Below are 113,473 nucleotides of genomic sequence, written 5' to 3' on the forward strand. Positions count from 1 at the left end.
TGGGAATAGGGGGAGGAAGTGTGAGGGGGTGCCAGGAGGCTGCAAGAGGGAGGGACAATCAGGGCCTCTCACCAACCCACCCTAGGCCCAGGGATCTCCAGTCCTCAGAATCCTCTGTCTGAGCTCAGCTGCCCTGCTGCAGAGTCCCAGGCCCATCTGGCCTCCAGAAGGGATCCTTTCAGGCCTACGGGAGCCAGGGCAGTGTGTACCTGGGAGGATAGGCCAGGCGGAGCACCTGTCAGGCATGAAGGTGGCTGGGACTCCAGGGGTGGCCGGCCCTCCTCACACTTTCTGCATCTCTTGCTTAATGATTGGGTGTCTTTCCACGTCTTTCCGCGTCTCTGTCCCTCTGTTTCTCTCCACGTCTCTGTCTCTCTCTCCACGTCTCTCTCCCTGTCTCTCCACGTTTCTGTCCTCACTTCTCTTTCAACGCCTGGAACACACGGTCGCTGATTGTAGGAAATTTGGTTTCTCATCTGTCCAGAGGCTCACTCCCAGCATCAAACTCCTTTTCGGAGGAACAAGCAATATACCTGTACCAAATCTGTTCCCGTCAAATCAATTCTGACCCATAGTGACCCTATAGGATAGAGGAGAGCTGCCCCAGAGGATTTCCAAGGAGCAGCTGGTGGATTTGAATTGCTGACTTTTTGGTTAGCAGCCAAGCTCTTAACCGCTGCACCACCAGGGCTCCCCAAGCAATAGGGAGATGATCAAAAATTTTCTCTGGGGACCTAAGAGAGAGGCAGGATGGACTAGGCTGGAGGGCTACTAGAGGTAGTTAGGGGTGGGGTGAATAGTATTAATAACTATAATAAGCCCCAGGCAACTCATTTAATCTTCCCCAACCTCAGGAGGATGGAGGCCCCTTTTCGCGCAAAGGGTTAACGGGCCCACTACTAGCTGAAAGGTTGGCAGTTGGTTCGAACCCAGCTAGAGCAGCCTTGGAAGGCAGGCCGGGAGATCTGCTTTCAAAGGCTCACAGGCTTGAAAACCTTATGGAGTAGTTTTACTCTACACACATGGGCCGCCATGAATCGGAATCAACTCAAGGGCAACTAACAACAACAACAACAACCCCACAAGGTGGGCACTGTTACCATTCTCTTTTACAGATTGGGAATCTGGGACACAGAGGTGAAGTAACTTGCCCAAGATCACTCAGAGGGTAAGTGGCTGGACCTGGACTTGAACATAAACCTATCTGATCCCCCCCCCCCCCCACTGCTCTCCAAGCCATTCCCTAAACTCCACTCCCTTCTGCCCAATTCCCAGACATAGAGACTGAGGTCTAGGGGTCTCCAGTCGTCAGAGCTTCCCTCCCATGCGGGTCTGCGACTCATCCAGAGGAACAGAAACAAGATGTGGGGTGTGTGCGTGTAGGGGGGGGTCTCTGTGGCTGAAACGCCTTGCCCTCTGGGACCCTTGGGGAGTATACCCGGAGATGGAGAGACAGGGAGACAGGAGACTTCAAGAGGGTTGAAGGGGGCCTCAGGGAAGGGGCGCGGGGTCCGAGGCAATCCCGAATGTCACTCAGGGTATCTCCAAAGCCCCCACCCCACCAGCTGAGAGGCCTCTGGGGTCTTCCCGCCCCTCCCCCGACCCTGAGACGGGGGAGAGGAGGACCCCGCCCCGTACGGGGAGGGGCGGGGCCTGCGGGGTCCCCGGCTAATGGCAAACAGCTGCCGCTCCCCACGGCGGCCCAGCCACCAGGCCGAGGCCCATCCCGGCCGGACGCCCAGCCGCCTTCCCGCCTCCAGGGGCCTGCCTCTGCCCGCCGCGGATGGAAGAGAGGGGCCACGGAGCGGGGGACAGAGGCAGAGGGAGGGACAGAGATAGGGGAGAAGAGGACAGGGGTGGCAGCGATGGAGAGAGGGACAGGGCTGGAGGAACAGATGGAGGGGGCCAGAGGGTGAGCGGGGCAGGGACACAGTCCAAGATGGGGAGGGGGCAGAGACGCAGGGACCTGGACACTGAGGTCCGGAAAGTTTGCGCATAGATGGTGGAGTTGGAGGCAGCGGCTCGGCGAGCCCGGCAAGGTCGTGCCCCGGAGTTGGGGGTGGGGAACCACACTCGAACCCCGAACCAGACTCGAACCCCGATCCAGACCCGGGTCCTACTCGCCTCGCGCGCTCCGGCCGCCGCTGTCCCTGGGTCCCGCCGCCCCGCGTCCTCCGCGCGCCGCCGCCCGGCTGTCCGTCCCTCACGATAGCCCCGCCCCGGCCCTCCGGCCGGCCCCGCCCCCGGCTGCTGGGGCGCCCAGTCCACTGGAGGGGGTGCGCTCACCTGGACGGCATTTGTGAGTGCGCCTGGGGGTCTGGCCTCGCCTCCCTCCCGTCCCGGGGTCAGGCTCGCCCCACCCCAGCCTCCTCTGTCCGCTGCAGCTGGGCCGCCGCGGATGGGGGGGGGCAACCGCTCCGCGGGGGACGGGGCGGGCGGCCGGCCGCTGCGGTGGCGGGAGGTCACGCTCCCCTCCCCCAGCCGACCAAGCTGGAAGCGGCCCAGCACAGGCCTGGTACATGGTGGCGTGACCGCCGCCTGGGCGGGAGGGGGTGGCTCACTGCTGCACAGGCAATAGCTAGGGCCTGGGCTCCAAAGCCAGCCCCACCAAGCGTGTACTTCTCTGTGCCTCGGTTTCCCCATCTGTAAAATGGGGAAAATGATAACCACTGTCTACCTCATAAGGAGCCCTCGTGGCTCAGTGGTTAACTGCTGGGTTGCTAACCAAACCCGTCAGCCCCTCCACATCCAAAGATGTGGCAGCTGGATGATTAAAGCCTTGGAAACCCTATAGGGCAGCTCTACTCTGTCCTATAGGGTCAAAATGGACTCCACAGGAATGGGTTTGGGTTTTTGGATTCCCTGATAGGGCTGTTGAGAAGATTCAGTAACCATTCAGCAGAGAGCCTAATAGAGGTCCCTCAGGCAAAGGACTCATGATGGGGGCGGTCAGACAGGGTCCAATCTTCTTTTGCAGAAATCCTTGAAGCAGGGCCCCACCTCATTACAATTCTGGGAACCATTTAGTACAGGCCCCGGGTGGCGCAAACGGTTTATTCTCACCGAAGGGTTGGTGGTTCGAATCTACCCCGTGGATGGACACAGCAGGACTTAATAAATCAGTTATTCCTGGTGGGTGGGCATGTGACACTGTTGTTCATGTGGTGCCTCCCCCACAAGAGTATCAGCTCTATAGGGACAGGAATCTTTGTCTGGTGTTGTCACTGCTGTGTCCCCAGCACCTAGGACAGGGCCCAGCACCCAGTAGGTTCCCACTGTTGGTCAACTACCAATACAGGCTATGTGTATGGGGGCAGTGTAATGTACACACGTGGCCCAAGCCCCCAGTGACCACACCGCATAGGTTGCTTATAAAAACCATTTTAAATTAAAAAAAGGCGAAAAGCATCAGTGCACACAGATGGGGACAGACAGACATAGGGCCCAACCCCGCTTGTTCCATGCCACCCCCAGGTGGAGTGGGCAGTGAGGACTCCTGGGAAGGAATGGATGGCAGAGGCCAGGATGCTGGTTCCTTTGGATGTAGTTTCAGGCCCTCTGGGCTCAGAGGTCTGCCTTCCGGAAACTAGTTCTGTTCAGGGAGTTCCTGGGGACAAAAGAGGTGGGTCAGCATGGGCACCAGCCCCCCAACTCCATAATGTTTCTCTTGGAATACACCTTGGGAGGTATGAATCATCCCCATTTCAAAGATATGGAAACTGAGGTTCCATGTCCAGGAAGTGACCCAGTCGGGATTAGAAACGGCTGCATCTGTACGCACAGATGTATTCACATTCTTGTTCAAAGATGCAAGTGTGTGTATTTATGTGTATGTGTATGATAGCCCCCACCCTATGTCTGTCTTTCCTGTCTCCTCTTTCCCTCCCTAGGATGGGGGCCAGGGCCGGGCACCTGAGGCCGGGTGCTGCTGGGGCCAGCAGCTGGGGCAGCCGCTGGGTGAGCAGGGGCTGCAGCGCCTCTCGCAACCGGCAGTAGTTGCGCTCCAGCTCTCGATGGTACTCCTTCTGGTCTGGCCCGATCAAAGCCTTGTTCTTCCGTAGCGCGTCCTCACACCTGTGGGCCAGGAGAGAAAGGGAGACCGGAGTGGGGAGGTCCAGAATATAGGGGCAGGCACACCAAGTGTCTATCCTTGGGGGTCAGATAAACTGGGGGATGTCACAGGAATCAGGCATAAGGGCCACAGGGGGATCAGGCAGCCAGGGAGGCTGTACTGGGGATCAGGCTCATCAGGAGGTCATAGTGGGGGTCAGGCAACAGAAGGGGGCTGAGAAGGGGGGTGTCAGGCCTACTTTTTGCAGAAGTCCTTGAAGCAGAGCCGCAGCTTGTTGTGATGCCTGAAGAGCTTGCGGTCTTCTGGGATCTCTGCCAGAAACACCTGGGCCACCTCCAGGGGGCCCTGGGGAGTAACAGGGGGTCATGTAGGCCCCTGCACAACACCTGGGGACCCTGGGCTGCCTGCACCTCCCGCCAGCCATGCCTGGTTCACAGTGGGCCCCACAGAGCCCTGTAGCACCATCTGCAGCATCTTGGCATCGGGCGGGTCCTGCTCAGTGGCAAAGGCCAGCTCCCGCGTCTTCTTCTGCATGTCCTCAATGGCCACCTCCACCGGTGTCAGCACTGTCTGTGGTGTGGGGGAGAGGGCCTGTACTCGCTGGGGCCTGAAGAGACCCAAGCCAGCCCAGGGCAGCTCAGATCCCCCTGGGGGCAGGAAAGGAGTCGAAGAGTCCGAGCAACAAAAGGGTGAGGTTCCGGCCTGCCTGGCCTGGGCTCAGGCTGCCTTTGACTGGCTCTGGGGGTTTTGGTATGGCTGGGGCCCAGCCTCGGGTCTGGAGGCTTTACATGGGGATCCCCAGGCCTCCTAGGGCCTAGAGGTAGAGGTTAGTCATGAGATTGGGCTCTAGGTCCCTGTGTCCAGGGTCCCTGCGCACCTCCTCCCGGTGGCACACACGGATGCGTGTCTTGATGTAGGGGAAGGCGTGGGCTGTGCTGAGCAGCGTCTTGCGCTTGTGCTGCTCGGGCAGCTCCCCGTGTGCCCGCCCATCGGGCGTGAAGGGTGTGCAGAATAAGAAGGTACGCAGCCCGTAATTGCGGTCGAAGTAGGTCACCCGGTCCTTGAGCTCATAGGTGTCAAAGTACGGTTCCACGTAGGTGATCTGGATGTAGGCCTGGGACAGGGGGTAGATGCAGCGAGGATCCCACAGCCCTGACCCCACGGGGCTCCATCTCTGACAAAAAGGGATCTGGACCTTGCTGGGTCTGGTTCCCTTGTCTCCCTATTTCTGGGATGTTCGAGAATCCTTGAAGAATAGGATTTGGGGTTCCCCCAGGGATATAAAAGGAACCCTGGTGGTGCTGTGGTTAAGCACTCAGCTGCTAACCTGAAGGTCAGTGGTTCGAACCCACCAGCCACTCTGTGGGAGAAAGATGTGGCAGTCTGCTTCTGTAAAGATCACAGCCTTGGAAACCCTATGGGGCAGTTCTACTCTGTCCTACAGGGTTGTTCTAAGTTGGAATTGACCCGACAGCAATGGGTTTTTTCAGGGCTGTAGGATTTGGGTTTTCCCAGAGAAACAGAGTATGAGGATACCAGGAAAATAGTACTTGGAGTCTCTTTGAGTACAGGATTTTGGGGTCCCCAGGAGGGGTGGTCGGGAGCCCCTTACCTTCTGCGGCTCAAGCTTGGACTTGTCCACAGGATTGGAGTCTTTGACAATCTCCACCACGTCCTCCCCGAAGCGCTCCGTATAGAACTCCTAGGGACACAGTGTTGACTCAGGCTTAACTGGTGCAGCCCCCACCTTAGCCCCAGGGCACCCCAGGACCAGCTGCAGCCCAGTGCTTTGCCCTACCCCCCACCATAGGGACGTGCCTCCAACCGGTGCGAAATCTCAGCCAGCTTCGTGATGGACGGTTCCTTGTACACAAACTCTTGCTCATCCAGGTCTCCGAAGCGAGCACCATAGAAGCCCACTCGGAAATACGTCCCGAATACACGCTGGGGCTGTGAGGAGGGGGTTGTTGCCTGGGAGGCCCCTCTGGAGGTCTCCCTGCCCAGGAAGCAGGTGTCTTCAGGCCCACAGGGCAGGTGGGCACAGGTGAGGGGACCCAGAGAACATCAGAGTGCAAGCATGGGCAAGGGGCCTCTGAGAACATCAGGGCATGGACCCGGACTCCCCACCAATTGCCCATACCCTGCGTTTTCTCCCCAGCCTATCTGCCTCCTCCTTCCTCCACACGGGCATTCTCATCTAACAAACGTCTGCAGTTTGTTTTGCCCACCTGCCCCCATGCAGTTCTTCAGTCTGGATCCCAATCTGTAATTGGGACTGGGGCTGGATTGCTCAGGGCTGGGTCCCCAGTCCCTTGGGGTTGGGTATACAGCAGGTGCTCAATAAATGCTTGAGTGGCTGAAGGAAGGCCTGGCTTCTCTTGCTCTGGGACAGAGGCTCTGGCTCCCTTGTTCTAGGTACGTATCCTCTCCCTTCACAGTCCTAGGTTTGGAGGGACTCCCCCAGGCCCCACCATGCCAGGAAGGAAGGGGGGTGGCTCCGGCTCACTCACCAAGGCAGATCCGGATGAGGTGGAGCGGGCAAAGGTGGGGGAGACAGAGAGACAAAGTCATGAGAGAGGTCAGAGGTCAGACCCCCACCCTAGGGTCCTGGTTACGCTGCCCCATGAGAACCATTACATGGGCAGAGACCAGGGATTCGGGGACGGGCGGGCCTGCCCACCCGACCCAGCCTCACCCTACCCAGGCACCCGCTCAGACTGGGTTCCTGCCATCTTTGGCCAGAAAATTCTCCCCAAACTAGGAGATGCCTAAAAATAGACCCAAGAGAGGGAAAGGCGGGGAAGGGGATGGTAGTGGCAGACAAAGATGGGGAGGGCTGGGGAGGCAGGGAGAGACAGAGACCAAGAGAGACGCAGGCAGAGAGTGAGGGAGACAGGGAGAGCAACCAGAGAAACAAAGAGACACAGAGGCAGAGGTGGAGGGAGGGAGTCACAGCCCCCCTTCCCCGTGGTGACCGATAGGGCCCTGCCAGAGGGAAGGGTGTCAGCGGAGATCTCCCAGCTGGGTGAGTCACAGGCTCGGATGATACCCAGGGGGGATGGACTAGCGGGGTGGTAGTGAGAAGCAGGGGTGCGTCATGCCCACTCAGCCCAGCCCCTGCCATGACCTGGGGCTGCCATGCTCCTCCAGCGCCCCCTGGCGGTTCCTGACCACTGCTGGCCAGCTGTCACCAGGCCCCAGGGGGCAGCTGGCCGCCAGAACTGACTCACCTCCCAGCCGGAGCTCTGTGGGGAGAGAAGGATCAAGGTCAGCGCAGGCCGGGGTTAGGGCTGAGGGCGGGGTCTGGGAGGGCGTCCTGGGCCCACCTGGTGCATGATCTTGGTGAAGGCCTCCTGTAGTTTGCCATGCACAGCAGCCAGCTTCTTGTAGTCACGGTGGGCTTCCAGGATGGGGATGAGCATTTTGTAGACCTCATTCACTGCCTCATAGAGCCCTCCCTGGAGTGGGGATGGGGGGCTCATCAGATTCCCAGCACGCTTGCTGGTCCTCAACACCAAACGATTCCTCCTACCTGGAACACCTGCCCCTCTTGGGCTCCTACCCACCTTCCAGGCTCTGCTTCTACATCAGCTCCTCCAGGACGTCCAACCTGACCACCCCTGCCCCAGGTGGGACTCCAGCCTTTCCTCTTGGCCCCCACAGCCTGCTCGGTGGTCTCCACCACATTTACCAAGTTTTATTTAGGTACCAAGTGCTGTGTCCATCTGCACTTTCCCCACGTTCCTCATGGGCAGAGGTGCCATTGTGTTTTCCACTGCTCAGAGGGAAAACTGAACCTCAGTGATCTAGAGGGGCTCCCCAGGGCTAGGGCTTGAGCTCTGGCCCATTTGGCCTGGTGCCCATGCCCAACTGCCTCCTGGAACGTGGGAATGGCTGCTGGTGGGTGTCCCCTGTCTCCAGGTGGCACCAGCAGCAGGCCTGGCACACAGCAGGGGCCCTGGGCCGTTTGCTGTCTATCAGGAGGTCATGTGCATCCTCTGGCTTCTCCCCTGGGGGCGTTTGTCTCTGAGACTCTGGTAGAAATAACAATAATGAAAACAACATTGCTAGAGATGACAAAATGGAGCCCTGGTGGTGCAGTGGTTAAGCGCTCAGCTGCTAACAGAAAGGTTGGCCATTTGAACCCACTAGCTGCTCCATGGGAGAAAAATATGGCACTCTGCTTTCCGTTGGAAACACAATGGGGTGGTTCTACTTTGTCCTATGGGGTCACTAGGAGTCGGAATCGATCGACAGCAATGGGTTTGGTTTGGGTTCAGAGGTTACAAACTGATTCTGTGTTGTTGGCCCCTGACAGGGTGTATTGGGAGGGGCATGGCACCATCAAGGAAATCTCTCTGGAAAATCTGACCCGGAACCTGACTAGGTGTCTAGATCTAACTACTGGTTCCCAGAAACGCAGGGAACTGAGGAACCCATAAGGTGACACACCTCCAGGGTCCTGGTTATACTGCCTGTGTGAACCATTCCATGGGCAGAGACACAACCATCCCCTCCCCCCTCTCCAGGGCCAGAAAGCCTGGAACAAGGGCCGGGACTCCAACAGTTATGTGCTGAAGAAACCAACTGACTTCATGCAAATGAGCAATGTGCAGTTAGAAGACAAACTACGGGAGAAAACCCCTTTACAATAGTGGAGAAAATAAAATTCTTAGGAATTAAGCTATCAAGAAATGCATAAAACTCTTATCTTAAAAAAGAGAGAAACTGGAAACTCATTTGTAATTTGTTTTTTCTTTTTTAGATTAAAAGGGCCTTAAGAGAGGCGTCAATCCCGAATCCTGTGTGGGCCTTATATGGATGCGATTCAAACCAAGCAGCTGTAAACAAGTATCTGCGAGATAATGGAGGAAATCTAAACATGGACTAGGATTAAAAGACAGTAAAGAATGACTGTTAACTTGCTCATCTGTGATAATACTCTCGAGTCTTTGACAGTGAGGGATGCCCTGGGGGTATCCCTGTGTGTGACAGAGAAACCAAACTTGTCTTCAAGTTGATTCTGACTCATAACCACCCTGGAGGACAGAGTAGAACTGCCCTATAGGGTTTCCAAGGAGTGGTTGGTGGATTCAAACCACCGATCTTTTGGGTTAGCAGCTGAACTCTTAACCACTGTGCCACCAGAGATATCTGTAACTGTTTTAAGGTGGAGTGTCTGGGATTCTGAGATTCCTACGTCTGGGATCTTGTTAAAAGGCACGGACTGATTTGGAGGGCCTGGGGCGGGGCCCAGGATACTCCATGCCTAATAAACCCTGGGTCCTCTGACCACACTAAGCAGCAAGGGTTTAAAAACTCCAGCGATGGTCGGGCTTGGTTTTTTCAATTTGTGAAAATTGTGACTGGTGCGCTTCTCTGTCTTTTTATGTCAAAAAGTTAAAATACTATAGGAAAAAAAGGTGGGGGGCAAGGAGACATGAAACAGGGTAGCAGAAACGAGGTGGTTGTTGGATCCGGGTGACAGGTGTGGGGGACGTGGCACAACTTTCTTTCTTCTTTTAAGCATGCTTGAAATGTTCTATAGTAAAACGTTTACACAGTAATTGAGTGTATCGAGCGCTTATTATGTTCAGGCCTCGCGCTGAAGGTTTTATGGGGAGGAAGACAGATAATGGGGCCTCTGAGGCTCTCACAAGGAGCCCTGGTAGCACAGTGGTTAAGTGCTTGGCTATTAACTAAAAGGTCACCAGTTCAAACCCACCAGCCGCTCTGTGGGAAAAAGACGTGGGAGTCTGCTCCTGTAAAGATTACAGCCTTAGAAACCCTATGGGGCAGCTCTACTCTGTCCTGTAGGGTTGCTATGAGTCAGAATTGACTCAACGGTTCCCAGTTCTCCTTCTCCTCAATCCCCCTCCTGGAAAGGGCCCGGGCAGCTCCATCTTGAGTCTCCTAAGCAGGGATGTGACCACAGAAGTGGGGCCAATAGTGCCTCTAGCTGCAGCCCCGGCCTAAGCCCCATCGCCTGGCCCCAGCCCTCACCATGGTGAAGTAGGCGGCCGCCTGCTCCAGCAGCCCCACCAGCCCCAGCTCCGTGAAGTGCTTCCCGGAACAGAAGCCCTCCTCATCAGGCGACAGGATATCGTCGGAGATGGCCGACTCCTCCAACACGTTGGATGAGATGTTCTGCAGGAGGAGGGGGTATCGGGCCCTGGTCCCTGCCCTGCATGTCCACCCCCTGCCCACCACCCTGCCTGCTTACCTGGAAGGAAACGCAGCCCACAGGCAGGTAGCGGCTGTCCTCGAGCAGGGCGAGGTACTCGGCCACGAGGGCAGCTGCATGCACCATGCACTGAGCAGCCTCGGCGTGGTTGCCGAGCTCCGCGTGCTTCCCTGCCATGTTCTGCAGCCATGTCAGCCGCAGGTCCGGGGAGCCCTGGTAGCCCCGGGCAATCCTGGGGCCCAGGTGAGGGCGTATGTGAGGATGGGGACTCCCCTTGCTTTCCCAGCCCATCCCTCACTTGTCCAATCCCTTGTTACCATCTGCCCTGCTGGCCAGCCAATCTCCTTACCTGTACCCCATTCACCAGTCCATCCCCTCAGCCATTCCCCAACCTGTCCATTCTCTCACCTGGCCTCCCACTCACCTGTCTCCTCACCTGTGCACCTCAGATATTCTTCTATTCATCTTTCTCCTCACTTATCCTTCTGCTACCTGGCTCCCACAGACCAATCTGCTCACCTGTACCCCTTCACCTGTCTCCTTACTTGTTTATCCTCTCACCTATTCCCACCTGTCCAACTCCTCACCTGTCCATCATCTTACCTGTTCCTCTATTCACCTGTCTCCTCACTTAGCCAACTTGCACCCTCCCCCAGCTTGTCATTCTCTCCCTTATTCTTCTGCTCATCAGTTTACCTGTAGAACCCTCAGTCCCTTCCCCCACTCACCATTCCCCTCACTTATGCACCATTTCACCTGTCTACCCGAGACCCATCCCTTCCATATCACTTTCCCACACTCTATCAACTGTCCACACCTTCCCAACTCTATTTCTTACTAGAAACCCCTCATTTCCCCTCCAAGTCACTTCCTCCCCTGACCTGTTTACCCCTTTACCTGTTAGCACCTCACCTGCCTCTCCCACCTGTCCCCCTCACTTGTCCTAGTCATCAGTCATCCTCACCTGCCTTTTCCTCACTTTTACAGTCACCTGCCGTCACCTTACTTGTGACCGCTCCTATAATGCTCACCAATCCCCCCTCATCTGTCTGCTCTTCTCAGCCCCCTCACCTGCCCCCCTTACTTGTCCCTCTTACCACCTGTACACTCACCTGCTCCTGCCTCACCTCCTCATTCAGCCATTCAGTTGCCCCCCTCCTGTCAGTGGGTGGGAGTAGCTGAAGGTCCCACCTGGCCCTGCTCACCTGTACATGAGGTCAATGAGCATCTCGGGATCCTCCTGGTGCTCCTTCATCTTCACCGTGTCTGTCAGGATCATGTGCAGGTTGAACATCAGGTCCTGGACCTGGAGCCAAGGAAAGTGCCGGTGGCAGGAAGGGCGCTGGGAAGTCAAGGGGCCGAGACGGTGGAGTTGGGGGTCCGGTGGGAGTCACCTGCTCAGTGAAGGTGCTGTCCCGCAGCCCCACATCCTCCTCAGCATAGGTGAGGATGGTCTTCAGTGAACGTCGCAGGTGTTCTTCGCTGAAGTTCTGCGTCGTCCCCACCAGGGATGAAAGCGACATGGTCACTTGCATCTTCACGCGGGCAAAGTTCTGCAAGGGCGGGGGATGGAGGGTATACTTGTGAGCCTTGGACCCCAGACCCTCATCCAGCCCTGCCCCCTCAAACCAAGGCCAGCTCAATCTGCTACTGTGCTCTGACTCCTCCTCCTGCCTGTCCCCTTCCTCATTTCATGCTGAGACCCCCAGCCAACTGCCACAGCCTCAAGTACACCAGCCACCAACATCGCGCCACAGCCTCGTGTACACCGGCCGCCAATACCCCTGCCACAGCCTTGCATACACCAGCTGCCAACACCCCCACCACCGCCTTGAGTACACCGGCTGCCAACACCCCCGCCACAGCCTTGTGTATACCGGCTACCAACACCCCTGCCACAACCTCATGTACACCTGCCACCAACATCCCCACCACAGCTTTGTGTACACCACCCACCAGCACCCCACCACAGCCTTGAGTACACCGGCTGCCAACAACACCATGCCACAGCCTCGTGTATACCGCCCACCAACACCCCTGCCACAGCCTTGCATATACCAACTGCCAACACCCTGCCACAGCCTCACGTACACTAGTCACCGACACCCCGCCACAGCCTCGCATACACTGGCCGCCAACACCCCTGCCACAGCCTCGCATACACGAACTGCCAACGCCCTGCCACAGCCTCATGCACACTAGTCACCAACACCCTGCCACAGCCTCATGCACACTAGTCACCAACACCCTGCCACAGCCTCATGCACACTAGTCACCAACACCCTGCCACAGCCTCATGCACACTAGTCACCAACACCCTGCCACAGCCTCGCATACACTGGCCCCCAACACCCCTGCCACAGCCTCACATACACCAACTGCCAATGCCCTGCCACAGCCTCACGCACACTAGTCACCAACGCCCTGCCACAGCCTCACGCACACTAGTCACCAACACCCCTGCCACAGCCTCGCATACACTAGCCACCAACACACCCGCCACTCACATTGCCGATCTCGAAGTTCTGGCGCATGAGGAGGTAGAGTGAGGCGCTGGCGTGCACGCGGATGATGCTGACACGGCTTCCGCAGTGGCGCAGGAGCCTCAAGCAGAGGTCAGCACACAGCTCCGTGTCCTCCTCAAACAGCAGCTCTGGGAACTGCTCCCCCCACCCCGGCCCAGACAGACACTGTTCAGCTCCTCCTTGTTCTGGCTGAAAAGGTCCCAGGTGGTGACTTGGGCTAGGGGACGAGGGCATCTGTTTGTGTGGCGAAGTACAGGCTTTGGAGTCAGGTCTGAACTCTAATGACCATGGGTGAGTAACTTCGCCACTCTGAGCCTCAGTTTCCTCCTCTATAAATAGCAGCTGAGGATTCTCTGCCTCATGGAGTTGCTGGCAAACACTAGGTGCTCAATGAATAGGCTGCTATTGTCACTCTAACAACCAGGGTAATCAAGTTGCAGATCTCACCTTGGACACCAGGGCCCGTTGGGTGGCCAGACCATGCTGCAAGAAGAGGGCACTCTGGGCACTGCCCAGACTGTACAACACAACCTTCAGCACTGCCCCCAAGATGCTCTCCCGGGCCTCTGACAGCATCACCGTCTTGGAGGAGAACAGAAGTCACAGGGGCACAGGAGTCAGAAACCCAGGTGTTAAGAGACTGGGGTGGTTATGGGGTCAGGGAAGGAGTGGGATTACAAAGTCAGAGGTTGAAAGTCAGAGATCACAGGGCACTGTGGTGGAGTCAGAGATCAGGGCAGATGCTGGATCAAGCCTTACCTGCACAATGATCTCCAGTGTGTCTAGAACCACCAGACTCGCCTCAGTTGCCAGGTTCCCATCCACTAAGGCTTCATGTTCCATTTCATCCTTGGTCCTGGAAAGGAAGAAGGACTTGGGGGAGCCACTCAAGGCCAGACTCTGCCCCATGACTAAGCTTTTCACCTCCCCTGGCTGCCCTGGGGGTGCCAGCTCTCTGGAAACTGGTCTCAGCCCAGTGAATCACTTGCCACCCACACCCACTTGTCCACACGGTCCGAGGTTTGTCTCCAGTGTGTGATGCTCTTCCGCCAGCGTACATTCTCCTGGTTCCCAAAAGGACTTCTCTCTGAGACACGTGCATGTTCACAGATGTTCAAAAACATAAGGACACACATGACCGCAAGGAAAAATGCATAGGCACAAAGGTACACACGTGGGATGGGATAACCCACGAAGACACCGGGTCAAGCAGAAGCCTCCTCAGTGAGTGGACACACACACTTGGATATGACGACATGTGAGATGGATGGGCAACACAGAGCCCCATGTGTATAGGGATGACACACAGATTTCTTTCTTGGAGCTGGACAGATGGCTAGGGATGGCTGCTCTCCTGGGCCCCTGGGACACAGGTTGGGAGCAACTGGTGGGGACTGTGTGTGGGGTATGTCTTCTTCTCACCACGACTCCGCCGCACCATCTCCTGTCGTGCTCCAATGGTTCCCAAGATGGCTTCCTCTAGGCGAGCCTTCATGTCCAGTGACTTCTTAAAGGTGAGGCTGTTGATGCGCTCAAAGGCCTTTTTCCCCTGGAGGGCAGAGAACTAGAGTTCACGGTTGACCCTGCCTCTTTCTATGGGACCTGGGCCAGCCTAGACCCTCTTCTTCTGACTCTTTCCTACCTCTGGGACCCTGTGCTTGAAGATATAGTTCATCCCTTTATCCCAAGCCCTCAGTACCTTCTAAATTGTATTTATGAAAATATTCTCCCTTTACTCCTTGGCTCAGTACAAAAATAGTTCACTCCTTTATCTCAGCCCCTACGGAACCTGGGTGTAGAGAGAGTCCACCCCTTTACCCTCGGCCCCTATGGAACCTGTGTGCATAAACAGTCCACCCCTTTACCCTCAGCCCCTATGGAACCTGTGTGCATAAACACTCCACCCCTTTACCCTCAGCCCCTATGGAACCTGTGTGCATAAACAGTTCACCCTTTACCCTCAGCCTCCCAGGAACCTGTGCACAGAAACAGTCCATTCCTTTACCCTCACCCTCCCAGGAACCTGTGCACAGGAACAATCCATCCCTTTACCCTCAGCCTCCCAGGAACCCGTGCACAGAAACAGTCCACCCCTTTACCCTCAGCCCCTAAGGAACCTGTGTGCATAAACAGTCTACCCCTTTACCCTCAGCCTCCCAGGAACCTGTGCACAGAAACAGTCCATTCCTTTACCCTCACCCTCCCAGGAACCTGTGCACAGGAACAATCCATCCCTTTACCCTCAGCCTCCCAGGAACCCGTGCACAGAAACAGTCCACCCCTTTACTCTCAGCCCATAGACCATGGTCCTGTTGTGTGATCCATACCCAGCCTTCCTCCCACACCCTAGTCCCCTGCCCATCCTCTTGAACCTTGTACTCGAAGGCAGCCAGGCAGAGGTGCAGCAAGTCCAAGAGACGACCCAACTGAGGGAGGGCCAGGTCTGCAGCCCAGCGCTGCAGCAGGGCTGGCTCTGCATTTTTCAGTACCCACAGCACACACACCAGCAAGGTCCGGCTAGACTCAGCAGAGAGTAGGCTGCCTGAGCGAGAAGCCTGAGATCAGAGAGAGGACAAGATGCTCAGGAAGAGCAGAGTCAAACCTGTTCATTTTCTCCACAAAAGATGAGTCAGGGCTGATGTGTATCTCATTACATAATTTGTCTCACCCATTTGGACAGTATCTCTGGGGACAAGCCCTGTACTTACTGTCGGTGGACCCTGAGAGATGCTGGCCCGGGAGCCAGGGGCCAGGGGGCCACCAGCGATGGCCATGGCCACTGAGGGGTTGATGATACCTCCAATGTCCCCTTCCCCTTCTGTGTCTGAGTCAAGCATTGAAGCCAGCCTTGACCTCTGTCCTGGGCCCTCTGGGGGAAAGAAGAGAAGAATGAGGCCTGGGTAAGCACTGTTTCTTCTATCTCAAATTTCAGTGCAAAAGTCACCTCTTCAAAGAAGCCTTCCCTGACACTAACCCCCTAGACCAGGTTGGGGTTTTATCTGCTCCTAGAATTTTTTTTTTTTTTTTAGAATTCATTTATTATAATTATAATTTGATACATTAATTGTATAATTGTTTGTAAGATCCACAAGTGCCTGAACTGTATCTGCTCTGGCTACTGCTATATGGTTATTTAAAACATGGTCTGGCCCACACAAGCAGTTAATAGTAAAGATAATGATGACCATAATAATAAATACCACTGTCATTATTATAGCATCAGTCAGCACTTATGTGTCACTTACTATGTGCCAGGCCCCGTTCTAGGCACTTTAAATGTATTAGCTTTCCATCTTCAAAATAATCCATGAGGTAAGTATTATTATCCCTACTTTGTGGATGAGGACACTGAAGCACAGAGACGTTAAGTTACTTGCCCAGGATCATACAGCAGGTAAATGCTAAGAGTTAAAATTTTAACCTAAATACTCTAGTTCCAAAGCCTATGATCTTAAAAAATTCCTCCCTCCCTCGCCAAAAAAAAAAAAAAAAAGGTCTCACTAAAGGGAGGAGCTAAAAAAAAATCTGTAACAGGTCTCACCCTAGAGACTTTTGAAACAAAAAGTTAACTGAGTTTAAAAAAGCTCCAGGCCAGCTCAAACCCACTCAATTCCTGACTGGAATGAGGTAATTAGCTTCTCATCCTGTCTGCCTGAGAGAGAGAAAGGGGAACCCTCACTGGGGAAAAATGATATCACTTCAGTCTCTCTGGTTCTTTTATGTACGATGTTCAAAACACAACAACAACAAAAAAATCACAAAATATGTGAAGAGACAAGAAAATATGATCGATGACAGGAAAAAGACAATAAAAGCTGACCCATTGATGACCCAACACTGATGTTAGCAGACAAGGACTTTAAAATAAAAATTAGTAGAAAAGATGGACAAATATGGGCAAAAAGATGGGGAATTTCAACAACTGGAATCCACACACACACAAAAAATCAAATGGACATTTTACGACTGAAAAATATAACATCTAAAATTAAGAGCTCAATGGATAGAGTTAACATAAAACCAGACAGAGTGTAAGACAGTACTAGTGAACTTAAAGACAAGTAACAGAAGATTTTCCAACTGAAGCATAAAGAGGATAAAAAAAAAAAAAAAAAGAATAGAGCATAATAAGCACACATGACCCAATTAAAAGCTCTAACATATGTGTAACTGGAGTCCCAGAAGGCGAGGAGAGAGAGAAAACAAGGCAGGAAGAAGAAGGAAAAAAAAAAAACAAACCCAAGCAATAATGGCTGAGAATTTCCCCAAACTGATGGAAGAGATCAACTCACAAACTCCAAGTCTATGCTTCTGATCACTGTACCATACTCTTCCTCAACAGTTGAATGAATGAATGGAAGCAGGGTTCCAACCATTTTTTCACCCTGCTGATATCTACCTTCCCTTCCTCACATCCTCTGTTCTTAGATGATAATGATAAATGTTATAATAACATCTCCCATTTAGTGTACGTTGATAATGTGCCAGTACTACAGCTTCCAAGATTCTCAAAAAACCCAATGTAATGGCCGGTGCTATTACCCTCCCCATTTTACAGGTGAGAAACCTAAGGCTCAGAAATGTTAATGGTTTGGGCTCACACTGCAGGACTTGAACCTACTCTCCTGGCCCTATAGCCTGTGGTCTTATCTCTAACTCTATTCTCCCACCTTTCCTGTTCTGTGCCTTGTGTCATCAAGCCCCTGGATCACATGACCCCACCCTGCCCTGTCCCACTGACCAGCAAAGTCGTGTAGCCGCAGCAGTGTGTCCCGTGCAAGTGAGAGCAGTGGCAGGTACAGCTCAGCCACACGGGCCTTCACAGTAGCCTCAGCGTAGCGGGGGTCAGCATCATGGCCACAGAGCAGGCTGTGGATAGCACTGATGGCCTTCTTGTGTAGCAGGGATGCACTGTGGGGTAGTGGGGTGCTCAGGATGGGCCAACAAGGTTCCTGGACTTCCCCACCCTTCCTGAGGCTGGACAGGACCTGTGCTCACCCCTCGGCCTCAGGCTCAAGGGCCAGTGCCAGCTCCGTCAGCAAGAGGCCAGCCAAGAAGTGCTGCTGGCGGAATGGCCCACTCAACTCAAACATGCTGGTCACCTTGGGGTCTGGGGCATGACTGGAGAAGGCAGAGCTCTGCAGAGGGTTGGGGTAGAGATCAGGGATGGCAGAGGGCCAGTGGCCAAGTGTCAGAGGTGAGGGGTCAGTTGTTAAAGCCATCTGGGAGGTGGCAGAAGTCATGAAGTCAAGGACCAGGTGAGGGGCTGGGGTTAACTCATCTGGTGGTGACAGTGGATATGGGGTTAGAGGCCAGAGATGACAGGTTGGGGTTAACTCATCTGGGAGGTGTGAGAGAGCATGCGGTCAAATGTCAAAGATCTGAGAAGTGGCAGATGAAATGCAGGCCTGGGATTTAGGGTTTAAGGGTTAGAAATGAGAACCTAGTCTCCCGGGAAGTGCCCAGAATCAGGTGTCATAGGTGAGGGGTCAGTCCACCTGGGCTGTAGCCTCCTATGAGACAGTCAAAGATGAAAAAGCCACAGAAGATAGGTTGAAGGTGAGAGAGGTCACAGGTCAAAGAGAAGAGCCAGAAGTGAGGCTGGCCCACCTGGGAGGTGGTGGAGGATACGGAGGGCGAGGGTGAGGCCGGGGGCGACAGGGGGCAGCAGGGGAGGTTGAGGGTCACGTAGTGCTCATGGCTGCACAGGACACGGGTGAAATCCATGCGCAGGGTCAACAGTGCCGCAGGGTTGGGGGCCGATTGTAGACGTGTGGCCACCTGTAGGCGGGAAGGGCAGGGTCAACAGGTACTCACATTGCTCTGCCCACCACATCCACCACTTTTCCCATGCCACCCACATCACCTGCCACACCTGCAGGGACATGTTCCCGCCATGCCAGTCACACCCACCCCTACCTGCTTGTAGTGGGCCCGGATGAGGTTGAAGACAAAGCCGCGGTCGGCCAGGGACAAGAGGTCACTGAGGAAGAAGGCCAGGCTGGTGTTGAGGCGCTCAGCCAGCTCCGCATCCTGGGGTGGGCACAGGGGCCTGTCAACCCATGCCTACACTCCCCAGCAAAGCCTCCATCCCTATATGAGCCACAGCACCACCCCAAAGCCTTTGGCCTTTTTAACACACCCTCGTTTCTGGGCTCTGGCCAATCCTGACCATCTCGACTGTCCTCCTCCCTCTAACTACCCCTTTCTTCCCCACCCCCACCACCGCCCGCTCCTGTGTCAAAGTTCTTCAGGGTTCCATTCAGGACTCTTCTTTGTTCTCTTTTTCTCTGATTGAAATAACATACCCATGGTTGAGACTAGCTACTAACAACCCCCAACCCCAAGACCCTCTCCCTCTTGTGGGGTAAAAGAATACCTGGTTCAGAGTTCAGAGCTGGGTAGAGACTACATTTCCCAGACTCCCTTGCAACTGAGGGTACCCATGTGACCATATGCTGGCCAACAGCATTTGAGAAGTGAGGTGGCCACTTAAACTGAGGGGACAGGTCCTTCCCTTCCCCCAGCTGGTAATGTAGATGTGGTGGGTGGACCTGCAAGGACCAGGCCCACTTATATTCAAAAATAAACTATGGTCACATTTAAACCACTTATGACTGTGTTACAGCAAAATAACCTCTACCCTCTACCCTAACCAATACACCCCCCTTAATTATTTAATATTTACTGACCACCTACTATATGCAAAGCCCTATGAACAAGACAGACAAGGTGGAGACAGACAACAAATAAAAGAGTTCCCAATCGTTGTGCTTCGAAGACAATAGGACAGGGTGATGTTTTAAGAGAGGCCCAAAGTGGAGACAGGCATTGGCCCCAGATCACCTCCTCCAATGCCCACAGGAGCTATTGCTGTGGTTGTTAGTACTGTGAAGTTGATTCTGACTCCTGGCGACCCTGTGTGTGCAGACTAGAACTACTCCGTAGGGTTTTCAAGGCTGTGGCCTTTTGGAAGCAGATCACCAGGCCTGTCTTCCAAGGCACCTCCAGGTGGGTTTGAACTGCCAACCTTTCTGATGGTAGTCCAGCAATTAACTATTTTTGCCACCTAGGGAGACTTCCACAGGGCTAGGTAGGCAATCATATTAAAACTAATGATAAGATTGATCATCTATTGAGCGCTTACTGTATGTCTAAGCACTTTAAATGGATTAAAACCACCAAACCCGGTGCCATCTTGAATTCTCCCAACCAGGCCATGAAGTTAGTATTGTTGTAATCTCCATTTTCCTGGTAAATGGAGGGTAGAAAAGGGGAAACTGAGGCAGAGAATGACTGAATAGCTTAACCTGGTGCCACAAAACTGGGAAGGGGTAGAATCCCAGCCTCCAGTTCCAGAGGCCCCACCCTCACCACCAGCTTGGGTTGGGAGGGTGGGAGCTCTGGTGGACCAGAGGGTACATGGCTGCATGACAGGAGTGGTCACCACTCAGCCAACCAACACCCTGTAAGAATGCAGGTCTGCTATGGCTACAGTGTCTGATTTTTAAAGAGAGATGAAACTTCTGGATTATGATGGGAACTTTCCAGATTTTTGAAATGCCGTGTGGGCCAAAGCCGGCCTTTGCACAATCCCACATGACCTCTGCTCTGGCCTCAAAGGTCTCAACCTTGTTTCTCTGGAACCTCTCCCAAGGGCCAGTGTTCCCAGGGGCTGACCCTGATTGTGAGGAAACCACCCTCCAGAAAGGGCTGCAGGGAAGTACAACACCCCCAATAAGCATCAATGTCAAAGCCACTAGTGGGGCATCAGTGACAGGCTGTGGTGGTTTCATTCTTTACTCAGCATTTATTGAGTACCGACTATATCAGGCTCCATACACAGGCAGACCTGGTTCCTGCCTCCTTGGCCTTGGAGTCCACGTGGGTTTTGTATTGTGTATCTTTGGGTTGCAGGGAACTGAGGGCCACTAAGCCTAACTCAGAGAGTGAGTTAGGTCACAGGGTGGCTCATGAGAGCATGAGGGCAGAACAGATGCCAGCCAGGCCTTGAAGCCACACCAGCCTCCTCAGCATTCCTCACACTTGCCAGGCATGTCCTGCCTCAGGGCCTTTGCACTTGCTGTTCCCCCCCTGCCTGGGGCACTCTTCCCCTAGATGTCTGCATGACTCCTCCTTCAAATGCCCCCCTCAAAGTCAGTTTCCCATGGTCTGCTTGGCCTGAGTGCCCAGCACAGGGCTGTGCGCACAGTAGGTACTCAAGAAACTGATGCTGAATGAACAGGCCCATCCAGCAGTCAGGAGGCACAGGGCAGGACTGGCACCCAGGCCTGGTGGGTTCTCCACCCTCCTTCAGGCCAGTCCTCCCATGTAGGCACCAGACCTCGCACCTTGTGGCAGCGGGTGATCACCTCCAGGCCCACAGAGCCCGTGAGGGCAGCGATGTCATCCAGGAAGCGCCCGGGGAAGCGCAGCTTGCGGGGCGTGTCCAGCCGCTGGCCCAGAAGCAGGTGTAGTGCCATGCTCTTCACCTGGAGTGGGGAGGAGAGGGCCGGAGGGGAGCTTGAAGGACTAAGAGTGGCTTTAGCAGCCAGGGAGGGGGTCTAATGGTGGGCATGAGGAGTCTGGGGTGGGGCTTCAGTCCTGGGGCTGAGGGCTGTGGGCGGGACCTGAGGGCAGGCTTTGCGATCTGTAGGCGGGGCTTGAGAAAGCCCTGGGAGGGGCCTGAAAGGGCCCTGGAGAAGTGTGAGGCCTGTGGGTATGGCTTGAGGGCCGGGGAGGGAAGTCTGCGGGCGGTAAGGGGGCTGTGGCCGTCAGGAGCTGCAGAGGGCCAGCAGGGCTTGGAGTGCATCTTCCTTTGGGGAAGGGTCTTTGAAGGCCACCTTTTGAAGAGTATGGGGGGGGGATCTTAAATCTGATCAAAGGGTTTCCCTCTCTCTCTGGGGATATGTCTTGGAGTAGGGGGGTCTCCTCTCTGGGCAAAAGTGTCTCTCTCCTGACAATCTCATGGGGAAGGTGTTGAGAGGTCTCTATCTGTGGAAGGGGTTCCAGGTACAACCTCAGGGGCCTCTCTCCCCGAGGGGTCTCCCCTTGGGGGCCTGCCTCTCCTCCCAGGTGGGAAGGTGTCTCACCATGAGCTGGAAGAAGAACCAGGCATGCTGCAGGACCGCCTCGCGCACGGTGCTGCTGCTGACCACCCACTGCAGAGCCAGCTCCTCGTGAAGCAGCTGGGGCGGAGGGGGGGGGAGGGGTCACTGAGCCGAGGAGCCCCACCCCCCTACGGAAGGCACAATGGGGAGGGTGCAGCGGGGCCTGGGGTTAGAGCAGCGGGGGGCCGTGCAGGAGGGAAAGGCAGGGAGGCACTGTCCCCTTCCTCCCCGGCTCTCCAGACCTGGGCTGGGCTGGGGGCAGGTAGGTCTGGACCCCTTGACTGGGGGCCTCGGCTAAAGTGGAATCACCCACCCAACTCCCCCACTACCTTCTGCACAGTGGGTCTCGGCTGAGAGGCTGGCGGGGCTGAGGAGGAGCCCTCGAGGTAAGAGGAAGCTCGGTTAGAGTTGCGGTCGATGGCCTATGATGGGATGGATGAAGAGGATGGGATGGCAAGGAGGGGTTAGTGTGGGTGGAGGTAGTGGGGCGTGAACAGGGGACAGATGTGACTGTGTGGTCGGAGAAAGGGAGACTAGGTGTGGACGGAGGGGAAGAGACACAAAGGTGTGGACGGAGGGGAGGAGACATGTAGGTGTGGATGGAGGACAGGAGACTCAGTGTTGTGGGGGCATGGACCTCGGTGTGGAAGGAAGAAAAGGCGATGGAGAGAGAGATGTGTTAGTAATAGTAAAGATGAATGAGTGTGAACAGAAGAGTGTGATGCAGGAGAGGAGAATGACCAGAAATGCAATGTGAGGAGGGACAGAAGAGGTGAGAATGCAAAAGGAGGAGGACAGTGTGGCAGGGAGCCCACTGACGAGAACAGCAGAGGTGAGAGGCATGGAGGAGATGGAAACAATGGACAAAAGGGGCACGGAGCAGGCGGAGGAGGTGGCCTTAGTGCAGATGGCAGGACTGAGTGTGGACACCAGTAGTGAGGGAGAGTGAGTCAGTGAGTTTAGAGGCGATGACAAGTCTAGACAGGAGGGAGAGAGGAAGGAAGGAAGATTTGGACAGGGGAGATGAGATAGCGATGACGTAGCAAGAGCAGCCGAGAGCCCCAGGTTCTAGGCCTGGCCCTGCTCTAGCCTTGCTTTGGCCTTGCCGGCCTCAGTCTCCCCATCTGTGAAGTGGGTACGAGGGCCCCATCTCCTATTCCTCAGCTGGACAAGTGAGGAGGCCTGCCTGGGATGCCACATCCTCCCTACCTCGTCTCCTCTTGCTCTCCAAAGACCCAGGGACCCCTCAGGGAACTGAGGGTATGGGGGGCAGCCTTGTTAAAAATGCTTGGTCAGGGCCCAGGAACCCAGGCTTCTAGCAATTCCTAGAGAGGAATGTCCAAAGGTCCCCTCTGCCCATGCTGTTAATGGTCCCCGGGCCTGCTGGGGATGCAGGTTACCTTGGTGAGGGGCACAGAGCTGGGGACCTGGGACCAAGTGTGCAGAACAGATCAGCCTCTGTGGGGCTCTCCTTGGAGAGGGCTCACCAAGCGCGGCCCCACCTCTGCCTGCAGCACCTTGCCTCCCTTGGCCTGCTCCAGTCACCCTCCAGGTCTCAGTTCACATGTCATATCCTGAGAGAGGCCTCTCTGACCACCGGAGGGGGACTGGTCCCCATCCTGCTGTTGCCTTCAGCACACTATTCACACTGTGCCATTAGTCACCTGTGTGCGGCCTGGTCCGTGACTACTTCCCCAACCTGCTGGCTGCTCAGGGGTGATGCTGGGTCAGCGAGCAAGCCCCATACCCAAATCCTGCCTGTGCTATGCCCTGTCTCTCTCCCAGGCTCAGCACTTTACTTCAAATCTTTGCCACAAATCAGGAAACTGAAGCTCAGTGTTGTTGTTAGGTGCCGCTGAGTCACAGTAACCCTAGGTACAACAGAACAAAACACTGTTCGGTCCCGTGCCATCCTCACAATCATTGCTATGTTTGAGCCCATTGTTGCAGCCACTGTGTCAGTCCATCTCATTGAGGGTCTTCTTTTTCACTGATCTACTTTACTAAGCATGATGTCCTTCTCCAGGAACTGGTCCCTCCTGATAACATGTCCAAAGTATGTGAGACAAAGTTTCATCATCCTCGCTTCGAAGGAGCATTCTGGCTATACTTCCTCCAAGATGGATGTTTGTTTTGGCAGTTAATGGTATATTCAATATTCTTCGCCAACAACAGAATTCAAAGGTGTCAGTTTTTCTTCGGTCTTCCTTATTCATTGTTCAGTTTTTGCATGCGTATGCGGTGACTGAAAACACCACGGTTTGGGTCATGAGCACCTTAGTCCTCAAGATGACATCTTTGCTTTTTAACTCTTTAAAGAGATTTTTTTGAAGCAGATTTGCCCAGTGCAATAAATCGTTTGATTTCTTGACTGCTGTTTCCATGGGTTTTGATTGTGGTTTCAAGTAAAATGAAATCCTTGATGACCTCTATGTTTTCTCCATTTATCATGATGTTGCTCATTGGTCCAGTTGTGTAGTCTTTTATTTTCTTTATGTTAAAGTGTGATCTACCACGCGTCTATTGGTTTGTTGTACTGTTGTGGCTAGTGTGTTGCTGTGATGCTGGAAGCTATGCCACCAGTATTTCAAATACCAACCAGCAGGGTCACCTATTGTGGACAGGTTTCAGTGGAGCTTCCAGACTAAGACTGGGAAGAAGATCAGGCAATCTACCGCTGAAAAAACTGGCCAGTGAAGACCTTATGGATAGCAGAGACTCAGTGAGGGGCAGCCAATTGTCTGGGGTAGGAAAGCTAGGACTAGAACCCAGATCTGTCTGAGGCGACTCCTCCCCACACCAGGCGCGTGGGAAGGGCAGGTAGCGGGAACTGTCCACTCTGTCTGAAGTGGTATGGGGGAGCCCAGAGGCTCCATTCCTCCCTCTTGGCACCACTAAGGTTGGCTGTGCCAAGGAGACAGTTGAGAGGTCCCTGAGAAGAGGTGGGGCTGGTATGTCAGTGGATTAAGAGAACAGAAGGGCCATGCTGGGGTGGGGGGCGGGGGTGGTGAGCCTGGAGAGTAATAAATTTGTGTATCATTTGCATGCTATTAACATATCACCCCATCCGTTCTGTTGCTGCCTGAGTGTGTGACCTGCGTGATGGTAAGAGGCTGGTTCAGATGACCCTGTGGTGCCTATAACACAGACTCCACACTCCAGGCAGGCAGGCCCGCTGCCTCCTTCAGGCAGTCCCCCTAGGTTAGTTGGTGCAGCAGGGGAGGTGGGAAGAGCGCATGCTCACACACATGCAGGGGCAGGGAGGGAGGGGCACCTGTCTGGGGTCGACCCCACAATAAGGGGGCGCCCGCCGCAGCACGGCCTTGCTGCCCCCTGGAGCGTAAGCAGAATTCACCCAGGAGTGTGAGCGGTCGATGCCCTGGAGATACATGGGTAAGTGGTAGAATCTGCAGGCACAGGGGGCCCAGCATAACACACTAAGCACAGATCATCCATAAGCCCCCATGGGCACCCATCTGCCATCCTGGAAAATGGGCGTGCAGGTAGGTGCCTGGGGTACACACGTATAAGTACCTGCTGTACCAAGCACACACTTTCCTATTTACAACATACCAAGTACCCCGCTACCCACCCTGGGGCAGCCACAAGATGGAGAGCCCAGTGCAAAGTCACAGCCCCCAACCCTGTGACAGTTACAGCCGTCCCACTGCCCACCGTCCAGCCTTGGTGTATGCTGTTCTCTCTGATAAGAGGCCTTCTCCACTCTCTTACCAACAGTAAGATCGGCCACCCGCCTGTTTGGCAGCCATGGCCACTGGGGCTGAGATTCCAGGGCCCCCCCTCACCCTACCTTGCTGGCCAGGATGCGGGAGACCTCATCGTCCACGGCGCCGGGGGCGCCCGCCAGGTCGGGGTTGCTGCTGCTGATGCTCTTAGAGCGGGCCAGGTAGAGACTCGCGGGGCGGCCAGGGCCACGGGCCTGTGTGGCAGGCTGCACAGTCACCGGAGAGGCCCCTGGGGAGGGAGGAACACGGTCAACCACTGCCCACCCAGCCTGGTGAGCCCCAGGCCCTTCCCAGGTAGCTGCCCTTGGCAAAGTTACTTTTCTCTTCTGAGCCTCCAGCTTCCTTACCTATAAAACGGGAGTGATGATGGCTGCTGCCTCGTAAGGATTTTAGAGAGACTGAGACACTGGGAATGGTGCTGACGCACAGTGCCACGTTATTATTTAGCAAATAAGAGAATTTCAGCTTTTTTAAGTGTTCATTTTGTGCCAAGCATTTTGCATGGGTTATGATGTCATTTACAATTACCAGCATCCCCATGAGAAGGGTACTAGTCCCTGAGTGGCACAAATGGTTAAGTGCTCAGCTGCTAACTGAAAGATTGGAGGTTTGAGTCAAACCAGAGGTGCCTCAGAAGAAAGGCCTGGTGATCTTTGGAAAAATCAGCCACTGAAAACCCTACGGAGCACAGTTCTACTCTGACACACACGGGGTCGCCAGGAGTTAGCACTGACTTGATGGCCACTGTTTGGTATTATTATCCCCACTTTACAAATGGGGAAACTAATGCCCAGAGGTGATGTCACTTGTCCAGGGTCGTAGGAGGCAGAACTGTGACTTAAAGCCAGGCAGCCCAGCTTGAGTCCCTGCTCCGAGCTACCTACGATGCTTGCTGACTGGCTAAGTTACCTGTCAGTCAAGTGTACAGAGACTACGCTCCTGTGGGTGGGGCAAAAATAGGCAAAACCTTCTCTCACAAGTAGCCCAAACAAGCCAAAACCTGTGCAGCCTCAGGGCCTTTACACATGCTGTTTCCTTTGCCTGTGGTGCTGTTCTTCCAGGTGTTTCCTGCCACCCTCCCTACCCAGTGTTGCACCAACACTCACCGCCTAGGAGGCTGGGTTCAGTGCCAGACAAGCGAAAGGCATAGTGGACATAGGCAGCCAGCAGTGGGCAGTGACCACGGGCATCCTGGGCTGCCTCCAGGCTCCGGTGGACAAGACTGACAACGTGGGCCATCGCTTCAAAGGCGCCACGACCCAGGTTTACTGCCAGGCAGAGCAGAGGTTGAGTTCTAGGGCCAAGGGTTGCCTGCCTTCCCACCCATCTTCCAGAGGAAGAAACGTAGGTTCTGAGAGGTCATATGGCCATAAAGGGATCACATGGGATCTACTCTGGGCCCAGGGAACTGAGGGGCCATTTTCCAGACGGGAAAACTGAAGCCAGAGAAATAAAGGGCTACAGAAGGTCACCCAGGACCAGGGGATTGAGTAACCACTTTCCAGATGGAGAAACTGAGGCCACCCCGGCTCACCGATCTGGCCACCAATGATGGGGGGCCGCACCACCAGATGCACGAGCTTGTCCAGCACATGGTGGGAGAAGGCAACTAGGGGCTCAGGGCTGGTGAAGCGCAGTGCCGCAAGGCTGGCACGCAGCTCCTGCTCCACGGTACCCTCACTCAGGACGGCGTCCTTGAGCCGGAATGGGAAGGCCCCCTCCTCCAGGACGTGCACCAGGGTGAAGAACTTGTCCAGGTGAGGGTCCTGGGGGATGGCTAGAATGAGTAGGCCAGGGCCAGGGCCGTGGTGCAGGCAAGCCCTGGGGGGCTTATTGGGGGCTGAGTAGGCAGAGACCCCACAAATGAACGGGTGTGACAAGGGACCAGTGAGCAAAGGGAGGAGCGTTAAATGAAGGAAGGAAAGAGGGGGCATGAGCAGGACAGGCTGGCTGAGTGACCAGGGGAAGGCCCAAGGCCCGAGCTGGGGTGGCCATTGGCATGGCTGCCCCTGCCTGAGTCAGCAGCTTCCCTGAGTGCCCAGGTCGGGCCTGAACACGGTCATGTACTCGGCCTGGGGCCAGGCTTCCCTGGCCAGCAGAAACTGCTGCCCAATCCCAAGGTAGGCAAGGAGGGAAGCAGGGCAGGACTCCTGGGTCCCCCCCCCACCCCTTACCTGGGGGTGCACAGAGGACACAGCTGTGAGCTCCACGGTGAACACGCCTTTGTGGCCATCCACCCAGCGCATGCCCGGCAGCGCCACCTACAGGAGGGGGGCACCAAGTGGGCACCAGCCTGCCCCTTTCCCGCTATCCACGTCCCCCGCCCCAGCCATTGCGACACTGGGGGCCGGAGAATGGCCCAGCCTGGGAGAGCAGCCCAGAGAGGGGCAGATGGGGAGCGAGTGCTAATGGGACTCACTGGGCAGGTGGGAAGCCCAGGGTGCTGATGGGAAGGGAGAATGGAGACACAGAGGACATGAACTGGAGCGTTAGGCACCAGTGCCGCGCAAAATGAGAGGATAGGGAGGAAGCGGGGCAGGTGGAGCCTTAATGTGGGTGATAAGGCAGGCTCAGGCCCTGGAAGTACTAATGGGGAGACAGTGATGATGAAAAGGGGGTGGGATGGAAAAGCAGTGGGCACGTTAATGGAGACAGAGCATGCAGAGGCCTGTTAATGAGGCAGGGATGTTGGGGGTCAGGAAGGGACACTAATGGCTAATGGGGGCGGTAGCACACACAAAGACGCATTAATGGGGTGATGAGATAGTTAGGGCCCTGGAAGCACTAACAGAGGGGCAACAAGCCTCCCAGGGGCATTAACAGGAAGGCAGGCAGGCGTTAATGGTAGGATGTGAGGCAGGGGACTCAGAAGCACTAATGGGGGTCGGTGAGGCCCCAGGGGCGTGACTGGGAAGGCAGGGGATGCGTTCACAAGGGACACAACACAGGAGCCTGGGAAGCACAACTAGGGGGCTGGTGTGTTGGGGGCAGGACCCAGGCACGTACGTCAGGTGTGAGCACAGAGTAGCTGGGCGGAGGCCGGTCCACGGACACAGGCAGGCAGAACGGGCCAGTCCTCAGGCGGCCGTGCTGCAGCAGCGGGATCCACTGGGGAGAGGTAGGGGTCAGCCCAGGTGGCCGGGGCTGGGTGGGGGTCAGCTCAAGTAGGCTGGGGTTGGGTGGGGGCTGGTGGGCTGGGGGCAGGGCGCTCACAGTGAAGCCTACGGGTGTCTCCACGGCCGTGCCAGGCCGAGGCTGGCAGCTGACATGGTAGAAGGTAAAGAGCAGGTGGTGGTTATCGGTCACACAGGCCGGAAGACGCAGCTTGAATTCCTCGTAGAACTCGGGGGACCTGGCCAGAAAGGGTGGGTGGGCGGGCTCTGCTAGGGGCTGGGATCCCCTGTGTCCACCCCAAAACCCCCCCAAGCTATTCCTTCAGTGTGGCCGGGGCCCCATTGTCCTTGCTGTCTGCCTCAGGTTCCCCTATTCATCCTCCTAGGCCTGTAGCTCCTGAGTCTCCTACACTACTGCTGGGTACCTAATCCACAGCCACTGGTCCCCACATTAGTGCATCTCCCTCTCCCATTCCCGCCCGCTGCAGTCCATCAGTGCTGCTCCACTCTGTCACCCTGGCCCCCATTAGTGCCCTGGCACCCCTGCCTCCCAGCCTGGTGCCCACGCACTTGTTGTGGTAGACCACCGGTGTGAAGGCCTCCCGGACAAACTCACTGCAGCTGGACTTGCCGAAGATGACCTGGGGGAGCGGGTCATAAGGGGCCTGCTGGGACCCCCACCCCCACCCTCCTGGGCGCAGCCACTGACCGGCAGGGCCTGGCTGGGGTCCTCGCCCGCCATGTACTGCACACGCACGGTGAGGTTGCGCACGGAGCCCTGGCGGCTGCTGAAGTTGAGGTTGTGCGGGTACACGTAAAGCAGGTTCCTGCGGGTGGTGGGGATCAGAGGGTACACATGGCCCCAGCCAGAGGCACCACAGGCGGCAGGACAAAGCCTGGCCTGGGACTCAAAGAGTCAAGGGAAAGAAGGCCTGGCAACTGGGGCACAGAGGGGCAGGACTCATGACTGGCAAAGGGTGGGGACAGATGAGCACCCAGGGAGCACAGATGGACCCTGGGGCTCTGATGGGGAACAGATGGTGACGTCAGGAGCAGCTGCTAGGGCTAAAGTTCCAAAACGGTGGCCAGGTGGCCAGCAGTCAGGCCTGAGCCCCATCCTCACCGGGCCCTAGGGCTTGACCACAGTCCCCCAAGAGAGGCCACTAGGGCTCTCTTGCCTGTCCTTCAGGTGGGGAAGCTGAGACTGGGGTCAGAAGGATGGGCTGGAGTCAGAATCCTGCCTCTTGCCCCGGGGCAACTGTGCACAAGCCTCAATCTCCCTCTGGGCCTTGGTTTCCCTCTCTGTGCGGTGGAGGCGTCGAACCTTCCAGCTGAGCAACAATACCAATGAGGATAAACAACAAAAGAATCGCACCAAACACTTATGTGGCACCTGCTGTGTGCTGGGATCCATTCTAAGCATTTAACACTAAACAATTCACTTACTGCTCACAACCACAACCGGCATCACCTCCATTTTACAGGTGGGGAAACGGACAGACTGTCCCCAAATTGCCCAGTGAGTAAAATGGCATTTATCTGGGGCACGTGTGAATCCTGGAGTCAGGCTGAGGTTACCAGCGAGTCTCCACCACCTGTACCCATTTCCCTGGCTGCTGACTAGGTTAATGGAGGCCCCGAATCACTGACTTTGAGGAGAGCAGATACTGTGACAGAGGTTAGAACAACTCTGGGCAAACAGCTGGTACTCATATATACCTCACTACTATGACCATTATTGTTGCCGTGCCTGTCCATGGGTAGGGAAACTGAGGCTCGGCGAGCTAAGCCGCAGGGTGGGTTTGAAGCTGGGCTGTCCTCTCCCGTGCCCCCACCCCCACCTGGCCCCAGCACTGGGCAGCGTGATCCCAGCGTGGGCCAGTCAGACACTCGCCTGATGCAATGGTCGCGCCACCACCAGACTCTTGCACAACACACAGTACCCAGCCTGGCCAGTTAACGATTGACCGGGGATTAAGGGGGTGTCAGGGCATAAAAAGCAGAGGCAGTGGCACTGTGGCTGTATCCCAGATCCTCCGCCATGCCCGTGCTCGCTCTGTGCCTGCTGTGGACCCTGGCAACGGTGGCACGGCCTGTCCTAGCAGCCCCTGTGGGTGGCCCTGAGCCAGCGCCACATGAGGAGCTGACCCTGCTCTTTCATGGTGCTCTGCAGCTGGGCCAGGCCCTCAACGGTGTGTACAGGACCACGGAGGCCCGGCTGACGGAGGCTGGACGCAGCCTGGGCCTCTATGGCCAAGCACTGGGGCTCCTGGGGCAGGAGGTCAGCCGGGGCCGGGCTGCGGCCCAGGAGCTGCACACAGGCCTCTTGGAGATACAGGTGGGCACTGTAACTGGGACGCCACGGGGTGGGTAGGAGCCTGCAGTGCAACAATGTCTAGGGTGACCAACCATCCCAGTTTGCTCAGCGCTGAGGAGGTTCCCGGGATGTAGGGCTTTCGTTGATAAAACCAGGAAAGTCCTGAGCAAACAGACGGGTTGGTCATCCACCTAATGTGCCCCCATCTGTTGAGCAGACAGAGGAGAACGCCCTGCAGCTGCTGGCGGAGGCCATGGCGCAGGCGCTGGGGGAGGAAGCCCAGAGACAGCAGGTGCTGCGGGACAGACTGCAGCAGCTAGAAGTCCGGTTGCGGGGTGCCTGGCTGGGCCATGCACACCATGAATTTGAGGCCTTAAAGGTAAGGGGCTCCCAGCCCTGGGATGCCAAGACCTTGATTCCTGGCTTGAACTTGCTTTTGAATCTGGAGTCCCAGAGATCCCTAGGTCAGCCTCCTAGCTCCATGGCTTCTTGCCTTGGCGGCTCTGGACAAAATCCACCTACCTTCCTGTGCCTCAGTTTCCCCATTTGCAAATAAGGGCAATAACTGATGTCTCAGAGCAGAGCCAGGGACTCAGCATGGGTCAGGGTACATAGCAGGCACTCAATACACGCTGATTAGAGTAACTGGTAATGTTTATCAAGTGCCCAACAAGTACCAAGGCCTTTAAGAACCCATACATACATACCCACTGCCGTTGAGTCAATTCCGATTCTGAGTGACCCTATATGACAGAGTAGAACTGCCCCACAGCATTTCCAAGCAGCGCCTGGCAGATTTGAACTGCCAGACTCTTGATTAGCAGCTGTAGCACTTAACCACTATGCCACCAGGGTTTCCTTAAGAACCCACAGAATCCCCATAAACCCATGAGAAGAGGACTATTTTATCCCCATTTTACAGATGGGGAAGCTGAGGCTACAGAGGGTCAGTGACCTGCTGGGTCACACAGCTGCAGTAGGGGGGCCTGGGCAGGGTGGGATCTGAAACCCTGGTGATGCAGTGGTTAAATGCTCAGCTGCTAACTGAAAGGATGGCAGTTGGAACCCACTAGGCAATTCTATTCTGTCCTATAAGGTCACTATGAGTTGTAATTGCCTTGACAGCAACGGGTTTGGGCAGGGTGGGGGCATGGGAGGTGAGGTGGTCTCAGCTGGGGTTTCCATCTCATCCCTCAGGCCCATGCTGACAAGCAGAGTTACATCGTATGGATCCTCACGGGCCACGTGCAGCGACAGAGGCAGGAGATGGTGGCACTGCAGCAAAGGCTTCGACAGATCCAGAAGCGGTGAGCCTGGCGGGGGCTTCCTGGCGGGGGCTGGGCATGCAGGGCAGCTGGACGGGCCACTTCACTTAGCTAAGCCACTTCTCCCTCCCCAGACTCCACACAGTGGCACGTCCAGCCTGAGCCCGCCTGGCCAGAACTGAGAACCAGACACGCAGCAAGGGACATTTCCACGACCCTGAGCAGCCCCCGTGAGGGAGGCACTGCCTGTCCACTGGGGTCAGCCAGGGTGCCAGGCCCAGCTTCCAGCCACAGGGAGACAGAAGCAGGCGGGGACACAAGCAGAGGACACGGCCCCATTGGGGAGGGGTGGAAGAAGGACATGTGCCCCTTGATGGCCACTGAAGCCCATTAAAGCAGAGCAGAGGCATTGACCTGGGTGTCTGCATGTCTGGAGAGAGGAACCACTCAGCCTGGGTGTCTATGTGCTCCATTCAAGGGCCCAGCTGGCCCAGGGCTGTACCTGTAGCTGGTGTGGGGGGCGTAGACCTCACGTGCGGGGAACTCCAGCATCTCCTTGGTGGGCCGGCCCCGGGGGTCTGGGTAGGGCTTGACGTGCAGCAGCTCCGGGGAAAGGCAGAAGTGGGGGCTCTCAGGGGCGGGGGAGATGTCGATCTTGAGCTGGGCTGGGGAAGGGGAGCCAGTTGGCACTATCCTGAGAACCTGGGGTGGTGGGGCCTCGTGGCTGGGCCCCATCTTTGCTGGGCTGTGGGGTCAGGGCTCCTACTGTCCCACAATGCCCTTCTGGTGGCTCCATCCTTCAGAATGCTGGCCGTCACCCCTATTCCTCTGTCCCTCACCCCACATTTGATCAGCTCTGTCTTCAGGACATGCCCAGTCTCTCCTCTGTTACCATGTCCACCATTTGACCTACTCTCTGTCTCTGCCATTCGGTTTCTCATCTGTGTCCCCAGTAGAAGGCCCACCCCCAACCCCTGAGGTTGGGGACTTGTCTGTCATAGTCACCCCTTGGGTTCCCATGCCTGGCACAGTAAGTGCTCAGTGTGTGCTTGTTGAACGACTGCATCAGAGCGACATCTCTTGTTTATGGGGTGCACCACACACCGGTCACGGGCCGCAGGCGCCGCAGCAGGGAAGATGGCCGCCGCATGTCAGCCAGGAACTTGAAGAGGTCCTCATCGCTGAGACGTTCAGCCTCCTGCACGTGACCCACACCCATGAGCCAGGGCGTGGTGCTGGGGTCCCCAAGGCAGAAAGGGCTATGGGGGTCCCTGGGTGTCCCCCAGCCCCTGTCCCATAGCCACGACACCTGCTTAAAGAAGTTGGTGACGGTTAGCGTGGCTGGGCGGAAGCCAGAGAAGCTGCAGGCATCGTCTCCGCTACTCGCTCGGTCCTGGGGCCCCCGACGGCGGCGGTCAGTCCAGGTGGGTCGGCGTTCTAGAGGAGAAAGTGTCAGAGGAGGACAGATGAGAGACAGAGACAGGGAGGGACAAAGAGCCATAGAGACTCAGGCTTTGTATGGAGCGTGGCCACCAGAGGGCGCCACTTCTCCTCCCCCAGTTGCTAGGCCCTAGGGAGTCCACAGCCCCTGAGTGGTGCAAATGGCAAACATGCTCGACTGCTAACTGAAAGGTTTGTGGTTCGAGTCCACCCAGAGATACCTGAGAAGAATGCCCTGGAAATCTACTTCTGAAAAATCAGCCACTGAAAACCCTATGGAGCACAGTCCTACTCTTGACACACAAGGGGTCACCATGAGTCAGTTGACTCCACTGCAACTGGTTAGGGTGTCTGTGCCTTGGGCCCCCCATTAGCCCACCCGCTTCCTCACCGCCCTCGGAGTCCGAGTCCCGATCCGGCTGCCCGACGCTGTTCACGATGTTGGCCAGGTGCACGGCTGTCCAGGCAAAGGGCATGCGGTAGCGGCCTAGGCGGGTGCAGAACTGCTCAGCTGCCAGGCGCAGCTTCTCCAGCTTCTCTTTGTTCTGTGGGGGGACCCCCAGCAGCTCAGCACCCAGCCCCGTGGGGTAGCCCCACCTCCACCTGGCCCAGCCTCCCCGCACTCACTTTGGCCATGTCCGCCTCCTTCAGCACCATGTAGGGCTCACAGCACTCGCTGATGTCACCCTGCTGTAGCACCTTCTCCAGCTGCGGGCAGGTGGCTGAGTGAAGAGATGGCCCCCCCAGCCCCCCAGCCTCCTAGACCTCCCTGAGCCCCCAGACACTCCATCTGCTGAAGACCCTGCTCCAACACCTCCTGTGGCCCACAATGCCCTCTGGATGGAGCCCTCCCCACCCTTGAATTCCATCCCAAACCCCAGGCTCAAGCCCACCTTTCGCTGGCAAGATTTTCCCTATGTTTACATTTTTGTTTTGGGTGTAAACAGAGGCTGCTGCAAGTGTGGCTTTGGGCCATGGGGTCTGGGCAGTAATTCTGACCCTTCAGGGATGTGGAACCCTGGACCCCTCTCTGTGCCTCAGCTTTCCCATTTGCAAAATGGGGGCCATGGTCACCCCAGGTCCCAGGACTGTTGTGAGGACTAAAAGCGGGAACCCCTGTGAAGCCTGACCTTGAGAGGCACCTGACTGTACCTGCCCAATTTGTTTCATTATTGTAACCTAATGTAATGTTTTGGGAAAGAAGCTGAGCTTACTCCTGGAAATAGAAAATTCCAAACAAATGTGCCAACTTGGTTTCTCCGCCCCAATAGCTGAAAAATTCTCAACTTAGAAAAGAAACATTTTAACATCTGTTCCAGAACCTCCCAACAGCACTTCCCTTGCCTCCTGGCACTGCTGTATGGTTGCATGTGCCCAGGAGGCCCTTTCTCCCCAGGCTGTCCGCCCCCCATGGTCTCAGCTCAGCTTTCACCTCTCCATGGAAGCCCTCGGTGATTTCTCCCTACCTGGGATGAGTCAGGGGTCTCCTCTGGGCTCCCCCTGCTGCCTATGCCCCCTATCACAGCCCTGATCACCCTTTCTGGTAACACATCTGTTTTGTTCCAGGACAGTAGGGCCCGTGCCTGTGGCACTCAAGTTCATCACCCCCCTGCCCAGCCCTAGCAGGCACCTTGATGACCAGGAAGATGTCAGGTGAGGGGTAGGTCACAGAGAAGATGGCAGAGCGGGCCAGGGTGGAGATGGCAGGATGGGTGCCATGTGCCCGCAGCAGCCCCTTTGTGGAGTCTGAGTTCAGGTCGAAGTAGAAGTTCTCCGAGATCTGGGGGCAAGAGAGGCAGCTGGGCCACCACCTCCAGGAAGCCTACGGCCCCCCGAGGAAGAGAAGAAGCAGGGGAGGAAAGCGGTCTCCTACCTTCTTTTTCTCCCGCACGTCGTACAGGGCCAAGATGCCAAAGATGGGCTCAATTTCAATCTCGAACCTGTGGGCAAATGGAGGGCTGTCCAGCAGAGGCTCTCCCTAGCCCCTCTGCCACCCACACACCCTGCTCCCTCTGAGGTCCCAGCCCAGCCTCCGTGCATTGTAGGGGCATACCATGCCCGCTGAGCCACACTGGACCACCATCTATGGGTTTTGCAAAAGGGGACGCTGAGGCACTGAGAGATCCTCAATTTCGTAACTGACACAGAGCCCCTCAACCTTGGCACTTGTTCATTTGACATGGAGGTGGCTTTTGGCACAACGACCCCTCCCATCTTGAAATTCTCGACTCTTGGGCCCTCTGTTGCCCTTCTCTGGGGTGTCCTCTGGCCCCTTGGGCCATGCCATCATTGTCACCAAGGGGCTGAGTCCCATCCCTGCTTGCCTGAATGGCGGCTGTAACCCGCCTGCCTGTTGTGCTCTGCCTTGCTGGCCCCCGGTCACCACATACCTCCTAAGGAAGCATCTGGAAACTAGAGGGTCCCACTGCCCCAAGAACAAAGTCCTGCGTGGCCCAGCCAGCTGCCTCTTGCCTCATTTTCCCCTCTCTGGGCAGTCCAGTGGCCCAAGCATGCACGTCTCCCAGCCTCTGCATGTGCCGTGACCCTACCTAGCATGCGTTCACCACCCTCTCCTCGAGTCTTAGCTCAGACATCTCCTCCCCAGAGAATGTGTCCCCAGACTCCCCCCCGGCTGTGTCAGGAGCCTCCTCTGGGCCCCCAGCTCCAATCACAGCCCTGTGTGGCCATCACATGGTTATGTGTCCCGTACACAGTAGGCACTCAATAAGTGTTTGCTAAATGGATGGATGAGCCCACAGAGCGGTTCCCAACCATTGTGCTTGGGGCAGGAGGTCCACCTGGGCCTCAGGCCAGGCCAGAGCCTCCCTTTCCTGCCCCCGTCTTTCCGGCAGGAACTCAGGGTGGGGAGGGGCAGGGCCAGGCTCGGGTCCAAGTCCACATCCTGTTCAGCTCCATTCCCACGCACTCTGGCTGCTCCCTGGCGGCCGACACGGAAGGGGCCTTGGGCGGCTGGAAGCCAGACACAAGGTTGCCAGCGCCCCCTCCACCCTGGGTCCCAGTAGTAGAGCAGGCAGCCACTGGACTCCAGCACCACAGCCAGGTCAGGGCTCAAATCTCAGCTGTGCTGCTCACAAGTCACATGTTCTTGGGCATGAAGACTTCACCACTCTGTGCCTCAGTTTCCCTACCTACACTCATTTCACAAAGTTGTGGTAAGGACTCAACAAGTTGATATACATGAAAGACTGAGAACAGCATCAGTGCTTAATGATTAGTGGCTTTGAGGATGAAACAGGAAGAATTAGTTCCCTTCATAAAAGCCCACGGGTGTTCTCTTGAGTCTCAGTGCTGCACATAGTAATGACATCACTTAAGCCCACTCAGTGCCGTAAAGTCGATTCCGACTCATAGTGATCCTATAGGGCAGAGTAGAACTGCCCCATAGAGTTTCCAAGGAGCACCTGGCGGATTCGAACTGCTGACCGTTTGGTTAGCAGCCATAGCACTTAACCACTACGCCATCACTTAAGCAGTAAGCACCAAACGAGTGCCCTGCACTGGAACCCACATGGTCTCCACACACGTCCGAGAGGATGGGCGGGACACCACCACTCACTTGAGCGACAGACACTTGACCAGGATCCTCTGTCCAAAGTGCTCGTGGGGCGGCTCGGGGCGGCTGCAGCGTTCCACAGCCTCATCCTGTCAGGAGCCAGTGGGGGCCGTTAGGACACACTGTCCAGGGAGGGCCTGGAATGCCCGGCCCAAGACCAGCTCTACCCCAGCAGGACTAGGCTTCTTTCAGTCTCCCACCTCTAAGCCATCCCATGTGCTACTCTCCCTGCCTAGAATACCCTTCCTCCTCCTTTCAATGCCTGCTCATCATCCAGGTCACAGCTTATCTGGTACTTCCTCCAGGAAGCCTTCCCTGACCCCTCAGGCCCAGACAGACACTTTCTCTAGGTGCTCACAACACCCTAGGCATCCACATCATGGCACTATCCATCTGGGTTGGAATTTCCTAACAGGGGGGTCTCTCCTGCAGTAGACTGTGAACTCTCTGAGGGCAGAGACCTGGTCTATCTTATTCACAACTGCATCCCTAGTGCCAGCCATACAGTAGATGCCCCAACATGTTAGTCGAATAAATACAGGGGCATACTGCAGGCACCTACTAAAAGCTGGCTGGATAAACACAGATGTACACAGAAAGCATTCAATATATGTTGATTTGACATAGATAGACACATGCACCAGGCACCCAATAAGTACTGGTTGAATAAATATAGACGTATATAGTAAGCACCCAATAAATGTTGGCTGAATAAAAACAGAGCTGTATACCTAATAAACGTTGGTTCGAAAATACATAGTCATATATAAGAGGTGCTCAATTAATGTTAAATACACGGATATACACTAGGTGCCCAAAAAATGCTGTTTAATTACATATAGGAAGATACAGTAGGCACATAATAAGTATTGGCTGAATAAATACATGCATAGTGCATATACAGTAAAAAAAAAAATAGGCACCCAAAAAAACACTGGTTAAATAAATATAGAGATATACAGTAGGTATCCAATAAAAGCTACTGAATAAATATAGGGTATACAGTAAAACAAGGACTGCTGGTGGCACAATGGTTAAGTACTCAGCTGCTAACTGAAAGACTGGCAGTTTGAACCCACCAGCCAACTCTGTAGGAGAAAAGACCCGGCAATCTGCTCCTGAAAAGATTACAGCCTTGAAAACTCTATAAGCCAGCTCCACTCTAACATACTAGGGTCACTATGAGTCGGAGCTGACTCGACAGCACCCAGCAACAACATGTAGTAAAACAAGTTGCCTTCAAGTCGACCCTGACTCATGGCAAAGCCATGTGTGTCAGGGCAGAACAATGCTTCATAGGTTTTCAATGGCTGATTATTCTGAAGTAGGTCACCGGGCCTTTCTTCTGAGGTACCTCTGGGGGGACTAAAACCACCAAACTTTCGGTGAGCAGCCAACTATGTTAATCGTTTGCACCACCCAGGGTATATGGTGGGCACCCAGTAAATGCTGGCTGGATGATGTATAGGGATACATGTTGGCCTGATGAATACTGCCTGAGGGCGCCTGTGGACCCGCAGGCACCTACCTCATCAGGCGCCGGGTAGAGGGCAAGCAGGGCACTGGCCCGGTGCTGCCGTCGCAGGGCCTCATTGCGCCGATCCACATCTTCGGGGGCTGTGCGCTCTAGCAGTGAGGGCAACAGTGAGTCGGCGGCCAAGTTCCTGAGGTCAAAGATGCCAGAGGCGCCACTGCCTCGCGGAGTGTCATCTGGAGAACCTGAGCAGCGACGGGGATCTTCCTACCAACGGAGAATGCACGAGCACTGAGCACCAGCTGGATGCACCCTCACCCCACCTGGGCGGGACTGTCCTCATGCCCATTCTGCAGGTGGCAAAGCTAAGGGCTGGAGGGTAGGGTCACCACTACAGAGGGTACCTGGGGATTGTGCTAACTCATTTTCCAGAAACTTCTATCTGGGGACCACTCTTCCTTTACCATTGTTGCAGAAGGCTACTCCTACCCCCACATCCTGGGCTTCACTCAACCTTTGACTGGCCAATCGGAACATGCCATCTACCAGCCCCAGGGATTGGCTCTAAGGTGAGGACATGTTTGGGCTGAGCCAACGAGAGCCTTCCCTGGGATTGTGCTCACTGTTACCAGGGGAGGGAAGAGTTCTTCCCAGTGGAGCTGCCGCTGTCCCAGGACCCTGACTGATCCCCCACACTCAGCTGCAGCCAGAGCCAGAATGCCCTGGTTCAAACCCCATTATGGCACTGTGACCCTGGGTCTCTGACCCCAACTCTAAAGACCTCAGTTTCCCATCTGTCAAATGGGTTAATAATTATCTAAGAATACTAACAATGGAAACAATGACTAATTACTGTTGGTATAGAGTAGATGCTCAGTAAATGTTGGTTGACAAAATATAGGCTTAAGACCTAGCAGGCTAGGGAAGGTTCTCCAATAACTTTGCTGTGGCTCAGTTTCCTTGTTGGCAAAATGGGTGTAGTTGTTGCCCTGTTTTATAGGATGAAAGGGGAATGAGCACAGAGCATTTAGCACACACTATGTATTTAATAAATGTCTACAACTAATACCCTTAACTTTTCACTCATGGGGTCGATACATTTTCTTTTGGCCTCAAACCTATTCGAGTCTGTTTCTTATCATGTGAGACCAAGAGCTGGGATAAGAACCCACACATATATCCCCGCAATGACGCCCACCCAAAGCTCCCTCACCGAGTCCTCAGGGCCGGTCCTCTCGTCCCCAGAAATGTCTTGCTCAAAGACCTGGCGGGTGAGGCCCTTCTGCCGCTCACGCTGCATCTCCATGGTGATGGGGCTGTACGCTGCACTCAGATGCTGGTACCTGGTAGGAGGCAGGTCTGGATGGGAAGTGGAGCTGAGGGCTCCCCAGGGTTCCCCAATGTGCACCCACACACCTGCTGAGGCCTACATGAGGCCTGCAAGACCACCCGCCCTCCCTGAGCTCCACCAGAGGAATTCCAGCTACCCTTGCAGGAACAGTGGGCAGATAAACAGGAGGACTGGCCAAGACAATTGCTCAGCTCTTCTGGGCTCAGACCCACCTCCTGTGGACAATGACCCAGTCCTCTGTGTACATTTCCACTGCGGCCCTCGCCTGAGCATCCAGCTTCCTGTGGAAAATAAAATCAGGGTAACAGAGGTAGGGCCCAAAGTGAGGTTGGGACTGTAGTTCCACCTATTTTAGGATGGGGAGATGGAGGCTCAGAGAGACAGGGTGACTTGTTCAAGGTCACAGAGCTAAGCCAGGAGGTAAACTTGGGGCTGTTGGAGCCCAGGGCCTGATGGGAACAGCTGTGTTAATGGGGGGCACTGAGGCAGGGTAACATCCTGGACAGGGAGGGTGGGGACTGCACCCACCCATCCTCAGGAATCCCGGGTTCCGTGGTCCGGCACTCCCGGGGCTGCAGTACCAGCTCCAAGTCGTCAGCTGGAAACTCAATCATGTCCCGGAGGGGCCCAGGCTCAGCGTCTGGTGGCCTGCTCAGAAGCACGTCCTCGAAGTCCAGGGGCTCAATAACCTCCGTCAGTGGCACCTGGGTCAGAGCAAAGTGGCCCTTACCCATGCCCTCAGGGCCGGGAATAGGAGGGCACCAGGTGGGGCTGGGGTTATCCTGGCCTCAGACTGGAATTGGAGGGTGGTAGGAGCCATACAGGGTGCTGGAGCTGCGGAAGGGCTATGGAGGACAGTGAGCCTGTCAGACTCTCCACCCCGACCCAGGCTGTGATCCAGTCCCTCCTTCCACGCGCTCCCTGCAGAAAATCACGCCCTTGTGCCTGGAGGGTAGGGAACTGATGGTGGAAGGAAAGGCATGTGGACAGAGGATGGGAGTCCAGGCTGGGGGAGAGACAGTCCCCGAGGCTCCCTGGTCAAGATGGCCTCCTCTCCCCTCTGCAGCTGGAAGTATCTCCCATCCCCCCATCATCACCCAGGAGGTCCAGGCAGCAGGAGATGGGGTGACATCAGCCCAGGAGCCCCTCCCCCGGACCACCCATAGGGCTGCCCCCTCACAGGAAGCAGCTGGTGAGAGGGAGGTCCCCCCCCCGACAGGAATCAGGAATGACAACAGCACTAGGGCCAGGACAGGGATCCCCCTCCCTGCAACTTGCTGGGTCCCAGCCCACGGAAGTCGCCTGCTTCCCCACAGGACAGGGCACTGGTGGGAGGGGATGGGACAAGGCCTGGGCAGAGGGGAAGCCTCACCCCTGCTAGAAGGCAGGGTCCTGGGGTCCGGGCACCCCCTCCCCGCCACCGCAAACACTTACCCCCAGGGAGCTGCTGCAGCGCCTGCTGGAGTGGGGAGAGCCACTGCGTTCCCGGGACACCTGTTTCCGTACCTCGGCAGCCACCATCCTGTGGGAAGAGACAGAGAGCCATCAGGGGCAGGAAACTCAGGCAGCAGGCCCTGAGAACCTGGGCTTTGGGGCCCAACAAATTCATTCTATTTAGGGAGAGTCCAGACTGTGGAGGGAAAGAAAAACAGGCCGTGGGCTGTAGGGCTGTGGCAAGAGGACAACCCCCATCCCCGACATGCTAGGCCTGGGCCCTTCCATCACCCCGCAACCCATACACAGATGGAGAAACTACCGATGGGTGGAGCCTGACCCCCCAGTCAGGGGTCTGAGTCCTGCCCACCAGTACTGGCTTCTAGGCCTGGAGGGATGCCAGCTGACTCCTGTCCTCCACTTCCTCATGTGGGGGGCCTTTGCCCACCCTGGAGCCCCCAGACACACTCAGCCCTGCTTCCTGCATCCCATCTGGAAAAGTTTACCCTGTCCTGCCCTTGCTATGGGGCCTTCTGCAAGTCAATGCAGCCTCTGAGCCTCAGTTTACTGATCTGTAACCACCCTGACCTCGTGGGGCTGCTGTGTGGAGCTGAAAATGGGGCCTGGCATTCAGTGGGCACTCCATACCCACTGAGCACGTTCTCAGGGCACGGGTAAGAGTGAGGCCGGCCCACAGGAGGCTGCCCCTCATGGGCAAGTACGGCAACCTGTGGAACCAAGAGGGTGAGGCCACTGGAGCCGGCACCTTCCTGGGCTGCCTGTATCTGAGCTGGCCTTTGAAGTGGGGAGGATGAGGGTGAAGGGGCAAGACCCACAGGGGAAGGTGCTGAGTGCTGGATTAGGGATTTGGGGTAGACCCAGAGAGGCAGGATTCCCCAACTCCTTCAATTGATCTTCGAAGGAGGCAAGGGAGAAAGCCATGCAGTTATCTGGGGGAGGAGTGCACCAGGAAGAGGGAACAGCAAGTACAAAGGCCCTGAGGTAGGAGGAAGGGAACATGGAGCCCCCTACTCCCCAGGTTTCTGCGAATACAGGATCTAGGGCTGTCTTGGTTCCCACAAGGGCCCCATTACATAGCAGGGGCTCAATAAAAATAAAAAAAATTTTATGGAACGAGTGAATCCCTCCCAATCTGCTTCCTGGCCCAACTTGCCTAAATCCACTGTAGGCTGAGTTGAGGGGAGCCCTAGACCTTTTAGCTATGTAGCCTTGGGCAGCCAGGACACCCTCTCTGGGCTTCAGTCCCTCTTAAAATCAAGAAGCTGATTGCCTGGGTGTTTGGGCCTCATACCCCTCCATTTGCCAATTTTCAGCGTTTTTAGGAAACTTACTCATAGAAACTCACTCACAGCAAGCCTACAGGAGAGAGCAGAACTTGCCACAGGGTTTCCAAGACCCTAATGCTTACAGAAGCAGATGGCCACATCTTGTTCGGAATTGACACGACGGCAGCAGGTTTGGTTTAAGGAGTCCTAGTGGCACAATGGTTAAGTGCTCAGCAGCTAATTGAAGGGCAGTTCAAACTGGCCAGCCACTCGATAGAAGAAAGATGTGGCAGTCTGCTTCTGTAGATTACATCCTTGGAAACCCTATGGGTCAGTTCTATCTGTCCTATAGGGTCACTAAGATTTGGAATCAACGGTTTTGGAGGAAATTAAGCACTTGACTAGTAGCCAAAAGGCTGGTGGTTCAAGAAGACAGGCCTGGCAATCTGCTTCTCAAAGGTCACAGCCTTGAAAACCCTATGGAACACAGTTTTACTCTGCACACATGGGGTCGCCACAAGTCGGAATCAAATCAAAGGCAGCTAACAACAACAGGAAACTTTCACAATAAAAAGTTGTGCCCACAAAAGGGCAATGCTGAGGACTGCAAACCCGATGGCCCACAGGCCACAAGTGAAGTAAACGTGTGGTGGGCCTGGGTGACTCTGAAGACAGGGTAGGGGAGGAGAGGATGGGCCAACTGGGATCCTAAGCCGTCTAAAAAACCAAAGCAGGCCCGTTGTCGTTGAGTCATTCCAACTCATAATGACCCTACAGGGTGGAATAGAACTGTCGATCGTTTGGTTAGCAGCTGAGTTTTTAACCACTGCATCACCAGGGCTCCCTCAGCCCCGTCTAAGGCCTCTAAATTCAAATCCCTGTGGGCCAAACAAAACTTGCCCATGTCCTTATCCAAAGTGGGGGCCTCCAGTTTGAGACTCCAGCCTCATTCCTCCTCTGGCCCTGGAGCATAACTATTTTCTCTGTCAACAGTCCCAGAGTCTTGCTTCTACCAACTGGAGGGTGAGGAGGGTGTTTCTGAGAAACTCAAGGAGTGTTAAAAATTAGGACTTTGTCCTCAAATTCCCCAAGCTGGGGCCGCCTCCTCCAGAACCATGGGCACACAGGCGCTGAGGAGTGCACTGCTTACGAAAGACACTGGGACAGGGGACGAGGCTGGCCCTGATCCCAGCTGTTCTGCAGCTGCTACCCCAGAGCAGAGAAAGGGAGAAGGAAGGGCTGGGCCTTCGAAAGAGGCCCCCAGAATGAAGAACTCCCAGGTCCACAATACTGTGGCCACAGCAGCCAGATTATCGAGCCATGGGCTCTGCACTCCAATTGGAGCTAGAGGAGCATAGGTGAGAGGCCATCTCTCTCTGGGCCTCTGGGCTTGGGACAGTGCCCACCTCACTGAGTACAGGACCTGGCATATACTTGTTGTTAGATGCCATCGAGTCGATTCCAACTCATAGCGACCCTATGTATAAAGAACACATTGCCTGGTCCTGAGCCATTGCCACGATTTTTGGCTATATTTGAGCCCATTGTTGTAGCCACTGTATCAACCCAACTTGTCAAGGGTTGTCCTCTGATTCTCTACTATACTAAGCATGATGTCCTTCTCCAGGGGCTGGTCCCTCCTAATAATAGGTCCAAAGTACATTAGACAAAGTCTTGCCATCCTCGCTTCTAAGGAGCATTCTGGCTGTACTTCTTCCAAGACAGATTTGTTCATTCTTCTGGCAGTCCACGGTAGGTATATTCAATATTCTTTGTCAACGCTATCATTTAAAGGCATCAATTCTTCTTTGGTCTTCCTTATTCATTGTTCAGCTTTCGCATGCATATGATACAATTTAAGATACCATGGCTTGGGTGAGGCATACCTTAGTCCTCAAAGTGACATTTTTGCTTTTGAACACTTTAAAGAGGTCTTTTGCAGCAGATCTGTCCAATGTAATACATCATTTGATTTCTTGACTGCTGCTTCCATGAGCATTGATTGTGGATCCAAGTAAAATGAAATCCTTGACAACTTCAAACTTTTTTCCATTTATTGTGATCTTGCTTATTGGTCCAGTTGTGAAGATTTTTGTTTATGTTGAGGTGTAATTCATACTGAACGTTGTGGTTTTTAACCTTCATCAGTAAGTGCTTCACTTTCAGTAAGCAAGGCTGAGTTATCTGCATGTCTCAGGTTGTTAATGAGTCTTTCTCCAATTCCGATGCCACTTTCTTCTTCATATAGTCTAGCTTCTGGGATTATCTGCTCAGCATACAGTAGGTGGTCAATTAAGGCTTGCTGTCACCATATCATCCGTAAAGGCAAAACTAGAAGGCTGAAATTTCTGGCCCTGTTTTTATACAAAAGATGAGTGAGGCACAGACAGAGGTGGTTATCCACCCAGGGTCATATAGCCAGACGAAGCAGGGCCCAGAATCGAAACCTGCTTGGTTATACTCTTCAGCACTGGGTCTTCTGCATCGCCCACGACAGGGGACCAGAGCCAAGAATAGGAGGCTCCAGAGCCCACCTCTTTCCTATCCACACTCACTCCAGCTCCCCAATTCTGTCCTGTCTTGGGTCCTCAGCACCTAAACACTGACAACCGATAAACAACATCATGGTAAATGGAGGAAAAATTTAAGTTGTCAATGATCAACAATCAACACCCATGGAAGCAGAAGTGAAGAAATCAAATGATGTATTGCACTAAGCAAATCTGCTGCAAAAGACCTCTTTCAAGTGTTGAAAAGCAAAGCTATCACTTTGAGGACTAAGGTGCAGTTGACACAAACCATGGTATTTTCAATCACCTCATATGCATGTGACAGCTGGGCAACGAATAAGGAAGACCAAAGAAGAATTGATGCCTTTGAATTATGGTGTTGCTAAAGACTATTGAATATACCATTGTCTTAGGCTGGATTCTATAGACAAGCAAAACCAGTAAGGCATATAAATATATGTAGAGAGAGATTTATATCAAGGAAATGGCTCATGCGATTGTAGAGGCTGGAATGTCCCAAGTCTGTAGGTCAGGATAGAGGCTTCTCCTGATTCACGTAGCCGCAGGGGCTGCGTGAATCCAAGATCAGTAGGTCAGAGAGCAGGGCTCTTGCTCACAGGCTGTGAACATCAACGAATCCCAAGATCGGCAGGCAAAACCGTAGGTAAGCTACTAGCTCAAATCCCAAGAACCGGTAATCAGACAAACAGGAGCCAACTGCAGAACCTGCCGATCTTTGTTTCGCCAGCCCCTGCAACTATGTCAATCAGAAGAAGCCTTTATCCTGACCCATGGAGCAAGAGAGCTGAATGCCTACCCACCGAAGTTTATTGAAGGAGTGGGGTGCCTCCAGGCACTTATCGGTGGAGTTAAAGAGCTTTGGAACACTTGCCCCAGCACAGCAGATGCAGGCGGCGAGGCCCAAGGGGCAGAGAGGCCAAGGAACCAGGAAGCAGAAGCTGAAGTGACAGGAACATAGGAAGCAGAGTTGCCTTAGTCTCAAAGGGCAGGAACATGACTTCTGTGGCCTGAAAGGGTAGTCACCAGCCAGGTGGACTTGGAGAATGGTGTGCCCAAAGTCGAGGGAGCAGAGCTGCGGTTCTAGTGGGCCTAGAAGGTGGAGCTGAAGTTCAGGGCCATGGAGCCTCTACTCAGAATCTGGAGAGTATGGCCAATACCTAGAGTCTAGAGGGCAGAGCCACTGTGTAAACGGTCTCAGAGAACAGAGGATTATTTTCCTGCCTTGAGGGCTAATGTAATGTGTTCTGCTGACTTGCTTGGTACCTGTTATCCCTTCTTTCCCTCCAATTTCTCCCTTTTGTAATGGAAATGTCTAGCTTGTACATGTTTCACCAGTGTACTTTGGAAGCAAGCAAATGACTTGTATTTTCTAAATTTCACAGATGAAGAAGAAATTTTTGGATTTTGGACTTGCGGTTGAGTTAAGGCTTTTGCTATATGATGGGGTGAATATGTTTTACACGTGGCAAGGACATGAACTTTCGGGGGCCAAAGGGTAGAATGTCATGGATTGAACTGTGTCCCTCCAAAATGTGTATCAACTTGGCTAAGCCATGATTCCCAGTATTGTGTGACTGTCTATCATTTTGTCATCTGATGTGATTTTCTTATGTGTTGTAAATCCTACCTCTGGGATGTTAATGAAGTGGGATAAGGGGTAGTTATGTTAATGAGGAGGACTCAATCTAGGTTGTGTTTTAAGTCAATCTCTTTTGAGATATAAAAGAGAGAAGTGAGCAGAGAGACATGAGGACCTCATACCTCCAAGAAACAAGAGCCAGGAGAATAACGTGTCCTTTGGACCCAGGGTGCCTGTGCTGAGAACCTCCTTGACCAGGGAAGATTGATGACAAGGACCTTTCCCCAGAGACAACAGAGACAGAAAGCCTTCCCCTGGAGCTGGCACCCTGAAACTTGGACTTCTTGCCTCCTAAACTGTGAAAGAATAAATTTCTGTTTGCTAAAGTCATCCACTTGTATTTCTGTTATAGCAACACTAGATAACTAAGACAACCATGGACTGTCAGAAAAACTGAGCCCTGGTGGCACAGTAGTAAGATCAAATCCATTAGCAGTTCAAATCCACCAGCCACTCCTTGGAAACCCTATGGGGCAGTTCTACTCTGTCCTATAGGGTTTCTGTGAGTTGGAATCGACTTGACAGTAACAGGTTGGCTGGAAGAACAAACAAATCCATCTTAAAAGAAATACAATCAGAATGCTCCTTAGAAGCAAAGATGGTGACACTTCAGCCCATGTACTTTGGACATGTCATCAGGAAAGACCAATTGCTAGAAAAGGACATCATGGTTGGTGAAGTGGAGGGTCAACAAAGGCCAGGGAGGCCCTCAGTGGGATGGTTTGACACAGTGACCGCAACAATGGACTTAAACATACCAATGATCATGGAGATGGCACAGGAATGGGCAGCGTTTGGGTCTGTCTTACATAAAGTCGCTATGAGTCAGAGCCGACTGGGCAGCAACTAACAACAAACCACTGACGAACCCTCGAGCTCCTCCTGGGTGCCACCTGCCTCCTTGGCATGCCCATGTGGGGCTCCTCCAGGCATCTCGCACACAGCAGGGCCACAACCTACACTCCCACCACCTTCCCATCTCACTGAGGGCAGCTCCATCCTCCCAGGTGCTTGGGACCCAAATCTTGGTGTCCTCCCCTCCTCCTCTCTTTTTCTCACTCCCATGTCAGATGTGCTTCAGGAGGCCCCAACGGAGCAAGTTTAAAAAAAGGAGGGAAATGGTGAGCATAATTAACGTTGCCAAATTGTACACATAAAAACATGTGGAAATGGCAAATGTTTTGTTACATAAATTTTTCCAAAATTTAAAAAAAAGGATGGGAGGACAAGGTGACAAAACGTTGCACTGAATTTAGTGGCTTTTCCAAGGAGGTGACCTCACAATTGCAATGGAGGAGACTGTAAAGATCCAGGTCTGGGGTTACAGCCATTATTGAGATAAATTCTCCTAAGATGAAAAACAGGCAACCTGACATGACACTAAACAGACCAGAGGCTCAGAGGGGACAGCTAAAGTGGTGGCACCACTGAGAATTCAGACAGACCATGGAGCTCACCCCAAGGCTAGTCAAATTAACAGAGGTCTAGCCTTTGAGGGGAGGATGATGATAAAGCCAGAAACAAGAATGACTGAAGCCCTGATCAAAAGGGGGAAAAAGTAGAACAGAACTTCAAATCTTCGTGGACTCCAGACATTCTTGAGCCATGGAGGCTGCCTGAACCCCTGAAACTGCTTTCCCGAGATAATCTTTAATCCTTAAACTAAAACTATCCCCTGAAGTCTTCTTGAAATCTAATTGTTTAGCTCAACTAGCAAAGAATGTCTGCCTTGGGCATTATGCTCTTTTAAGAGCTATATGTGATCAAATTGACAACGGCAACTTGAAAGATTAGACAGGAAATTAAGGGGACACTGAGTTTATGTCAGTGAGGGAGGAACAACTCAAAAAAGGATGAAAATGGTTGCACAACTTGAAGACTGTAATCATATCGTTGAACTGCACATATATAAACCATTGAATTGGGGTGTGTTCTGCTGTGTATAGTCTCAACAACAACAAAAAGAATGACAGAAGCCATGGGTGCTGTGTGTGCCCACTTGTATAAAAAGGGAGGGTGAAAATGAACCCATATGAAACTACAAAGAGATTCCTCTATACACACACACACAAACACACACACACAGCTCCTCATTGGCAAAAAATCTGAAGGACAATGCAAGTGCCAGAGAGAATGGATAGACAGCAACTGGATCGGGCATCCACTGGTGTGGGAAACCCCTTCGGAAAAGCATCTGTGACATCTAGCAAAAGTAAAGATACTCCAATCCAGCAATTCGACGGAGGCACAGAGGCTCAGGGGGAACCTACAGACACAAGCAACAAGACACGTGGCCAAAAACGCTCTAGGCAGCCCCAAACTGGAACCACACACATGTTCATCAGCAGGAATGGGGAGACACATGGGTGGTGGAATACTACACAACCATGAAAAAGGAGGAACCTGGCTACAGGCAATGGCACTGACGAGCCTTCCTGACATTATGCTAAGTGAAAGAAGTCAGCCCAGTGGACGGCATCCCCCACGAGTCCGTTTCTATGAAGTTGTAAAACAGGCAAACCTGCTGCATGGCAAATAAGGAGCTGACTTGAAGGGAGAAACCACAAGGCCAGTGAGGAAGAGATGACCGTGACCAACAGCATGGTGGATCTCTCTGGAAGCAGGCGCAGGTGACAATCAGGAGGGGGCTGCTGAAGTGGGGGAGGGGAGCTGGGAAGGTGGAGCCAGCCCCTATCTTGACCAAGGTGGCCTTTTTACTGGCATTTGCTTTATAATTGCTCTTTAAACTTTGCACTTTTCTGTATGAATGCCAACTGTCACAATAAAGGTAAAAAATAATAATACATGAGTGTGCTTATGCTTGCAGATACATTTGGGGACGGGGTAGGGCGACAGAATGGAAGGGAGATGTTTCCCTGAAATCTGGCAGTATCTTTAGAATAGTAAAACTTGTTGATGTACATTCCTCCAGCAAATCCTTAGCAAAAAACACAGGCCGTACAAAATCAGAAAGCTGAGGCGCAGAATGAAGACCCCCCCGGAAGAAGGTGCATAAACGCACTTCAGGATATGTGAAAGCAGGAAAGGCAGTTTCCAGAATTGTTCCAAGCTCCGGGGCTACAAGCTCATGGGGTCGAGCCCCAGCTCCACAACTTCCCTACTGGCAAACCTTGTGGGTGAACCTAACCACTGTGAACCTTGGTTTCAACAGTTGTACCCATGTCAAGAGGCAATGGGGACAATTAAACAACTAACATCCCAGAAACATGAAAAACACATCTTAAGTGCTGGGTGATCATCATTGTATATCATATATTAAATAGTACAAGTGACAAGATGAACAAATTATATTGCATATGTTGTTAGGTGCTATCCAGTCGGTTCTGACTCATAGGGACCCTGTGTATAACAGAACGAAACACTGCCTCGTCCTGTACCATCCTCACAATCATATGCTGCATATACCAAAACAAAAAACCAAACCCAGTGTTGTGGAGTCGATTCTGACTATAGCAACCCTATAGGACAGAGTAGAACTGCCCCATAGGGTTTCCGAGGAGCGCCTGGTGGATTTGAACTGCCGACCCTTCGGTTAGCAGCCGTAGCACTTAACCACTACACCACCAGGGTTTTCACTGCATAGAGCAACACTCATAAATGTTATCTATGTTCATAAGTTTGTATCTTTAAGATACACCCAAAACCTTTTTCTAAAGAATATGTTCATTAAGAATCTGCTTATTAGGAAACCAGGAGACTGGCTAATATTCAAGCTAATATGGTACATGTGGAATTAACGATCAGATAAATAAATAAATGAATACAGGCCCAGGTCTTGGCATGTACACACTAGGTCCCTACTAGGCTACTCCGGAAACCTTGTCTGAGGGTGGCTATAAGCCTTGAGCCACTCGCTCAGTGGTTCACTGGGGCCCCAGGATCTTTCTCTACTCCTCTTGCCCTGGGCTCTTCAGCATCTGTTCCCCAGGGTGGAAATCAGGACCCCTCTTTCTCACTTGGGTGGACCCAAGGACACAGGGACTGAGAAGCAAAGGACAGATGGTAATAATGTTCTGAGGCCAAAGGCCCTAGAAAGACAATTCAGAGACACAGAGGTAATTATAAGACATAAAAATAGCATGACCACTGTGTAATGAACACTCACTATGCCCCAGACACAAGGTTGGGTCCTTCCTCCTCTGCTCAGAACCCTCCACAGCTCCCACCTCACTGGGGTAAAAGTCAAAGTCCTCCCTGAAACCCACAAGGCCCTGCACCATCTGCCCCCACCCTCCCCTTCATTAACTCTGCTCCAGCCACAACAACCTCCTTGAATATCTGTGAACCCACCAGGCCAGTTCCTGCCTCAGGGCCTTTGCACCTGCTCTTCCCTGTGCTTGGAAGCTCTTCCTCCACATATGAACATGGCTCCACTCCTCACCTCCTTCAAGTTATTGCTCAAATGACACCTTCTCAGCCAGACCTTCCTGACCACCCCCCCCCATCTAAATGAGCCCCCATCCTCTCTATTCTCTTTCCCTGCCCTGTACCTCCACATATGTGAAGGTACTTATCACTAACATGATCTACTTTATTGTGTTTCTCCTTGTCTGCACCCCCCACTGTCTGCCTCCAAGGGTGGGATCTTTTCTTGTGTCCCCATTAAGCCAGGGCCCCATCCACAAGGTGGCTCTTTCACCTGGGGGTGGTTAGGGCAGGTCACCAGTGGAGAGGACACTCAGCCAATTCTGCACCCGTCATGGATGCAGAGACCCAAATCTCCGGTGAGGCCCCTCAGCCGAGAGTCCGACATCCCCCTCCCAGCCTCAGTCTCTCACAATCCCCAGTGGCCGCGGAAATGGATCTCCCCGCGCCTGGCGCCTGCCCCCTCCCCCGTCTGCCCACCAGCTGGTTCTGTCCCCAGCCCCCACTTTCTCCATTCAATCACCCATCCATCCTAGCTTGTCCAGCCCGTGCTGGGGGAGAGCCCAAGGCAGGGCAGGGTGGGGGGTCCACAGCTGTTCCCGTGCCGCCCCAGACAGCTGGCTACGGAGCCCTGGGGGGCGGCGGAAGGGCTCGGAAAACCTCCCGAGGGATTTTAAAAGCCGCCAGAGCACCACCTCTGTCCCAAATCCCGACGCCAGGAGCATCCCCGCCCCAAGCCAGCAGAAGATGGGACGGAGGGCACCTCCTCCTCGGGCTCGGGGACCGAGAAGAGGCACAGAGGAGTCCGGCACCCGCTTTCCCCGCGCCACCTCCTCCAGGAAGCCCCCGGGGCACGCCCCCACGCGTACTCTGCCGCCATCGCTCTCGCTGCCCCGGCGCAGTCCCCAGCCCGGACCCTGCCGCTCTCGCCGCCTTCTCCCTCCCCAGCCCCGGCCAAGGCGAAGGACTGGATGGGGGGCGCCCTGGCTGGCGGGGAGAGGGGGCCTCCCGGGACCGGGCTCGGACACGTGGGGTCGGCCGAGGAGGGGGCCCGGCGGTCGTGCTACCTGTTGATCTTGTGCGCGAAGGCGCGGCGCTCGGCGGCCGCCATGGCGCCCCGCGTCCCGCCGCCGGCCCCGCCGCTCCGCCCGCTCACGGTCCCCGCCGTGGCCGCCGCCGCCCGGTTCAGGGCAGCCCGGCTGGGCGGGGCCGGGGGCGGGGCCCTTCCGGGTGCGCCTGGCCGCTCCGTGCTGCCCCTGCCGGCCGAGGGCCTAGGTCCCCGGGCCGCCTCTGAGTCTGCGGGGCTGGGTGGGGAAACTGAGGCTCGGAGAAGGGCTGTACCGGGGTGGAGGTAGGGATGGCGCCCTGGACGCCCAGGTAGGGACGCTCTTTCTGCCACCTGACGCCAGGCTTGAAAACAACAACGTTCCCACAATTCATAATGACCATCACTAAAGTTTATTGAGCACAGCCCCAGCGTTTCACAGGTGCGGAAAGAAATATTGTTTCCTCCATTTTACAGATGGTTTTTTAACCTGAGGCACCGGAGAGTTCGAGTACCTGCCCAGGCCTGAAGGACTCATGGGGGCGGGGGGGCCCACTGGATATGAACGGAGGAGTCTGGCTGGGCATCAGGAGCCAGGATATGTGATCAGGATTTGGCTGGGGGACCCAAGACAGCCGGTTCGGGAGGCTGGATCAGCTGGGCCGCCACCACTGGAAGGAGGATGTGGGGAAGCCTTGGTTAATTTTTTCACAAATTTTTCTACAACGGCCCCTCTCAGCATTTTTAGAGAATCCTCCAGCTTCCTCTCATCTGCTGTGCCAATCCCTTTCCCAACATAGGCAGGTCCAGAAAGTGTCTTAGGGAGAATTTGAGGCTAGAGGAGAGACTGGCATCCTGAATCCACAGGAGGGAAGCTTGGATTTTGTGGGAACCCTAGAGACCCCCCGCGTAGGCCCAATACAGCGTTGAGGGTAGTAAGGGCCCAGCAGGTGACACCCAGCCTAGCAGGTGACCTGTGCACACCTGTCAGTAGCCCATGTGCCCATGCCTGAAGTGGCCTATCCACTTTGGCCTGGGAGACACCAGGTGTAACCCCGCCCATTACTTCCTGCTGAACCCGACCTGGTGTCACCCTCACCCCAGATTGCAGCCTCCCAGGCTAATGTCTCTACCTTACCTGTCAGGCTGAGAGTCTTTGGGAGCCAGGCCAGGCAGGAAACATGGAGATGAGCAAAGATCTTTGGATTTCTCATGTCCCTTCTGTCTAGATCTAGTCCAGCCCCCAGCATCTCCTGTCTGGACCAGAGCAGCCATCTCCTTCCTGCTGTTCCCGTCTCCCACTCTCATTCCGCACAGTCTCCTCCCTCATTAGTGGCCAGAGGAAACTAGTGAGCATCTTGCACGTCTCTCCTCTGCTCAGAACCCTCCATGGCTGCAACCTACTCAGGGTAAAAGCCCAAGTCCACTCCGTATGACCTGTCCTGTCACCTCCCTGCCCTTATCTTTTCCCACTACTCCCTTCCTTGGTTCACTCCAGCTGCCTGGCCGCCTGATTGTTCATCTAAACAGTAAGGCAGAGCTCTACCTCAGGACCTTTGCATGTCCCTTTCCTGTGTGTAAGGACCCCTGGTGGTGCAGTGGCTAAGTGCTCGGCTGCTAACCAAAATATTGGTGGTTCAAACCCACCAGCCACTCCTCCAGAGAAAGATGTGGCAGTCTGCTTCCATAAAGATTACAGCCTTGGAAACCCTATGGGGCAGTTCTCTCCTGTCCTATAGGGTCGCTGTGAGTCGGAATTGACTTAAGAGCAATAGGTTTGGTTTGGTGTTTGTTTCCATGTGTGAGTGCTGTCATTGTCCCCCTTTTAAAGATGAGGAGACTGAGGTCCAGAGAGCTGAAGTGACTTGTCCCACTCACTGAGTGGATCAGTGTCAGAGCCGAGATTTGAACCCAGGGAACCAGACCACAAAGCAGTTGTCTCTAAAGACCAGCTGGGTCCCTATCTGAGCCTGGCTGTGTGAACTGGGATAATTCTCTCAACCTCTCTGAGCCTTGTTCTCTCATCTCCTCCCTGAGAGTTCTTGGTCAGTGACGGCATGAGGCACAGACAGTGGGAGACAGGTGGGGCCCTGGAGCCCTGAGCTCTGGGTCCTTGCAGGTGCCAATGCTCCATGGGAGCCGATGGGTCCCAATGACTCCGAGTTCTGCCTCAGTGAAAATGCAGCTTGAAAGCTCCCGAGTAAAGCCCCTGCCCTGGCTGCCTGGAGCCCAGCGTCTGCCCCGGCACCTGCCAGACCCGATTGGCGAGGCTGTTCCTCTCGAGGGCGTGGCGAGGCCTGACTCAGTCAGGCGGGGCTGGGGGGGAGGGGATACTGGCAGCTGCTCAAACAGAGGCCCAACTCAGTGGGGACTTTGGCCTCCCCTGGCTGTTGTGGCAGAACAGAGTGGGGAAGCAAGGGCGGGAGGTAGGGGGGACCAGGGAGAAGGGACTACATGGATCCAGGTGGGAGATGGTGGCTGATGGGGCGAGGAGATAGCGGGCAGTGGGTGGGTTCTGGGCAGGCTGACTTGCTGCGTGAGACGGGATGGAGTTGAAGAACATCTCACATCATCCACTGCCCAGTGCTGTTCTCTCCACCAAACACTGTTCCGTCCACTCCCTGCCCACCTGACCCCTTCTTCATCCCTTAGGTCTCACCTTTGACACCCCCCATCACACCCCAGTCACACCATGCCTGAATTGGGGATTATGTCTCTGTGAGGTCCGAAGTACCTGGATCATAGTTAAAAATACCAGTTGCTGTTGAGTTGACTCTGTGTTGAGGCAACACCATTTGTGTCAGAATAGAACTGTGCACCATCGGGTTTTCAAAGGAGTGACTTTTCAAAAGTAGATGACCAGGCCCTTCTTCTGGGGCACCTCTGGGCGGACTCGAACCTCCAACCTTTCAGTTAGCAGCTGAGCACATTAACCATTGGCACCATCCAGTTGGCTCTCTGTAAATATCTATTTCTGGGTTTTCTCTTTGGTTTTCTTGATTCACAGCTCAATGCTTGGCGAAGGACCTCACTATTTGAATCACTGTAGCATTATAATGTGCTTCTCTATTTTTCTGTTGGGCCTCCTGCCTCCAGACCTTTGTGCTGGCCATACCCTCTGCCTGGAACATTGTTTCCTGTACTCTTTACCTGAACTAACTTCTACTCAGGTGCACTGGTGGTGCAGTGGTTAAGTGCTCAGCTGCTAACTGAGGTCAGTGATTCAAACCCACCATCTGCTTTGTGGGAGAAAGATGTGGCAGTCTGCTTCTGTAAAGATTATAGCCTAGCTGGGCTTCCTGAACCATTACCAGATGAAAAACTCAGATGGACCATACCCCTACACCCTGAAGCTGTGTTTCTCCACTGTTCAGCACGCCTCCTAATTAGGTGCCCAGGAAGAGTCCCATCTGAGCAGAAAAACATTTTTCCTCTATGCCGTTTTTGTTTGTTTTTGCAGAAGTTCTTATATTTCTTTTTTTCATGCTAGGTTAAACCAAAAAACAAAATAAAACCCATTGCTATTGAGTCAATTCCGACTCATAGCGACCCTGTACATCAGAGTGGGACTGCCCCATAGGATTTTCAAAGAGTGGCTGGTGGCCTCGAACTGCTGACCTTTTGGTTAGCAACTGTAGCTCTTAACCACTGCACCACCAATGCTAGGTTAGTAGAGGCTTGACTGTAATGGAGATGTTGGAATTTTGAGGGGGGAGGGGAGCTGATAGCTCCCAAGCTTAACCTTCACTTTTTAAAAATTATTGTACATGTAATTTTTCCCCCTTGTGCATAATTTGTGCTCCCCGTGTACTCTTGGCACATTTCAATAAAATTATTTGGAAAAAAAAAGATTACATCCTTGGAAGCCCTATAGGGCAGTTCTACTCTGTCCCGTAGGGTCACTATGAGTCAGAATCGACTCCAGAGCAGTGGGTAATATGGGTAACTTCTATTCATTCTTCAGGTCTCACAACTCTTGGAAGTCTTCCTTGACCACCTCCCTCCCCTGTCCAAGGTGTGTCATAGGCTCCTCTGGGCTACCCTCCCCCAGCCCCTGGGTCCCCTACACAGCCCTGATCACCGTCAGTTGGAACTGCCTGTCTGTCTTCCCACTAGAATGTCAGCTCCATCAGGGGAGGGATTTCTGTTCCTCGTTGTTACATCCTCAGCACCCAGCACAGGGCTGTGCATACAGTCGGTGCTCAGTAAGTGAATGACTGAGGCAGAATGGTACAGGGGCCCAGTGGTCAGAGGATCTTCATGCCTCGCTGTTTCCAGTTCCCTGGTGTCTACCATTTCCACCATCAGTGCTTAAAGCAGTGGGAGAAATCAGCCCCTCGGAAACCAAAAAGAAACCCAAACCCATTGCTTTCTAGTCAATTCTGACTCATAGTGACCTGTCATGGATTGAATTATGTCTCCCCAAAATAGGTACCAACTTGGCTAGGCTGTGATTCCCAGTATTGTGTGATTGTCCACCATTTTGTCATCTGATGTGGTTTTCCAATATGTAGTAAATCCTGCCTCTATGATGTTAATAAGGCAGGACTCAATTTACAAGATTAGATTGTGTTTTAAACCAATCTCTTGAGATATGAAAGATAGAAGCAAGCAGAGAGATGGGGAACCTCACACCACCAAGAAAGCAGTGCCAGAAGCAGAGTACATCCTTTGGACCTGGGGTTCCTGTGCTGAGAAGCTCCTAGACAAGGGCAAGATTGATGATAAGGACCTTCCCCCAGAGCTGACAGAGAGAGAAAGCCCTCTCCTGGAACTGGTGCCCTGGATTCAGGGTTCTAGCCTCCTACACTGTGAGAGAATAATTTCTGTTTGTTAAAGCTATCTACTTGTGGTATTTCTCTTATAGAAGCACTAGATGACTAAGACATGACCCTGTAAGACAGAGTAGAACTGCCCAGAGGGCTTCCAAAGATGTAATCTGTATGGACCCCCACGTGCCTGTCAGTTTGTCATACTGTGGGGACTTGCATGTTGCTGTGATGCTGGAAAGTACGCCACCAATATTCAAATAGCAGCAGGGTCACTCATGCTGGACAGGTTTCATCTGAGCTTCCAGACTAAGAAAAACTAGGAAGAAAGACCCGGCTGTCTACTTCTGAAAAGAATTAGACAGTGAAAACCTCATGAATAGTAGCAGAACAGTGTCTGACACAGTGCTGGAAGATGAGCCCCTCAGGTTGGAATGAACTCAAAAGATGCCTGGATAAGAGCTGCCCCTCAAAGTAGAGTCAACCTTAATGACATGGATGGAGGCAAGCTTTTGGGATCTTCATTTGCTGATGTGGCACCACTCAAAATGAGAACAAACAGCTGCAAATATCCATTAATAATTGGAACGTGGAATATACGAAGTGTGAATCTAGGAAAACAGGAAATCATCAAAAATGGAATGGAACACATAAACATAGACATCTTAGGCATTAATTAGCTGAAATGGACTGGTATTGGCTGTTTTGAATCAGACAGTCACATGGTCTACTATGCCGGGAATGACAAATTGAAGAGGAATGGCATTGCATTCAACATCAAAAAGAACATTTTCAAAATCTATCCTGAAATACAACACTGTCAGTGATAGGATAATATCCATATGCCTACAAGGAAGACCACTTAATACGACTATTATTCAAATTTACACACCAACCACTAAGGCCAAAGATGAAGAAATTAAAGATTTTTACAAACTTCTGCAGTCTGAAATCGATCAAATATGCAATCAGGGTACATTAATAATTACTGGTGATTGGAATGTGAAAGTTGGAGACAAAGAAGAAGGACTGGTAGTTAGAAAATATGGCCTTGGTGACAGAAACGATGCTGGAGATAGAATGATAGAATTTTGCAAGACCAACAACTTCTTCATTGCAAATACCTTTTTTCACCAACATAAATGGTGACGATACATGTGGACCTCACCAGATAGAATACACAGGACTCAGACTGACTACATCTGTGGAAAAAGATGATGGAAAACTCAATATTGTCAGTCAGAACAAGGCCAGGGACAGACTGTGAAACAGACCACCAATTGCTCATATGCAAGTTTGAGTTGAAACTGAAGAAAATTAGAATAAGTCCACAAAAGCCAAAGTACGACCTTGAGCACATCCCACCTGAATTTAGAGACCATCACAAGAATAGATTTCACGCATTGAACACTAATCACCGAAAACCCGACAAGTTGTGGAATGACATCAAGGGCATCACACATGAAGAAAGCAAGGGGTCATTAAAAAGACAGGAAAGAAAGAAAAGACCAAAATGGATGTCAGAAGAGACACTGAAACTTGCTCTTGAATGTTGCGTAGCTAAAGCAAAAGGAGGAAATGATGAAGTAAAAGAGCTGAACAGAAGATTTCAAAGGGCGGCTCGAGAAGACAAAGTAAAGTATTATAATGATATGTGCAAAGACCTAGAGATAGAAAACCAAAAGGGTAGAACACGCTCAGCATTTCTCAAGCCGAAAGAACTGAAGAAAAAATTCAAGCTTTGAGTTGCAATGTTGAAGGATTCTACGGGGAAAATATTAAACGATGCAGGAAGCATCAAAAGAAGGTGGAAGGAATACACAGAGTCACTATATGAAAAATAATTTGTCGATGTTCAACCATTTCAGGAGGTAGCATATGATCAGGAACCGATGGTACTGAAGGAAGAAGTCCAGGCTGCTCTGAAGGCATTGGCAAGAAAAAAGGCTCCAGAAATTGGTGGAATACCAACTGAGATGTTTCAACAAACGCATGCAACACTAGAAGTGCTCACTTGCCTATGCTAAGAGATCTGGAAGACACCTACCTAACCAGCTGATTGGAAGAGATCCATACTTATGCCTATTCTCAAGAAAGGCGATCCAACTGAATGCATAAATTATTGAACAATGTCATTAACAGCACCCACAATTAAATTTTGCTGAAAATCATTCAATAGCACCTGCAGCAGTATATTGACTGGGAAGTGCCAGAAATTCAAGCTGGATTCAGAAGGGGATGTGGAACCAGGGATATCATTGCTGATATCAGATAGATCCTGGCTGATAGCAGAGGATACCAGAAAGATGTTTACCTGTGTTTTATTGATTATGCAAAGGCATTCGACTATGTGGATCATAAGACTTGATGGATAACATTGTGAAGGTGGGAATTCCAGAACAGTTAATTGTGCTCCTGAGGAACCTGTACATAGATCAAGAGGCAGTCATTCGAACAGAACAAGGGATTACTGCATGGCTTAAAGTCAGGAAAGGTATGTGTCAGGGTTTTATCTTTCACTATACCTACTCAATCTGTATGCTGAGCAAATAATCCGAGAAACTGGACTATATGAAGAAGAATAGGGCATCAGGATTGGAGGAAAACTCATTAACAACCTGCGTTATGCAGATGACACAACCTTGCTTGCTGAAAGCTAAGAGGACTTGAAGCACTTACTGATGAAGATCAAAGACCACAGCCTTCAGTATGGATTATACCTCAACATAAAAATCCTCCCAACTGGACCAATAAACAACAACACGATAAATGAAGAAGATTGAAGTTGTAAACGATTTCATTTTACTTGGATCCACAATCAATACCCATGGAAGCAGCAGTCAAGAAATCAAAAGACACACTGCACTGGGCAAATCTGCTGCAAAAGACCTCTTAAAAGTGTTGAAAAGCAAAGATGTCACCTTGAAGACTAAGGTATGCGTGACCAAAGCCATGGTGCGTTCTATTGCCTTATATGCATGTGAAAGCTGGACGATGAATAAGGAAGATCAAAGAAAAATTGGCGCCTTTGAATTGCGGTGTTGGCAACGGATATTGAATATACCATGGATTGCCAAAAGAACGAACAAGTCTGTCTTGGAAGAAGTATAACCAGAATGTTCCTTAGAAGCAAGGATGGTGGACCACGTCTTATGTACTTTGGACATGTTGTCAGGAGGGAATCAGTCCCTGGAGAAGGACATTATGCTTGGTAACGTAGAGGGACAGCGAAAAAGAGGAAGACTCTCAACAAGATGGATTGACACAGTGGCTGCAACAATAGGCTCAAGCATAACAACGATAGTGAAGATGGCGTAGGACTAGGCAGTGTTTTGCTCTGTTGTACATAGGGTCGCTATGAGTTGGAAATGACTCCACAGCACCTAACAACAAGGATAACAATCTTTATGAACACAGACTGCCACATCTTTCTCCCAAGGAGCAGTTGGTGGGTTCAAACAGTCAATCTTCTGGTTAGCAGATGAGTGCTTACCCACTGTGCCACCAGGGCTCCAAACTAATGGAAGGTGGATCAATTCCTTTCTAGAGAAGGAGGCTCCCTTGGTCTCCCAAACTGAGGTCTGCTGTGTAGGAGGAGGTGGAATGTGGGTGCCCACCACCCCTTGCTGCCTATGGTGGGAATGGTGGGACCAGCCAGCCCAGGACACTTGCCCTGTCCCCAGCTTTCCCATCCACGTCCACAGGCAGAGGACCCTCCTACGGACAAGGGGAGGCAAGTGAAGGAGAAAGCAGGTAAAGCTGGGTCTGGGGAATGGGATTCCGGGGGCATCCATTCACCAAGGCTCTACTGAGCACCTACCATGTGCAGGCTGTGTCAACACCCCATTCTACAGATTCAGGAAACCAAGGCTCACAGAGGATCAGCCACTGGCTTCAAATCACACAACCTTTCAGTTGGAGAGCTCCCACCAGTGAACCCGTTATCTTCAGGGAAACCTCTGTCCTCATTCTTCACATACATTTTGACAACTTGGTGAATCACTTGGTGAAAGAATGAATGGGCGCCTTGCAGTTTGTGGTGAACTTGAAGTAGGAACAGTCATGGGCAGGAGATAGGACTTGGAGTCCAGAGTCCCAGCTTGGCTACAACCAGGCTGGGTAACCTGGAGGTCTCTCTTGGTCTGTTTCCTCATTGTGGGAAACGGGGGCAGTAACCTCAGCGCTGACCTTACAGGGCCACAATGGGGGCCAGCAAGGTGTTGTCAAGACAGCACAGAGCCTGAAGAGATGTTACTTTGTGGGATTTTGCTTTTTTTCTGCCACACCCAAAGCCAGGGAAGGAAGCTTGGGGCATCTGGGAGTTTAAGTCACGAAGACAAAGGCTGGGCCAAGAGGCCGGCGGGGCAGGCCACAGGCTTCCTGTTTTTCTTTGAACAGATGGTCCAGCCGCCGCTTGTCTGTCTGACTACTTGTCCATCATCCCTGGAACTCATATCTTATCCCTCTGCAGAGGCACCTCTGTTGGGTTTGCTCATCTCCCAGCATTCTCCCCACATCTCAATGGCCAGGGTTTTTCACTAGGGCCCCCAGACACGCAAAAAACAAAACAAAACAAAAACCAAACCCGTTGCTGTCAAGTCGATTCCGACTCATAGCAACCCTATAGGGCAGAGTAGACCTGCCCCATAGGCTTTCCAAGGCTATAATGTTTACGGAAGCAGACTTCCCACCTTTCTCCCATGGAACAGCTGGAACCGCAGACATTTTGGTTCACAGCCGAGTGTTTAACCACTGCACCACCAGGGCTCCTTTCACACATCCAAAAAAACAAACCTGTTCCTGTTGAGTTGATTTCAGCTCATAGCAACCCTATAGGACAGAGTAGAACTGCCCCATACGGTTTCCAAGGAGTGCCTGGTGGATTAGAACCACCGATCTTTACGGTTAGCAGCCCAGTTCTTAACCACTGCACCATTAAGGCTCCACCAGATACCCAAGGGGTCCGAAAATCGAATTCAAAGGCTCCAGGAATGTGGGCAGCAAACAGCAGTGCCAGAAACGCCCGACTGTGCCCTCAACAGGAACCAAGACTTCCTCATGTCATATCACAGTGGTGGTAAGACAGGGCTAGAGCTGCAGAGCCATTTTTTCTTAGCCTCAAGACAGCCCCTCATCCAGCCCATTTCCTAGAGTTCTTTCTTTTCCTCCTCAGAAACTTCTTAAAGAGAAACGGTCACTGACTAGCAAGAATCAGCTGAAACAGGTTCTGCCCTCTATCCTGGCTTTCTAGATGACCTTTACCTCATTAACTGCTCAGGCATGATAAATTCTCTGCCCCTGGGTGGAAAGCTGACATGCTAATGAACGAAAGTGGGTAAGTTCCTCCTGCGTGGGGAATCAAACCTGGGCCTTAGAAAATGCTTACTCATTCTAAAAGGCTCTGTGCCTGTGCATGCGTGCCATTTTGTATTCTGCAACCGATCCTGCCTATATAAACCAGCCTCTATAAGCTGCCTACAAGGCCGTCTTGGATGGCACACAGCCCCTACTGTCTCCTTGCTTGGCCAACCAATAAAGTTGCCTTTTGTTCTCCCTAACTCCGTCTCTGTCTTTTTGACCCTGGTAGAGTCATGCCGAGTAGAACCCGGAGTTCCCGGCAACATTTTCTGGTGAGCCAGCCAGGTGTCATTGCTCAGTGTTAGAGGTGAATCAGATGGAAGACTCAACCGAAAGTCCAGCACGCACCAGGAGGTTCTCCAGGGGACTAACGGCGGGTCCTCAAGGCCAATACCTCCTCGACCCAACAGTGACTCCTCCAGGGAAGATGAAACATCATCAGTGATTCCCTGGAAAAGAGGACATTTGCTTTTCAGTGAGTAACAACTTTAAAATTGCCTTAAGTATAGACCGCTGTCATTATAATACTTTACTTTGTCTTCTTGGACTCCCTTTGAAATCTTCTGTTCAGTTCTTTTACTTCACCAATTCTTCCTTTTGCTTTAGCTGCTCGACGCTCAAGAGCAAGTTTCAGAGTCTCCTCTGGCATCCATCTTGGTCTTTTCTTTCTTTCCTGTCTTTTCAGTGACCTCTTGCTTTCTTCATGTATGATATCCGTGATGTCATTCCACAACTCATCTGGTCTTCCATCACTAGTGTTGCTGAGGAAATAATACGAGAAGCTGGACTATATGAAGAAGAACGGGGCATCAGGATTGGAGGAAGACTCATTTACAACCTGCATTCTGCAGATGACACAACCTTGCTTGCTGAAAGTGAAGAGGCCTTGAAGCACTTACTAATGAAGATCAAAGACCACAGCCTTCAGTATGGATTGCACCTCAACATGAAGAAAACAAAAATCCTCACAACTGGACCAATGAGCAACATCATGATAAATGGAGAAAAGACTGAAGTTGTCAAGGATTTCATTTTACTTGGATCTACAATCAACACCCATGGAAGCAGCAGTCAAGAAATCAAAAGACACATTGCATTGGGTGAATCTGCTGCAAAGGACCTCTTCAAAGTGTTGAAGAGCAAAGATGTCACCTTGAAGACTAAAGTGCACCTGACCCAAGCCATGGGATTTTCAATCACATCATATGCATGTGAAAGCTAGACAATGAATAAGGAAGACCGAAGAATTGACGCCTTCGAATTGTGGTGTTGGCGAAGAATATTGAATATACCACGGACTGCCAAAAGAACAAACAAATCTGTCTTAGAAGAAGTACAGCCAGAATGCTTCTTAGAGGCAAGGATGGCGAGACTGCATCTTACATACTTTGGACATGTTGTCAGGAGGGACCAGTCCCTGGAGAAGGACATCATGCTTGGCAGAGTACAGGGTCAGTGGAAAAGAGGAAGACCCTCAGCGAGGTGGATTGACACAGTGGCTGCAACAATGAGCTCAAGCATAACAATGATTGTAAGGAGGGCTCAGGACCGGGCAGTGTTTCGTTCTGTTGTGCATAGGGTTGCTATGAGTCGGAACCGACTCAACAGCACCTAGCAACAACAACAACATAGATTGCTATAATGATGTGCATAGGTCTATTCTGTTTTCTGTTAACTAACTTGTAAAAGTTGCATCGAGGTGACTTCACAGAGGCCAGCTGGTAGTCCAAAACTCTGTAATAGCCACCTAGGACTCCTAAGGTAGTTGTTCTCTGTTCTGATATTTTGTTTAGGCATGGTATCATAGATTGGATTGTGTCTCCCAAAAATATATGTCAACTTGGTTAGGTGGTGAGTCCCAGTATTGTGTGATTGTTCTCCATTTTGTGATTGATATAATCTTCCTATGTGCTGTACACCCAATTTCTGTCTGTGGTTAATGAGGCAAGATTAGATTATGTTAAAGATGATTAAGGTGGGATGAAACACTCTTACTCATGTCACATTCCTGATCCAATGTAAAGGGAGTTTCCCTGGGGTGTGGCCTACAGCACCTTTTATTTTATAAGAGATAAAAGGAAAGAGAAGTGAGCAGAGTTGGGGATGACATACTACAAAGAAAGCAGCACTGGGAGCAGACAAGACTGAAGTCTAGTGATTAATCCCAGCTGGATAAAAACCAGTGTGCCTATTGTAAAGAAATGGGACACTGGAGAAATGAGTGCTCCAATAGATCCCAAAATAAGTGCCCGTTGAACCTAAAGGAGCCTCTGGGAGCAGCCCAGCTCCCAGCCATGGCATACTCTGAGGATGAATCAGACTGAAAACAACTGGAGGCAAGCCCCCCACCTGAGCCTCTGGTTACAATGAACATGGAGAGAAAGCCTACCAAGTTTCTAGTGGACACTGGGCCATTTACTTGTTCTTAACCCCAAAACAAGCCCCTCCTCCAGGGAAAACCCAGCCATCATGGGAGTGTCAGGGAAAGAAGTCTCCAGGCCTTTTCTCAACCACTCGCCTCCTCCCTTCCAGGAAAAACACTTGCTCACTCCTTCCTGTGTATGCGAGATTGCCTGGTCCCGCTATTAGGAAGAGACCTATTATGTAAACTGCAGGCTGAGATCTTGTTTCAGAATGGAGAAATGCATGTGAACGTGCTGATGAGCCCACCTCATGCTGCGTCAGTGGATACCTGGGCCAATGGCCCCACAGGGCACTCTGCCCTTCTTTAATAGAGGACTCATTGCTGAGGCCTTGCCAGTCAGCTTTCAACACCCAATTTTACCTGTGAAGAAGAAAGATGGAAGATACAGGTTTGTGCAAGACCTCCGGGCTATCAACCAGGAACCTGTGACTGTTCACCCTGTCGTTCTCAACCCTTATACCCTGCTATCAATGCTGTTGCCAGTTTTTAAGTGGTTCACAGTGTTAGACCTGAAAGATGCTCTCTTCATTATTCCCCCTGAGCATAAAAGCCAAGAGATTTTTGCCTTTAAGTGGGAGGACCCCAATACCAGCAAAAACACAATTTTGTTGGGCTGTGCTTGGTTCAAAAATTCACCAACCCTTTTTTGATTCAGCTCTAATCAAAGAGCTTCGAGGACTGAGTCTTAAAAATGGCATGCTATCGCGCCTTTGGCTCCCCGGCTAACATTGCCCCCACGAAATCCATCTCCACACTGCAGTGAAAAAGACAGGTACGTAGCAGAACAATGGATGCCACAGAAAAGAAAAGGGTTGGTCATGCAGGAAGCTACCAGTTCCCTCACTACCGGCATGACGCTCTGTGCGACTGGGTAAAGAGACATTTGATTGGACAGGGAATTTACAAGGCCATTGAGGCAGTGATACAACAGTGTGTCACCTGTGCCAAGAATAATCCCCAAAACAGCATCACTGCACCTCCCAGGACCCAGCAAAAGGGGACGCAACCTGGAGAAGACTAGCGGGTAGATTTCACCGAGATGCCCAGAGCACCTGGGAATTACAAGTATTTACTCGTATTTGTAGGTAGTTTCACCAACTGGATAGAAGCTTTTCCATGCCAAACCAAGAAGGTCACTGAGGTAGTCAAAAAAAACTCCTAGAAGAAATCATTCCAGGATTTGGGTTGCCCGGATCCGTTAGAAGCAACAATGGGCCTCATTTTATCGCAAAAAATTACTCAGGATGTGGCAACCACCTTGGTCATCAATTAGAATCTGCATTCAGCATGGAGACCTCAATCTGGTGGAAAGGTCGAAAGAGCTAATCAACAACTCAAGAGACACACAGCGAAATTTTGCAGGAAACTAAGTTAGTTTGCGCTAGGGTCATCCCCATGGCTCTGCTTCGGTCCCAGGCTGCCCCAGGCCCAAATTAAAAATCAGTCCCTTTCAGCTGACGTACGGCCATCTTTTGCTAAAGAACTCTGAGACAGAGCCCTTGGGAGCTGATGACTCCCTATGTGAAAAAGGCACCCAGTTCTTAAAAGAATACTTGCAGTCTCTGTCGGGTGTGTTGTGCTCTCTCCACAGATAGGCTCATCTTCGAGACACTGGACCAACACCTGAGGTCCCTCTGCATTCCATCCATCCATCCAACTGGGTACCAATCAAAACCTGGAAGCCTGACATCCTACAGGGAAAGTGGACCGGACCCTTTGAAGTTCTCCTTGCTATCTCTACTGTGGTCGAGGTCAGTGAATTGAGCTCCTGGATTCATCATACCAGAATCAAAAAGAGTCTGCCACTGGATGTCAAGAGACAAACATCCCCAAACCAGGAAAATTAGACTTGTATCTCTGTAGAGGACCTTAAGTTAATGTTCCATCAGTATCCCTAGTATATAAGTGTCACCAATGTCTTAGGGGTAAGTTTTGCTCTTGCCCTCCTCACAATATTTGTTCTGAGTTTCACTTGTGTCATTCCCCTGTGTGAGGCCACTTCTGCCAGCTGGTGTTAAGTAGTGACACCTGCCCCAGACCAGACCCTACATGCCCCCTCTTCAGTACAAATGGAACTGTGAGTCATTACAAGACCTGAAGTACCTGTTTAAGAGGCTGAGTTTTCAGCCCACAGAGTATGGGTTTATTCTTCAATGTTTGCATTCTGTCAAATGTGATTTTTTTTTTCCTTCCTGTTCTTATTTCACCCGTTTTAAGATAGTAGGCATCTTAAGTTAGACCTTGCTTCATGCAACTGTGAAGCTGTGGTAATTCACCTTCATTCTTTTCCCAACTCTGCCCATCACATGGTTTTGACAGGAAAATGCTTTTGTCAAATTAGCCCTATCAGGAGCAGGTGTGCTTTGTGCCGCTTCAGGCTACTTATTTCTGTGTGGAGATACAAGGCATCCAGAAGTCCTAACCCCAAACTCTCTGCCTGGGCAATTCAGTGTTTGGATGGCCAAAAAAGCTTTTGGCCTTATTTTCCTCTTTTCTTACAGTAGGACCAACTGTACCCTTTCTTGTCTGCATGTTTGGACCCTGCCTCCTAAACCTCCTAGCCAAATTCCTTATTAATAGATTTAAAAAAACCAAACCTGTTGTCACTGAGTCAATTCCGACTCATAACGACCTTATAGGACAGAGTAGAATTGCCCCATAGAATTTCCAAGGAGTGCCTGGTGGATTCCAACTGCTGACCTTTTGGTTAGCAGTCATAACACATAACCACTACACCATCAGGGTATCCTCTATTAGATAAAGCTCTTACTGCTGTATCCAGCTCAATATGGTCCTGACACAAGAGCCAGGCTATCAAGGCACATCACCACCCTCACCCTATGGTCATAGGCTAGAAGCTATCCAAAAGCTCTGAGAAGGAGAACCCTAAACTTCTAGAGCTGCCCCACCCCCACTCACTGCCCCTCCTCAGCAGGAAGCAGTTTGAAGAGCCATCGCCCTGGCTCCCCTTTCCTGCAGCTCCTTGTCTTGCCACTAACTAATAACTGTCAGTGTGAAAAGAAAAGGAGGTAATAAGACAGGGCTGGAGCCTTAGAGCCATTTTCTCTTAACTTCAAGACAGCCCCTCACCCAGCCCATTTCCTGGAATTCTTTCTCTTCCTCCTCAGAACCTCTTTAAAGAGAAACAGTTACCGACTAGCAAGAATCAGCTGAAACAAGTCCTGCCCTCCATCCTGGCATTCCAGATGACCTTTAGCTCATTAACTGCTCATGGATGGTAAATTCTCTGCCCCTGGGGGGAGAGCTGACATGCTAATGAACAAAAAGAACTAAGTTCTTCCTGCAAGGTGAATCGAACCTGAGTGTTAGAAAATGCTTACTCATTCTAAAACGCTCTGTGCCTGTGCGCGTGCCATTTTGTATCCTGAAAAGGATTCTGCCTATATAAACCAGCTTCAACAAGCTGCTTGCGAGACGGTCTTGGATGCACACAGCCTTGTTTGTCTCCTTGTTTGGCCGACCAATAAAGTTGCCTATCGTTCTCCCCAACTTGTTCTCTGTCTTTTTGGCCCTGATAGAGTCATGTCGAGCAGAACCTGGAGTTGCCGGCAACAGCGGTATTAAAAACATAATCATGTATTAATTAAACAAAAAACACAATATTTGATTGCTCTTTGAAGAGCTTGGCTGCTAACCAAAAGGTTGGTAGTTCGAATCCACCTTGGAAACCCTATGGGACGGACAGTTCTACTCTGTCCTATGAGTAGGTGGCTATGAGTCAGAATCGACCGGACTGCAGAGGGTTTTGTTGTTTGTTTTTTCGGTACGCTTTCATAAACAATGTGCAAATTGGAGAAACCGTTCCTCTTGCAAGCGGAAGCTGAAGAAGCCCCTTCTAGAGAAGTCAGAGACTTAAATAACTTTTGCTTAAAGAAACAGATTTTCTACTGAGTTAACATTAAAAAAGTAACCAGTGAAGATTGACCCTCCACTCACCTGCAGTCCCGAAAACCAAACCAAACCAAACCAAACCCATTGCCTGCGAGTTGATTCCAGACTCATAGAAACCCTATACGACAGAGTAGAACCATCCCACAGTTTCCAAGGAACGCCTGGTGGATTTGAACTGCCAGCCTTTTGGTTAGCAGCTGTAGCACTTAATCACTATGCTGCCACAGTTTCCTTGCAGTCCTGAGACTTCCAGAAATTCAAATTAAAGAAGCCAGAGTGTTTCTCATTTAATCACAGGTTAATGGTTGTTTTGTGGTCTGTACTTTCGTAACAGCCATTTTGGGTGAGAAAAAAAATCACTGGGAGATTAATTTTGGGCCAGGAATTTTTACATTATGGATAAGAAAAGCCATTTTGAAAAAAAGTAAAGTATCTGTTATTAAACAGAGAACCCCTGAGGGAGCAGGAGAGCAGTGGGATGCAGACCTCAAATTCTCGTGAAAAGACCAGACTTAATGGTCTGAGACTAGAAGGACCCCGGAGGTCATGGTCCCCAGACCTTCTGTCAGCCCAAGACAGGAACCATTCCCAAAGCCAGCCTTCAGACAGGGATTGGACTGGACTACAGGATAGACAATGATACTGGTGAGAACTGAGCTTCTTGGATGAAGCTGTGTGGGCAGCTCCTGCGTGGAGGGGAGATGAGAGGGCAGAGGGGGACAGAAGCTGGCTGAATGGACAAGGAAATAGAGGGTGGAGAGAAGGGGCATGCTGTCTCATTACAGGGAGAGCAACTAGGAGTATATAAAAAAAAAAAATTTTTTTTGTATGAGACTGACTTGATTTGTAGACTTTCACTTAAAACACAATAAAAATTTAAAAAAAGGAAAAAATGTATTGTTAATATAAATTCGATTTCACAGTGGCAAAGGCCATGACACACCCTTTAGTAAGCTCATTCTTGATTCTAAATGACTGAGTAGCACCCCAGGGCTGACTCCCACAACGCATCTTTCTCTGCCTGAGGTTCACTGTGCCACCACTTCTACCATGGAAGCATGAGTGTGGGCTGACTGTGGGGGCCAGGCTGACTTTACAAGAACTTTCTCACTGACTGGCCAGGGCTCCAGAGAGCCAGGGGAGGGTGCTGCATCTACCCCGTGTGGTCCTCCCTCTCTCTCTTAAAAATCTCCACTCCCTGGCTGGCCCCTTACTAGCACCTTCATGCCTAATCATCCTGATTCATAACTCTGAGAGGGGGCATACCAAGGCTCAGTCACCAATGAGAAAATGAAGGCTCAGTAAGACTCAGAGGCGGAGGTATGGTTTGAAGCCCTTGCACCAAAACCCTACCTTCCTTGGCACAAGCTTGTGGTGTTTGCTCCTCAGCACAAGCTTTCGGAGCAGGCGGCAAAGGCTTCAACAAGACTTTGCTTTTTAGATGGAGCAAGTTTTCTTAGCCTAGCTTCTTTAGAGAATAACCACACAGAAGACGCAGCACAGCCCAGTGGCATTAGACGTGTGGATGCTGGGGTTCAAACACTTTAGTTACACACCTGTTAAAACCTAAACCAGTTGCCACCGAAACGACGCCAACTCACAGCAACCCATGTGTGTCAGAGTAGACCTGTGCTCCACAGGGTTTCCAAAGCTGTGACCTTTCAGAAGTAGATCTCCAGGCCTTTCTCTCAAGGCACCTCTGGGTGGACTCGAACCTCTAACTTTTTGGTTAGCAGCTGAGCGCACTGACTGTTTGCACTATCCAGGGATTCCTCACACTTATTCGAGTGGCTAGAACAAAAATACCAAGTGCTGATGAGGATGCGGAGAAACTGGGCCTCTCAAATGCTAATGATCGGAATACAAAATGGTGCAACCACTCTGGAAAACAGTTTGGTGATTTCTTAAAAGACTAAACAATCTACTACCATACCACCGAGCGGTCCCATTCCTGGGTACTTACCTAAGAAAAATGAAAATTTATGTTAAAATAAAAACCCATACAAGAATATTGGTAGCAGCTTTATTCGTAATCACCGGCAGTTGAAGACAACCCAATTGTCCTCAGTGGGTGAATACAAAACCAATATTGTACTTCCATACAGTAAAATAGTCTCCAGCAACAAAAAGGAACAAACCATTGATACAGGCAACGACTAGGATAAATCTCAACTGCATTATTTTGAGTGAAAGAGGCCAGACTCAAAAGGCCACATGCTGTATGATTCCATTCATGCAATGAAACCTGTGGGAGCTGGAACTCAGTGGGACTGCCTTGTCTTTCCGGGTCTCACAAGTTTTCCACCTTTGACAGGGTGCAGCCTCATCACTTTTCTATCATGCTCTATTAGTGGAAAATATTTGAGGTTTTCTCTCAGACAGCTTTCTGCCTTACACAGGTTCCGGCTTTTACAGATTTTATTGTATAACCCACTGCTGTCAAGTGAATTCTGGCTCATTTCGACCCTGTAGGACAGAGTAGAACTGCCCCATAGGGTTTCCAAACTGGTAAATCTTTAAGGAAGCAGACTGCCACATCTTTCTCCCATGGAGCAGCTGGTAGGTTTGAACTGCCCACCTCTCAGTTAGCGGTCGAGCGCTTTAACCACTGCGCCACATGGTTCCTTTTTTTTTTTTTTTTTTACCTTATAGCCTTCTCAGAAAGCCCAAACCACAGTGCCTGAGAGCAGATCAGAGTTGCCTGGGGCTGGAAGAGGGGCTGACTACGAAGCGGAAGTAGGAGAGAGTTTTGGGGGCCCTGGAACCTTGGAACTTGGTTCCAAGTTACAAATGTACAAGATACAAGGTACAGATGACTGTGGTGGTGGTTTCGCAAATATGTGCACGCATTAAATTTCATAGAGCTGTACACCGCCCCTCAAAGTAAACTGTAATGTATTTTACATAGGAGAAAAGATTGATGTTGTCAAGGATTTCATTTTACTTGGATCCACAATCAACAGCCACTGAAGCAGCAGTCAAGAAATCAAAAGACATATTGCATTGGTTAAATCTGCTGCAAAAGACCTCTTTAAAGTGTCGAAGAGCAAAGATGTCACCTTGAAGACTAAGGTGCACCTGACCCAAGCCATGATATTTTCAATTGCATCATATGCATGTGAAAGCTGAACTATGAATAAGAAAGATCGAAGAAGAGCTGGCGCCTTTGAACTGTGTTGGCAAAGAACACTGACTATACCATAGACTGCCAAAAGAACAAACAAATCTGTCTTGGAAGAAGTATAACCAGAATGCTCCTTAGAAGCAAGGATGGGGAGACTGTGTCTTACATACTTTGGACTTGTTGTCAGGAGGGATAAGTTTCTGGAGAAGAACATCACGCTTGGCAGAGTACAGGGTCAGCAGGAAACAGGAAGACCCTCAATGAGGTGGCTTGACACAGTGGCTGCAACAATGAGCTCAAGCATAACAACGATTGTAAGGATGGCTCAGGACCAGGGAGTGTTTCGTTCTGTTGTGCGTAGGGTTGCTATGAGTCAGAGCCGACTCAACGGCACCTAACAACAACAACACGTCCCCAGTTTACGAATGAGTTTTGTTCCTAGGTCTGTCTTTAATTTACCTTTGTACATAAATCGGAACAATTAGCCAAATATTTGCCTTAGTATATAGTGTACATTTCTATGCATAAAAACATTAAAGAAACACTTCCAGATACACTAAAACATCTTTAACATAATAATACAGTAATAATAATGATGTACCCGCTTGTTATTATGAATCATTGTATGTAATTTGTAATATAATATGCTTTAAGAGAATTGGTTCCTAACTATGGATTGTATGTAAGTTGGACTGCCTAGTCCCTGGGGCAGCCTGTATGGAGAGACATTTGTGGGGCAATTGGGTCCATTGAGTAAGGCCATCAGTTCACATTCTCTGGTGGGTTCAGAGGAATGTGGTTATCCTCATTCTTAGACGATTCCTGCTGAGGCCTTTAGGGATGACACTTCCTGAAGTCTTTAGCTCACTAGGCAAAGTTTTATTAAAATACACACATCCGCACATGGAATAACATGCACTATAAGCAGAAATGAAGTCCAGATGCATGCCACAACATGGGCGAACCTTGAAAACATCATGCGAAGCAAAATAATTCAGTCATAAAAGGATAAGTACTCTATGATCCCACTGATATGAAATAGACAAATATGTAGAAACCAAAGATTATTAGTGGTGTTGAAGAGAAAAATTAGTAACAGACATCTTGCTTTGATTTTAAGGTTTTTGTTACCCACAAAACCAAATCGTAACCATAAAGAAATTCCTGAACAAAAATTAATCCTGCCAGTGGTGTTATTCACTCAAAAAGCTATCTAAAATTGCCAATCTTTTATGTTAGAAGCCAGGTTCACTTAATTTAAATTTCAAAAGGTATCATAGTTGCAGGTGGATGAAGGGCCAAAAACCTCTTCCTTGCAACCAGATATCAGTGGATCTCAGTAAAAGGGGAGGGCAGGGTTCAATCAATCATGTTAAGATTATCCAATGGTTGATCTTCTGTCCTTCTCCTTCTTCTCTTTATAAACCTCACTGTAACCAGCCTATTTGGAGCCATTTGCTTTTTTTGGAATTAAAAAAAAATGGTCTTCCTATATGCATAGAGAATAACTGCTCAGAATAAACCTCAGGTTTCAATTTCTTTGTTGTTGTTAGGTGCTGTCGAGTCAGTTCTGACTCATAGCAACCCTACATACAACAGACTGCAACACCACCGGGTCCTGCACGATCCTCACAATCGTTACTATGTTTGAGCTCATTGTTGCAGCCATTGTGTCAAGCCATCTCTTGGAAGGTCTTCCTCTTTTTCAATGACCCTGTACCTTACCAAGCATGATGTCCTTCTCCAGGGACTGGACCCTCCTGATAATATGTCCAAAGTACGTGAGATGAAGTCTCACCATCCTCGCTTCCAAAAGCACTCTGATTATACTTCTTCCAAGACAAGACTTATTTGTTCTGGCAGTTCATAGTATATTCAGTATTTTTTTGCCAACACCGTAATTCAAAGGCATCAATTCTTCTTCCATCTTCCTTATTCATTGTCAAACTTTCCTACGCATGTGAGGCGATTGAAAAGACCATGGCTTAGGTCACGTGCACCTTAATTCTCAAAGTAACATTTTGCTTTTGAACACTTTAAAGAGGTCTTTTGCAGCAGATTTACCCAATGCAATATGTCATTTGATTTCCTGACTGCCGCTTCCATGGGTGTTGATTGTGGATCCAAGTAAAATGAAATCCTTGACAACTTCAGTCTTTTCTCCATTTATCATGATGTTGCTTATTGGTCCAGTTGAGAGGATTTTTGTTTTCTTTATGTTGAGGTGTAATCCATACTGAAGGCTGTGGTCTTTGATCTTCATCAGTAAGTGTTTCGAGTCCTCTTCACTTTCAGCCAGCAAGATTGTGTCATCTGCATAACACAGGTTATTAATGAGTCTTTCTCCAATCCTGATGCCCCGTTCTTTATATAGCTGTTGTAGGGTAAAAACATCACAAAGTTCAATAAAGCAAAAAGAAAAGTTTTATTTGGCATATGTTCAAAGAGGCAAAAGTAGGAAACGTACAAGCATGCTCCCAGAGCCATGTCTGTCCGAGTCCAAGGAAATATTACAGAATAGGTAAGAATGGGAAAACAGACAAGCATGCTGCCACAGCCATGTCTGCCTCAGTCTGAGGAACGTTACAGAATCATCAGTATGTATTATATAACAAATGGGCAAAACCATTGAAAGCTTCACCTTTTCACAGATTGGCTAGGAACTGTTAAGTCACCATGATCCTACATTTTGAATCGCCTTTCTTAACGATCATTGGTACAGGTTTCTGTAAAGACAGTCAGGAGAGTCTTCATTAGTCCAGCAAATCTTACTATTTACTAAATGCTAATAGAAAAAGATGAGTGGAAAGTATGTGAGTCTTTTGTGCTCTATTTATGATTTGCTTATGTGAAAGCTTCCCTAAAAGCTGTTTTGTAAGATTGTCCTAGCTGTTGTCTCTATACCTCAGGGCTCGTCTGCTATCTGTCCTTGTGAGTCTAGCTCCAGCTGGGTCACATTTTAGGACAGGGAATAATGGCTGCAATATTATCTTCTAAATCATTCCTTCCTTTTGATTGGAGATTGGAGATAACACATCGATGATCAATAACTGGACTTAGTGAGCTCCTAGATGGCAACCATGGCAGGGTCTTTAAACTCACAGTGCTGGTTTTCCACTGGATAACATCTGATTCTTCACCAGAATCTTAAGTAAGAGCAATGTTCTCGTCAATCGTATTGCCAAAGTGAGCAGACTCAGTGTACATCAACATTTTTGCCTGAGGCTGTCTTTTGCCTTTTAAGTGTTATAAGCCAATAGAAGATAAGTTTTATTATGCCTAATATAATCAGCATGCAGACTAAGAAATTACTATCCCTCGCAGTAGTAATCTAGCCCACATACTTATTTCTGATGGTTACCACCCCAATAAATCTGGTGTTTGTAAGGGTGTTATGGTATGTAGCCAAGTAGCTTGCTGTCTAAATCTATGCATATGTAGTTCTACTTTTCCTGTGTTATTTATGCAGATGCAACAAGAGGTATTTGCTACAGGACAGACTACACTTTCTAGGGCTAAAAAAAAACTACGGTTATTCTGTTATCTCATATCACCTTGGCTAAATGAGGTCAGAGATCACTGTTGTGTTTCCATTCCATTAACAACATCATCTGCTATTTGTTCCATAGTAATTGATAAATTCCTTCAATTCATCTGCACTATAAAAAAGTAGGAATTAAAGCTACCAACTTCACCCTGAGTGTTACACCAACGGGCTTTCTTCTGACTCTCGTTTTACAATGTGTAACAATTTAACATTACCTTTCCAATATTTACTAGCATCATTACTATGAATATCTAAAGGTAATCCTACAGTTCCCAAAGTGCATTGCCCATGCATTCTCCAGGAATCTGAACAAGAGATTGCAAACGTAAATTCACCATCAGTTGGAAAAGGATCATCTAACCGAGTGTAGTTGGATCCACCACACAAAAACATTTATCTATAAGAAGGGCACAAAGTTTGTCTAGAGGAAACAGAAAATATAGAAAAATTTATATGTGCCAACCAAATTTTCATTAAAGGATACATGATTAGCAAGATAATATAGAATGGGCCTCTCTTGTTGGAGGTCTTCAGTTAATCTCTTTAAAACATATTAAGTATTCTTCCCAAGAATAAACCCTGGTGGAGTAGTGGTTAAGTGCTACGGCTGCTAACCAAAGGGTTGGCAGTTCAAATCCACCAGGCGCTCCTTGGAAACTCTGTGGGGCAGTTCTACTCTGTCCTATAGGGTCGCTATGAGTCAGAATTGACTCAACGGCACTGGGTTTGGTTTTGGTTTTTTGGTTTCCCAAGAGTAAGCTGCCCCTCCTTGGTTTACCCATTAACAGTCATGGGTCACCTTCTCAGAAGCGGAAATGGAGTTTAAGACAAAGTCTGAGCCATGAGGTCGATTTCTTCTGAGAACCTGGTTTCCTTAAGATACATAAATTTCTTCAACACAGTTCCCAGTCTGATCTTTGGAGTCAGTTTCCCAAAGCAGACTGAATTCTTCAGAAAAAAACGTACGACACCCAGAGCAAAAGGGTCTTACTAGTTTATCTAGACTATTGTTTGACTCAAGATGGCTTCAGGAACCAGTTTTTTTCTCAAAGTTCAAAAGGACACCCAAAGACAATGGCCTGTGTGGGTTGCCCTACCCTCCATGAAAGCCAGAAATCTGGATTCCGGAAGAATTACAACTCTTGTCATTCTTTCCTTTGGATCATAATCCTGCTATAGAATCTCTCAGTAAAAACATTCAATAATGGTCCTTGGGCACCATCCAGTTTTTAAGATCCCAGACACCACACACTGAACTAGGAGGTAGAATAGAAATACTAATAATAATATTTGGCCAATTGTCTGAAATAACCAATGAAACCATGACCCTAAGGTCTTTGAACCAAGGAAACAAATCTCACGAGGTGTTTGTCTGTACATAAGCAGCACCAGTAATTGCTTTTTAAATGCCCCAACAGCAACGGCATTCTGCAGAACCTCAGACTTCATGTTAATATAAATACAGCAACATTCACCTATTAAGGCACAAAATGTTCCTTGAGAGACTAACAGGAAATCTAATGCCATTCTATTTTGTAAATCATAGCTCAAACTTCAGACACTTATCTGGTTATGATGGTTACAGCTTTGCTCAGTTTCTCAATACCCCCCCCAAAAAAAAATCCAAACCCATTGCTGTCAAGTTGATTCCACTCATAGCGACCCTATATGACAGGGCAGAACTGCCCCATAGGGTTTTCAAGGAGTGCCTGGTGGATTAGAACTGCCAAATTTCGGTTAGCAGCTATAGCTCTTAACCACTATGCCACCAGGGTTTCCTCAATAGGAACTTCTAATTCAGGAGATAAAATATCTAAACCTATCAGTTAGGTAATTTAGGAGAGAGGAAAATGGTTTCTTATATCCAGAGTATAAGACCTTAAAACATCAGCAATATTTCCACATAAAACCCATAGTAATTCATTTAGTTTACTCAGCCTTATGCAGTTATTCTGTTCCATGTGATTCTGGATCAGCCACGGTCTATGAACCCATTAGCTTCTGCATAAGAGTACTGGAAATTTTATTCAGTCTAGTCACAGTCCTTTTTTGCAAATCCAATATAGTCCATCTTTTTGTTGAGATATTTTGGTAAAACATTTTCGACAAATCAGCAAATTAAAAACTTATCTGCAGATGACAAAGCTTAATATGGCCATGATTAATTTATAAAAATAATACTCTTAGTGAAAGACCTGATATAAATTAATTACAAGCATAACATAAAAGTCAAACAAATTCAGTTTAATAATTTTAGACATATCTGTAAATATAATGATTAACCTTATTTCCAAAGAGCTTCAGATATAATACATAAATCTTGAGACATAATGAGACATAATATCATATAGGATATACCAAGATTATCAAGTTTCTAAATATCTGAATAGTAATTAAAAAAAAACTTCATAGGTAAAGGATTTGAATTTCTTAGTCAAACCATTGGCTTTGATGATGCTAGATTCAAAAAAATGAAGTTGTGACCAAGTTAGTAATTAAAGCTTAATGGTGGAGTGGGGTGCCTCCAGGCACTTATCAGTGGCTGAAGAGCTTTGGAACACTTGCCCCAGCAGGGCAGAATGCAGGTGCCAAGGCCCAAGGGGCCGAGAGGTCAAGGAACCAGGAAACAGAAGCTGAAGGGACAAGGAATCCAGGAATCAGAGCCACCTCAGTCTCAAACGGCAGGGTTATGATCTTGAAAGGGTGGAATCGCCACTCAGATGGACAAGGAAAATGGGGCTGCTTAAAGCCAAGTGAGCAGGATTGCTGTCCTAGTGGGCCTTGAAAGTGGAGTTGAAGCCCAGGGCCAAGGGGCCTCCACTCAGAATCTGGAGAGTATGGCCAATACCTAGAGCCTGGAGGGCAGAGTCATTATGTAAGTGGTCTCAGAGAACAGAGGATTATTTTCAAGTCTTGAGGGCTAACTTAATGTGCTCTGCTGACTTGCTTGGTACTTGTCATCCCCTCTTTCCCTCCAATTTCTCTCATTTGTAACGGAAATGTCTAGCTAGCTTGTGCCTGTTCCACCACTGTACTTTGGAAGCAGATAACTTGTATTCCAGATTTCACAGATGAAGAGGAAATTTTTGGATTTTGGACTTGTAATTAAGACTTTTGCTATGATATGATGGGGTGAATGAGTTTTGCATGTGACAAGGACATGAATTTTGGGGGGCCAAAGAGTGAAATGTTATAGACTGAATTATGCACCCCCCCCGCCGCAATGTGTGTCCACTTGGCTAGGCCATGATTTCCAGTATTATGTGGTTGTCCACCATTTTGTGATCTGATGTAATTTTCCTGTGTGTTGTAAATCCTACCTCTATGATGTTAACGAGGCCGGGTTAGAGGCAGTTATGTTAATGAGGCAGGACTCAATCTATAAGATTAGGTTTTGTTTTAAGTCAATCTCTTTTGAGATATGAAAGAGAAAAGTGAACAGAGAAACAGAGGTGGGGGGTGGGGGGGGACCTCATACCACCAAAAAGGCAGCACCGGGAGCAAGGCATGTCTTTTGGACCCGGAGTTCCTGTGCTGAGAAGCTCCAACACCAGGAAAAGATTGATGAGAAGGACCTTCCTCCAGAGCCAACAGAGATAGAAAACCTTCCCCTGGAGCTGACACCCTGAAATCCAACTTCTACCTCCTAAACTGTGAGAGAATAGAATTCTCTTTGTTAAGCCATCGACTTGCAGTATTTCTGTTATAGCAGCATTAGATAACTAAGACAATACTCAAGGTTGCATTTTGGCTCTTGTAGACTTGTTTTAATTTTCTTCAGCTTCAAGTTGAACTTGGATATGAGCAATATATGGTCTGTTCTGCAGTTGGCTCCTGGCCTTGTTCTGACTGATGATACCAAGCTTTCTATCGTGCATTTTCACAGATGTATTCAATTTGATTCCTGTGTTTTCCGTTTGATGAGGTCCATGTGTATAGCTGCCATTTATGTCATTGAACCAATAATTTTCAATGTATCTTAATTGCATGTTTGATCAATTTCAGGCTGCAGAAGTTGGTAAAAATCTTCAATTTCCTCATCTTTGGCATTAGGTGTTGGTGCATAAATTTGGATGATAGTCATATTAACTGGTCTTCGTTATAGGCATATGAATATTATTCTACTTTAGGACAGATCTTAAAAATGTTCTTTTTGACTCTGAATGCAGTGCCATTCTTCTTCAATTTTATATTCCCAGAATAGTAGACCACATGATTGTCTGTGTCTTAGGCTGAGTTCTCTAGAGAAGCAAAATCAGTGCAATGTATAAATATACATAGAGATTTATATAAAGGAAATGGCTCACGTAGTTGCAGAGGCTGAAAAGTTCCAAGTCCCTGGATCAGACTGGAGGCTTCTCCTGACTCAGTTACAGGTGCTGGCAAATCCAAGATTGGAAGGTCAGATGGCAGTCCTCTGGCTCACAGGCTATGGAGGCTGATGAATCCCAAGACTGGCAGGTATGCTGCTAGCTCAGGTCCCAAGAGCCAGAGGTCAGATGGACAGGAGCCAGCTGTAGGATCCAGAGCAAGCAAAAGCCAGCTAGCCTTGCTAGAAAGTCCACCTATGTTGGATGCAGGCCACACCCCCAAGAAAACTCCCTTTCAATTGATTGGCTGCGCACAACAGATCTCATCATGGAGGTGATCACATTATATCAGATTTCATTATGGAGCTAATTACATCACTAAAAAGCTGCCAATCTATATTATAACTGCCAAACCACTAAGGATCACGGCACAGCCAAGTTGACACAACCTTAAACATCACAGTCTAAATGGCCAATACCAGTCCATTTCAGCTCACCAGTGCCTGGAATATCAATGTTTATGTGTTCCATTTCATTTTTCAGGACTTCCAATTTTTCTAGAGTCATACTTCATACATTCCATGTTCTGATTATTAATGGACATTTGCAGCTGTTTCCTTCTAATTCTGAGTCGTGCCACTTCGGCAAATGAAGGTCCAGAAAGCTTGACTCCATCCATGTCCTTAAGGTTGACTCTATTTTGAGGAGGCAGCTCTTCCCCAGTTGTATTTTGAGTGCCTTCCAACCTGAGGGGCTTGTCTTCTGGCACTATACCAGACAATATTCTGATCCTCTTTATAAGGTTTTCACTGACCAATTTTTCTCAGAAATAGACTGCCAGGTACTTCTTCCTAGTCTGTCTTAGTCTGGAAGCTCAGCGGAAACCTGTCTACCATGGGTGACCCTGCTGGTATTTGAAATACTGGTGGCATAGCTTCCAGCATCACAGCAACACACAAAAGCCACCACAGTACAACAAACTGACAGATGCATGGTGGTCAATTTCTTCTGAGTTTTGATTATTTTTAACAGTGGTTACCAGGGGAGTTGACTCGATGGCAGTGGGTTTGGTTTGGGATTTGTGGTTTACCATGTGTGGGAGGAAGGGGGCAAGGGGAGTTTTTGTTTGTTGAGTTTATGGTAATGATAGCGGAATATTTTGGAAAAGGATAGCAATAATGGTGGCACAACATGAAAAATGTAATCAATGTCATTGAACTATAAATGCGGAAGTTGTGTTAGTGAATGTTTTGGTGGGTATGTATTTGTATATATTCACTACAATAAAAAAATATACACATACACACATGCATACAGAGATGCAGTGAAGGTATAAGAATGATTGAATCTAAAATATGGGTATCCAGATGTTTTCTATTCTTCCTGCGTATTTGAACATTTTCATAAGAAAAACATGGGGGAAAAGATGCTGGCACCATTACTTCTGAGTATAACTCTTGACCTCTTTGGGCCTCAGTTTCCCCACCTGTGAGATGGAGATAATCATAGGACCAAGGTCAGAGGGTTAACTCAGGATTTCCCAGCCTCAGCACTGTTGACGTTCAGGGTGGGTGATTCTTTGTGGGGGGGGCAGGGGGGGCGGGGCTGTCCTATGCATTGTAGGGTGTTTAGCAGCATCTCTGGCCTCCACCCACTAGATGCCAGTAGCACTCCCAATCCAAACTGTGACAACTGAAAATGTCTCCAGACATAGCCACATGTCCCCTGGTGAGCAGAACCCTTGGGTTAGGGTATGGATTAAACGAGTTCATGTGTGCAAACCGCTTTGACCAGGCTTGGCTCATTGCCGGTGCTTAATAAACATTGTTGTTGTTAGATGCCATTGAATTAGTTTCAACTGATAGTGACCCTATGTACAACAGAATAAAACACTGCCTGGTCCTGCTCCATCCTTATAATCATTGCTATGTTTGAGCTCATTATTGTAGTCACCATGTCAAACCATCTCGTTGAGGGTCTTCCTCTTTTTCACCTGACGCTCCACTTTACCAAGCATTATGTCCTTCTCCAGGGGCTGGTCCCTCCTGATAACATGTCCAAAATATGTGAGACAAAGTCTTGCTATCCTTGCTTCTAATAAGAATTCAGGCTGTGCTTCCTCCAAGACAGATTCGTTCATTGTTCTGGCAGTCCACGATAAATTCAATATTCTTAGCCAACACCATAATTCAAATGCATGAGTTCTTCTTCAGTCTTCCTTACTCATTGTCCAGCTTTCGCATGCATGTGAGGGCGGTTGAAAATACCATAGCCTTAGAAGGTTCACGGACATATCCAAATGCCCGGAGGGACTGACCTAGGACTAGGGATCATGGTCTCAGGGGATATCTAGCTTAATTGGCATAATGTAGCCTATAAAGAAAATGTTCTATATCCGACTGTGGTGAGTAGCTTCTGGGGTCTTAAAAGTCTGTGAGCAGCCATCTAAGATATATCTACTGTTCCCATCCTGGATGAAGCAAAGGAGAATGAAGAAAACCAAAGATCAAGGAGAGATTAGTCCAAAGGACTAATGGACCACAACTACCACAACCTCCACCAGACTGAGCCCAGAAGAACTAGGTGGTGCCCGGTTACCACCACCAATTGCAGGGATTACAGTAGAGGTTCCTGAGCAGGGCAGGAGAAAAATGTAGAACAAAATTCAAATTTATACACACACACACAGAAAGGACAAGGCTTGCTGGTCTGACAGAGACTGCGAGTATGGCACCAGACACCCTTTCAACTCAGGACTAAAGTCACTCCTGAGGTTCACCATTCAGCCAAAGATTAGACAGATCTATAGGGCCAACAATAACACACATGAGGAATGTGCTTCATAGTTCAATCGTGTATATGAGACTAATGGGCACATCAGCCCAAAAGCAAAGACGAGAAGGCAGAAAGAGACAGGAAAACTGGACGAATGAAAACAGGGAATCAGGGTGGAGAAGGGGAGAGTGTTTACACATCGAGGTGTTGGCAACCAATATCACAAAGCAATTTGTGTATTAACTCTTTCATGAGAAAGTAATTTGCTCTGTAAACTTTCACCTAAAGGACAACTAAAAAAAAAAAATACCATGGCTTGGATCAGGTGCACCTTAGTCCTGTTAAAACAAAAATCCTATTAAGCCAATAATAGAAATTGATGGAATTTTATTGAATATATGATTTGTAAATCAGGGTAACATTTCTACTACAGCATCAGAAATGGTCTGAAGATGAGAAGAACTTCCAGAATTCTTATACCAATCTTATTGGCCTTGCCATGGAAAAAAAGGTGAGAATAGAACTGAGAAATTTGTGGTCAAGAAGGATTTTCCTACAGCATTATCTTGAAGAAAAATTAAAATAATTGCTGATTTACCCTAAAACATAGCTCCTAGTTTGACCTTTGGAGTCTGTCTCCAAAAACTAACTGAATTCTTCACAGGGCACAGGGCAGGTTACAGAGACAGTCACCAAGGACATGTCATACATCCTAACACAGCCTCTAGTCAGGCCATGAAGCTGGCTGCGCATAAATAATTTTATTAAAGAACCCAATGCCTAAAGACAATGTCTCCACTAAGCTGCTTACTAAGCTATTGTTTGACCTGAAGGTGACTCCAGGGAACCATTTCCCAAGGTTCAAGGTTCAAAAGGACACCTAAAGGCAATGGCCTATGTAGGTTAAACCAACTTCCATGAAAGCCAGAAATCTGGATTCCAGGAGAATTAAAACTCATCAGTCCTCGAGGTGACAGCTGTGCTTTTTTTTTTTTTTTCTATTTAAATATTTAATGGGTATTTACCACTCAATTAGGATCATTGGGCTAGAAGGAAGAATGCCTGGCAAGATCTGGATCATGCATAACATATGGCCTCATCATAAAGATAACTGTTAGGAGATCATTCATAATCCAGAATATCTCACTCATATCTACCCACTCACTTCTTTTTTTTTTTTTTTTATAACTTTTATTAAGCTTCAAGTGAACGTTTACAAATCCAATCAGTCTGTCACATATAAGTTTACATACATCTCACTCCCTACTCCCACTTTCTCTCCCCCTCTTGAGTCAGCCCTTTCAGTCTCTCCTTTCTTGACAATTTTGCCGGCTTCCCTGTCTCTCTATCCTTCCATCCCCCCTCCAGACAAGAGTTGCCAACACAATCTCGAGTGTCCACCTGATATCATTAGCTCACTCTTCATCAGCGTCTCTCTCCCACCCGCTAACCAGTCCCTTTCATTTCTGATGAGTTGTCTTCGGGGATGGTTCCTGTCCTGTGTCAACTGAAGGTCTGGGGAGCATGGCCGTCGGGATTCCTCCAGTCTCAGTCAGACCATTAAGTTTGGTCTTTTTATGAGAATTTGGGGTCTGCATCCCACTGATCTCCTGCTCCCTCAGGGGTCCTCTGCTGTGCTCCCTGTCAGGGCAGTCATCGATTGTGGCCAGGCACCAACTAGTTCTTCTGGTCTCAGGATGACGTAGGTCTCTGGTTCATGTGGCTCTTTCTGTCTCTTGGGTTCTTAGTTGTCGTGTGGCCTTGGTGTTCTTCATTTTCCTTTGCTCCAGGTGGGTTGAGACCAATTGATGCATCTTAGATGGCCGCTTGTTAGCATTTAAGACCCGAGACGCCACATTTCAAAGTGGGATGCAGAATGATTTCATAATAGAATTATTTTGCCAATTGACATAGAAGTCCCCGAAAACCATGTTCCCCAGACCCCCGCACTTGCTCCGCTGACCTTTGAAGCATTCATTTTATCCCGGAAACTTCTTTGCTTTTGGTCCAGTCCAATTGAGCTGACCTTCCATGTATTGAGTGTTGTCTTTCCCTTCACCTAAAGCAGTGACAGCTGTGCTTTTTAACACTTCAAAGAAGTCTTTAATGAGTGTTAGATATTAAAAAAAAAAAAAAAAGAGAGCGAAACTGGCTGTCGTTGTCCCTGGGCCACTCAGAACCGTGGCCCCAACCTCCTAACTCTCATCTCGTTCATTGGATCCTGTCACCCCCATATACCCACGGGGCTTGGGAGAAGGCATTGGGTCACCAGCCCCACCCAGCCTGGGCACTTTCGCTTCTTCTTCCCTCCAGGAAGACCCATTTCTCAGACCTGAAAGAGAGAGGCCCTCTCCCACCATCACCTTCACCCTTTGGGGTGCAGCAGGCTGGAGGAGAAGCTCCCCCCTCCCAGTATTGCTTCAGGGGGCACATCTGAGATCAGAGGCTGCTGGAATAACAACATTCATTATTAGTAAAGGAGCCCTGATGATGCAGTGGTTAAGTTCTTGGCTGCTAACGGAAAAGTTGGCAGCTTAAATTGTTGAAGAACAAAATTCTTACTCTATTAGAGTGGAAAGAAGAGCATTTTATTGAGGAAAAGTACAACTTGAGTTGGGCAGCACAAAGTGAAAGTATAAAGTACTACGGCATTCACAAAGGAATGCAGGGCTTTTATTCAAGAAGGTTGGCTCGATGCGACCACAAACGGACATTTCTTTATATCAGTTGATCTGTTTTCAAACATTTTTTCTGAGGGCAAGCATTTTTTCCAAGAACCATCAGCACACACCTCCTGGAATCATAGTCAAGCAAACATAGCTATATTTGTTTACAAAATAAGACTTGTTTACCTGAAAGCGGTGCTCATACTTTACAAGCAGCAGCAGGAGTTTAAAACAAAATGGAATCTGATTCAGAGCTGAGTTAGCCATTTTAGTTATCCCAACAGCCTCAGTTTTTTGAGTGCTCTTGCACAGAACCCACAGTAAAGATTACGGCTTTGGAAAACCTATTGGGCAATTCTAGTCTGTCCTACAAAGTCACTTAACAGCAGCAGGTTTGGTTTTTTGATCATCAATAACAGTAGCAGCTGCTAACATTTACTTGGCCTTTTTCCAACCATCCGTTCCTGGTGAAGCCTCCACCGAGGCTTCCCCTCCTCTGCCACGGTCCTCCCCCGCAGCCCACCAAGCCATGGCTTCTAACTGTGGCTTGGCCAGATCACACTGTGGCCCTAAACCATGCTTTGAATTTGGCACCAGAATCCCTCCCATGTGCATACCAGGATTTTGGCACATGCAGGACCTGAAGAGCTATGTCCTCAACCAGACCCTGGACCTGAGCATCACTGGAGAGGAATATATTTTCCAGCATACCATGGTATTTGAGCTCACTTACAAAGCCAAAGGTCCCTTCCTTTGTAACATGACTCAGTGCCCGAATCTCCAAATATGGGAATGGGAGGGCTCAGGGTTTCAGATTTTGGTTGTCAATCCCTGCCCCCTGGGGACTCAAAGACATAAAAACTCCCAGCTCCCTTGGCGGGGGAGCTCATGGTCTTTCGCCTGTAAGGCCCCATGTTGCTCCTCGTTTGTATGAACAATAAATTTCCACTTTCTGTTTCCCCTGCAACTGGTGGTGTGGCATCCATCTTATTTTGATCAGCTAATAGGGCAGGACAAGAACCTGTGTTTGGTTGCAATGGGCAACTGCCCTTATTATTCTCATCTCACGGGTGAGGATCCTAAGCCCCAGAGAGGGCATGAGATCTGCCTGAGCGAGCAGCACTGAAATCTAAACCCGACCTGGCTGGCCCCCAAGCCTGTCTCCACCATGACATGGCATTCCCAGCCCCTGGCCATGTCAGGGCCTTGAGTGGAGGTGGCTGTGGGCATTTGGGCTTGGGTTTGGGTGAGGGTCTGGGCAGCACGGTCCTTTGGAGGTGAGGATGAAGGCTGTGGGAGGGGACAAAGGCCTCTGGGACTGGGCACAGAGGAGCCCCAAGTAGAGGGGCCCTTAGGAGTTGTCCCAGGGACTAGACCTGGGGTTCTAGGGCTGAGAATTATTGTTAGGTTGGTGGGGGGTGGGGAGCGGTGAGAAATGGCAGATGGTGAAGCTGATGAGAGACCCTGGGCCAGCTGTCAGGGGGTTTGTGGAGAAAGCATAGCTCTGGCCATAGTGGGGAGGGTGGGGGCCTAGGGCCAGGGCCAGGCTCTGGGATAAAATTGGTAATCAGTGATCCTCACTACCATCTGCCAACTGATTACTAAGTGCCAGGGCTTGTGTCCAGCTCTTTACAACGCACAGGACCTCGCGCCAACTGTGTGAGGAAGGTGCTGTTAGGATCCCATGCTACGGATGGGGAAACTGAGGTCACTTGTCTGCTGTTGCACAGCTAGAAGGAGGACATCATGCTTAGCAGAGTAGAGTGACAGCGAAAAAGAGGAAGACCCTCAACGAAATGGATTGACACAGTGGCTGCAACAATGGGCTCCAGCAAAACAATGATTGTGAGGATGGCACAGGACTGGGCAGTGTTTTGTTCTGTTGTATGTGGGGTCACTATGAGTTGGAACTGACTCAATGGCACTTAATAACAACAAAGCAAATGGCTGAGCTGGAATTCAGACCCAGGCCTTTCTCATTCCGGGGTCCCAGCTCTTTTGTCCTGATGTTATCCATTGTGTCTTAAAGCAGTCCTCTTGGAAGAGGGCAATGCTTAACCTTGAGGTTGAGATCCAAGTTGTGGCCCAGGAACTAGGCAGTTACCAAAGCAAAACTGATCAGCACAGAGGGAGGGCTTCATAATAGCTCTGATCCCTCATGCTGACTCAGTTTCCTTGTCTTCTTTTGGCTACTTCTGCACCCACCCCCACCCCCCATGCCAAGCTTAGAAGCTGATATCTGAGTGAAAAAAAAAATCTGAGTTTAGTTGCAGCTTTTCAAGTTATAAGTCTTTGCCTCTCTACTGAGCTACCTCGCATTTGCAAAAAATGGCTCAAGCCGTAGGTACCTGGCTGGACATATGGGACCCCCAGGAAAACAGCCCAAAAGCCCTAAACCAGAGGATGCCAATGCAAGAATTTCTGGGGCCAGACAGATCATAATGGTATGACCATGCAGGGTATAAGGAAGTGGCGGGGACTATGGTGAACTGGAGGGTCCCGTCTAAAAGCACCAGACTCAAGCTTCTTGAAAAAACATGGCTACAGGAGAGGTCAGCACAACTAGACTAAACCAAAAGCAAAGCAGTTTCCTGAATAAATGGAGCATTTAGAAGGCCAGAGTAGCAGGGGCAGGGGTCTGGGGACCATAGTTTCAGGGGACATATAGGGCAATTAGCATAATAAAAATCTATTAAGAAAACATTCCGCATCTCACTTTGGTGAGTGTAGTTTGGGGTCTTAAACGCTAGCAAGTGACCATCTAAGATGCATCAATTGGTCTCAACCCACCTGGAGCCAAGAGACTAGAGAACACCAAAGACCCAAGGTAATTATGAGCCTAAGAGACAGAACCAAAAAAAAAACCCAAAAAACCCACTGCTGTCAGGTCAATTCTGACTCACAGCAACCCTATAGGACAGAGTAGAACTGCCCCATAGGGTTCCCAAGGAGACAGAAAGGGCTACATAAATCAGAGACTCCCTCAGCCTGAGACCAGAAGAACTAGATGGTGCCCAGCTACAACTGAAGACTGCACTGATAGAGAACACAACAGAGAACCCCTGATGGAGATGAAGAGCAGTGGGTTGCAGACCTCAAATTCTTGTAAAAAGACCAGACTTAATGGTCTGACTGAGGCTAGAAGGACCCCGGAGGTCATGGTCCCTAGACCTTCTGTTAGCCCAAGGCTGGAACCATTCCCAAATCCACCTTTTCAGACAGGGATTGAACTGGACTATAAGATAGAAGATGATACTGGTGAGGAGTGAGCTTCTTGGCTCAAGTATACACGTGAGACTATGTGGGCAGGTTCTGGCTGGAGGGGAGATAAGAAGGCAGAGGGGGACAGAAGCTGGCTGAATGGACACGGAAATAGAGAGTGGAGAGAAGGAATGTGCTGTCTCATTAAGGGGAGAGCAACTACTAGTATATAGCAAGGTATATATAAGTTTATATGTGACAGACCGACTTGATTTGTAAACTTTCACTTAAAGCACAATAAAAATTTTTAAGAAATGGCTGCCAGTGAAACATAGATCAGCTACTGGCCAAATTTGGACCAAGGGCCATGAGTTTGAGACCCCCTGTAAATTGTTGCCTCAAAACAACAAGCAGCGATAAGATGGCTAGGATGATGGCTCTACTGCCTGATCCAATTGGGTTGTACACACAAGAAGCAGTGTTGGCAATTGAAAGCTGTTAGTATTATTTAAACAGTAAACAACACGAGCAGATTACTTAGAAAAAGCAAACGGTAAACAACAGGACCAGATTTGAGGAGAACCAGTCTCCTCCACCCCTACAAGTTTCCCATTTAGCTTTGTAGGAGAGGAACCCACTTATGTCTAAAAGGGGACCTGCTCGCCTTTCCCAAATTACCCATGTCTATTTCTGTGTAGCTGGGCGAGCATGCCGCGGACAAGGTGTCAGCAGGGGTGTTGCCAGCTCAGGTCAGGTGAGGTGTGGCTGTGTTTGTTCTTTCTGTCTCTCTCAGTCTTTCTCCGCAGCTTTTCTTGATTGGCTTTGGCCCCCATGCTCACTGGTCCAGCTCTCAATCAGCAGCTTTGGGACAACCCTGGGCCAGTGCCAGGGTCAGGTGGGCATTACGACAGCTTTGAAGCAAAACTGTTTTACAGGCAACCCCGTATGCTGTATGCCCACACCTTTGCTCCATGGGCTACCTCTTGCCTGGAGGCGCCCAGCTCTGCTCGATAGGTCAGCTTGCCCACTACTGCTGGTCTGGTGGTTTCTGCTACTTGTACTGCTGCCGCTGTTTCTCTGCCGCTCAGCTCTGCCAAAGCTTGTCAGTGTTTCTCTTGGTTTTCAATGTTATCAGCTCTGTGTTACCAGCTCATATCACAGCCCTTGCCCTGTATTATAGCTCTTCTAGAAGATTCTCAGCTCAGTGCCCCATGTCCAAAGGACACACTCCTCTCCTGGCTCTCATTGATCAGGAACCCCCTTTCCACCTCTGCAAGACTGCCCTCTCGTATAGAAAAACTCTTTGTCAGTTTCAGGGCATGGCTTTCATAAATGGACCAATCCCTTAGGCAGATTGTAAACCAATCAATCCCTGCAAACCAATTATGAGAATAGTAAACTGATCAACCCCTTGCAAGATTACTGCCCAACATCTGGGGTCTTAAACACTAGCAAGCAGCCATCTAAGATGCATCAATTGGTCTCAACCCACCTGGAGCCAGGAAGAATGAAGAACACCAAAGACACAAGGTAATTATGAGCCTAAGAGACAGAAGGGACCACATAGACCAGAGACTACATCGGCCTGAGACCAGAAGAACTAGAAGGTGCCTGGCCACAACCGATGACTGCCCTGACAGGGAACACAACAGAGAGCAGGAGAGCAGTGGGATGCAGACCCCGAATTCTCGTAAAAAGACCAGACTTAATGGTCAGACTGGGACTAGAAGGACCCCGGAGGCCATGGTCCCCAGACCTTCTGTTAGCCCAAGACAGGAACCATTCCCAAAGCCAACTCTTCAGACAGGGATTGGACTGGAATATGGGATGGAAAATGATACTGGTGAAGAACGAGCTTCTTGGATCAAGTAGACACATGAGACTATGTTGGCATCTCCTGCCTGGAGGGGAGATGAGAGGGCAGAGGGGGCCAGAAGCTGCCCGAGTGGATGTGAGGAGAAAGAGTGGAGGGAAGGACTGTGTTATCTCATTAGGGGGAGAGCAATTAAGAGTATATAGCAAAGTGTATGTAAATTTTTGTATGAGAGATTGACCTGATTTGTAAACTTTCACTTAAAGCATAATAAAAATTAAAAAAAAAAAAAAAGATTACCACCTGACCAATCATTTTGGGAGAATGAAAGAATTACAAACCGAGGGCCAGAAAGGCCATATAAAAGAAAACCAATTACGTCGCACTCTGCTTAGAACTTAAACAATTGCTATGAGCAGGGTCTGTTGTGCCGCTGAATAAAGTGCAGCGGCTTCCATGCCCAGGGGCCTGGGGGCCAGCTAGGAGATGAAACTAGGGTATTTGCAAGCCAAAGGGTCTGTGTCATCCTCAATCAGCATCTGCCAAATGAATCCTGGGTGGGCAGCCTGGGCTTTGCAAAGTTTTCACGCACAATCCGGAAAGGGTTTAGGGCTTGGGGTGAGATGAGGGGCAGAGTGGAGGGGATGCCTGGAAACTGGAAGATTCAGGGACTAACAGGTGCCCATAACTCCCCCCAAGAACATTTTCTGGTTTCATTCCCAATCATTTACTCCAACACGCATGTACTGAGCACCTACTGTGTGCCAGGCTGTATGCAGGGCACTGGAAATAGAGTGATGCACAAGAAACTCACTACCATGGTTCCTGCCACGAGGAAGCAAGCAGGCTGTCGAGAGAGTCAGCTCCGACTCATAGCACCCCGTGTACAACAGAGCAAAACACTGCCCGGTCCTGAGCCATGCTCACAATCATTGCTATGTTTGAGCCCATTATTGCAGCCACTCTGTCTATTCATCTCATTGAGGGTCTTCCTCTTTTTCTCTGACCCTCTACTTTACCAAGCATGATGTCCTTCCTCAGGAACTGGTCCTTACTGATAACATGTTAAAAGTGAGACAAAGTCTCACCATCCTTGTGTCTAAGGAGCACTCTGGCTGTACTTCCTTCAAGACAGATTTATTTGTTCTTCTGGCAGTCTATGGTATATTCAATATTCTTTATCAACACCATAATTCGAATTCTTCATTTAAAAAAAAAAAAAAACTGTGCCGTTGATTCCAATTCATAGCGACCCTATAGGAAGGACAGAGTGGAACTGCCCCATACAGTTTCCAGGAAGCGGCTGGTGGATTTGAACTGCCAACCTTTTGGTTAGCAGCTGTAGCTCTTAAGCACTGTGCCACCAGGGTTTCTACTGCAGAGGGATGTAAATCAAACATCAATAAGTTACCACCTCGCAACCACTAGAATGGCAATGATAAAACACACACAAGGATGTAGAGAACCTGAAACCCTCATCCATTGCTGGTGGGATAACAAAAATGGTAGCATCACTGTGGAAAACAGTTTGGTGGTTCCTCCAAAAACTGAGCATAGAGCTACCATAAACAAACAAACAAAAAACACATTGCCATCAAGTCGATTCTGACTCATAGCGACTCTATAGGACAGAGTAGAACTGCCCCATACGGTTTCCAAGGAGCAACTGGTGGATTTGAACTACCAACCTTTTCGTAAGCAGTTAAGCTCTTAAACATTGCACCACCAGGGCTCCAAAACTACCATATGACCTTGCAATCCCAACTCTCGGTATATACCTAGAAGAAGTGAAAGGAGGAAGGCAAACAAAAACCTACACACTAGTGTTTATTTTAGTACTTTTTACAATAGCCAAAAGGTGAAAGCAATTTAAATGTCCATCAACACATGACTGGGTAAACACAATGTGGTACATACATGTTGTTGTTGTAGGTGCTGTCCAGTTGGTTCCGACTCATAGCAATCCTATGCACAACAGAAAAAACACTGCCCGGTCCTGTGCCATCCTTACAATCGTTGTTATGCTTGAGCTCATTGTTGCAGCCACTGTGTCAATCCACCTCATTGAGAGTTTTCCTCTTTTCCACCGACCCCGTACTCTGCCAAGCATGATGTCCTTCTCCAGGGACTGATCCCTCCTGACAACATGTCCAAAGTATGTAAGATGCAGTCTCGCCATCCTTGCATCTAAGGAGCATTCTGGTTGTACTTCCTCCAAGACAGATTTGTTCGTCCTTTTGGCAGTCCATGGTATATTCAATATTCTTCACCAACACCACAATTCAAAGGCATCAATTCTTCAGTTTTCCTTATTCATTGTCCAGCTTTCACATGCATTTGATGCGATTGAAAATACCATGGCTTGGGTCAGGCGCACTTTAGTCTTCAGGGTGACATCTTTGCTTTTCAACACTTTAAAGAGGTCCTTTGCAGCAGATTCACCCAATGCAATGACTCTTTTGATCTCTTGACTGCTGCTTCCATGGCTTTTGATTGTGGATCCAAGTAAAATGAAATCCTTGACAACTTCAGTCTTTTCTCCATTTATCATGATGTTGCTCATTGGTCCAGTTGTGAGGATTTTTGTTTTCTTTATGTTGAGGTGCAATCCATACTGAAGGCTGTGGTCTTTGATCTTCATTAGTAAGTGCTTCAAGTCCTCTTCACTTTCAGCAAGCAAGGTTGTGTCATCTGCAGAACACAGGTTGTTAAGGAGTCTTCCTCCAACCCTGATGCCCCGTTCTTCTTCATATAGTCCAGCTTCTCGGATTATTTGCTCAGTATACAGGTTAAATAGGTATGGTGAAAGAATACAACCCTGATGCACACCGTTCCTGGCTTTAAACCAATCAGTATCCCCTTGTTCTATCCGAACAACTGCCTCTTAATCTATGTAAAGTTTCCTCATGAGCACAATTAAGTGTTCTGGAATTCCCATTCTTTGCAATGTTATACATAGTTTGTTATGATCCACACAGTGGAATGCCTTTGCATAGTCAGTAAAACACAGGCAAACATCCTTCTGGTATTCTCTGCTTTCAGCCAGGATCCATCTGACATCAGCAATGATATCCCTGGTTCCATGTCCTCTTCTGAAACCGGCCTGAATTCTGACAGTTCCCTGTCGATATACTGCTGCAGCCATTTTTGAATGATCTTCAGTAAAATTTTGCTTGTGTGTGATATTAACGATATTGTTCTATAATTTCCACATTCGGTTGGATCACCTTTCTTGGGAATAGGCATAAATATGGATCTCTTCCGGTCAGTTGGCCAGGAAACTGTCTTCCATATTTCTTGGCATAGATGAGTGAGCACCTCCAGCGCTGCATCCGTTTGTTGAAACATCTCAATTGATATTCCGTCAATTCCTGGAGCCTTGTTTTTCACCAATGCCTTCAGAGCAGCTTGGACTTCTTCCTTCAGTACCATCGGTTCCTGATCATATGACACCTCTTGAAATGGTTGAACATTGACTAATTCTTTTTGGTATAATGACTCTGTGTATTCTTTCCATCTTCTTTTGACGCTTCCTGCGTCGTTTAATATTTTCCCCGTAGAATCCTTCACTATTGCAACTCGAGGCTTGAATTTTTTCTTCGGTTCTTTCAGTTTGGGAAATGCCGAGAGTGTTCTTCCCTTTTGGTTTTCCATCTCCAGCTCTTTGCACATGTCATTATAATACTTTATCTTCTCGAGCCGCCCTTTGAAATCTTCTGTTCAGTTCTTTTACTTCAACAATTCTTCCTTTAGCTTTAGCTGCTCAACGCTCAAGAGCAAGTTTCAGAGTCTCCTCTGGCATCCATCTTGGTCTTTTCTTTCTTTCCTGTCTTTTCAGTGACCTCTTGCTTTGTTCATGGATGATGTCCTTGATGTCATTCCACAACCCATCTGGTCTGTGGTCACTAGTGTTCAATGCATCAAATCTATTCTTGAGATGGTCTCTAAATTCAGGTGGGATGTACTCAAGGTCATATTTTGGTTCTTGTGGACTTGCTCTGATTTTCTTCAGTTTCAGCTTGAACTTGCATATGAGCAATTGATGGTCTGTTCCACAGTCGGCCCCTGGCCTTGCTCTGACTGATGATATTGAGCTTTTCCATCGTCTCTTTCCACAGATGTAGTCAATTTGATCTGTGTGTTCCATCTGGTGAGGTCCATGTCGCTGTTTATGTTGCTAAAAGAAAGTATTTGCAATGAAGAAGTTGTTGGCCTTGCAAAATTCTATCACTCGATCTCCAGCATTGTTTCTATCACCAAGGCCATATTCTCCAACTACTGATCCTTCTCCTTTGTTTCCAACTTTCGCATTCCAATCACTAGTAATTATCAATGCATCTTGATTGCATGTTCAATCAATTTCAGACTGCAGCAGCTGATAAAAATCTTCTATTTCGTCATCTTTGGCCCTACTGGTTGGTGCGTAAATTTGAATAATAGCTGTATTAACTGGTCTTCCTTGTAGGCATATGGATATTATCCTATCACTGACAGCGTTGTACTTCAGGATAGATCTTGAAATGTTCTTCTTGACGATGAATGCAACACCATTCCTCTTTGAGCTGTCATTCCCAGCACTGTAGACTATATGATTGTCCAATTAAAAATGGCCAATACCAGTCCATTTCATCTCACTAATGCCTAGGATATCGATGTTTATGCATTCCATTTCATTTTTGACGATTTTTAATTTTCCTAGATTCATACTTCATACATTCCAGGTTCCGACTATTAATGGATGTTTGCAGCTGTTTCTTCTCATTCTGAGTCCCACCACATCAGTAAATGAAGGTCCCAAAAGCTTTACTCCATCCACATCGTCATTAAGGTCAACTCTACTTTGAGGAGGCAGTTCTTCCCCAGTCATCTTTTGAGTGCCTTCCAACCTGGGGGGCTCATCTTCCTGTACTATATCAGACAACGTTCCACTGCTATTCATAAGGTTTTCACTGGCTAATGCTTTTCAGAAGTAGACTGCAGAGTCCTTCTTCCTAGTCTGTCTTAGTCTGGAAGCTCAGCTGAAAACTGTCCTCCATGGGTGACCCTGCTGGTATCTGAATACTGGTGGCATAGCTTCCAGCATCACAGCAACACGCAAGCCCCCACAGTATGACAAACTGACAGACACATGGGGGGTACATGCACACAAAATTATTCAGCCATATGGAGAAATGAAGTCCTGATACATGCCACAACATGGGTGAACCTTGAAAACATTATGCTGAGTAAAATGAGTCAGTCATGAAAGGACAAGTACCATATGATCTCACTAATATGAAAGAGGCAAACGTATAGAGACCAAAGTTTATTAGTGGTTTCATAGGCGGAGCCTTTGCTAAGGGGGCACTGAGTTTCTGTTAATGGAATAATTTGGAAAAGGATAGTGATAATGGATGCACAGCACGAAGAATGTAATCAAGGTCACTGAATTCTACATGTAAAAATTGTTGAATTGGTAAATGTTTTGTTATATATATTTTCAGCACCATTAAAAAAAAAAAAACCTAAAAGAGAGAACTATGGAACTTACACATGATCTTAGCCAAAAGGCCAAGAAGCGATCAGAGTGGATTATAAACATAAGCGTGGAGCAGGAAACCTTCAAAAGAGTTCTCTCTTCTCCACACCCCCTGCCTTCCGGGGGTCGACATGTAGGTGAAAGCAGGCCTATCCTCCTTGCAACCCTGGGGTGGCAGGCTGCTCCGCCTGCTGGTGTGCAGAGTACCTGGAGTGTATATCATTGTCAGCGCCATCTGCTGGCCATAAGTTTTCTGGGCTGCTTGGTGGCCACAGTGGGTAAGTGCTCAGTTGCTATCTGAAAGATCAGTGGTTCAAACTCACCAGTCGTTCCACAGGAGAAAGATGTAGCAGTCTGCTTCTGTAAAGATTTACAGCCTTGGAAACCATATGGGGCAGTTCTACTTTGTCCTGTAGGGTCTCTATGAGTTGGAATCGACTTGATGGCAATGGGTCTGGTTTTTTGGTTTTTGGTATGGGGCCATTTTGGTATGGGGCCCTAGTTAAGTGCTTGGTTGCTAACCAAAATGTCGGCAGTTCCAACCCACCAGCTGCTCCATGGGAGAAAGATGTAGCAATCTGCTTTCGTAAAGCTTACAGTCTTGGAAAACCTATCGGGCAGTTCTATTCTGTCCTAGAGGGTCACTATGAGTAGAAACCGACTTGACAGCAACAGGCTTTTATGGGGGCCATTGAGCAAAATCGAGTCCTTCTGTGGCTGGTAGGTTCCAGGCAATACCTACTACAACATTCAGCCAGAACCACTGAGTTTGCCTATCATCTGATTTAGTGAGGCATGGGAAAGAAATCCCCAAGGCATCCTGAACCTGGATGTTCTCCACCCTATAGCCCACTGGGATTACCCTTTAGTAACTCTTGCCACACAGTGCAGTCCAACCACCGCACCACTTATCCTAAATTTTATGCTAAAATTAAGACATCTAGATTGCAAGGCAGTATATCATAGTGGTCAAAAGCGTATTTTCTCATTTGTAGGATGGGGCTGTGTGATGCTATCGGGATAAGATGGGCAAATCCACATTTATCACTCCTTTCTCTAACCCTAACCACTCAGACCTCACCCCTGGCCACCCGAGGGTAGGTCACAAGCTAAAGGACTCTATCTTTCTTCGTCATTTGCCCGTGCAGCCATTCCCTGGCCACCAGCCACCCAGAGCTGGTGTCTTCACAAGTTAAGACCCTGTCCTCCCAGCCTCTGCTAGCTCATTGCCTGCTGTGGGTTCATTAATTATATATAATGGCTCACAAAATTCATAGAGACTATTACCTAGAGTTAAGGAACACTGATGGTGCAGTGGTTAAGTGCTCAGCTGCAGTTCAAACCCACCAGCCACTCCATAGAAGAAAGGCGTGGCAGTCTGCTTCTGTAAAGATTTACAGCCTTGGAAACCCTATGGAGCATTTCTACTTTATCCTATAGGGTCCCTATGAGTCTGAATCAACTCAACAGCAAAGGGTTTGGTTTTTTTGGTATTACTTATATTTTCACCATACATAGTCACAATCAAAGCCCTTGGAAGCAGCAGTCAAGAGATCAGACTGGGGAAATTTGCTTCAAAAGACCTCTTTAAAGTGCTAAAAAGCAAGGATGTTACTTTGAGGGCAAAGCCCGACCCAAGCTGTGATATTTTCATTCACCTCATATGCAGGAGAAAGCTGGGCAATGAACAAGGAAGACCAAAGAATTGATGCCTTTGAATTATGGTGTTAGCAAAAAATATTAAATATACCATGGACCGTCAGAAGAACGAACAAGTCTGTCTTGGAAGAAGTACAGCCAGAGTGCTCCTTAGAACCAAGGACGGCAAGACTTCAGCTCATGTACTTTGGACATGTTGTCAGAAGGACCAGTCCCTGGAGAAGGACATCATGCTTGGTAAAGTAGAAGGTCAGCAAAAAAGAGGAAGACTTTTGATGAGATGAATTAACACAGTGGCTGCAGCAATTGTGAGGATAGTTGTACATAGGGTCACTATGAGTCAGAATCGACTTGAAGGCACCAAACAACAACAACCTATAATTACAGTTACCCGTTTTTTCTGACCAGAAATGATACAAGCTAAGAGACTCATCAGGCAAGGTCTGAGAGGCCCTGACAACATGAGGCTTTCATTATCCCCGGGGACATGCCACCCTCTCCTGTGCTAGTATGTTCTCACCACTCCAGGAAGCCCCAAAAAGAGGTTGGGGACCTCATGCACATGCATGACTGAGGCCTTAACACATAGTTATGATTGGTCTAATCAATGAATATACATGAATGCATCAAGCCCCTCCTTGCCTGAGGCCTGTTCTCAGGTTGGGGCCTGTGTAACATGTTTAAGTGTTGCCCTGATGGTGTGGTGGTAAAGAGCTCTGCTGCTAACCAAAAGGTTGGAAGTTCAAATCCACCAGCCATTTCTTGGGAATTCTATGAGGCAGTTCTACCCCAACTGTAAAAAAAAAAAAACCAAACCCACTGCCGTTGAGTAGATTCCGACTCATAGCGACCCTATAGGACAGAGAACTGTCCCTAGAGTTTCCAGGGAACGCCTGGTAGATTCGAACTGCCGACCTCTTGGTTAGCAGCCTTAGCACTTAACCACTCTGCCACCAGGGTTTCCTTTCCACCTTGTGTGTAGGGTCACTAAAAGTCAGAATTGACTTGATGGCAACAGGTTTTTGGTTTTTTAAGTTTTGTCTGTCTATTTTATAAAACAAAAAGATCCTTGATTGCTCTTTTCTGGTTACTGCGGCGCTAGGAACCATGAGCAGCAAGTCTCTTGCGACACCCTCTAAAAGGCAGTGCGGGAAGTCCTGCGGTGGAACCAGCGCGCGCGCAGGAAGTTTTTTGAAACAGTGGAGCTGCAGGTTAGCTTGAAGAACTATGTCCCTCAGAAAGACAAACACCGCTTGGGCATCGTCAGACTTAAGTCCACCCCCCACCCCAAGTTCTCTGTGTGTATCCTTGGGGACCAGCAAAACTGTGATGAAACTGAGGCTGTGGCTATCCTTCACATGGACAACGAGGCACTGAAGAAACTCAACAAGAATAAGAAGCTGGTCAGAAAGCTGGCCAAGAAGTATGATGCCTTTTTGGCCTCTGAGTCCCTGGTCAAGCAGATCGCATGAATCTTGGGTCTGGGCCTGAACAAGGCTGGCAAATTCCGTTCCCTTTTTACCCACAATGAGAGCATAGCGGCCAAAGTAGATGAGGTGAAATCCACCATCAAGTTCCAGGTGAAGAATGTGCTGTGTCTGGCAGTGGCCATCAGCCATGTGAAGATGACAGACGATGAACGCATGTACGACATTCAGTCCCTGGTTTCACTGCTAAAGAAGAATTGGCAAAATGTCTGAGCTTTGTACATCAAAAGCACCGTGGGCAAGCCCCAGCATCTGTACTAAGGCACAGCTCAATAAACCATAGTGTTACTGTCAAAAAAAAAACCTTGATTGCTGGTAAATTCCAAGAGCTATTTTCAGAAACCAGAGGCAAGAGGCCAAGTGAATTCTTTGTCCCACAGGCTGACAGTGGTACTACCTTATAGGACAGTTGGGAAAATGTAATGAATATGTAAAGCATTTAGAAGACTACCTGACCCAGAGTACCCATTTGGTAAACACCAGCACTGGGATTTTGTTTCATTTCTACCTTTGCTATTGGGCTGTGAGCTCTCTAGGAGTGCCCTGGTCACCGTTACATCCCAAATGTCCTATCCCAACAGAAGGTGCCTAATAAATGTAAGCTAAATTGGCTTGTGGATCCAAAAAATTGAAATTGATTAGAAGCGAGAATGGCAAGACTTCATCTTACTTACTTTGAGCATATTATCAGGAGGGACCAGTCCCTGGAGAAGGGCATCATGCTTGGTAAAGTAGAGGGCCAGTAAAAAAGAGGAAGTCTGTCAATGAGATGAATTGACACAGTGGCTGCAACAATGGGCTCAAGAGTAACAACAATTGTGAAGATGGTGCAGGACCGGGCAGTGTTTTGTTCTGTGAGTTGGAACCCACTCTCTGGCACCCAACAACAACAACAAATTGGTTTGAACTATCGGCCTTTCTGAAATTAGTACTCACAGCTGAGCTCTTTTCCTCTAAATCTGAAGGTGAGGAAACCCATTGGGTTCCAGATATCCCTAGCAAGGGGCTCCCTGGAGGTCAAGTAAAGCAGAGTTGAATTAACCCACCAGGGACAGTTTGGTATTCACTCAGAAATATATGCCCAGAGCAAATATCACTTGCTGAATCAGAAATTCCATTTCCTAGGAAATGGAATGACCATACTGTAATCCCCCAAAACCCCAACTGTAATAGAGTTTAGAATATAAATCCAAAATATGTATTCATCTAGTGTGCTAAATTAAGAGGAGTTGGGATTTTTTTCCCAACTTGGGTAACAGTGATTCTTTTATCAAAACTTCTAGTTATTGAGATGCACAATGCAATGTTGCTAGGCCTTTATTTCCAAATTAATCATTTTTTCAGGAAATAACTTATTGAGAGCCCCCTTTGTCTTAGTTATCTAGTGCTGCTATAACAGAAATACCACAAGTGAATGGCTTCAACAAAGAGAAATTTATTCTTTTCCAGTTTCCAAACCAAAACCAAACCCATTGCTGTCGAGTCAATTCTGACTCATAACAACCCTGTAGGACAGAGTAGAACTACCCCATAGAATTTTCAAGGAGCACCTGGTGGATTTGAACTCCTGACCTTTTGGTTAGCAGCCGTAGCACTTAATCACTACGTCTCCAGGGTTTCCTTTAGGAGGCTAAAAGTCCAAATTCAGTGGGCCAGCTCTAGGGGAAGGCTTTCTGTCTGTTTCAGTTCTGGGGGAAGGTCCTTGTCATCAATCTTCCCTTGATCTAGGAGCTTCTCCTCGAAGGAACCTCAGGTCCAAAGGACGAGATCTGCTTCTGGCGCTACTTTCTTGGTGGTATGATGTCCCCTTGTCTCTCTGCTCACTTCTCTCTTTCATATCTCAAAAGAGATTGAAGTAAAATACAACCTAATCTTATAAATTGAGTCCTGTCTCATTAACATAACTACCACTTATCTCACCTTGTTAACATTATAAAGGTAGGATTTACAACATATAGGAAAATCACATCAAATGATGAAATGGTGGACAATCACACAATACTGGGAATCATGGCCTAGACAAGTTGATACATATTTTGGGGGAACACAATTCAATCCATGCCATTCTACCCTTTGTCCCCCCAAAATTCATGTCTTTACCACATGTAAAATACATTCACCTTGTCATAGCATAGCAAAAGTCTTAAATCAAGTCCAAGTCCAAAATCCAAAAATTTCTCTTTATCTGCGAAATCTAGAATGCAAGTTATCTGCTTCCAAAGTGCAATGTTGAAACAGGCACCGAACTAGACATTTCCATTACAAATAGGAGAATCTGGAGGGAAAGAAGGGATAACAGGCATCAAGCAAGTCAACAGAATACTTTATATTAGCTGTCAAGGTTTGAAAGTAATCTTCTCTTCTCTGAGGCCATTTAGGTAATGGCCCTGCCCTCCAGACTCTGGGTGTTGGCTGCACTCTCCTGATTCTAGGTGGAGGCCCCTTGGCCCCAGGCTTCAACTCAGTCTTCCAGGTCCACTGGAACAGCAACTCTGCCCCCTCAGACTTGGGTGGCCCCATTCTCCTCGTCCATCTGAGGGGCGACTCCACCCTTTGAGACTGAGGCAGCTCTGCTTCCTGGGTTCCTCGTCTCTTCAGCTTCTGATTCCTGGTTCCTTGGCCTCTCAGCCCCTTGGGCCTTGCCACCTGTGTATGCCTGGCTCAGGCAAGTATTCCAAAGCTCTGTAGCTTCCTACTAAGCTGCCGCTTGACCTGAAGGTAATTCCAGGGAACCAGTTCCTTCAAAGTTCAAATGGACACCTAAGGGCAGATGGCCTGGGTGGGTCACCCCAGTTTCATGAACCCAGGAATCAGAATTCCAGGGGAAGCAAAGTGATTTTCTCTTTATGATGAACATGTATAAACGGGTAGAGAAATCAGGGAAGGCTAACTATGGAGGTGAGCCTGAAAGCTGAGGGATGAATAGGAGCACAGCAGACATGGACCTTGCCATTAAGATCCTGGTAGTCCCCCCTTCCAAGTGCCAGCATCTGTATGTCTTTGCCAAGTGGTTTTCTCTGGTGGCTGCACAAAGCAGGACAGAAGTGTCAGAGAATTAATAATCCTTGGGAGCAGCTCTCCATCAGTGACTGACAGGAGCTGGATCAGTACCCCACCCAGCTCCCTCAACATTTGGTGGAATGACTCTCAGGTATGCGTCCTCCACTACCTCCCAGAGGTTCCCAGCAGGACTGGGCCCCAGTTGCCCAGGGTGGTAGCCTGCCCTTTAACACACCCTTTCCTGGCTGCTTTCCCTTCCTGGGTCATCTCCCAGGAAAATCACTTGTACTCAAATTTTCACCTCAGCATTGGCTTTTAGGGAACCCAAACTAAGACAAAGCCTCCCCAGCATCGAGAAGGCAGCATGTGCAAAGAAGAGAGTTTTAGGGGACTGGGGGTAAAAAGATCAGCAGGGGTGGAACAGAGAGGAGAGGAGAGGTCTTGAAGAGGGAGGCCCAGACCTCAGAGAGGCAGACCCAGGAGCAAAACCTTCTGATGTGTGGGGGGGAACCCACAACAGGAACCTCCTTTGTGGTTTCTAGCCACAAAGTAAGATTGTAGCCCGTTTCCTCAAGGCCACAAAGGAAATGCTTACCAGTTGGGTGACGGTTTTGCTTTGTTTTATCAGCACTGCCGATCACCTTCCTGCTCAGCTCGGGCTCATTCTGGCTATCTCTTCCCTCCTAAGTCTCTCACTTTTATTCTTACTTCAAAGGCGAGCCCAGGGCTGTACAAAAACAGCCTTGGGGTGGAGCGCTGACCTTGGGCCGCCCTCTGCCTGCAGCTTCTCTGCTGATTCCTCACCCCAGCTCAAGAGCGAAAACTATTCTTAAGCCCATTTTGCAGATAAGACTGAGGCCTACAGAGGCCCAGTGAAGTGCTTAGGTTCCCACAGTCAGTGAGGGCAGAAAGGGGGTTGACTCCCAGGTTGCTAAAATTCAGAACACAAGTCCTTCATCATTTCATTGAAGCTATAATAAAGAGTCAACCAATCTTTATTGAGCACCTACTGTGTGCCAAGAACTGAAGAAACACAAGTGAACAAAGCAGACAGGAATCCCTGCACTCCTGGGACAGGCATTCCTGTGGAGAGGACCCAGTGTTACGGATTGAATTGTGTCCCCCCAAAATATATGTCAACTTGGCTAGGCCCTGATTCCCAGTATTGTGTGATTGCCCTCCATTCTGTGATTTGATATAATTTTCCTATGTGTTGTGAATCCTAATCTCTGCTTGTGGCTAATGAGGCAAGATTAGGTTATGTTAAAGGGGATTAGGGTGGGATGCAACAGCCTTACTCAGATCACAGCCCTGATCCCATGTAAGAGGAGTATCCCAGGGGTGTGGCCTACATCACCTTTTACAAGAGATAAAAGGAGAGAGAAGCAAGCAGAGAAATGGGGACCTCATACCCGCAAGAAATAAGCACAAGGAGCGGAGCATGTCCTTTGAACTCGGGGTCCCTGGGGTGAGAGGCTCCTAGACTGCAGAAGATTGATGACGAGGACCTTACCCTAGTACCGACAAAGAGAGAAAGACTTCTGGAGCTGGCACCCTGAATTCGCACTTCTAACCTCCTAAACTGTGAGAGAATAAATTTCTGTTTTGAAAGTCATCCGCTCGTGGTTTTTCTGTTACAGCAGCACTAGCTAACTAAGACATCCAGATGGTTAAAAATAATAATTACTATAGTAATAATGAGGAGACCTGGTGGTGCAGTGGTGAAGCGCTTGGTTGTTAATTGAAAAGTTGGCGATGTGAACCCACCAGCTCCTCCTTGGGAGAAAGATATGGCAGTCTGCTTCCTTAAAGATTACAGACTTAGAAACCCTATAGGGCAATTCTACCGTGTTAAGGAGCCCCAGTGGCACACCGTTTAAGTGCTCAGTGGCTAACCAAAAGATTGGGTGTTCAAACCCATGAGCTATTCCCAGGAGAAAGATGTGGCCCCCTGCTTCCATAAAGATTGTTATTGTTGTTGTTGTTAGGCACCATCAAGTCAGTTCCGACTCATAGCGACCCTATGCACAACAGAATAAAACACTGCCCGGTCCTGAGCCCTCCTTACAATCATTGTTATGCTTGAGCTCATTGTTGCAGCCACTGTGTCAATCCACCTCGCTGAGGGTCTTCCTCTTTTCTGCTGACCCTGTACTCTGCCAAGCATGATGTCATTCTCCAGGGATTGACCCCTCCTGACAGCATGTCCAAAGTATGTAAGACGCAGACTCGCCATCCTTGCCTCTAAGGAGCATTCTGGCTGTACTTCTTCCAAGACAGATCTGTTCGTTCTTTTGGCAGTCCATGGTATATTCAATATTCTTCGCCAACACCACAATTCAAAGGCATCAATTCTTCTTTGGTCTTCCTTATTCATTGTCCAGCTTTCATATGCATATGATCCGATTGAAAATACCATGGCTTGGGTCAGGCGTACCTTAGTCTTCAAGGTGACATCTTTGCTCTTCAACACTTTGAAGAGGTCCTTTGCAGCAGATTCACCCAAGGTAATGCGTCATTTGATTTCTTGACTGCTGCTTCCATGGCTGTTGATTGTGGATCCAAGTAAAATGAAATCCTTGACAACTTCAATCTTTTCTCCATTTATCATGATGTTGCTCATTGGTCCAGTTTTGAGGGTTTTTGTTTTCTTTATGTTGAGGTGCAATACATACTGAAGGCTGTGGTCTTTGATCTTCATTAGTAAGTGCTTCAAGTCCTCTTCACTTTCAACAAGCAAGGTTGCGTCATCTGCAGAACGCAGGTTGTTAATGAGTCTTCCTCCAATCCTGATGCTGCGTTCTTCTTCTTATAGTCCAGCTTCTCATATTATTTCCTCAGCATACGGATTGACTAGGTATGGTGAAAAAATACAACCCTGATGCATACCTTTCCTGACTTTAAGCCAGTCAGTATCCCCTTGTTCTGTCCAAACAACTGCTTCTTGATCTATGTAAAGTTTCCTCATGAGCACAATTAAGTGTTCTGGAATTCCCATTCTTCGCAATGTTATTCATAATTTGTTATGATCCACACAGTGGAATGCCTTTGCATAGTCAATAAAACACAGGCAAACATCCTTCTGGCATTCTCTGCTTTCAGCCAGGATCTATCTGACATCAGCAATGATATGCCTGGTTCCATGTCCTCTTCTGAAACTGGCCTGAATTCTGGCAGTTCTCCGTTGATATATTGCTGCAGCCATTTTTGAATGATCTTCAGTAAAATTTTGCTTGTGTGTGATATTAACGATATTGTTCTTTAATTTCCACATTCGGTTGGATCACCTTTCTTGGGAATAGGCATAAATATGGATCTCTTCCGGTCAGTTGGCCAGGAAACTGCCTTCCATATTTCTTGGTATGGACAAGCGAGCACCTCCAGCCCTGCATCTGTTTGTTGAAACATCTCAATTGATATTCCATCAATTCCTGGAGCCTTGTTTTTTGCCAATGCCTTCAGAGCAACTTGGACTTCTTCCTTCAGTACCATCAGTTCCTGATCATATGGTATAACGATTACAACCTTGGAAACGCTATTGGGCACTTCTTCTCCATCCTGTAGGGTTGCTATGAGTCCGAATTGACTCAAAGGCAGTGGGTTTGGTATGGGTGTTAGCTGCCATCAAGTTGGCCCCTGACTCATGACCAATCCCTGCACAACAGAATAAAATGCTACCCGGACCTGCTCTACCCGTCCATGATCAGTTGCAGATAGGACCATTGGTTTTCACTGACTGATTTTCAGAAGTAGATTTCCAGGCCTTTCTCTGTAGTCCATCTTGGTCTGGAAGCTCCCGTGAAATATGTTCAGCATTATAGCAACACACAAGCCTCCACTTACAGATGGGTGGTGGCTGTGCTTAAGGAGCATTGGCCAGGAATCCAACCCAGGTCTCTTGCATGGGAGGCAAGAATTCTATCACTGAACCACCACTGCCTCCCAAAATAATAATAAATTATAATGGTTAATATAAGATAGAAAAAATATGGAGGAATGTGTGGGGTTAAAAGGGACTCTCTTTTGACAGAAGGGGCCACATAAACAGAGACTACATCAGCCTGAGACCGGAGGAACTAGATGGTGCCTGGCTACAACGGATAACTGCCTTGACACGGAACACAACAGAGAATCCCTGATGAACCAGGAGAACGCTGGGATGCAGACTTCACATTCTCCTAAAAAGACCAGACTTAATGGTCTGACTGAGACTAGAAGGACCCCAGAGATTATGGTCCCCAGACCTTCTGATAGCCAAAGACTGGAACCATTCCTGAAGCCAACTCTTCAGACAGGGATTGGACTGGACTATATGACAGAAAATGATACTGGTGAGAATTGAGCTTCTTGGCTCAAGTAGACATATGATACTATGTGGGCAGCTCCTGTCTGGTGGGAGATGAGAAAGCAGAGGGGGACAGAAGCTGGTTGAATGGACACGGGGAATACAGGGTGGAGAGGAGGAGTGTGCTGTCTCATTAGGGTGAGAACAGCTAGGAGTACATAGCAAGGTGTATATAAGCTTTTATATGAAAGGCTGACTTGATTTATAAACTTTCACTTAAAGCGCAATAAATAAAAATATTTAAAAAAAAGGGACTCTCTTTCTAGGTTGCTATGAATTTTTATAAGGTTTGGATGTTTTAACATTAAACATGGGTTTCTGGGTATGATGAAAGGCCATGAGCTCATTTTGTTTTTAAATGATGGACACTGCTGCATCGGTCCTTCGAGAAGGTGTCAGGTGATACTTCTCCTGCAACTTCAGGTGTTAGAAGTTCTGCTGGATGAAGAGCCAGAGCCTGCCCCTGTAAGACTCCAGAAGCCAGGTCTGGGTAGAGGAGACAGTAATGCAGACCTCAGGCTGGACTTCTGGACGTAATTGCTATGTGCTCAGACAGTCCCATTTGCTCCTTGAAGGCCTGAGCACTTCCCAGCCCAAGGAATAAGGGGATCAGACCAGAGTCCATCAATAGTAGACCAGGTTGTTTTGTGAGGTAGTAAAAGTCCCGTCATCCTGTGTTCTCAGAAAGAAGCTGGGTCCAGTATTGTCACTGTCTGTTTACACATGTGGGTCCCTAGAAGGTGTGCATTCAGGATGGCAGGGACTGCGTCTGTTGTATTTGGCACAGTGGTTGGCATATACTGAGTGCTCATTGTTGAATGAAAAAAAGGAGTAAATGAATGGACAGATGCCAATCATAAGAAAGGCATGCTGGAGAAACCAAGGAAGAAGGAGAGTCAGGAACAGGAGGAGGAAATGGAATGTGTGACTTATGGCCTTCATGAACAACTGCATCCTTTACCATGAGACCAGAAGAACAGGATGTTGCCCAGCTACGATTACTGAACATTTTTATTAAAGATTTTATAGAAGAATTCTGATCAAAAGGGGGAAAATGTAGAACAGAATTTTAAATTCTTACAGAATCCAAACTTTCTGGAGCTATGGAGGTTGGTGAACTCCTGAAACTATTGCCCAGAAATAATCTTTAAAACTTAAACCAAAAATATCCCCTGAAGCCTTCTAAAAACCAAACAATAGTTTAGCTTAACTAGTAAAAAATGTTTGCCTTGAGCATTGTACTCTTTTAAGATCTATCTATATGGGATCAAATTGACAAGAGCAACTCAAAAGATGAGATAGAAACCCTAGGGGGCAGTGAGTTTATGTTAATGAGGGAAGGACAACTCAAAAAAGAAGAAGAGAATGGTTGCACAACTTGAAGAATGTAAACAGTGTCACTGAACTTTACATGTAGGAATTATTGAATTGGTGTATGGTCTGCTTTGTATATTCTCAACAACAAAAATAAAATCAATTATAAAAAGAAAGAAAGAAAGGCATTCTGGTTTTGGAGTCTGGAGACTGGCCTTCAAACCTCAACTCTTCCGCTCCCTGGGCTAGGTTGTCCCCTGGGCCTCAGGTTCCCCATCCTGCGGATGGGAATAACAATAGCACCTACCGCCAAGGATGGAAGGGAAAGTTCCAGACCATTAGTTTAGTACCTGGCACAGAGTAAGAGCACCAAGAAGTTGCTACAGAAACTCTCCCAGGTTTTTTAAGAATCACAGCAAACACTCTGAAAGCAGCCTGCAAAGGAAATTCCTACGCTGGGTGGGACAAGTTTTCATGACCCCAAGGTCCTGGCTAAGTTTCGGGTCAGGGCTGCTCTTTGTTTCCCCAAATTATCTCTCATTTGTCCAGTCCAAGATGAGGTAGTGGTTTCCAGTATCCTCGCCAGGCCCAGCAAGGAGCTTCTGCTGAGACTGCAAGAAAACGCTCCCTAAGAATGCAGAGGCCCGGCTGGGGACAGCGCTTGTAACTCATCCCAGGCGCCTGCCCTCAGGACCCCAGGCAATCTTTAAAAACCCATTATAAACTCCTCTATTTTCTTTAAAAAAAAAAAATTTTTTTTTTTTCCTGAGGACCAAAGGAATACATGCTCATTATAGACAATTTGTGAAAAATTTCAGAAAAGCCTAAATAAGAAAAAAAATTTAAATTAACCTGGAAGCTTACTGCTGCTAGCACTTTTGTGAACTACCAACCAATCATCTTTCTCTACAAAACAAGTTATCTGTGCTAGGTTTTCAAAAGTTGGAACTGCTCTGAATGCCTAACTTCAAAAGCTTCTGTGTCCACTTAGCAACGTGCTGGGATTATTTTTCCACATCATTAAAACTTTCAAGGTTGAGGCAGATTCCACATTAAAAAAAAAAAAAAAAAAGGCTATGTATGTGTTGCTCTACTGTTAGCTGCCACTGAGGCAACTCCGACTCATGGCAACTCTATGTACATCAGAACGAAACTTTGCCCAGTCCTGTGCCATCTTCATGATCATTGGTCTGTCTGAGCCCATTGTTGTGGCCGTGGGCCAGTCCATCTCACTAAGGGTTTCCTTCCTCTCTACGGTGTCCTTCCCAGCCATCAGTCCTTCCTGATGACACGTCCAAAGCAAGCAAGCTAAAGTCTTAAACAATATTCTGCGATTCTAGGATTTTCACTGGCTAATTTCCCAGAAGTAGATTTCCAGGCCTTTCTTCCTACTCTGTTTTAGTCTAGAAGCTCCACTGAAACCTGTTCACCATGGGTGACCCTGCTGGTTTTGAAATACTGGTGGCATAGTTTCCACCATCATAACAATGCAAAAGCCATCAAAGTAGGACAAATTCACGGACGGGTGGCAGACTGTATGTATGCTGATGATGACTCATTGCAGTCAAGTCAATTCCAACTCATAGCGACCCTATAGGACAAAGTAGAACTGCCCCATAGAGTTTCCAAGGCTGTAAATCTTTATGGAAGCAGACTGCCACATCTTTCTCCCATGGAGGAGCTGGTGGGTTTGAACCACTGATCTTTCGGTTAACAGCTGAGTGCTTACTCACTGCGCCAACAAGGCTCCTTGACTGTATGTATACACTCGTGGAAAAAAGGCAGGATGGGTGTACATCACAACATCTATGTGGTGGGCAAGACCGAGGCCCCTGGGCTCAAATTATAGCTCCGTCAATTCGCCAGCCTGGGAGTCTGCACGCACCCAGCACTGAGACCTTGGGAAGCTGCTCCTCTCCCAGGCTTCAGTTTTCTCATTTGTATCAGGAAATGGTGGGCAGAATGAGCCACAGATTCACTCGCTGGAGTGTAAATCAGCCCAATCTTACTGGAGGGAGTTTTGGAAATTTGGCATCAAAGGCCTCAGACTTTGCACATCTTTTGGCCCAACCATGACATCCCTGGGAGTTTGTCATGGACAGATACAAAGATTTAGCAAAGGATGCTCATCAGAGTGGCAAAAATCAGAAATAACCTATGTGTCCAACACGGTTAATGGCGGGGTGGGGTGGTGTAAGCGTGTAGCTATGTCAGAAGCTGCCTAACTTCAGGGGGATAATGCGAATCACCATCAACAGCACAAAGCTGATTCCTGTGAGGTGAAGGGCACAGATACCTCCACTCTCCGATGTTTTTACCAATTTGGACACCAGCCATCCTTCCCACGGCACTCTACTTCTCTGCTGGGTTAGATAATTTGTTGCAATGGCCACACAGAACTCACAGACCATACTCGAGACTGTGGGGTTGATTAGGGAAGTAACAGGTTACAACTCAGGATCAGGATCAACTTGGAAATAAATGGGTACAACTCAGAAGATAGGGTACAGTTCTTCAATCAGGACAACTTCCAACCAAGACAGCTCTCCACCTCTTCTCACCTGTGGCCACAGGGAAGCCCTCTGCTTGGGCCTATTAACCACCTACAAATGACAACATGGGCAAAATATTTAACGACGAAGAAAGCATCTAAAGAAGATGGAAGAAATACACAGAGTCACTGTACCAAAAGAATTGGTCAACGTTCATCCATTTCAGGAAGTAGCATATGATCAAGAACGAAAGGTATAGAAAGAAGAAATCCAAGGTGCGGTGAAGGCACTGGCAAAAAAATAAGGCTCTGGGAATTGATGATATACCAAATGAGATGTTTCAACAAACAGGTGCAGCACTGGAGGTGCTCGCTCATCTATGCCAAGAAATTTGGAAGACACTTACCTGGCCAACCAACCGGAAGAGATCCATATTTGTGCCCACTCCAAAGAAAGGTGAGCCAACAGAATGCGGAAATTATCGCATATCATTAATATCAGGAAACCCTGGTGGCGTAGTGGTTAAGAGCTACAGCTGCTAAACAAAAGGTTGGAAGTTCAAATCCACCAGGCGCTCCTTGGAAACTCTATGGGGCAGTTCTACTCTGTCCTGTAGGGTCACTCTGAGTCGGGATCGACTCGACTGCCGTGGGTTTGGTTTTTGGTTATCATATACACAAGTAAAATTTTGCTGAAGATAATGCAAAAATGGTTGCAACAGTATATCAACAGGGAACTGCCACAAAGTCAAGCCAGATTCAGAAGAGGCTGGGGAGGGAGGACTATCATTGTGACTCCTTCCTGAGCCCTTTGCAATCACTGACCTTTCTACTAACTTTATAGTTTTGCCTTTTCCAGAATGTCATACATTTGGAATCCGTCAGTAGGTAGTGTTTTCAGGCTGGTTTCTTACATTTTGCAATATGTGTCATAAGGTTTCACCAAGTCCTACCACTAGTTTGCTTTTGTTATATGCCATCGAGTCGGTTCCAACTCATAATGACCCTATATACAACAGAATGAAACACTGTCTGGTCCTGCACCACGCTCACAATCATTGTCACGCTCGAGTCTGTTGTTGGCAGCCACTGCGTCAATTCACCTCTTTGAGGGTCTTTCTCTTTTTCATTGGCCCTGTACTTTACTAACCAGGATGTCCTTCTCCAGGGACTGATCTCCCCTGACAACATGTCCGAAGTAGGTAAGACTCAGTCTCGCCATCCTTGCTTCTAAGGAGCATTCTGGTTGTACTTCCTCCAAGACAGGTTTGTTTGTTCTTTTGGCAGTCCGTGGTATATTCAACATTCTTCTCCCACACCACAATTCAAAGGCGTCAATTCTTCTGACTTCCTTATTCATTGTCCAGCTTTCACATACATATGAGGTCATTGAAAATACCATGTCTTGGGTCAGGTGCATCTTAGTCTTCAAGGTGACATATTTGTTTTTCGATATTTACAGAGGTGTTTTGCAGTACCTCTTTGCCCAGTGCAGTGTGTCTTTTGATTTCTCAACTGCTTTTTCCATGAGTGTTTTTTGTGGATCCAAGTAAAATGAAATGCTTAGCAACGTCAATCTTTTCCCCATTTATTATGATGTTGGTTATCGGTCCAATTGTGAGGATTTTTGTTTTCTTTATGTTGAGGTGTAATCCATACAGAAGGCTATGGTCTTTGATCTTCTTCAGTAAGTGCTTCAAGTCCTTTTCATTTTCAGCAAGCAAGGTTGTGTCATCTGCATAATGGAGGTTGTTAGTGAGTCTTTCTTCAATCCTGATGCCCCGTTCTTCTTCATATAGTCCAGCTTCTCGGATTATTTGCTCAGCATACAGATTGAATAGGTATGGTGAAAGGATACAACCTTGACACACGCCTTTCCTGACCACTAGTTTTGTTCCTTGGAAATAACAGCTATTTACAGTTTCTTTTTTAACCACTGGAAACCCTGGTGGCGTAGTGGTTAAGTGCTACTAACCAAGAGGTCGGCAGTTCAAATCCGCCAGGCACTCCTTGGAAACTCTATGGGGCAGTTCCACTCTGTCCTATAGAGTTGCTATGTGTCAGAATCAACTCAATGGCAGTGGGTTTTGGGTTTTTTTTTTTTAACCACCAGTCATAGCCAATTCTCTGTTGTTGGACAATTAAGTTGTTTTCCGTTTTTCACTTTTATAAATGATGGTGAATGAACAGCTCCATAGTTTTTGTGTGTGTGTGTTTCTTTAGGAAATGTGGAAATCAGAAGGTAAATTGCTAACTCAGATGGTGTGTACATTTTTGCCACTTTTGATATCTAGTGCCAGACTGCCCTCTGGTCAGCTGTACCAGTTTGACCCTGCTTGGCCTTGAATTTTAATTCTCTATTGATAGGTTTCCAGGGATTTCAGAGTGCTTCCCAAAGCTGCAGTAAAACAAGATAGCTGTGTTCTTGTGAGGGAATTCTTTAAGCTTTGGATCTTGTTTCCTCCTCAAGAAGCTAAGACCATGTTTGACCCACCCACCTGCCATGAGAAAGAAGGGTGTCCGGTGGCAGGCCTTACACAAACATACGGAATGGTTATGTATCCCAAGAGTGAGAACTTCAGTGCTGGAAAGCTCCAGCAGGAGCCTTTTTTTTTCCCTATGGAAGTATTGACCCTTGGGGTTGGGCAAGATGGCCTCTCCAGAGTCAGCAGGGTCAGCTGCTGAAGTGCTGCAGCATGGGTTGGCACTTCATGCTTACAAGTAAGTTTTCTTTCTTTTTTAGCTGAAACTCTGTGGATTTACCAACTACACTCATTTCAGGGGCTGTGCATTCTTTGCAGAATGTAAAACATCCCTCGCCAACTGCAGCCTGGAGGAAGAGGCCTGCAAGTTTTCAGAGGCTGATGATAAACAGAAAGTGGGTGAGTAAATCATGTCACTGAAGGACTATCCTGCCTGGCTGGCCAGTGACCTTCGGCCTTGAATCTTGACAGCCTGGCCTGGCAGTGCGTCTCCCTCCCGGCAACTGCTAGAACTAAGCACACCTTGACAGGTGTCTAAAACCCAGCCAACCACAAAGAGACTGAACTGCACACTCAGGTTGCCTTAAAGGCTGTCTCCAGAGCCTAAGTACTCACCAGAGAACTGGGATGAGAATTCCACCCAGTGGTATGAGACAGAGCCCCCAAAAGTGACCTGTTTGACCAAAGCCGGAATTTTATCTGGATTGATCCCCCAACCCGCCTGCCTCAGGCCAGTGACCAGAATGTCTGTCCAGGGCCTGAGCTGTGGTTGACTCATCAGGGG

At 49.2% G+C, this 113,473-nt stretch overlaps 2 protein-coding genes and 1 pseudogene across 3 annotated transcripts; 2 read left to right on the forward strand and 1 right to left on the reverse strand.

Moving 5' to 3' along the window:
- Positions 1-3,365: 3,365 nt before the first annotated feature.
- Positions 3,366-52,573, reverse strand: DOCK6 (dedicator of cytokinesis 6). 2 transcript variants are annotated; one of them, XM_064280681.1, is made up of 50 exons: positions 52,515-52,573; positions 41,606-41,693; positions 40,700-40,875; positions 40,384-40,452; positions 40,034-40,163; positions 38,875-39,087; positions 37,350-37,435; positions 35,646-35,712; positions 35,403-35,552; positions 34,400-34,480; positions 34,164-34,317; positions 33,642-33,769; positions 33,437-33,530; positions 32,835-32,997; positions 29,460-29,577; positions 29,321-29,391; positions 28,851-28,989; positions 28,644-28,745; positions 27,812-27,898; positions 27,172-27,403; positions 26,744-26,905; positions 25,703-25,866; positions 25,166-25,270; positions 22,221-22,313; positions 21,874-21,969; positions 21,133-21,273; positions 18,701-18,814; positions 18,392-18,562; positions 17,780-17,919; positions 17,523-17,692; positions 15,490-15,650; positions 15,154-15,336; positions 14,204-14,330; positions 13,784-13,868; positions 13,541-13,637; positions 13,229-13,363; positions 12,764-12,916; positions 11,651-11,809; positions 11,462-11,562; positions 10,296-10,488; positions 10,076-10,219; positions 7,399-7,530; positions 7,303-7,317; positions 5,891-6,016; positions 5,685-5,774; positions 4,950-5,186; positions 4,499-4,642; positions 4,311-4,417; positions 3,913-4,074; positions 3,366-3,607 (listed from the first exon to the last, which is right to left on the reverse strand). In XM_064280681.1, exons 1-50 carry the CDS (start codon positions 52,556-52,558, stop codon positions 3,565-3,567), a joined length of 6,342 nt encoding a protein of 2,113 aa, XP_064136751.1. In that variant the 5' UTR covers positions 52,559-52,573; the 3' UTR covers positions 3,366-3,564. The 2 variants fall into 2 exon arrangements, with proteins under 2 accessions (XP_064136751.1, XP_064136750.1); XM_064280680.1 differs by lacking the exons at positions 25,166-25,270; positions 37,350-37,435; positions 40,034-40,163; ... (2 more) ...; positions 41,606-41,693; positions 52,515-52,573 and having other exon boundaries at positions 38,875-38,896.
- On the forward strand, positions 30,777-32,439 carry ANGPTL8 (angiopoietin like 8). Its single transcript, XM_010593339.3, has 3 exons — positions 30,777-31,088; positions 31,285-31,446; positions 32,265-32,439. Exons 1-3 carry the CDS (start codon positions 30,792-30,794, stop codon positions 32,376-32,378), a joined length of 573 nt encoding a protein of 190 aa, XP_010591641.1. The 5' UTR covers positions 30,777-30,791; the 3' UTR covers positions 32,379-32,439.
- On the forward strand, positions 52,557-99,317 carry LOC100668263 (large ribosomal subunit protein uL1-like; annotated as a pseudogene).
- The last annotated feature ends 14,156 nt before the right edge of the window (positions 99,318-113,473 follow it).

Source organism: Loxodonta africana, chromosome 3 (genome assembly GCF_030014295.1).
Source record: "Loxodonta africana isolate mLoxAfr1 chromosome 3, mLoxAfr1.hap2, whole genome shotgun sequence".
NCBI lineage: Eukaryota > Metazoa > Chordata > Mammalia > Proboscidea > Elephantidae > Loxodonta > Loxodonta africana.

Bases quoted from the DNA above. Each gene is read 5' to 3' on its own strand.
- ANGPTL8 (XM_010593339.3), top strand. From the start codon at position 30,792: ATGCCCGTGCTCGCTCTGTGCCTGCTGTGGACCCTGGCAACGGTGGCA. The intron at 31,089-31,284 runs GTGGGCACTGTA...TCTGTTGAGCAG, and splicing joins CAGGCCTCTTGGAGATACAG to ACAGAGGAGAACGCCCTGCA. The intron at 31,447-32,264 runs GTAAGGGGCTCC...CTCATCCCTCAG, and splicing joins ATGAATTTGAGGCCTTAAAG to GCCCATGCTGACAAGCAGAG.
- DOCK6 (XM_064280681.1), bottom strand. From the start codon at position 52,558: ATGGCGGCCGCCGAGCGCCGCGCCTTCGCGCACAAGATCAACAG. The intron at 32,998-33,436 runs GTGTGTGGTGCA...CCCCTTCCCCAG, and splicing joins GCGCCTGCGGCCCGTGACCG to CCCAGCTCAAGATCGACATC. The intron at 11,563-11,650 runs GTGACTCCCACC...CCTTGGCTCCAG, and splicing joins ACAGCACCTTCACTGAGCAG to GTCCAGGACCTGATGTTCAA.